The 144,179-nt window shown below is 37.0% G+C and overlaps 1 protein-coding gene across 1 annotated transcript; it reads right to left on the bottom strand.

Annotated features, from left to right (window-relative positions):
- Positions 1–2,966: 2,966 nt before the first annotated feature.
- On the bottom strand, positions 2,967–120,395 carry CHRM3 (cholinergic receptor muscarinic 3). Its single transcript, XM_062488954.1, has 2 exons — positions 120,298–120,395; positions 2,967–4,785 (listed from the first exon to the last, which is right to left on the bottom strand). Exons 1-2 carry the CDS (start codon positions 120,318–120,320, stop codon positions 2,967–2,969), a joined length of 1,842 nt encoding a protein of 613 aa, XP_062344938.1. The 5' UTR covers positions 120,321–120,395.
- Between the last annotated feature and the right edge of the window lie 23,784 nt (positions 120,396–144,179).

Below are 144,179 nucleotides of genomic sequence, written 5' to 3' on the forward strand. Positions count from 1 at the left end.
GTTCATAAATAATATATCCACTAGTGCATACAGCTAACATTTTTGTGTGTGCATGGGTTTAAAACAAACACAGAAACATAAAAAATACAAATTAAATTGATGCCCACTGTACTTGCAACACAGCCAAATTCTTAATATTTTACAGTGCATATTCCATTAAATAAATAATAACTAAACTGATCTCTGCTACAATATGTGTATACATACACATTTTATGATGCTTGTAAATAATATTTTTAAGCCTGTTCACACAACAAAAGACAGGTTGTTTATTTTTCTGTTAAAACAATCCAAGGATTTAACTCTTCCTATTATGTAAACAGTGGTGACAGATGCTTTCAAGGAAGCTTAACTTCAATAAAAATATTAATTTTCCATTTTAAAATCAATACCAATATACCATAAATCCCCCGATGAACTCTGGCTTCCTTGCATGCTCTCACATTTTGTGTGTTAGGGGCACAGCACTACTCTAGATATCAGAATATAATAATATGGCAATATATATAGATATAGATATATATTTAAATGTTAAAACATTTTTAGGTCAACTTGAGTAATGAATATATTTCAAATATATTCATTTTTCTATAAATAAAGGTAATTAATTTTCTTTGCAACATGGGTGCCTTTGTATGTGGCTAGCAAACTAGCAAAACAATTCTTGTATCTTCAGTGCAAAATGCACTTGTGACATAGATGAAGCTTTAACTTTTTTTTCTGTTTTTGTACTAAAATTGTACTTGCAGTAGAGTTTCAGTGTAATTTAGGAGATTACTTTAGGGCAGACATATTAAACAACTCATACAAAAGAGAATTTGTCTTAATGATGAGAAAGCTAGGTATAGTCTATTCATTTCTCAAGCAGACCCTTATGAATCACTTTAAAAGGACACTACAGCTGAAGACTGAAGAGCAATATTTATCAATATTAAATAAAACATTCGGTGAAATATGTATAAATATTTCTTCATATGAACATAACACAAAATTAAATAGTTCAGATACACAGACACCATTTAATATTTCCACTGTTGTCAAAATCATCTGTAAACACCATCTCACACTGAATACAAAAGCAGCTTTAACATCAGTTCTGTGTCCACAACACTGATGCCCCTTTTTAAAATAAGATACTTGTTTTATTTTCAGCAAAATAAGAGTCTAAGCAATATTAAAAAAAAAAAAAAGTTTTGGTCAGTTCAAAGGAGAATACAAAATAATCTTTCAACATGTAACTAAATCAATTTAGAGCAACAGTTTAAAGTACAATCCTTTCCCCAGGGGACCTCTGGCTTTTATAAATCATGTTTGGTGCAGACCATCACAAATACCAGGAAATACTGGTCATGTCTAAACTATAAATATTAAAGCCCTTTTAAAATAGTCTTTATCAAAAATTGCCAGGTTACAAATTGGTTATAAATCACATTTTTCACACCACCGAATAACCTGGCGTCAAATGGATATAGTGCACTTCTCCTGATGATTTTTAAAACAGGTTGTGGAAAAGAAACACTTTTTACTGAGCATCCTTCACGTGCAAGAATAAGCATTTCTTTGAAACAAATAATTTTTATCTGAAGATCACCTGGGCAGACAGTGCAAGCAGTGGGGTTTCACCAACTTTTGTCAGAAAATTGCAACTTGAGCTTTCATCGGAAACCGTACAGATACTGCACACAGGATCTGAGCTGGCTCTGAGAAGGGTGGTGCATCCCCATGGTGCATCTCAGGACAAGGTGTTGCAGGAGCTGTGTGTGCCTCGACAGCAGCACGGGGCTGCTGCTGATGGTTGTGCCTGCTTGGCTCCTGAGCAGCTCCCATTGAGCACCAGTACCGCGCAGCCAGATCTGGGTTCTCATCATCCTATGCCCTGCAAAGACAGCTTCATGCTCTTCCCTGAATGTAGCCTTCAGTTCCTTTCCCCTTTGTATCTTTTAAAGAGGTACGATCACTCTGAGGAGAGACTCTGTGCTCAAAGTTAAGGGTTTACTGGGCAAGTACCCCATATAAAACTCTCTAAACTCACAGGCTATGTTTTGGTTTTTGGTTTTCTCAGTTTGAAATGTGGACACCATGTTTTGGTTCCAGAGAATTGATTTCCAGAAAAACATGAATTTTTTATGTGACAAATAATGAGCTGTATACTTATAACATGATTTTTTGACTTAAAAAAATTTCAATCACATGTAATCATGATGGGCAGCCCTGTAAAACCTAGAACAATAGGTCACCTCTTTCCTGGTATATGTGTATTTCAGAGGTGTGAATGCATGCTATGCATACACACACACACAAACACATGTAACATCAGCTGCACACATTCTCAGATACTCAGAAATCAGGAATCAGGGATACAATTAAAAATATACCAGAAGAGAAGTAGACAGGAAGCTCTGCCAGGACAACCAGAGGCAATTTTTTACGTATACAGTGTCACAAATAATTTCATAATCCTGTTTTGCTATCGTGCTACATCTGTATGTAACTTGAATTGAAAGTTGTTGTATTCCTTGGAAAAAGAAGAGTTGGGCTACCTAGATGTGCTTACCTGAGATTCCAGAGTTGATTATAATCAAAGAACTGGGCAGATCAGTAATGGGTTTATAATTGCTATACAGCCTCTCACAAATTCATAGGAAAACTTTATTAAATCTTTCACTCCTTAGTAAAAATGTTGCTGTTTCTTAGTTTTTGCTGAATGTGGATTGACTTTCATATTAAACTGGATGTATTGAAAGGATAAATAAGCCTGGAAGCTGCTTTCATCTCTTGATGTTTAAATCATAGAATCAGCACCCTGGAACCATCTCCCCAACCCATCCCATTCCATCCCATCCCTCACTATCCTGCCCATCCTGCCCATTCCATCCTGTTTTGTACTATCTCATCACATGCCATCCCATCCTATCCCATCCAATCACATCCTTGCTTAGTTATTTTTTTGTTTAAAAAATACTATTCTATGAAGCCTCCCTAGGGATCCGCTTATGAAAAATGACAGACTGCCTTTGCTGATACTGCTGTTTGCGTCGTTTTCGTTTGTCACACTGGCACAGCAGCAGCATCTTGAAAGTGTTTCTGAATGTTTTGTTACACAGTGCATAGCACATGGGGTTCACTGTGCTATTGATGTAGCAAAGCCAATACCCCAGGTGCCAGAAAGTTTTGGGGATACAGTTGCAAAAGGTGTTCACCAGAACCATGATGTTATATGGGGTCCAGGTAATGATGAAGGCAAACAAAATGGCACTGAGTGTCTGTGCCGCTTTCTTTTCTTTGATGAGTGACATTCGTTTTCGTTTTGTGATCTGACTTCTGGTCTTCAGGGCAAACTTTTTTGCCAGGGTTGCTTCCTTAAAGGACAAGGGCAGGGTTGTTGATGTCTTGGTCACTGATGAGATGCCATCAGAAGCTGTGGTTGTCTCTTCTGACTCTGGTTCAATTGGAAGCTTAGTAAAGCTCTTTTGGAAATTTCCACCATCCTGAACACTTTTGGGAGGGTGCAATTTTTTAGGTTTCTTTTCCTTCGATTCTGTGTTGGATTTCTGGAGTTCATCCCCTGACTCATGCAAATCTTCTGAGGAGGGCAATTTTGTGGAATTGAGGATAGCACTGTGACCAGGAAGCTTCAGTACGATTGAATAGATGGCTCTGGTCTCTGCAGCGATGTCTTCTTCGTCAGAGGAGGCTGAATTTTCAAGGGAGGCAGCAGCATCATTGTTATTCCAGCTATCACTGCTGCTATGCTCTTGATCCCCCTGATCCGTGCTGGGCTCCCAGCTCTTCATTGTGAGCCAGAAGTGGCAGCGTCTGTACTTTTTTCGGGCGGAGCGTTTCATGTTCTGCCGTTGCAGCTCGTAGCTGCTGCAGCTCCGGGAGCTGCCCGTCTGGTGCACAAAGCGTGCTGCCTCTGCTTCACTGCCCGAAGCCTGTAGCCCTGCTAACTCTTTGGTGCGTTTCTCTGTCTCCTTGTAGATCCTCCAATACAAAATACTCATAATGGTGACCGGCAAATAAAAGGCAGCTATGGCAGTGCCAAAAGTGATTATAGGTTCACTTAGAAACTGGATGAAACATTCATCAGGAGGCACAGTCCTCTTCCCAACAAAATACTGCCAAAATAAGATGGCAGGGGCCCAAAGAACAAAAGAGACGATCCATGCTAAACCAATCATTACCCCAGCCCTTTTAGTTGTTCGTTTGGCTCTGTATGTTAGTGGCCTAGTGATGGAAAAATACCTGTCAAAACTTATCACAAGGAGGTTCATGACAGAGGCATTACTGGCAACATAGTCAATAGAGAGCCAAAGATCACAGGCCAAACTTCCCAAAGCCCAGTGGTCCATGATGATGTACGTGGTATAAAGATTCATGGAAAGAACACCGATGATCAAATCTGCACAAGCAAGGCTCAACAAGAAGTAGTTGTTGACTGTTTTCAGTTGTTTGTTAACCTTAAATGCAACAATCACTAAGATGTTTCCTATGATGGTCACCAGTGCAAGAATCCCAGTGAGGAAAGCAATCAAAACTACCTGCCAGACAGTGTGTCCACCCAGAGGGTCTTTGCTTGTGGCATTTAGGGTCATGTTTGTTGATTCCACAGTGGAGAAAACAAAACTCTCTGTAGTCTGAGGGAAATCATAGCTGCCAATGAGTGATGCTGCTTCATCAAGGAGTCCTAGTCCATGCGAATCTCTCTTCCAGGAGCTCACATTTGGAAAAAGGGGCAAGGATGAACTGTTATTTTGCATGATCATTGTGGCTCTCTGACATAGTCTGTAGCAGAGAAAAACCAAACAAAAATCAAGTGAACAGGTGAAGATGTTAAGTAATTATCCTCATACTTGTATATAAAATCACTTTAGCACTTTAAAAGATGTCTTTAAAAAGTCAAGCTGCCTGTGACACATTTCAAGGCAAACCTGTATATGATAGTACTCAGCTTCCAGACTGAGATTAATCTGAGCTCTTCATAGTGATCACATTGTGTTTCCTTATAAATATTCAATGACAGAGGAATCAAAATCCCAGGAGAATTTGAACCCACAGTAGTATTAAAATGCCCCTGAACTCTTACCTCTGAATTAAAACACTACCTGCTGGATCTGTCCTGAACTCAATATCTCAAAAGTATACTATTCTGGAGACTTCAAAAATTAAGTTCCAATCATATGGAGCCATACATCTTCCAAGTTCCAATCAACACTGGTCCCCAGTGCTAAACTTTATTAAATCTTTCAATCCTTAGTAAAAACATTGCTGTTTCTTAGTTTTTGCTGAATGTGGATTGACTTTTATATTAAACTGGATTATTAAACTGGCAAATCAGAGCCACAACCTCTGCTGCCTCCAGCTACAGCTGGTGGCAAACAAAAAATATTGTTCTTATAGTTCTTTCCTTAAACTGTGGACATACAAACCAGCATCATTTTAGTGTTTCAAGCTGCTCTAACCTGTGAGGCAGCAAAACTCTTCCCATTTTCATCTACCTTTCAGCTATCTGATAAAAGTAGCAAAAATTCTCATTAGCACTTTTTGCACATGCCACTATTAATTTTTTCATGTACATTTTTATACTTGGACTAGGGATTTTGCACTTCTGATGACTTCAAAATTTCTTTAGGGGTAAGACATGGTAAAAGTTCCTTTGAAATGATGGTCTCCAGAGTCAGGAAAAAAACTCTGGCAGATGTATGTCAAAGCAATCATTAAACACTTTGGGAAAATAGGGGAAAAAAGCATGAAAGCATTAATAATTAAGCTTTAATCCTTTTCCCCAAGTACTAACATAAAATGAAAACATGCTCAGAATAAGAACTTGCATTTCTCTTATTTCATTATCTTCTCTAGTCAGCTGACTGGATCCATAGTAATAAATTAATTATCATCAATAAGACAAAATTCTGATCAAAAAGTCCATCATTGACTGTAAGCATTGAGCAAAATATGTTGTCAATGTTTGTTTGTTTGCTAAATGTGAGTCCTTCCAGAGTCAATATATAATGGCATGAGATAATGAGTATCATAATACACTGATCTGACACAAAAATATTTACCCAAAAGAGGAGGGTTTGATTCTGTTTTTCTAATTAATTTCTAAATTCATATTTCCTTTGAACTTTTGTTCAGAATGGTTTTGCTATGAAGCCATAAGACTGTGTGTTTTTAAATGTTGCATTTTCTTTGACATATGCCGTAAATAGACCAGCAATTCCTTTCCTTCATTCATGCACAATAACTAACACAAACCTCTCCCCTATTTTGATATCTAGTGTGAATGAGGTATTATTGTTTCTTTATATTAATAGGAATACAAGGTTAGAATGAAGATGCCATATTATAATCTAATTCAGCCCACTTTTAATGCATTCATCATTGTATAACTCAGAATAAGAATTCAGTAATAATGAATAAATATTGCTCTGGTAAATCACACAGTTAAAATTTAAGTCTTTTCCTGATAGAATGATTGAAAACTCAGAGAAGCTCAACTTCTAAAAAATAAAATGGTAAGACAGGACTGTTGGAAACCATCCTTCTTGCAATGTTTCATTTAGGAAGCAGGCATTTTTTCCAGAGCTGTCAGACAGGATGAGGTCAAAACCAGAATAGTAGGTGAGGGATCTCAAATAATTATAATTGCTAAATATATGCCAGAAATTATTAATTTTATAGGTTGCAGATCTTCCTTCACTCATACTGGGGATGGAGAGCAGAGGATGAAAGCCAGAAAGCATATGTTCTGCAGCCATAAATTTCTAAAACCTCTGCAGGGCAACAGCCAATCCAGTCAAGTACTGGTTGAGAATTCTGACAGGTACACTACGACAGCAATGATATCAGTATGCTGCTTTTTCATAAAAAAAGACAAGCTGGTATCTTCTAACACATAAGAAGAGATCAGGAAGAATATATCAATAAAGGAGACCAAACTTCCACTAAAATGGATAGAATAAAAAAGAGTATCACACAGAAGTGATGGCAAAAAATAATGGTACTACTAAGAAATAAAAGTTGTTAACAGTTAGGTAGTAATTCCCATTTTCATTGTATAACACAAGCATGAACTAATCTAAGCATTAGCCTTGAAAGTCCAAAACAAATACCACATAACAGATACAAATAATCTTGTAAAATTAATATATTAAGGCCACACTGTCACCAAGTCCCTAAATCAGTTGTGAATTCTATTTAACTGAAGACTTTGAAAGGGAGTTCCAATGGAAATGTAACAACAAATCCTTTCAGAAATGCCATGATTCAAAAGACTCGTGATGAGGAGTCCTGGGATCATCATAATTCAGCTGCGGTCTTTCAGACACTGAAGAAGTGTTGGAACCAAACCTTTCTTTCTCAAGTCAGTTCTTTCATGTCTGGACTTCAAAGTAGCTTCTCTAAGTTATTGTTTCAATGAAAACCTGAACAGTCCTTAGCAGTCCAGTAAGTGAAGAAAAGGAGAAACTGAGAACAACCCACCATCTGTCTCCTGCTGTCCAGTGCAATCCTGCATCTCAAATTAGGCTTTTAAAACTCCACAGGGATTAGAGGGAGCCCTAAGCTTGCATTGACTGGACTATTTGATAAAATGGAAGTGCTAGTGGGATGATTAGTACAGTCTTTTGTTATTCTGCCTCTTCTACAAGCTCCTGTAATTGAACCATTTAATTCAATAGAAAATGTATTAACCATATGTTCATCTGCACAGAAAAAAGAAAATATCACCACCACCACTACCACTATAACATAATCAGATCAGCACAGCTGGATTTTCTTGCCTTTAGGAAGCCATGGCAAGGTACATTATCCATCATTTTCCAAAGCTGCCATGTAGTTCCTGCTTTCTGTGTAAGTGCTACAGGGAAAGAGTGTCCTGGGTTTGACAAGATGACAGTGGGATTCGCAGTGCAGCTGCCAGCACCTGCCCAGCAAGCCAAGCTCAGACAGAATGATGTGTGACCAAGTGGGAAAGCAGCCACACATACTTAGGTAAAACAAACAGTGCAGCACTGTCTGAGTGAGGCAAACAAACCAAACTGTGAAATGATTATAGGTTTACATACCATGATAAGAATTTACAAATCATTGGTATGATTACACTACATCACAATTTCTAGGCAGGGAGCAGCAAAGGAAACTTCTTTTAGCCTAAGAATATATAATTAATTACCTAAGATCATAGTAATGGTGTTCCCTGTGGGTTTGACTCTTTGTTCTTGTTTCTGCTTTTTAATAGGATCTTATGAAAGGTACAGGCCTGAGAACACCAGATGAAATGTACACTTCCCAGGATTATTCAGGAAAAGTGTAGGTCCAGTCCAGGCAATGGCTATACAGACTTTCATACACATCCATCCAGCACACCTCTGCTCTCTGCCCAGTCAGAGGGAGTGAGATATTTGATATCCCACTAAGACCGACTGGAAGGGTAGGAGAAAGTATCTACAAAAATGGTCAGGGATTTCATTAAATGGCTATAACCCAAATTTAAAAGCCTGGAATTTTGACTAGTCTAATTTATTGCACATTGCTGTAAATAGGAAGTTAAATAGAATAGATAGTAGTAAGAGTTCTGTCACAAATTTTCAGTGCATTGAATTTCTCTCTGCTTATTTAATATTTAAATGTTTTTGTGAATACTACCCATTTTGCCAAAATTTTTCTTTTCCTTAAGCTTCCCTATTCAAGAAGTCTATTTTTCTTGCTGTCTCTAAAGTGCTCTAAGAAGCATTTTCTGGGAAGTGAGATGACAATCTGTGGGTTTGGCTGTCTGTGAGATCAAAATTAGCAAGCCTTTATGGCTGAAGAATTTCGAATTGCATCTGTTTACACAGACAAGAAAATTGCTTACCTTATTTTTCCATTATTTTTTTTTCTGCACTGCTGTTATATACACATTAGCCTAAGCAGCAGAGGGCTCCGTGTAGTGATTTATAAAAGATTTTTCTAACACATGGAAGTGAAGACTTCACAATGTGTAATACAGTTACCTAAACTAGAACATATATTTTGCTGCAAAACTATTATTTGGTAAAATAAAAATATACATCCTAGTTGCAAGGTCTTCCTAAGTTTATTAGCAAGATAATGTATAACAGTTTTTCAAAACACACAGAGGTTTATTTTGCTGGTTGTTTTTTTTCTTTTCAAAATACAGTGTATTTTTTCCAAATACAATAGAGAATTTTAAAAGCTCATAATGGAAGATGAAAGCATTCACAGCTTTACATTTATAGTAGCTCATATCAATTGAAGCTAGTGCAGCACAAAGTACAGGATTCCTTATGAATGTTTATGAGGCAACAAGAGGCATAGTGTAATTATCAGTCAATATGACCTCAGATTTACCATGACTAAATTACACTTACATTAAATATATTACACTAAATATAGTTTTGCTTCTTTGCAGAATGAGATTACAGAACCATAGAAATCAAGCACACCAGCAAAAAATCCTGGCCACTGTCTTGCACACTCACAGTTGTTTAAAAAAATGACTGTCATGTATTTTATATAAGTACATATACACATAAATATATCTACATAGAGATGTATGTCACGTGTAGTGTGATGAGTATATGTATATAGAGCTGCAGATGATTGTATATGTATATATACACTTATGTGTGTACAAACACACAAACACACGCACACACACACACACACACAATCTGCAGCTATATATGCACATAATTTTGCCACATTATTCCAGGTATTCTTATAAGGGAAGACCGTATCTTTCACTTATTATATATCAACTTGATGTAGATAATGTTCTGTCAAACTTATCTCAGTTACACTTCAACCCAAATTCTTCTATTTTTAACCCATAAATATGTTTTGTTTTCTATATTCACCTAAAATAAATGGCAGTGCTTTAAAATAACTTCTGCGATTAATGAATTAGATTTGCTCATTACGTGCTTACTCTATTTCTGCTGCTAGTCTGAGGTCTAGCATGAGCAAGTTAGGAACTCATTTCTCTAATCATATGGATCCTTTTCATTACTTTGAAGAGTGTATAGAAAACCTAATGCATAGCACTGAGCTACCTGATCCATCTCCCTTGCAGCCCTGCAGTCAGAGGACGGAAGGAAGCATCCCTGGGGGGCAGGGGCAAGGGGATGCTACCTCAAGTGCTCCTGCTGGGGTACTCAAGGATGCCAGACTGGGACTACCTGAGTCTGTGTGCCTGACACAGCCAGGAAATACACTCTAAAGCTGGGCCATGCCAAGAGCCTCTTCTATGCCTTAATTTGCCAGTTAGCTTTTGCCAAACATCTACCATATCCTTCACTAGGACTGAGAGACTTTTGTTCATACTGCCCAGCTGTAGCTGCTACATCCTCTGGGGACGAGATTGCTTAAGCTGTGTTTGCTTTTACAGAATGTGCTCTTCCAAACAGCTTACTTTTTGTAGTATGAGCCTTTCACTGAGGGTTTTTATAATAGAAATGTAACTTTGGATGTGTTGTAATGGCCAGTGACTTCAGTGGAAACATCTGCTTATTTATATGGCCTCAAAAACAAAAATAAATACCGTGTTGCCATTAGAACCCGAGAAGAAAAATCTCAGACATTGCATCTGCAAAAATCCAGATACACATTTCTGATCTCTTTCACTTAAGACTTCCATCAAGTTTGAATTTGTTATACAACCTGTATAATTCAGTTGCGTTTTATTTTTTTTTTTTTTTTTTTTTTACAAATAGGTCATCTATAACAAATACACATCCTAGTCTGCATAGTTAAAGGATGGTGATTTTCACAGATTAACTGAATAGATGTTTCTGTACTATTTATTATTTATTTACTCCATGGCCCAATACTCATTCACACCATGACTTTCAGTTTTAAAATAATCCTATCTTGAAATCCTCTAAAATGATTCTTAGTGGTTTCAGAAATGAGCTGGTAATCTCACTTGTGACAGGCATCAGGGCAGTGCACATGTTCCTCACATGAAGCAGTAGCACACTTGCCAAAGGAAGGGTACTTGTCTTTCTTGGACAAGTGCACTTAGTGGTTATTGTCTAAACAATTCATGCAGGACAAAATTAAATCTTCATGAGCTTGAGCTTGGACATGCCGAGTGTTTTCAAACACTTGAAAACCAGAGCAAATCAAGTATTGGTTAAGATTATGTAAATACTGATTATCAGCTCAGTTAAATCTATGAGGTACAATTCTATAAAGAGAGGAAATTATTTAAATTCCAGGCAGTTCCAGTGAGCTTTATTAGAATTACACCCCATCTGTCCAATTGATGTTGGAGGAAACAGACATGCAGCCTGAAGTTAGTAAGAACTGCAAATACTGAGAGTTTTATTCACTTTGAGCAAACCACTGCAAACTGACTTTGCAAGTATCTGGGGACAGGAAAGTTTGGAAAAAGGGTTTTTTACTACACTGAATAAAAATATGGTATTAGATTTAATTGAAAGAAGAATACATGCCATTCAATTATCTCCTCTATTTGTGAGTGCATATTTTTTCCTTTGAAAAACACCTGTCCATCTTAGAGACTTTGTTTCAGTATTTTATTACACAGGCACTATTAAACCCAGGTTTTATTAGTATTTTTGTTAATTAATATAATGTTGGATCAGAGTTGTGATCCAGAATTTTAGCTCTCTCATTATGACATACTGTCTATTGACTCCGCAGATAATCCTCTCAATGAGATATTTAAAGTCAAATTAAGATGTTCACTATGCAAAATAAAGTGAAGGGAACTCTTAGGATTAATTATATCATTCTCCCAGATGTTGCTAAATGCTAGAATACCTTGAATCAACATGGGAAAATAGTCTCTAAAGAGAAAAAAGAAATCAAGACTTGTAAGTGATTTCTCCTCTTTTACTGAAATGGCATCTTCCTCTATAAAAATAATCACATTTGAGCATGCTCATATTGAGAAGAGCTTGTTACCAATTACAGATAAAGCAAAGAAAAGGTTATTATATTTCTCATCCTGCCCTACTTTTAGTAATACTTGCATGCATTTAAATTCCATATTTAATGTGAATATTAGCCATTAAGAACCTGTACAGGGAACAAGAAACCTCATAGGCAGACCTCTTTACTCTCTTAATTGGTACTGATTTAAAATGAAGTAATCAATTTATTATGCCTTAAAGAGAAATAAACTTGCTTTTTCTGTTTGCTCAAAACACAGTACACCTCCAGAGAAAACTGGAGCTCCCTACAAACACTTTTCAAGTATCAACGAATTCAGAGAGCCTGGAAACTGAGCTCTAAAGAAGCTCACCTGACACAATCTTTTCAATTTCATTTGTCTGCAAGAAGAAAATGAAATGAGAAAATGTCAGTCAAGCCTTGAAGCCAGAAGATTGAAAATATTTTTTTCTGGAAATGTTTTCATGGTGGGAAACAGCAACAACAACAACAACAACAACAAAGCTGCAAAAAAGCCCCTCAAACCACAGATTTTCTTCTTTTCAAAACAATATGGTTTTTATCTTCAGAAATTAATTTCATTTTTTCTCAACTTCAAACTGAATCTTAGATATTTTGTGACAAAAAGTGCTGAAAGAAGATGAGCTCTATTCCATTGTTCATTGAGAAAAATTACAAAAATATTTGTGTTTCCCTCAGGTCTGGCATAGAGCTATCCATGTCTCCAGACACTATGTGATGTTTACCTGGTGTCAGGTCCTGTTATATGCAAGATCTCTCACATGCATCGTTTAAATGTGTTAAACAACATGAATTTGAACTTCCCTGGGATAAGTTTCTAAATTGAACTGTTGCTGACCACTAGGTTTTCTACTGCAACTATGGCACTGCATGCAGGTATTAAAAGAGCAGACTATCTACTTAGGTTTTTATTGATGATGGTTAGTGTGATGATAGATGTTTGACATAAGATGCAGTGAAGTGACTTGAAAAATGCTAGGAAATGTTCTATTAAGGGAAATTTATTGTTATTGGCTTTGGTGATCGAAATATAACTATCTACTATGGCAAACCCAATACTCCCACATAGGACAGATGGTTTACTTAAAAAGAAAAAAACCCACAACCCTGTTGAGAGGTTTCAAATAGAGGAGAAAAATAACTAAGAAAAGGCTGGCTAAGGAAATCTACTCAGTTTTTTGGACACAAGCTATTTGTATGGAAAAGCAAATTTTATGAGAAATTTTGTGCCAGAATGCTATGATTTTAATATAAAACACTGCTTATCATTTTGTCTAAAGAATGCCTTAAAAAATGCAATCATAATAATGTGTTAAAGCTTTTTTCTTGGTGCCAAGTTGTCACAGTTGGTCAGAAAATAACATTTTTATTTATTTAATTGTTTTACAGAATGGAAATTACTATCATCTGAGATTTGGGGATATCTTTTCACACTAACAAGCTTATGAATTGGGCTAGTAATTTATTGGAATGGATTTATTGCTGGAGAGGTAAAGAGTTCTGTGTGCATCCTTTTTATGTATTATATTTCTTCAATACAATTGCACACAAAATGCTATAATATGGTTGAAACAGAATATTCTTTTACCTCAGGAACACCTTGGTAAATAATCAAGAAAAAAGGGCTAATAATTTTTGTTTCGACGTGTCACTCAAAATATTTTAATAAATACTTTGTTTCTTTATTCACCAGTATGTTTAAAGTCAACCTTTCTATCTATTTAAAAGTGTAGTTTAACACTCACTAGGTGGCACAATAGTTATTCAGAAGCAAAAGTCTGGACTTTGCAACAAAATCTAAACCACTCTCTCATAAAGCCTTTGTGTTATACACAGAAATTACAAACCAAATTATATCTATTCCTTTAAAGATACAGTAGATAAAGTAAATGCATGTCATCCAAGTACTGATCTGAATCAAACCAGAAACCAAATTGCAGAAAACTCTGTTCTCTGCTGTAGTTTAACTTCAATTATTTTGATTTTTTTTTCTTTTTTTTCTTTTTTTCCCTTGGAATAGAAACATCTGCAAGTCCTAGTGGAATTCTGTAGATTAATCAAAATTGCCCATTCCAAACTTCAACCCCTTATATGCTTGCTGCCAGGAATTTGTAAAGTCCCTGGAAAATCGATGGTGGCAGACACTGTGGATTTTAATGCCTGCGAGCAATTGTTCTTTAGTGAGATACAGACAAGTAATCAAATAATGCTCCAATGCTATGCTCCTTTTTTAGGTGGTTTTTGCAGGGTTTTTTTTTTGTTTGCTTGCTCTTTTGAGTTAGAGAACAAAGATGTGCCCAGGTGAACCTGTCACTAAATTGAGACATCTTCAATGAAAAGACTTGACAGAGAGGGAGGTGGCACTAAGGAAAAGTTTATGTTTAGTTATTCTACATAAATGCCTGTTGGTAGCCCTCATGACAGGGTCTTCTTCCTACTAAGATTTAAGTAGGATTGCTTGACTATCTCCTTTTCTGCCCACTTGAAATATATCCCTATAATTTGAAGGTTTTGAATTTCAGTTTTAAAAAATCTGTGCTAGTATAGAGAATACACATTCACAAGGCAGTGATTTTATTTTGTGTGCAAAATGGATCTGCTCCAGCAATTCACTGTCACTCTGCAGTTACACCACAGAGTACTGATTTCTTAGAGACCCTCTTGTCTTATGGCTGTAGCAGGTTTGTAGCAATGGAGGCACAAGACTGAGGAGGGAAGATGAAGGACTCAGGGTTAAGAAAGTTAAACATGGAAGTCAAATGTATTCCTAATTCTGTCACAGGATCTCCAGACACTACAGAAGGAGTGATGTATGCAGATCTTTAAAAGAGTATCCTTGAAAGGGTAGTGCAAAGCTGAATTTAGTAAATCACAGGTATTCCTCAACTTTAGTATATGCAACTTTGTAAAACAAAGGATCTTGAACTATATCTTTGTAGGATTTTGTCTATGTGATTCTAAAATTTTAAGATCATTCCATCAACAAAAAGGACCATTTTTAAATGCAGCAACTATATTTCCATCCATTTCATTACAAGTTTTCTATTCACTATCTACCTAATACAGCCGTGGTACTCTGCAGTCCCTCCTTGTTTCTGTTTCTGAGGATTTGGGCATTCTGTACATGGTAAATGGAAAGACATGGGGATATAATTGCATTAGCTGTAAAGGTTGCTATCTAAGTAACAGAATTTTGCTTCTAAAATAAGAAGGTAGAGTGGACTCATAATTGTTTGCATTTTCCCTTTCAAGCCTATAAAGCCTGCATTTTGTAAACCCATTACAGTCTAGGACAATCAACAGAAGACTTAAAATCAGGAGTCCTACATAAATTACAAGGAAAATATTTCTCCTGGCTTTGATAGGGTTACTCAAATGGCAAATATTTTATTTTCAGAAAGGAAGAAGAAAGCTAGAAGAAAGAGAATCTGTACCTGGGAAAAATATCTCCCACTTTTAAAGGTCAGAAGTATTCTAATACTTGAACTAAGAGTAGGGATACATGCTGCACATCTTTTCACGAAGTCCCAATGCCTCAAAAAAGAAGTAATAATGCAGCATGATTTCCTTCCATTCTTCTGTATCTTCCAGCTGCCCCACTTTTATGCTTTGATTTGTCAGTGAGCTGTACTTCTAGGCTGCTGTGGGTCTATCTGACCAATTATTTTTTTAAAATCAGAAAAGAATTTGGTTGCCACTCAGGAGGGTGTTTTCTTTGTTGTTATTTTAATGTTTCTTGGCAGTCCGACAGGGATACATGTGGGACTGAGTAGCCTTAATTAGGTAAGTATCTGCAGCAACACATGGACAGACTCCAGAGAAGATAAAATGATTTTGGATTTCTCCTTGTGGACATCAGAGAAGAGGACAAATTTCAACTTGCTGGTATTGGTACCTTCTCACCCTATTTCTTGCAGGATTAAAGCTTTACTGTAGAAAGGCCAGTGCAGGTTTTGTCTTTTTCTCTCCTGCATGACCTGAGCAGCAGCTCTCAGGGGTGTTTCAAACCCAGTATTCCCAGTTTGCAGGACTTGTGACTTGGATCCCTGTATTCAGCAAGAAGTTTGTAGTGTAGTGTCACTATGTTCTTCAAAAACTGTCCTGTGGGCCAGGGCATGTCCTTTGGAGAGAACGAGGTGTGGCTAGGATTTGCATCCAGGGCAGGGGTACCGGGAAAGAGAGGAATGGTTAGCATAAACTGCACATGCCTGTGTGCTAAAAGCTCCTGCATGAAATTTCACTGCACAAACAAAACCAATCTAGATAAGGATAAAAGGGACACAAATTATAAAATACAATACAAAGATGTATGATAGTGCCATGTTGTAACTCCTTATGGGAACCTGAAGTCAGTAGGTAGAGCAGGGAGGGTATGCAGGCAATCCTTCCTTTTGGAATAATGGTTCTTGTAACTGAAGGTAGCAACAGAATCACTTGAAGGGAAAAGGCATTTCCATTAGTTGGAGTAGCAATTCTCTGTCATCAGTTCTCCCTCTTCCCATGGTGCTCTCATGGCTAAAAGAAAGGTTCTTGCAACCACACGTAGTCAGGAGAGGAGTCCAGGTATAATGGACTGAACAGGTCAAGAACAGCTGGGGCTTGTAACCCTCTTCTACAGAAGAAAGCATCTTCAGCAATGAATTATTCAAGAGAAATAATTGCTTGAAAATGGCTGGAAAAATGCCACTTTCCTAAGAATTTAAGTGTTAGTTTGTCATAGTAGAAATACAGATTCAAAGAGTAGGAAGAGAAGAACAAAGGTTCTGTTAACATCAGAATTTTATATCAGAACAAGACAAATGCATGGAGTTGTTTTGGCATATATTATAAACAAATCAATGTCTTATTTCTCATATGTCTGACAACAAAAGTGCTCATGATGATCTTAGTGAAGAAAAGGAAGAAGCTACGCTGCCACCCAGGCTTTCAGGAAACCCACATTTTTGTTAAATAAATACACAAGATCCCTCACCCACTTAGAACACTTTTATACCATTTCAGCTGAGACTTGAGATCTGATCACAGATGCTTAGTACAGTAGCATGAAGAACAGAGCTAAAAAGAGAGTCTGGTTTCCAAAGAGACCAGGCATTATGGCAAAGCCAGTGAAGCTGTGAGCCAGAGCCAGGTGATGGCAGAGAAACACGTGGGCTTCTGAGTCAAGTCCTGCTTTCTGCCACTCCAGCTGCAGCAGACAAAGCAAATCCACCATACTTGCTCCTGAAGTAGTCATTGCATGGGACATCCTTGATTCCGTATCCTTTTATGAGAGGAAGAAGGCAGGGAAAACTGAATCTCAATAAAGTAGTTAGATGTTAAAAGTGACAGATGAGGGAAAAAAATGCATTTCCAGGCTTAACCTGACATGTCAATGGCAGTATCTGGGACCCTCAACAACTCCTTGCTACCAGGGAGGCAGTGGTTGCTGAAAGAAAAGGAGTTTATGGTATTTCAACAAACCCATAGAAATACACTGGATTGATCTGTGTAACCTGAAATACAGGGACAGAGGGATGTGGAAGGAAACAAGCTGGCTGCTCAAGTGGCTCTGTGCTGAATTACCATAAAAGACCTGGAGTCCACATCCCACATGAATTCTTTATATCTTTTTCTTAGAAGTGATATTCATATTTTAGTGAGAACTAAAGGCAAGGGATATAGCAATGTTATTAGGAAAGTGAACATGTTAATGTTGTATTAACATTTGGAAAACCTTGGTCTTCAAGAGGTCAAACACTTGCAACGTAGTACTGGTAGCACTAGCCAGGCAACACAGAGCAGCGTAGGAATGTGCCTGAGTGCTATAATTATGCACATCATCAGTACAGCACACAGCAGGATTTTCTAGATTGTTTTGCTGTTTGTGGATTTATCATCAAAATGGTGCAGGATTTCCCTGACATTCTTAATACTGCATGCCAAATGTAAATTTTCTAACTAAATAATTAATGAAAATTAAAGCATTGGAATACTTATCCATCACTGAAAAGTACTTACTGACTTTGAACAGGCATTTAACATCTAGAGTCTCCAGCTTTTTCAAAAATCCAAAAATCCTGCCCCAGCAAATGTGGCCCAATGTCAGAGATTAGGATTATCTGCATTTCTGATGAAGTTACTGATAAATTATAAATTAATAAAGGAATTCAAAGATTTTGAAGGAAGTAGCATTAACTTAACTACTGACACTTCAGAATATGAATTGCTGCCAGAATGCTGTAAGACTTTCAAAAGGCAAAATGCATCCATGAGGGATTGTGTTCAGTTGTAGTGGCTGGGATATGTATTAATGTTTACCTGAGCTTTTCAAATAGAGACTAACACTGAAATCTCACTGTAGACTTTTGATCTGAACTTGATTTCCAAATATCTCTGTGTCCCCATCAATCCCTTTCACTAATTCTCACTGCTGCTCCACAATTTTTCCAGCTGAAAATGTATCCGTCCTCCAAGCTCTATATTATTAGTGAATACAAATAAGCTGTGACTCTTTAGGATTCATGTAAACCTATCAATATTCCCATGCTGGCTGTGCTTTCAACTGCAAGAGAAACACTCCAACATCTGCAGCATATTAAAAATCAAAAATGAGACTTTTCATGGCACTTGCACATTTCTGCCCTTTCATTTGTCCTCTATCACTCATTTACTCACAGGAGGAAATTACTTTTCCTGCCAAGGTAGAGGCAAAATTTGTCAGACAAGGGAAAAAAAAAAAAAGAAGAAGAAGAAGAAGAAGAAAAAAAGATTCATTAGTGAACCAGAGGAAACAATGTCTGAGATACAAAGTGTCAGCAGACATGAGTTTCTACTGTTGCATTCCTGTGACCTTATTCAGAAAAGCATAATACACCACCTATTTTTTGCTACTAGAAATATTTTTGAAATCATAGTATCTAGATGTATTAATGTTTCACTAGAGTCTCTCTACTTATCAACACTTGTACTTTCTTTCACAAAGATGAGGAAAAGCTTTTCTGAGAAGTTGAAATAAAAATGTGTGCTTTACTTGTAAAAACCTGTGAGTTGGGAAATAATAAATGCCAGTGTAATTGGAAATATTGTCCCTAATTCCAGTGCTGCAAGGTTTCACACTGAGTTTATTTCCACACACCCTGTTTGCAATTTAAACCGTTTGTGTATTTGAGTAATTTAGGCACATTTTCAAAGCTTCTCATTGCTCTTGGTTTGTAAGGAAGGGAAGGGAAGGGAAGGGAAGGGAAGGGAAGGGAAGGGAAGGGAAGGGAAGGGAAGGGAAGGGAAGGGAAGGGAAGGGAAGGGAAGGGAAGGGAAGGGAAGGGAAGGGAAGGGAAGGGAAGGGAAGGGAAGGGAAGGGAAGGGAAGGGAAGGGAAGGGAAGGGAAGGGAAGGGAAGGGAAGGGAAGGGAAGGGAAGGGAAGGGGCAAGGGGCAAGGGCAAGGGCAAGGGAGGGAGGGAGGAAGGTATAAACCAAGCCTTCTTCTTAGGACTCAAAAATCTGTCCATTTGAAGAAGGTGAACTGAAGCCATGAATATGCAGATTTGCTGGCATGGTCAATGAGAAGGTCATCTGGAAATGGGCGGCCCTAACCTATAATGAAAGAAGAAAGAGAAATACTTGTATCAGAAGAGGGAAATGGAAGAGATTTACAGTTCCAGCCCTATCTCGAGTACAGGAGAGTTTTAAGGAATGATGGAGATGTGGCTTACAGGGAGCTCATGGTCAGTGACAGCACACAAAATCTCTAGAGCTATTAACACATTTGCAAGCTGTCATTACCCCAAGGAGATGAAAGGCTGGGATCTTATTCTGTGTGTGCCAAAGAAACCCCAGGTATGGGAAGCCAGTGCAGCAGGGTCTCAATTTTGTGACTTGAGTGCTTGCCTCCCAAGTGCTAACTTAGTGCACTTTCCACTGGCTGCAGTTTTTCCAGGGGCACTGCTGGGTTGGGATCCTATGCAGGAAATATCACAATCTAACTTCCCACTAACAGCCCCCACAACACAGCAGGTCAGAGTTCAGTTGAGACTGCCAGTATTTGCTAGGTTTTTTCACAGATATTATTCACTGCTAGGTTATTCATTGATAACTTCTGTCCAGAAATCAAGCCAATTAGAAGAACAAGAGATCAAATCTGGAATCCTGAGTAAACACATCTCGGATGATTACACTTACAGTGCCTTACTCTGGTCTAGTCAAAGGCAGGGAGCACCAGGTATACACATACCTATATGTGTATGGGTTTATAACCTAAACACACCAGTGGAGAGAAAAATGACATTGCTAACAAAATACTTGGGGCTAACTGATATACAGGCACACTGGGCAGTAGTTTGGGATGCCTCATTTAGTAGCTTTTCATGAAGGGATTCATGGGGCTTTCACTTTACTGTATATATATATACACACATATTTTTTATTCATTTTGCTGGCTGCATCAAGTACTTTTTCTTTCCACAGTCTGATACACATCGATATAACCTAGTTCTGTAACTATTTTTCAAAATAATTACATCAGTATTAAATAGGAATATTTTTTTTTTCAAAATCAGGAAGTTGTAAAAGGATAATTTCTCTATTAGAAGGTTACATTAAGGCAAATTTTTCCATTAAAAAAATTTACTGTAATACATACTTGAATTGATAGAAGTGAAATGCAAGCAAATTCAGACAACTTAATTCTCTAAGTGCTGTAGATTAAAAGTGGATGGCAATGAGATTTTCCTTTCTTTAGGAAGATACTTTTTTTTCCCTTTCTAACATGTAAAAAATTCTCCAAATGACTAACATTTTGGTTTCCTTGATGTTGTAAAAACCAGTACATAAATCAGTACTTTCCAATAAAAAGATCCATTCATTCAAACATCTTCCCCTGTACATACTTAAGTGCAGAGTCCTTGTGTGTGAATTATGGCATGGTAAGAGAAGTCAACAGGTTAAACACAGCTCCATTCTCAAAAGGAGTCACTGGTGTGCCTGTCTGTAAATCACTTTAATACCTTATTTTTATAAATGGGTATAAAATCCCTTTACCCAATTGCTGTGTCCAAGCCCCAGCTGAATTATTCTGCAAGACATATTAATGCCTTTGGAAGGAAAGTCCTTTAAGCTAATAGCAAACAGGTAATAGCTATTTAATTTGACCTTTTCCTTAAAGCCAGGTAAATATCAAACTCTAGTTTGCATGTCTCAATGAAATTTGATTTGAGAAACCCAAGAGGAATCATGATACTTTCCCAGGTCTTGAGCAAGGCTATCATACCTAATCAGGACAGCCATTCAACAGGATCCTCACTCTGCTCCCTTTGCTCATCTTCAGGAGTGGACATAGGGAGTGTAAGTAAACCTAGAGTGGAAATTCAGATTATTCAGCATTGCAGAAGATTGCCATCAACTGGATTAATACATCTGCACTTTTTAAATTGGACTTTGCAGGTTTCCCTCTGTGTGTGTGTCTCCTGCTAACCAATAAAGCCTGAAACTTAACCTTCAAGGGAATTGTATGGAAGACTCCCACTAGTTCTCGGTGCAGCCTGTTACATGTGCTCAAAAGCTTCTTGGAGTGACTTTTCTGTCCTTATGAGGCTTCTCTTAGACAACTCATATTCTTCACTTCCAGGCTGCTATGCACTGTCATAGTCTTATTAGAACTTTGATGTAGCCCTTTAAGTAACAAACAGTACTGATGTTTTTTTTCATTATTTTATTATTCTGTTTGCCGTAAGATCTTCACCCGAACTTCTTCTAAATATATGCAAATGTCAGAGTTTCTTTATATCTCTGCTTATATGACTTTACAAAAAATTTTTATTGATCTCTTATTTTTCATTCAGTTCACTTCCCTCCATGCAAACTGGAATAAAGCCCTACTGTTCTTATTAATGATTTATTGTAATAACTCACAGAGGCAAATAAGTTCAGAAAGTATAAAAGAGTGAAGAAGGATTATTTTTCAAGTATTTGTTTTCTGAAAAAACAATATTAAATCTGGATCATAGTAAATGACGGACAGCATTTATGTTTTCATTCAAAATGCTCTCAAACAGGAAGCAGCAATTTCCAAATATGCTGGTCTGTAATGAAGACTTTGTGTCCCTACAAGTTTAGACCTTCAGTTTATAGAATGGATTCTAAAAAATTAATTACTAAACTGCATTAAGGTTGCATAAAACATATAAGGTACCAAAATGGTTTGCTGTATTTTCCTAATTTTTACTATGTAGAAAAAACACCCATGATTTGTATACTTTCTATATGCTTCAGTGATATTTGACATTCTAGGTAAGCCAAGATATGAGCAAATGTGGGATATACACAGCAAACTTTTTTTGCTTTTACACTAATAAAACTGTCAGCATATGTCCACTAGATTTTTTTTTTTTTTCTGTCAGAGAATGATGAGGACAACTAGTATTGTTGCAATTCACCACTGGACAGACAGTGTTTCAGAAAATGTTGGAATTTCATTATATAAAGCTCCAAACAGTATGGTGTAACATATTGATTATTTCTCTGACTAAATGAACATTCTATCCCACATACTGAAATAGTTAAAAAACCCTTGAAGAGCCCCATTCATAACCTAGTATATTTCCAACCAGCCTGGGGCATAAGTGATCCTAATCTCATTCAACAGATTTAGTTTTTGTTGCTATTATTTGGGCGTTTTTAATCCCTTAATCTCCTGTAGTTCATTAAGGACTAGAAAAGAATACTAGAAGGGAAACATAATTGTTAAACAAAGAATTGAAAAAGTTAATTTTTCTTGCTGAGGACCAAAATTTGACGATTTACCAGCCCTCACAAATATGGTGTGTTAATCACTTTGCCCTTTCAGCATCAGCCTCTCTGAATGTCCAGCCAATATTTACATGTTAAGGAGCCATTCCTCTATGCCACATGCTCTCCTGAGAATGTGATGGCACTTTCCTTAAGACAGCAAATGGAAGGGGATCTCTAAATAAAGCTGGTTCTTACACAACCACTGCACAAATCCTGGTGGAGGTCCCTTGATCTCCTGAGCGATCACATGGTTGACCAGATGTACTAAACAGAGAATTCAACAAACCATATCAAATCAAGAACTGCTTTCTCAAATTCCATGAAAAACCTCCCCTCATAATTTTAGAAGTTTATCTGAAAAGAATTGGTCCTACATCTCTAATGCAATTGATGTCTCCTATGTAATAAATGCCTTGAACTTACAGGAAGTCCAGCTGCTCCAGATCTCAGCATGGAAAATATTTTTCTCCCTGACTCTGTATTACCTATTTCTACAGAAGCTTTTGAAATCTACAATCTAATTTAAATATAATTTTGTGATTTATGCCAGAGCTTCAAAATAGTGCTGCATGAACTATGGAAAAATACTGGCTACATCTAAAGATAGTTGTAATTTTCTTAGCTCAGTGAAACTAAATTTGTTTTAGTTTCCAGGTATGCCTGAGGCCATAATTAATGCCTGTATTCAGGCAAAGGGAGGATACTTTCCAATTGCAGAATTTTTCCCAGCATTCTTAATGAAACTGCAAAAACTACATGGACTTATCAGTGTAAAAATGGTAAAAAAACCCATGACTTTGAGCAGAAAGTCATCTTTAAAAATACTAATTTGATAGATTGTTTGGAGAAGCTTAGGACAAACCATGAATAAAACGGCACAAGAAAAATTCCTTTTTTCGCAGAACAGTTCCTTTTTTCTTTATGTTTTTTCTTGGAATGAAAAGGCAATAGTTCAAATTCAGACATGCTTTGGGCCTTTTTTCTATTTGATTTTATTTGGAATCCAAGGTGGTTTTTATATCGACAATATAGTAAAACATTGTAGTATTTCAGTGTCAAAAGACCTTATTTTTGTAATATCATTAAATGTTTTACATATTTAAATTTAAAAAATATCAGTAGTTAATCGATCATTAGTCTACATAATGCATTTACACCCTTTTCCATCCAAAAGGTGTAAATAGAAGTGCTAGATTCCAGAGAAAGTCTTCAATTTCCTGAGAAAATGCTTTTAGCAGTGGAAATTTCCTTACCTGAAGGTTTCTGGCCAGCTCTCTTTGTAAGGCTTATGAATGTGTTCCTCTGGTGAGGTGCAGTATGATCTTACTAGAAATTGTTCAAAGTAGAGTTTTTCTATATCTTTTCTTTAAAGGCTTGTAGCAAGCATTGATATTGCTTGATGGAAGATTGTTTTCATCAAGCAGTACTGCAGTACTGACCTAAAAGGCCCATAGGAAGTTCAGGAGAACAAACTGAATTATAAGGTAGTGTGTTTCCCTTGGTCCCATGCCCAAATGGTATCCATGCCCAAAGTGAAAAATCGATCCAATAGCACTCAATTTTGATCTCCCTGAAGAATCAGTAGAACTGTCACCAAAGGAATTAAACCATTAATGTTCCAAAGATGTGACAGAAATCTCGGTCTTGATGCACAGGAGTTAGCCATTAGAGCAATATGGGAATACTGTCCAGTGGCAGAATCAGATATAAGGTTACGCTAATTATATGGGTATGTTTTTAGAAATCATTAACATGTGGTATATGGCATTCAAGTATTGTGCCATAACTGCACCTCATACTCAGTCATATCATTTTCATTTAGATTATAATTAAAACCAAAACTTTCAAACTTCAGAACTACATGGAGATGAGGGTTTTACAAAGTCCCAGGGTTTTGGAAGATCACTTAATCAACTTTTAAGAAAAAAGAAGTTAGGTAATAATTTTAGGGATAAACTCCCAAATCACCCAACAAGGGGATTCTGCCACACAGCCTTTTGAGAAGGATCTGACAGTTCTAGCACTTATGAGTGTCAGGTCAACCATTTAGTTTAGTAGTCAACATTTTTTTTTCCTAGTTCTTACAGTGACTATATGACCTTGTAACTAAGTCCCTCATGATATAATTTTCAGTGGTGCTAGCAAAGCTTTTCACCCTAAGCTATTGACTTGTGTGTATGGAAAGTCCAGTAGATTAAAGATGGCTCAAGGCAAACACCAAAATGCAGACTCATATAAACTTTATGATCTTGGCTTTTAACTGCTTTGTGCCCCAGTTGCTCTATTCAAGTAGGGGAAAAAATATTTAATTGTCAAGACTATAGCTAATTATTTACAAAAACACTGAGTCTCTATAATTAATTTTTCATTTCCTCAGCTCTCAAAGAATTGCTAATTTGTCTTGAATATTTTATTATCTCTAAACATCTCAAACTACTCTGTCCAAGCAGACATAAAATATAGTTTCATTTGGACTGAAAATCTTAATATAGAATCCAGCAGAGTTATAACAAGTACAATAACATAAGGCATGGATCATGTTTCTCAATAAAGCACAGCGTTAGATGGCTAACCTTTGAAAGTAAGTTAATGCTGCTAATATTGCAGCAGGGCTTTTTTGTGTTTTTTTTTTTTTTTTTTTTTTGACAGAACACATTTCCTATCAAGGGCAATTGCCCAGGTCCTTCAATTACCAGCTCATCCATACTTGGCAACCTTGCCAACTCTATACCTCATGGTGTTACATCTCTGCTTTACATCCAGGAGGAATCCTTTTCCTCAGAGTGACATATTGCTGTTACCTCACTATTGCAAAGCAGCCCTGCACTGGTATCTAGCCAAAGATTATCTTTCACCTTTCCAGTTTGCAGTATCCATGTGCCAAACAGATCACTACTTTGATTCTTGCAAGGGATCAATATATTGTGCATTTTTGCATTTATACAAACACAGTCTAGCTTAATTAAATGAATAGGCTTTGGAAAGGTAAATCACATCATAACAGGAGCGAAGAGAGGACAGTTTGATATATTGATTATGGGAATTATTACTACCAGTGTCACTACAATGTATATGTGTATTTACAGAGACTGCTGGAAGATTGTGTCTTTTCTCTCAGACCACATCTTTAACTCCTTCTAACAACAGTTTATTATCAAAGATGGGTTTATTAAAGCTGTGGAGATCAGTTAGGAGTGAAGACATGCATGTGAGAATATACATATTCATGTGCAAACACACAAATACCTTTCTATTAGAGTGTTTGCTCAGGGTTATGGAATATTTGTGAACAAGAACAGAATGGTTGTCAACTTTTCTTATGGCTCCCCCAATTTTCCTGTATTATTAACTTTTGGGGTTTTTTCACAGCCATTTCTTGTAAGACACAAGAGAAATAGGAAATATCTAGGAAGATAAATCAAATAATCCAAAGATCCACTACATGTAGCCGTCCAACTACAACTGTACTGTGAGCAACACTATATGTATGTATGTATGTATGTATGTATCTATCTATCTATCTATCTATCTATCTACATCTATATCATATCTATATATATATAACTATCTATCCATATCATCTATCTATATAGATATCTAATCCAATCTAATCTATCTATATCTTTCTGTGAGTTTCTACTACAGCATTCGTTAATTTTCTGTGAGAAATGAGAGGAATGAATTCTCTATAACATGAGTGCTTGCCTGTAGCACACAGTTAGCTCTCTCTCCTCCTGAGGAGGTAGGCTGCACTGAAACTCCTTACTGTCTCTCTGGCACAACAGGTACACTGGCTGCTGAGAAACAGCAGGCTTTGCTCAGCTTGTTACTTTCCAGGAGATTGGTACCGCTCTCTGCACTGGTATCACAGACATCTCACTCAGGGAGAGCAGCAGCTGGAGCTGTATCTCTTCACAAACAGGGAGACAGCAGCTTTTTGCAGTTTCTGTCCTTCCTGTGTTGAATGCTGTACAAGATTAATAATAACACAACCTTGAGTAAGATTTCTGCAACTCTGAGGAAGAAGAAATTTGCATCCCCAAATTGATCCTTCACACTTAGGTTTGCAGTTGCCTAAGGTGCCTAATTTTATTGCATCAGCTGTAGCACACCAAACAGAATTTATAATCCCCAAATACATACTATTTTGAATAAATCTAGGAGTTAGGCTGGGGTAGATTTCTTTCATGGATACTAATTCAGCTGATAAGGATTTTCTGGGTGGTAATGGAGATCCTGTACACAAAGGCTAGGAGCTTCCTGTTCTTTTTATAGAGTGCCAAACGATAAGGATGTGAACTGGAAATGAACAAATAAACCAAGCTCCAACAGAAGTCCTGAGGGTGGTCAGTCACCTTCACTTGAACATTCCTTTTGGTTTACTGCCAGTTTCTCATTTAATTTTTTCCTCTATATCTCCATCTGAGATCACCAAGGGCACTTCAGCAGAATCCCTGAAGCTTTCAGATCTTTTCCAGCCATGCAGGGCTGCACACAAGATTCCCTGGCACAAAGTGGAACCAGCTATATGTAGCAAATTTGGCTGCTTTTTTCCTGATAACAGCAGTTGTCAGACTGCAATCTACAGGTATGTGCAATAGTTGGTTGGGAGTAAAAATGGTTACTGAAACTTTGTAAAATTCTAGGAAAAAGATCAATCAACACATACTTCATATTTTTATTACAGCAGCATCTATGCAGCCTGCAAATTCCCCTTGTAGCAAACAGTGTCAGTTAAACAACCAGGAACCATAAATAGTGCAATGTGAATTGTCTCTTTCTGAAGGAATTTCTGACATGCTGTGGTAGTTCAGTCGGGCCTACCTTCAGTGGACTGCAATGACTTATAGCACTTTGCATCTAAATCACAGACAATAAAGTCATGCAGTGTTTACAAGTTCCGTTTTTATTTTCTGGCTATTAAAGTTACCTCAGTGTTCAGAGGGAAGAAGCTTCCAGAGCATACTGAGTACAGGTGAAAATGAAATCAAGCCATCACCTATAGAGTAAAATCTACCTGAAACATTCATATTGATTCTTACCAAGAAAATACTTCTACAGAAAGTTTTAATGCAACTATTTGTACTTCTTAGAAACTGTACTTGAACAGGGAAAAAAAAAGAAAGGAAAACATCCGCAAAAGATTGTCTTCTCAGTTTCCAGCGAGCCAAAATACAACCCCAGATGTTAATACTTGTGTTAGAAAACTCATATCAAAAAAGTATTTTTTGTATATTTAATATATAGAACATACACATTTCTAGCAAAACTACTTTGACAGATGCTTGGAACTGAATTTCATAGAGAAACGTATTTGACTGGAAATATTAAGGTTCTTTTCTCTGATTTGTTAATGAATCACAATCCTAAATGCCAGGCAGCAAGTAAATTGTGGGCAGGGGGATAAAATAATGGAAAGAAAATGGATAGTCAGTTATTGCTAATGGATACTGCATTAACTTCTTTACTATATCAGTGCAGGAACAATGGATATTCCCTCTGCACTACCAAAATGCTTCTCAGTAGCATCTTTTGGAAAACCCACTGGTCCTGATCAGAAAAAATAATGCAAATATCTGTGCAATTGCCGATATGAAAAAAATTGTCTTTGCTGGTGATTTTGACTTCCATAATAGAATATTAGTTACAAATCTACAGATTCAGAATATAAATAAAAATAAAATTAGTGGGAAATGAGAAAGAATTAAAAAAATCATCCTTCTGAGAAATTATTTTTTACAGTTTTTCTATACTTCATAGTGATAATAAGTTAAAATATTAACTATCTAAATTAACGTGGCAGTTCATAATATCAACCCTGAAATCTGGAGAAATTACAAAAATAAATTACTTTGGAGAGACATAATCTTTTGCTGTGTTTTTCTTAAATTTGAATTAATCTTATTTTAGTAATTTTCTTAGAGGTGAACTGAAAGCATCTCAAGAGGAATACATTTCAGTCTAAGAGTTTCAAATTGATTCATCAGAACCTGATATCCTTAACACTTTAAGCCTATATGGGAGCTGCTTGCCTCACACTACTTCAGGAGTAGTAATAACATATATTGCAGTTAAGGGAGAAAGTTCTTTCAAGTTCCTGAAGTTTTGATATATAAGCAAAATTTTAAAAATTACATTACTTCTTCTTTTGCCAAAACAAGAATTTACCTTTTAGTTAAAAATTAATTTCAGTTTACCTTAGACATCTTCATGACCCACAACCTTATGTGAATTTCTATGATACTTTATATTGAGAAGACTGAAAGGTTGCAAGACACATCTGGTCTTATCACAGCGTAATAGAGAGTTTTGTTCCAGCTAGCTTCATCTGTACAAGATACTTACAAAATAACTAAAGATTAAAGAAGAAAAAAAATAGAAAAGTTTGAGGAGTAGAAGTCCTTGAGTTATGTGAAGAGAGTGAGGAAACATATTGTTTAAACAAAGTGACAAGAACAGGAGAAATATTTAAAGTGTAGAAGAGCACCAAGTAATTTTGGAAATTGTAACAGAGTAAGTGAAACATTATTATTCTCGCAGATTGTATCTATGTCTTTAAATAAATTATTCACAGCAATGAAGCACAAGTATCTCAAAAGGAATGAAGAGGCTGAGAGCAGGGGCAGATCCCCCAATAGTGCAGCTCCAAGGAAGGGAGGACTTTATTTAGCGTTATAAGGAGGGTACTCAATTTTATCTGAGCAAAGGGAAAATTATTTCCTGGTGTCCTGATTTCATCTGGGCGTTACACTATGACAGCTGGCACCATGAACTATCAGCTTTTAGGATACATATGAAGCTCTAGAGAAAGTTCCTAAAATGACAAAATAGCAAACAAACTAAACAGTAAACTGGCAAGTGAGAAAGAAACTCTTATTAGCAAAGTGGTGGACTAGAGGGTCCAATGAGTTTTAGCTGTCTAAAGTCTTTTCAAGTGTAGAAAAAGGTATAGTTTTAAAATTTATTCTGAGAGAAAGATATATTTGTCACCTAAATGTTTTGTAGTGGAAGAATCCAGTACTAGAGAAATTAAAGACTTGTTCTCTGCTATTACAGACTCTGAGAAGATATTTACCTTTCCAGATCAAATGTTATTTATATCAGGGACAACTGTAATGAAAAAGGCTTACTTCACAACATTTACACCTGAAATTCAATAAAAACATGAACAGGGGTTGTAAAATTTTCTTCTGAAGGTCTCTTACTTACAATAAAAAAAGTTTACAACAACTTTTGATAGGAATCACATTTTTGTGCCCTTTTGAGCTTGTAGGAGCTTGTCAGTTTTCATTTCCGATGAAAAATACTTTTATTCCTTCAGGGCCTTTTTTAATCAATTATGGTGTGTTTGCATTCATGCAAAAAGTACTGATAACAGTAATTTGAGTAATTGTTCCCATGAATGAACACTTAGACTACATCCAGCATAAAAATCCTGTTGCTTTGAAATATACAGATGCAGCCTGTGCTACAGGATAGCCAGGCTGAGACATGAAGCTCTACTGAAATAAGAGCTGAACAACGATGATAATGAGAGCTAAACCACTTCTGTACTGGGAGTAGGGACATCTAGGGACTATCATTTTGGACTAGATCCACTGATGAAGATCAGAGTTTAGCGATTTTTTTAATCCCACACTTCCTCAAATTTTTACTTCTGAGTCTGTTCCTTTCTCTAAAATTGAGCTGAAATTGCTGTGAAAACCTCAGGAATACAATCAGAAAATATATATAATTTTATTTGACTGGTGGAAGCGAGGAGTTATTGAAAACCTGTCTCTGCCACAGCTTAATAACTAGGAGCGAGTGAGAGGTGAAGATGTCAGCTCAGAAAGGCAGAGACACTTTTCATCTTACTTAGGTGAAGTGAAAGAGTGTGAAAGGAAGTGTCACAGCACTGTGGGTGGTGTGTCACCGCTCTCCTGCTGCTGTGGCCACACGTCAGCTGACCAGTCAGCAGGAGATTACCAAACCGTGAGAGCTCTGCTTTTGCATCAGCCCAGTCAAAAGACAGCCCTCGTGCATCAGAGTCACACACAAACACCAATCATCCTGGGAAATGCAATTCACTTGTCTCCTGTGAATTTGAGAAATCCAGATTACATGGATAGGACCTACATTAGAGATATGATTCAGCATCTGGAAACAAGCTGGTGGAACAATCCAATAATACCAGGTGCTCTTACTGTGAGTTATACTTCAATTAGTCTGTCGAGACAAAGGTTTAGACCACAGACTAATTTTAATTACTAAGTCTTGATGGTTCATATTTTGAGAGGAGTTACTGAAATGATTTTTGGAAATTCAATGAAGTAAGTAGAGGATGATCAATAAAAGTAACTAAAAGGCATTCTGAAACTCCAGTCATATAAGTACTATTTCATGCAGCTTATCTTTAAATTTAAGCAAAACAATGCTGAAGGCAACTAGTAAAATACATTTGCATCAATAAAACTACTGCGTTAATGAAAACTTTATAAATTATGGTCACTGGTGTAAATTACATTAGAAGACAGCTATAGCTGAATGCAGGAAGGTAATACAAAGTTTGACTGAGTTCATACTGGTCTGAAAAAAGAAAACAGTTATTTATAGGAATTATCTCTAACTGCTGATAGCACTCTTGTTCCTAAACGCTAGCACAGCTATATTTGGAAACTAAGTAGGAAATGTACTGGGTGTCCAGGTAAAGTCTCTGCTGTGCTTTATATGTGAAACTTGATGAAAGTACAAAAATGCAGTAATAAATAAATTTAAGCAAAATATGTTAAACCTTAAAAATGTTACAAGTACGACTTTTCCTTTATTAGCATGACCACAGGCTAAATGCTCAGCATCTGGAAGGTTTTGCTACCCCTTCACTTCTACTTGCCTTTTTGCCCCTAGTACTAGAAATGTGTCATCACAGCATATAATTATATTTTTAACTGTGATTCTTCATAGTAAAATAACAGATATCACTAACAAAACATTTTATCCCAATATTGGCACTGCATTTCTTCTCACTATATTTAACAAAAAAATTATGAACCTATCTTTTCTTTGGAATCTGCGTACTGAAGAATTTAGATTTCTGACCATATTCTTAAAAAGATTTTCTTCACTGCAGAAAGACTTTTTTTTCATGTGTGACAAGCTTTCTTCTTAGTTGTGTTAAAAACTTTTTTCTTAGACATCCTTAACACATTTTCTTCACAATCTAAAAATTGATTCATTCTACTGAAAGTGGCATGCTTCTTTTATGCCAGCCTATAATCAGACTGCTGGCCTAATTGGAAATATCCTTTAAAAAGGAAGTTTGAGATACAAAATCCCTGCAGGGATCAATTACAAGAACAAGCTATTCCTAAGCAGAAGAAATATAAAAACTGAAAGACTCCGCTGCAAATAATAATGGCTGAGAAGAGTAGAATAGTCACAAAATGTCCAATGATGTTGTTAGCAATCTTCTCTGTTAAAGCAACTATTTCAATAATATTTTCTGGTTTTTTGTGAAACAAACAAAGAGAATGTCGTTCTTTTGCTACCAACACTGTAGGGTGTTAAACTGTGCGCAGATTAGTTATGTCCTTATTTTTTTAAATGGCAAAAGTGAAAAAAGTGGTAGTCTATTATTTTTAAGATACCTGTTGACACTGTCATATAGTAGCCTAACCTGGAGCAGATGATGAGTAGCCTGACTAGATGACATTTATTTCCAGAGATTTACTAAGAGATGACGTTTGATGTTATAACTTGGTGTGAACACTGACTGACCTCTAGCTATGGACTGTGGCTGATTATGTGTGAGCTCAAATGCAATCCATATGATTTGGATCTTCAACATTTCCTAAAGTATGGTCAACACCTTTACTGGATTTTTTGAAAAAAAAAGCTGGAAACCAGTGCTCCCTCACATCAGGAGTGGTTGTCTTCTCTGTGACTCTGCTGCTCATAACAACCAGTTTCAGTGATTACAAAGGGTAAAACACTTACTGTAAAATGTTACTTATTGCTGAAACAATCCTTAGAAGATTTTAAGTGTGTGACTCCTCTCAAAAAGGTTTCAGAAAGGCAAGAACCCTTCAGGATATGAAATACATTAGGAAACAGCTCACAACCTGAGCTGGAGGGTCTGTTTCACTGCATCTCACCATCTCATGTGAACACACTGCATGATTTTTACACCTTTGGACATTCATGAACAATTGCCTCACATTTTTTCCTGCAGTCCTCTCCACTCAACAAACCATGTAGAGTGTGGAAAGGTCAGGTCTGAACATCAGCTGAGAGCACTTGAAGAAAGCTATCTGCTTTTTCCTCAGGGCTGACTGCTCTCCCTATGCCTAGTCTGCAACTGTGAGCCAAGGCTGGATACTGTCTTTTAGAAGCCCACAACACCTCAGAATAAGACAAATCCATGTAGCCAAAAGATACTCAATTACCTTTCAAATGGATGTGGCATCTGCACATATTTTACTGCACTGCACAGAGAAAATGTCAATTTTCCATCTGTGAATGGGGTTGGTAAAGCAGCAATCAGCCATGCATCCAGACCCAGCTCTATATTGTCTCTACCAAAAAGCAACAAAAATTAAAGAAAAGAGATATCTCTTTAATCAGCTGCAGAAATTCTGGCCATTTACAAAGTATCCAGCCAGTCTCACACGCACAGATCCTTCCCTGAGTCATACTGACTTGGGCATATATAAATATATAATATCAGAACACAAATAGCATGACACAGGTGCCTCTTTTGGGTGTCACTGGCATCTTACATATAAAAGTTGTCAAAAGCACAGGAGGTGCGGAATTATTGGATTCCATGACAGAATTAAATGAAAAATCTGAAATATCAATAGACATATGTTTTATCCATCTCTGATGGGTTTTTCAGGAAGAGAAGAATAAAAGAAAGATTGAGAGAGAGGTTTGTGAGTGAAAGCAAGCCAAGTGAAAAGTTGTTCTAGCCCTGATTAAACAGGATTTATTTGCTTAATAAATATATTCAAGTATATTGAACATTGTACTAAGATCTATTCAAAACTGGGCTAAAGACTTTTCATTCGTGTAAGCCAAATGAATCTTTGAGGAGAATGCTGCTGGGGATAAGAGCCAGAAAAAGTTCAGTTTTGATTTGTTGTGCAAGATTTCTCTACCTTTGTCCCTTCAAGCTAATTTCACCTCAGCAGCGACCCAGGGCTGCTATAGATTTTAGCCTGTGTTAATGTTAAACAAGGCTGAGACTTGACCACAAGGTATCGGCTAGCTTAAACTTTCCCCTACTTTTACAAGGAGGTAACATAAGCATCATACTGGGGACTTACCAGGGACTGCTCCCACAGGCAGTGTGGGCATCCCCCTGCACAGGGCTATTATGAAGTGGAGAGCCTTTGAGAAGATAAGGAGGGAAGACACTTCTGCATCAATCCACGTTTAAATCTAGATCTGCATATTGAGGAGAAGTCAAGGAGGAAAGGACAGCCAAGGAGACTTGTAGATACATCTAAAATACCCCAGGCAGCAAGCAGGAGATTAATCCATGACCTGTGGAGAGCAGAGTTGGGGAAGTCAGTGTCTCAGTTTCAGGAAACCCAATGCCTAAGGTGCTCCTTCATCATAATGCCTCCTTAGGAGGCTGTAGAGCCTGAAGCAATAAGGAACAATAGACCTCCAGCAGACCCAGAACACATTTTTTTGCAAAAAGTGGAAATGGATAGCAGCCAAATTATATTCCTTAAGTCTCAATGAAGGTCCCAATAGAATAAATCTAATTGCAAAATAATAACTGTATACGAAATTTTAACAACAGCTCAGGTATTAAAAATGCTGTGCTTGATGCATCTAAGATTGTCCTTGCAAAAAAATACACAGTAGAGGTTTCAGATACACAAAGATTTTCCACACCTCAGGGATGTCTTGACTTTAAAACACAAACTAAAACCAGAAATAGAGACATATAATTTTAATTTTAAACCCCCTTCAATTCAAAACTCAAGCTCTTTATGCTATGCCTTCAAAGTGGAAAATGTGCTCATGCAAAAAGGTAGCATAAAGTTTATGCAGCAGCCACGTCCCAATAAGGTTCCAATAAATTTGACTTAAATTATTTCCTAAAGCTGTATTAGTCTTTTCAACAGAGCTTTATTTCATCTTAAATGAATACTTCATTTAATCCACTATCCAAATGTGTGTTAACAAAAATGCAGTTTCTCTACAAGAATACCAAAAGAATACCAAAACAGTATTGGTTTTTACAAGAATAGATTTTACCTCTACAAACTGTCTTCATCTTGTAGACTATTTAAGCCGCTTACGTATGTCTGTGAAGCACATTAAGTTTTTAATATAAAGCATTTAGATAAAAGTTGAACATTGGTATTAGGGCAGTTACATACACGGGATGATAAATGTACTATTTTTCATTTAAGATATTTTCCAAAGATATTCAAACCACATATAATTATCACCTAGTCAAAGATGAAATAAATGTTTAAAAAAATAAAAAATCACCAAGCCTGCTCAGCTTTCAAATATTTCATCATGCACTAATGAAAGGTAATTGGAAATACATAAATAAAATTTTTAAAAAGTGATAGCTAAAAGTAATTATAATTTTTAATTACAATTAAAGCTGTAATTATTAAGAATTATAATTTAAATTCATTTAAGTTACAACATGAATGCATCCAGAAGTTCTGAATTTTGTTTCTTGAAAATGTAGTTAGTTTCCTCTTAAGTGAGAAGGCTGGCATATCTAGCCAGGCTTGCTTGGAATTTCTTGAGTGTTTTCTGCACAATTTTATTTATTTACATAAAAATGTAGGCAAAATTGTGCAATGAAATCTTAGAAACAGTAGCAGCAATTATGACTGATGGTGTTATATTAGACTTTCTCCCAGCAAACTGGGCTGTAGTGAGAGACCATTCCTTCACTCCCTGTCTCTACAGAAGGTCCCTGCAGTGATGCCCCCCCATGACTGTGTCTGCAATATCTCCAAGCACAGTTGTGCCTTCAGTGTACAACTGACTTAATGCTTCCAGCCAAAGGAAAAAAGCTTCCTGAATCTTCTCTAACATAGAAGGTGGTAAAACCTGTCATCTCTGATTTTGTCTCAAATGAAGAGAAGGCATAGTTACACATTTCTGAGTTCAGTTTTCAGATGGGGAGTGACAAGGCTTCTGAGCTGTGATTAAAACTGATTAATCAGTTTAACCTCCAGAGAAATAAGTATTTCACCTCTTGGTGCCTACATCTTCCCTCCCCGTTCTCCTTGGAGACTCCCACGCCTCTAGAGAAGCAACAGAACATTAAGAAAGCCCAATCAGTTTTCTATTAAACTTCTAAAATGCTTATGTTCTGGCTTCCATTCCTGTGTTTATAATTATTAACTGAAATTACATTTAAGTCTTGCTCCAAATTAGAAAGAGAAAGCCCACATTTTATTCTAACGGCTCTCCTGTTATTAATTTTCACCTGGTTATATACCAATAGGTCCTAAATAATCCAGAAGATTTTTAGTATTTTTAAAGGTCAAATTCTACTTTTCAAACATAAATTGATCCTATAATACACCAGCTCATCTAAAATATCACTTAACTTTAACTAGGAAGTCAGGAGTCACCCCAAGCTTTAGTTGATGTGACCTAAAGTAAAATCTAGTCTCATTAATCTTTCCTTTCCTTGATTTCTCCAATAAAAAGCAGAAAAGACTAGAGGAAATTAAATTTATTCAGTGTATTTTATTTCCACAGGACTCTGCAAATATGTAATTTTTAAAAGAAAAAGGAGCTGCCATTAATTTTCAACCCTGCTTAGAGGTAAGTTGGAAGATGGGTGCTGGGAGCTGAAGAATAATCATTCTCCTTACAATCAGCCCTTGGAATCCCAAGATGAGCATGAACAATCTCAACTAAGGACATATGAGTATACATACAGCTGTTGAAATATCATCTAACATGTGACTTTGGAAGATGGGGCTAAAAGACTGTAATCCATTTTAGCATCACCTGGTTTGACGTTTATGTTGGTAAGACACCTATTTGTCTTACCCTTACAAATACTGCAATTTAAACTAGCTCTGATTCAATTTCAATTTTCAAAACATTGCTCCCTCCAGTCTAAATGAATTTTCATCAATGTCAAGCCTTATTTGAATCATCAAGCAAAAACTCTGTTTTACAGTTGCCATCACAAACCAATAATTAGTTTTGTTTCATTATCAGAATTATTCATCAGTAATTTATTAAGGTATAACTTCTGCCTACAGCTCCACCCCTCTAACCATCACCTGCCAGACATTATGTGAAAATTTGCTTTCCAGACTAGGATTCATACTCCTAATTCCTATGTATTTGATTGTGTAGTTTTCATTTAACTGCTTTGGAAGGAAGGACATTAATATAAAACCTACTGGTTTCTGCATGCACTCTTTTCTTCCTTTCTCCTTCTCTCACACATTTTTATCACTTGTCCTGGGAAGACAAATTTTAAAGCTCCGCTTGGAGATAAATGTATTTTTTGCCATACACTTATGCAAACATTTCCCAAAACATATATTTTGAAACAATACAGGTTTTATTTTCTAATTTCACTAAATCATCCAATCACCATGGAGTAACATAAAACAAGCACATGACTGCTGACTATAGACAGCAAGCAGGAATAAGGACTTGGTCTGTGCAACTTCCTTTTGTTTCTAAAACTATCCACTCCCAGCTCTGGTGATAAAGAAGAACTGATTGGCATTAACATTTCCTTTTTCTGTCTGCAAAGAGAATTAGGCAGTGTATGTTGGATATTTTTTATGGATATACAGACCCTAGCATAGTGTAGCATTCATAGCAAACTGTGATAGTTATTTCTACAGATTGGCAGAGCAAACAAAATTGGATATAGAAACGTAATTTGGGCCTGTAAAGAAACTTGATGAAATACTATTCAAATAAAGAAATGTCCTATGGTTATTTGCACTGGCTTATTTCAGGAATAAGTATTTTTTTCTTTTAGTTATGAGTTCTCCTTGGAAACACAATGGAAAAATTGGTGGTTTTTTCTTTATTTTCATAAGAGTATTGTACAAAATTGAGAATGACAGCCCAGACTTTTATATAATTTCCTTTTATTAAATGCAAAAGCTACACACAAGGAGTCTGCCACACAGAGAATGCTAATTTCATTTTCCAAACCCTAGGCAGTAGAGCTTCTAATCACTAAGAGTCATTACAACATACTTAAAAGTTGTACTGATATATATTAATGGCCATTAAATTACCAAAGGGGTTTCCTGGCATGACATACACAACTCTTGTCTCTTCTGGAAATGGCACTGGAGTGTTCAGTATAAACACTGCTCCTTGGAAGGAAGAGACTTTCATTTTCTAGTGGAAATATGGGTTCTGTGCTTCAAACACATCCAAAATCACCCTTTTGTATGAGTCTGAAGTATTTCACTATGACGCAGAGATTCCTGCCTCCTAACCCTTATTTATCAGATTCCCGTATGATGGCTAAGAATTCACACTTGCAGGTTAGACATGTAAATATTTTCTTTGGAATGACTCAGGAGGAGATCAACTGAAGGATCTGAGGTCACCACTCCTCCACTGCTGCTGCCCTGCTTCTTTTCCTTCCATCCTTTTCCCCAGAGCTTCCAGCCTAAGGGATTGGGAAGTTCATGAGCACCCTGGAAGCACTGCACTGTCTTATGATAGCAGATGAAAGCCAGATCTGTGATATTGTGGGATTTGTCTGGTGACCCTAGAAGCAGATTACTGTTATCTACTGTCTGATGCATTGATCTGAGTTTTAACTATGTTGCCAGGTTTTCATGGTCAGCGCACTCAGAATAAATTCTGAGTTTGGACACAGCTCAGCTGCTTGTGAAATACCTAAACAGTAGCCAGATTTTGCTTCCATACAAATTGTATCCACACAGTGCTAGTTTTGCTTCAATGCTTAGATTATGTGGTTCACATGCAAATTTTGCAAAGCTCCTATAAAAAGTAATGTTTATTTTCTGAATTGCTCTTCTTAACAGGACAAAGGAGGAGGAGCATATGAAAGAAGAGAGAGTTTCTTTCTCTGCTTAGCTGGAGCACTGTGTGGGGAAACAGAACAATCCTGGAGTTTGGAAGTGGGTGTGCTACAGTATGACTCTGGCATACTGCATGGCAGATTGCAAGAGCACCACCAGTCAGAGCTGGCTGCTCCTTTCCAGCTCTTGAAAGATTACCTTGACAGGAAATTTTTGTTGTCTTTCAAAACAAATTGAAAAACCAAAGCAGAACAAGAAGCAATGTGGAGAGGGCATTGGTGGATGATGGGGCTAAGGGAGGAAAAAGTGAATGAGAGCATTAGAGGTGTGAAGGGCTTTAACAGTTCAATGTAATTATTCTTGTCACCTTTCCTCAAGCTGCTCTTTGCAGTGAGGTTGTCAAGCAACAAGGCTATATATCAACATGCACAGGTCACCTCAGTTTTGACACTATTTTTGTAGAGATTTTGATACTGGAACACTAATAACACATCTTTTAAAATGGAGTTTAGAACATAATTCTGATTTTCAGCTCTTTAAAGATAAAAAGTCTGAGTTGTTTTGAGGAATTCTTTCATTAAGGATTCCTTCCTGATTTGTACATATAAGAGTGTATTTACAATTATACACTGTATTTTCTATATAGTGCTAATCTCAGTGTATATTCCATCCTTCTAAGACAAAAGACAGTCATACATTGTGATTTTAATTTACTGTAAACTTTCTAACAAACTTAACTGACAGCAAATCAATATATAAATAAATAAGTAGTAAAGGTCAAGGATCAAAAAGCCTGAGAGAAATCAATGCTCAGAATACTGATTTCTGAAAAACAGTTATAGCATTCAAATATTTCTCAGTCTGACATTTGGCTGAAAGTTGAGTGTTGATCATACTGAAATGATTTCACAAACCCTTGCTGGGACAGGCAGTTCTAATCAAAAATTAAGAACTTCTAATGAATAAAAACTTCTAATAGGAATTTAATCTTTTCAGAACATGAAGAATGAATGTTTCTTGTACAAGCTTTTAATTATTTCTAAATGATCAGTAGTCTTTTGACAGCAAAGGAGATGGATTATAATGTTTGGTCCAAATGCAAAGGAAAAAATCTTTACCATATGAAGGAAACATGCATTATTGCATGCCTGTATGGACCACACAGAATGAATATATTGTTAGAAATGACAGAGCAAATTAGCTAGTTTGATAAAACAGGTAACAGCTCCCCGGATTTGCTTACTGCTTTACATAATTACAGAAGCTCTTCAACAATATCACTCTCCATAGATAATTTTAATATTTTTCCCAAGGCACATTATTTCTTGCTGCTTTGCCAATTTAACTCATTTATCTCATTCCTATTTATTCAAGTTTGCTCCTTTTTTCCCCCTCACCCTTGATCGTTACCTACTGTTTATTGTACGCCAGTCCTATGAATTCATGGCAGTCATTTCAGGATAACAGAAATCAGGAATCAACTAGGTTGGAAAAGACCTTTGAGATCATCCAAGTCCAAACTATGCCCAAACAACATCTCATCAACCAGAACATGGCACTCCATGCCACATCCAGTCTTCTAAACACCTCCACCACCTCCCTGGGCAGTCCATTCCAATGCCCAGTCACCCTTTCTGTGAAAAACTTCTTCTTATGTCCAATCTAAACCTTCCTTGGCACAGCTAAAGACTGTGTCCTCTTGTCTAAATGTGAACCTCCACGTATGTAAATATGATGCACAAACCAGCAGACCTGCTGCAGATGTGCTCCTGTTTCCTGAGGAAATAAAAACCTGTGCCAAAACCTATAAACCTATACATTTAAGGGTATGAGCAGAAACTCAAGCAGCTGATTCAGAAACTCTGAGTCACTCCATAATTGCTGGACTTCCCAGAGCACACAGAAAGCAAATGGACCTGACTTCTTCATCCAGCCAAACCAGAAAACTCTGCTGCCTTATCTGCCTACTCTGGCTCCCCAGACTACTCTGGACTCATCTTCTGCCTGTAAGGAAACAGAGCACTGGTGGTGCTGGCATTTCATGTATCAGGAGAATACATCATGATAACAATGAACCTCCCCATGAGTTCCCAGGAAACCTCAAGGGAATTCCTGGGGCTCCTTTGCCAGTACACCTACTTCCAACCTTATGGCAGTCATTTAATACCTTAGAATCACAATCCAGCATGATTTCCTTTCAGGCTATAATTACTTCGCAATTGGCTTTGTTTCTATCTACCTAAAACAAAAGGTGACTTTTATAAAAGGAGTCATTGTTCACAGCAATACTGTGTGCTGAAAAGTTTATGGGCTCCTTCTGCTTGCCTGGCACAGTGTACAAAAAAAAGAAGAGAGAAGCCGTGGCAGAACTCCACAGTTTGGAAGATGTTATATACTTGATACAAGCAAATACTGATTTTTTTTTACGCCCAAATGTAATATTACTTCAAAAATAATCTCTGTACCGCTTGCCTAGATTAATCATCGATTCCCTTTTCATTCAAATGCTGCCTTTTTCAAATTCACAGAGTATTGGCCAAACTATTTTTCTAGTATGCAGTTATCCATAGGCTGGGGACCTCATAAAGTAAAATAATTGGATGGTCTAATTTGGAACAGGAAAACTAGTCCTATCTCTCCATACATCAAATGACAGAAGGCCTGATGGCTGAAAAGACAAGAGGAAGAGTAAATAGAAATGAGTTTCCAAGCACCCTCTCAGTATTCTTCTGCACATTATTTTGAATATGATCTGGATTGTTTGGTGCCACAAGCAATGTCACCAGCTTTCCTGCCAGAAACCCCAGGGCTCAGGAACCCTGCCAGTTAAGAACTTGCTATATGAATTGCTACTTTAAAATTATCTTTATTAAAGAAACAAGAACAGTATAACAAGCTGAGAAACCGCAGTAAGAATGGTACAGTAGTGAAGACACTTGTAATTCTTGTCCCTGCACCCACATGGATTCAGAAATGATAACCAATTTGTGCTGCACTGTACAGTGACTACTATGTCTGTTCTTTGTAATGCCTCAATAAACACATGTGAGTAGGGCACATTATAGCAAAAGTTGCCCCAAGTGCAACTTTTTTTATCTCTAAAGCTACTATGGAAGGAGGGAATGGCATAAGGGGTTATAACTTAGAACAGCATGCAATGACCTGAAAATTATGAGTTCCAAAATAATTTCCTGAACTGAAAGAGTTTAGCTACTGCATTAAAAATCTGTGCAGAAACTGTGCAAAAATATGTGTCTGCTAGACTTATAAGTTGCTCATAACAGGCAATTTTGATAATCTAACATGGCTATTAGAATCTGCTTTAATTATTTTGCTGTGAAATTGTGATTCCCCCCCCCCCCCCTTAAACTACAAATCATATTGCAATATTTAATTACTTTCTGTAACTTTTTCTATTAGTAGCTTATATACATGATAAATACAACTATGACATGAATTTTGATTGAACATTTCAAAACAATTTCCAAAGAATCATTCACTTCCTGGCAATATTTGTTTTTGGCTCAGGCAGCTACTCAGCTTCATTAAGTCTGCTATCTTCAAACTATTCACACCTTACTCACCTTTTTTCTATCAACAGTTAGAAAAATAATGGTGGCTTGTTCAATAGGCACAACAGCAAAATCTGATAAAATTCTACCACCATCCAAGAAAGACTCTGAGGGCTCTGACTTTTAATTTCAAAGTCACATACCTGTGCACATCTAAAGGACTTCAAAAAAACCCTGATATCCATTAAAAAGAAAATAATTATATGTTAACATAATATGAATGTAACATATTTCATATCCATATAATCATTATTGTCTTCTCAAAAACTAATTTATCAGTTTTTTAAAAATAGCAAAGAGAGGGTGGGTTTTAAAAATAAAGGCCTCATTCTTGCAGGTATCTCAGTAAATAAGTCAGCGAAGCTGATTTAAAAAATAAATTACTTTATAAAAAGGGAACTTCTTTGAAATGGGCTTTCATTTTGTATCAAGGATTGGCTAAGGTGATCTAATGTCAGTGCATTTTGAGTTTTGGCTATTCTCACTATTCAATTTAAGTATTATAACCAGTTCTGATCTCATAGCATAAACTGTAAACTGCAGATTTACAAGAAAATGAAATGTGGGAAAATAAACAGGAAATGGTAACACAAAGACATCCATCTGCAGAAGGAAACTCCCTCCAAGAATATATTTGCTTAGAAATAAAAAAAAATGGCTATCACAGAACCTGACACTTAAAGTAACTTGCACTGCAAGCTAGTTAAAATAGGAAGCAGACCCTGGGTGAATTGTTTGATATTCAAACCTTTCCTTGGAGACTTCAGTGGCTCTGTGATCTAGTGTTAATACAATTTTACTCAAGCATCACCCATTCTGCCTATAAAGTGAGTTTTGTACCAGTTACACCTAAACAAGTGGTCACCCACTAACAAATTAAGATACAGCTGCTGCCCAGAAGGGCAAACAGTCATGATTTAGTGTGACATTAGAAGCATACTCATATCGTGAAAAGGGCACTGAGCAAACAGAAAAGGAGAAGTGTCAGTACAATAAAATGACAGAAAGCTAGCTGGAAGGTTATGTCCTAGTTGTCCTATAGAAAATGAGAACTGAAAGGCTGGAGGCATTTCAGAAAGGTACACATCTGAAAACTGCATAGAAAAAAAAGAGGGCAAATCAAGGAAAAGAAGACAGTCAAGTCAATATATTTTAGTTTTGAACATTCTTGAGCATTCTTTTATCATTTCTTGATTCTTCAATGAGATTTGCCTTATATCTGCTTACTTTGTACCGCATCTTACTCCTTTGACATCAAAGTTGAGACAACATCTCACAACATATTTAGTCTCACAGTGTAGCTGTGTGTGTCAACATCACTTACTCCTGGGCTCACTCTTTCAGCCTCGGCCTGCAAGAATAAACATGTCTGGGGACTGACTGCCCAGTGGCTCCAGAGTGGTGACCTGATGATTTACCTTTGAAACATCACAACACACTGAAAAATAAAAAAGAGGCTCTGGACAACATACTCATCTCTAGACCACTGATCTCATATAGTCATCCAAAAATATAAATCTATATGAATAGAGTTAGCCTTTCTTAATGGATAGGTTGTCCAAGACATTAGGTAGGACAGCAAGGGGCTCTCTTTATTTGTCAGGCCTCATTTCAGTCTCTGTTTCGTATGTTTTCTCATTTTGCATTCATAGGTATTGAAACTATGAAAAAGTTCATTCTAAAATTTAAAACTCTTTTACCAAATATTACCCAGAAGGTATTTCTGGCCTTAACCTCTTGTATTTTATCACCTAGTGGTTTTTACTGAGGCAGGCAATCCTTTTCTTAATACTGCAAGCTTTGCAAAGATCTGCAAACATCAGAATAATAATTCAAAACAAAACAAACAAAAAAACCTACAAAAAAACCTTTAAAAATGTCAAATATAAACTTTGCCTGAGATCATGCTAATGTATACTGTTAATGATTAAACTAATGTAGAATTTATAATCTCAGTAAGTTGCTTATTGAAGTCCATTAAGATTTTACTTGTAGTCCTTCTAGCACTTCATCTTAGAATGATAAGGTTTCTAGAAGGTCTAACCTGTATCCTAATGTTTGGCTTTCTTACATTTATCAAGGGCTTGGAACTTTCTTTCACTTACTACCCTGGGATTTAAGTTGCTGGTTTACATTCTCATTTGCAACCTCACTTCAATTTTATGTGTGAGTGTGTGTCTGGAAATCTGCTGCTTTCAAACTTCAGTGGCACACTCAGAAGTTAACAGCCTCTTGAAACAGAGCACTGCAACCTATGTAAACATCACTCAGTCAAACTTCAACTCACCAAGGCAAGAATTACAGTCTCATTCATAAACATGTTTGGCCATGCCCTGATGTGGCAGCCTTCAGATGTGGCTGTATATTGTTGATTTTCTGGACTCTGAAGAGGGAATGTGGAACAGAGACACTTGAAAGAACAAGCCTTCACAGTCAGAGCTGAAACAAATCCATAGCAGAGCAGCATAGAGGTGGTTCTGTCAAATGCTGATTGGCATCCTGTGGTGCCTATAAAGAAATTGGTCAAGTATCACTGAAATTCCCAGAGCTGTAAGAGAAGGAAATTCTTTCTTTTCCCTTTATCTATCAGACTTACGAGAAAACCTGATGACTGCAGGTTTGGGGATTTTTTTTTTTCTTTCCCTCCTCCCCATTCCCCTTTTAGAAATACTGTGTGGATGCAATTTGACAAACTTCTCCATTTATCTCAGCCAGCAACTAGCTGGGCAAAGCTAGTTAGGAAAACCATGGTATACTTCTGCTGTGGTTGATAAGCACCATATAGACAGGGGCCTGGCATGTCATTCTGGAGAACAGGCTACATGCTGAGGCTCCAAGGATTTGTCCCTGCATGAGGAAATGTCCTGCAAAGGTGAGAAAGCTGGCTGTCAGCCAGGTGGTTGCAAACAGCCTGCTCTCAGTTGTGCAGCTCCAGAACAAGCCCCTCCACTTGAGTACATCTCATTCTGCAGCTGAGATCTCTTGGTTGCATTAGTAAAAGAACAAGCTGCTGGCAGCCTTCCTCTTCGCTTCCAGCTACGCCTTCCGACCTCCACCTTTGGGTCAGCCTTAGGATTTGAGCTGCTGTAGACAAACCCCATCTATTCATCTGTGAGATGAATTTGTGGTTGGATTGGTCACAGAGCTGCTGCTGGAGCCCCAGGGAAGGAGAGGAAGGGATCATCCAGGACTACTACAGCAGTATTGCCCCTTGCAGTTCCACCTGACTCAGAGAACCTTGAATGCACCAATGCTCAGAAAGACTGGAGACCTGCATGTTGCTGCATGCTGCTGATGGATTTGTTTTCTGTCCAGGGATCATTGTAACAAACAGTGTTGTGTCACTGATAGCAGTGCTACCCATCAACAGGGACTAGTAACAGTGCAAGCAGGGCTTGACAGAAGACTGTAGAACATAGCAGAGAATACTGTGCCTGAACAGTAAAAAATCAAGGCTTTCAATGGATCAATCATTAATGTGATCTACCTCAAACCTTATGTGCATGACATTTGCTTTAAAACAAACTGCCTTCAAGAAATATCCAGAGCAGAGGTTTGGTAAATAACCTGAAATAATCCACCCTTTTACAAGCTGAATAATGAAACTAAATACACTCTATAAAACAAATGGTGAATATTTCTTTTCAAATTTTAGAGATGTTAGATATCCTACAGCAACATTTCAAAATCCAGCTACATTAACAGATTTCCAGGCTCCTGATAGGCGAAAACTAGTAGCATAATAATTACATAGGTTAATGAGACAGCACTTAAAATTCCAGTCAGAAACATCTAATAGAGATTCATTCTATTGTAACACTCACCCTGTGGGAGTTCTGTGGACTTCATAATCAGAGAATTTTAAAAGCTAGGTGCTGGGACCTTTAGAGCCAGCTAAAATGATAGCACAGTTCTGAAGTAATACAGGAGGAAAATAGCACACTTGAAGCCAAGTCCTGAAGCAGTGAAGTCAAGAATTACATTAACTTTGGCTTCTTACTTATATTTATCTTGCAACAGTTAAATAAGTGTTGGATGGAGCCACAAAGGTGATAGGGGTGGTATTAGCCTGTTCCCTTGGACATGACTCTTCCCTATCCTGTTCCCCACCTACAAAAACAGAGGGACTCCAGCAAAGAATGTACAGTGTGAGGATCAGAAAATTCTTCTGGAGCAAAGTCGTATCAACAGCAATGACAACATCAAGGCAAAAAACAACTGTAAGAGGCACATAAGAAGCACAGTTGTACAGTAGTTACCAACTATTCAGACAAGATATTTATGTCCCCTGAAAACTTCTTCAGGTTTTGTATTTGACTTCACCCTACACTGATGCAAGCAGAAAAGCTTTTCAAGTGGTTTGTTGAAGAAGTGGAAGTGTGAGAAACTACACTGCACAGGACTGTGGGCCACTAAAGGACAATGGAAATCTATCTCCTTTACCTATCTGGTTCACAAGTTTGGGTCATGATCTGTCTCCCCTTAAGTAGGCTCTCCATGCTGCACAAGATTAATGACTGTATTTTTAACCTGCTTTAGTGTGTATTTCTCCATGTCTGAAGAACTTTAGCTGTGGAAAGAGAAACCTAAAACTTGTTGAGTTTGGTTTTGTTGGTTTGTTTTTTTTTCCCCTCTATCTAGCTCTTGTCAGGTGCTTTAAGGGCTTTCTTCAGGTCTTTAGTGTGCTGTTCCTTCATTTTAATCATGCTGCCCCCACATCACAATCCTTTGCTGGTTTTTTGGTGGATTTTTTTTTAGTTTCCAAACAATTTTCAGCCTTTAATTTTAAAAAAATGGTATAATCTGTAGAAGAGTTTACCTGACTTTTTGATAACCTCATTCATCTCTTTTTAGTTGCCTGCATTGGTCCCATAGAAGGCCTGAGCTGTCTCAGAAGCTTTTCCAAAACTTTTTCAGTAAATCCAGAGGCCTTTGTGTTCCGTGGGAATGTTTACAGCTCACTGCTTTAAAAACCACGTTTTTGCAACCAAATATATTCCCAATTCTTCCTTAATAATTAATTTGATTTATAATCTGATAATACAAGAAGAATGTATAAAAATAGCTTCAGGAAAAGTTAAATAAATCCCACAATAAACCACTTTGATTGGTACTCAGGTTAGTCAGGGATTCCTTAATTGCCTATTTACCCACCTAGCTAAAACATTTTCCTGAAATACTGATGAGGAAGAATTACAGAAAATTTTATTTTGGTCTCTCATTTCCGTTTCAAAAACGGTCAGTGCCTCATCTTATGGAAGTTAAATTGGATAGATTCATAAAACAGTGTAATACTGAAAGTTGAGGCCATTTGATTTTTAACAGCTTGTTCCCTTGTCTCCAAGAGCTTAAACAGTCCTCTATTTCAGCTTTTTGATTACTACTCTGTCCTTTTGGAAACATCTATGGGGTTTATGGATTTTTTGAGAAATTATTTTCTGGTTTTCCATCAGGCTATAAGACTGTCAATGTCCTTATGGCAAAATTCTTAATGCAGCTTTACAAAGTGGTCTTGTTTCTCCTTCTTTCATTCCCCTTGACATGCCTTGAGAATTTTTCCAAAGGCACACAGATTCTTTAATCTCCAAATACCCTTGAAGTTCCTTCTACATCAGCCCTCAGAATTTACAGGCTTTGACCCTATGGCAGGAGTGAATATGAGCAGGTTTTTCACCAGCAGCAGCTCCCACAATTGGAGAGGAACCTGGATGATTTCCAGCTACTCCAGTCAGCTCTGTTCACCACTGAACAGCTGAGTCTGCACTTTCCCTAGAATGATTTATATTAATAAGTAAAGTGTTATGAGCTAGAAGGAGAGGATTGTAAAAATTCATGGATCTTTTGGATGTCAGCTGACAACTCTCACAGTAGGCACTCCTTATTGTTCAGTGCATATCAGTGTCTCTCTTGGGTATCTCCAGTACAAGATCATTTCTAGGATTAAAGCAGGGTAAGAGTATTGATCTAAAAAGGGAAGAATAAAGTTCTGAGTCTGCTGAAATATTCTGCTTCTTTTGGAGTTTCCAAAATTTTCAGCTAAAAGAAAAGCTATGGAAAAATATGAAAGACTTAAAAACGTGGGAAAATATGTGCTGTCCCAGGAAATCTGGGCACCTAGTTCCAGCTAAATTGGAGAAAATCCACAGGTTTCCATCTGTGCTTTCTGCCCAGTGAGGACAAGGACCTGGCCTTGTGGAATTGGCTGGGAGTGGAACAGATGAGGAAAGGATTGTCTTTCCAAAACACATTACAGCTGCCACTCCTGTCTGCATTCACTTCAGACCCCTGAAGGATATTCAGCCAGAACTTCTCCCATGGCCTTCACTGCAATAATGGGAATCCTTTAAATAAATGCCATAGCATGAAGCAATTATCCAAGCCTAACTACAGGTTAGACAGATGTCTAAAGGAAATTGTTTACAACTGTACAACCAGACTAATTTAAAAGAAACTGTGGGATTTGAGTTGAAAGAGGTCAAGCATTCATTTAAATAGAAAACAATTAATTTAAGACATGAACATTTTTCTTGCTTTTTTTCTAGTATTTGTGGCTGTTCTTGTATGACTAAAATATTTTTTTTTATATTTCTTGTTTTTATATTGCATACTGGAAAAAGTTAGAAGGCATTCAGAAATTAGATTCCCTACAATTTTCTGAATGCTGTAGGTCTTCTGCTAGTTAAAGAAAGTTAAGTACTGAAATTTCTGTTTGCATAACTGAGGTTAAAAAAAGGTGTCAGACAACATTTAAGGATTGCTCTAAATTGTTCTAAACATTTGGAAACCTTGATGAAGCTGAAAAAGCACTCATTTATAGATTAAACTTTTTCTATTTATATTTTTCATTCAAAAAGTTAACCAGGGAGAATGAAATTTTCTATGCAAAAAAATAGTTTAGCATATCACTTTATTATTTTTTTATTTTATTTTAGAGGAAGGTCCACAGCTGCCACTATCCATGAGCAGAAGGATGTCTGCCTTTTGTAACTGTTTAAGAAGCTGCATGCATGGAAAAATGCATCTTTTGACTTTGGCAGACTTCATAAATGGTCTCTGTAGTGGCTGACAATACTGATACTTCTTAAAACATGTAAACAAAAAGCCTTTGCACTCTTTTTAAAAGTAAAGTTCCAACTTATCTTTGGTAACTATGTTGTTTCTTGCATCATATATTAGTGAAGTATTAGTTGAAAGCACAATATTTCTCCTGCCTTGGACTATATAAATCTGATTCATACAAGTCTGATTGTTCCATGTTCGACCTGAAAGAAACAGAAGAATTTAGAATGATTTTTCCTTTAAGCGTTATTTCTAAGCACTCTAGGGGCATTCCACAGATGCTGAAAAGCTCTAGGTTTTGACATTAACACTAAATAAAGGTGGTGTTATATGCACATTTGCAAGATGAAGTGTCAAAACCACTCATGTACAGAGAAAACAAATGTGAATTTCCTTGTGCTACATTGATCCTAACAATAGAAATGTGAATTACAGACTCTGAAACAAAGCCCTGTATGTTTGTTTACTACTACTTTCCCCTTCTCTATGTTCTTATTTATTAACCAATTAAATAATCTGGGGTTGGATCTTGGCTTTTTATTTAACCACCTGCAAGTCACAGCACAAAGAGGAGCTGGTCTATAAATGCACTGAGAAATGTCACAAAGTTTCATCCTTGGTCTCCTTGTGGCAGAGACAAGAATCAATACAGGGCGACAAACACCCAGCACAAAATATTTCCTCTGGAGTGGAAGGAGATCAAAGGCTCCAGGCAACCCTGGAAGAGATCGTCTCCGTCAATTCGCTTTTTTGACTAGGGGTGTTGGTCTTCTAGACCTGCAATATGCAGTTAAACAATAAATATAAATGATGTATCCTCATTCCTCTGAAGGGATGTATTCCTGATTCATAGTCTACTGATAAAAAAAATCACTTTGTTTTACTTAACTTTGAGAACAGCTGAGCTGGACAAAGCTGGGCAACAAGTCACCTAAAGGCATGGTCTATTAAAAAACACAGCAAAACAACAACTTCAAGTCTAGGAAGCTCCTAGACCTCCCTAGGAGCTATAAACATTTGATAACATGTTCCCTCAACCCCTGCAGATGACGAGTTTCACTAGACCACTGTATTTTTTAGAAGTTCAGCAAATTAGAAACCAACTTAGGAAACAAAACAAGGATCTAGTGGACTATTTGGTAGCCATCCTAAGAATTCCCAAGCAGTAAGAGTAAATATTCTTATTCTGATATAGAGAGAAACTTTCATGATTTAAAAAAAAAAAAATACTATGGAAAGTCCAAGAATAAGATGCTAGATCTGCAAGGCACTGTATCACCATGCAGACAACTTCATGGCAATTCCTTTCTAAAGGAATTTAATATTTGAATGTTAGAATTAGGAAGTCTGGTAAATTCATGCCCCTTCAGGGGATAAAATCAAAATATTTCTCCAGTTTTCTTATTAACAATATTTTCAGGTAGCAATCCCTCTTTTCTACACATTTATATGGCAACTATGACCACAGCCTCTGGACAACTTCCAGACACAGTATTTTTTGAGATAGAGAAATGCTAATGCTTCCAGGTAGCTAAGAGGGGTGGATTAAACCCTGGGAGATGGTTATACAGACAGTTTCATAACAGAACAGGGAATTATGTGTTTAAGGCCTTCTATGGCAGTGCACCAGCAAGGGCACAGAACTACACTTCTGACTACAGCACAGATTTGTCCTTGGGGTTTGGCTATCAGTGCTTAATTTGGGGATCTTCTGGGAGAAGCTTGGGCCCAACTGCAAAGGCACTGCTATGAGCTTGGAGCCTAAGAGTTTACCATAACCAACTTTGTACAGCTTCTTCATAAAGATATGACAGAGTTTAAGTTGCAGCATCATGAACTCTTCTATCCATCCATACTATTTTCTCTTCAGCAAATCCAAAGAATGCGACTAGCAACATCTTTCATAGAAATACTAAGAAATACTGAGCTGACACATGATAGAACAGAGACATCACTGGCTTTATTCATGTGGGAAAAATAATCCTTCTGATCCAACAGAATATATTTTAATGTCTTATTTTTTTTTAAGGTGAAAAACCAATGCAAATGGAGAAAAAAAAACACCATTAAGACATTTATGTGCTGAGGAAATGAATAATTCCCTTAATTGCTCCAACTTGCACAGCTAGTATCTTAAGTTACAAAGAACATAGATACTACATAGTTGAAGCTAAGCATCATTAATCATTGCTTGTGCATTCCCTTTAAGATGTCAGGCATACCAGGGACTTTACACCTGCAAAGCTTGCCCTTCAGGAAAGACTAGACAAAATAGTTGCATTTTTATGTCACAAAGGGTTATTCTTTGCCCAAAGACATTTTGGCACAGTTGCAGAAGCGTGGTGTGGTTGGGAAGAAGGGGAAATGGAAGTGTGCTGCAGCTACGTGATGATGTGTGGAAGCTGACAAGTACACACCGTATGCCAGAGATTAGAAAAAAAATCAAAGGACAAAATATAATTTCAAAAGTAGAAATAAAGTGGAAAAGAAATTGAGAGGATGATCAAGAAAAGATGTGATATTAAAGACTGGAAATACGTTCTAAACTGAGTTAGGATTATACTTATCCCACAGAAGAAGTAGCTGTATTTTTTGCTAAGCAAAACATTTCTCGTGAGGTCACATCTCGAGTCCACTGTCCAGTTCTGGGCCCCTCACTTTAGGAAGGACATTTTGGGGCTGGAGCGTGTTCAGAGAAGGGTGGTGGAGCTGATGAAGGAACTGGAGCACAAAGCTATGAGGAGCAGCTGAGGGAGCTGGGGGCGTTCAGCCTAGAGAAAAGGAGGCTCAGAGAGGACCTTATCACTCTCTAGAACAGCCTGGAAGGAGGCTGTAGCCACGTGGGGGTTGGTCTCTTCTCACAGGCAACAAGCTGCAAGGAAGCACAAGGGGAAATGTCCTCAAGTTGCACCAGGGGAGGTTTAGATTGCAAAATAGGAAAACATCTTCATGGAAATGGCTATTAAGCACTGGAACAGGTTGTCCAGAGAAGTGGTTGAGTCACCATACCTGGAGGTATTTAAACAATGTGCAGATGTGGTTCTTAGGAACGTGGCTTACTGGTGGACTTGGCAGTGTTAGGTTTATTATTAGACACAATCTTAATGGTGTTTTCTAACCCAAAATATTCTATGATTCTACAAATCTAGCAAAAATGGTTCACAATATCTCGTGTGTTTCTGGCCTCCCATCTTCAAGGAGGAGGAACCACAAAAACCAGCAGCAGCAGAAGCAATCTGTGAGGAGAACGAAGCGGATTCATCCTGGGAGTAGAGTAATGGTGGAGACTAAGGAGCATGACCTAGAATCATAGAATCCTAGAACCATCAAGGTTGGAAGAGACCTTTAAGATCAGCAAGTCCAACCATCAGCCCAGCACTGTGACTAAGGACTGTTAGGTAAGGATTTCTGCCCATGAAAATGGCAACAGGTATTTCATTCCCCCTCCCCTAAAGGGGAAAATACATAGTACCATGTTACAAAAAAGATGTCAAGGGAGTTACAGTAGTATTTGAATATAATTATACAAAGGCCAAAATATGTTTAAATCTCCTCTCCATTATACATCCCAAGACAGATAGAAAATGTACCTTAGTATGTTGCTACCCTTTTTGCACAGTACATTTCACTTAAGTCTCTTGATATACTTTTCACTAGATTTATACTCTCAGTTAAAAGAGTCATAACTTCTTCAGAATGTAGAAACATCAACTGCCTAGCATGAATCTGTGCAATGATGTGTTCTTTCAAGATTAAAAGATGCATTAAATGCCCTGGAGTTGAAAGTAAAAAACTAAAACTAGCTAGGCCATCCATTAAAATTACTGTTCTGTTTAGAAATAATAGATCAATGTAGGAGAATAAAAATAGGATTTTTTTTCCTCAGAAAGTCACAGTGAAAAAGTCCTGTTAGTGTAATGGGAAAAAGGAGTCTATATTCAGTCAAGTTTTGTCTGATGATGCTTGTACATGAAGCCATGTCCACAGCATGTAAGCATATGGGGGAACCTTCTCCATGCACAGCACAGGTGCAGGCACAGCCATGTGCTCTCATTCTGACATGGTCCCTGCTGCCTTGAATTTCTGCTCATTGAAATGAAGCATGTTTCTGAGGTGGAACACATCAAGTGTTTAATGACATGAAATGGTTCTCTTCAATAGCCAAGGATAAAATGCAGGAAAAAATTCAATGCTATTTTTTATATTTATAAAATATTATATAATATAATGAAAATGTAAAAAAATATAATATTTTTTTATATTCATTAAATATTTTAAAGTATTTAACACTTCCTAACAGGGGTTTCCCTGTAGCAGTCTCTCTTGCTAAGTACAAGGAGGACCAGAAACTGAACCTTTCATCGTATTTTGCATGTGCAATACTGCAGCTTGCAAACCAAAACATGGCTTAATATGTATGAATTCACGGGAAAACATATAGGGGTAGGATAGAAACAGGAATATATGTGAATATTTCTTCTCCTTTTGTCATATGTCTGGCTGACTATTTACCCCCAAGACAAACAATGAAATAACTGTTGAAAAGAATGTTCTGAACCATTCCTTTCTCAGACCACTTTCCTTAATTTCAAGAATTTCAGACATATAAAGGGGCTATAAAATTGAAGAGTCAAACTAAAGCAGCTAGAACCCATGAATTGAGATGCAAATTTGCCTAATTCCTAAATTTTGTTTTGATTTGTTTTGTTTTTTAGGAGTGACTGGAGAAAGATAACAGATTTGACTCCAGAAAACCTCAATACCAGCCCTCCCCTGCACTGTGGCAGAGATTTGTGTACAGAACTGTGAGGAACAAAGGTTTCAAATATATTTGATAGAATGGACCAGAACTAATAACAGGGATCAGTGACTGTAAAGACCCTTGAATTTCCAACTGCAAGACTTGCCTTACTGCACCTCTGCTCTGAATTGCAGCTACTCCACACCAAGTAATGGGTGTAGGTCTGAGGCCAAAGCCCGAGTGAAACAATGCTTTAATTGATTAGACAAATAATGGCATCACATAATTTCCGTAATTATTCTAATTGCTGGACTTCACACTTAATAGGGACAACCAGTGTTTTTAGATTGAATTGTTTTCTAGTTATATCTAAGCTAAATAATGCCTGCAACTCTGCAGCCATGGCACAATAATGCCTGCATCATTTAGGTGCTGTCTTTAGTCTCTCAAGGTGCTTTGGCCTCAGTTATTAACCAATATCACAATCATTTTTTGTTATGTAGTATTCTTGTTTTTCTTAGTCTTCATTGCCCTTCTGTAGAACACAGGAAGAATAAATACATTAAGGACAGAGCTAGATTTTCAAAGACCAAAGGGATTTAAGAATACTTGGGTTTTGTTTGTTGTTTTTTACTTATTTTAGTGCAGTTTCTAGCCTTGCTTCTTAGACAGACATGGCTTTAACATAAAACAGTATTTATGTGTTTGTATATGTGCTTTTTCTGTCTGCCCCTTACTTGCTGTCCTCCTCTGTCCTCCTCTCAAAATGAAAATTTAAATCAGATTAGATATGGAAGAGAAGACCTCGGAGGTATGAAATGCCTACACATTTCAGTAAAAATTATTATCCATTAAGAAGAAGAGACCCTGCTACATGGTAAGCAGGAGAAAGAAGGCCCTAAACTCTGATTGCAAAGAGGTGTTAAAAAATGTATCAACTATAGGAAAAACATAAGAATCTCTATCTTTGAGAATCTCATCTGAACACATTATCAACTGAAATTAAAGCTTCATTCATTTAACTTCTTATATATTTTTTTTCTTTTTCCTGCTAATAAGTATACCATATTCACTCTTTATTCACTTAGATAGCATACAAATACAAATGAAGCATGTATTTTCCATGTGGCATCAGATACAAATTCTCCAGAAATTTAAGATTACACCCATATATGATACCAGGACTCATTTCAATTTGGAATCATTTGGTGCTATGCTGAGCACAACTTCAAGGAAGACAACAGTCAAGCATAAAACTTGGCTTTGTATATTTAATATTTCTTTGTGCAGAGATAGTGTGTAAAAAGTGATCAAAAAGCATTGAAACTCTGAAGTCTTGTAGACTCAAAAGACTTCATTTTAAAAATGGAGGAGGTAATGCAAAAAACTGCTTAGCAACTTGAGAACAGATAGCAAATGTGATGGACCAAACATGGAGCTGTCAGAATAAATTTTCATACAAAGACCTGAGAAATCTCAGAAATCTGCTACAGTGGAAAAGCTCTCTCACTAGTTTAATATGATGTAGGAAGGCATGGTTTGCCAGTAAGAACAAGTCCCCAGAAGTAATACCAGAGTATTTCCTCAGGTGCAATATTAAATATGTTAGAAGTGCCTACTTTTAAGAAATAATGCCATCTGTAATTATTACTTCCTTTTTATTTTTTATTCTCAGAAAACAGAAAATTGTCCAACTATTCATTACTTTTTACCAGAATAAGTGAGGATGGAATATTACAGTCTCAAGAAAATAAAAATGCTTTAAGTGTAGATAATGAACAAGAGGTTCTTAGCCAGTGTGTCAGCCCTCTCAACCTCAATTTCTGTCCAGCCTTGAATGGATATACAACTGCCCTCTCTGATAGTTCTCTTGGATTTTAACTTCAAACATGTATGTAGACCCAATAATTTATTTCTATGGATAATGAGCGTCTGTATCTCTCCTTACACAACATGAAGATCCAGGCTTTATTAGGTGAATCTAAGTAACAGCTATTCAGCTTGATTTTGCAGCGACTTGGTGCTGATTCAAGAATGGGAGGAGCTGGGTTCTGAATCCTTCTTGTTCCTACATGATTTAGATCTGCATCTCCTTTAATCTGACTCCTCAAAACTCACAGGGCCTCTCTAGCCCTTCTAGACACAGGTCGTAAACTCTCATAAGGAAAATCATATTCTGATTACTTAGGAGTTACTTAATCAGAGATATAATATTATTAGAAAATAATCTCATTCCTCCTCTGGCTATATAAAATTAATCCTCTCACATCCTCTACTATTATTTAAAAGTTTTATGATAAGGCTTCTATTATTTGTATAAGTAGACAAGAAGATTTGAAGATTTGAAGATCGTATAGCTAAAATACTTCCTTTCCTTGTCAAATTCAAATCCTTTTTATCTATCCCATTGCATTGAGCTACTTCCATTTGGAAGATCCTAATCAGTTATTTTAATGCTTACACCCCCTCAAATGCCTGCAGATCTTATCTTCCTCTTAGAAAGTACATTTGCGATTGGGTTGGCTATACCTCTGAATTACTGTGATTTTGATCAATAAATTCCATTAAAAAGCTTGCAAAAATCCACTCGGGATCATGGTAAAATATGGTATAACACACCAGCATATGATCTAATAGTGATACAAACCAAAAATCAAATAAATAGAAAATTATGTCAAATTAAAGGCTGGAAGAAAGTGTACATTTAGGAAAAATCCCCATAACACCTACAAGATGAGCTTTTAAACTTGCCTGTCGGGTGGAAAGAGACACTGTATCTCAGTTAAATTATTTTCTTTATGGAAAAACCAGAACACTGAAGCTAGAGGAAAGACACACAGCCTCCCCTCCCACACTCCACACTCTTTGAGCCAAAGTACAGCCAAAAATAATGTGTGATATTATCAGCAAGTATTACTGCACTTCTCTGTAGGTGGCAAACATAATACAAGCATTGGCAACCCAGCAAATAAACTAAGGGCAATTTTCAAATGCTGTAATGGGAATGCCAGGGTAATTAAAGAAAGGTCAGTAAAACACATGCACAGGGGCAAGGATCGTAACACTTATAAAACAGCTTGAGAAAGATATGAAAGAGGTTCTATTAACTCTCCAAATATACTGTCACTGAAGGACAATCATAAAATGATTAAAGAATGTATGAAAACACAGATATTAATTTCTGCATTTACTTAGTTATCACATAAATGTTTCAAGGATCTGATTCATTTTTGCATCTTCAAAAAGAAAGGCTTTGGACATGAAACCAGCTGTGAAGTATTTTTATTTTTAAGCCCTTATATGGTTAGGGCTGGTCTGCAATCTACCAATGAGAAAGTTGGAAAAAGCTAAAGTTAATAGATCCCCAATTCTCCTTTAATTGTGGATCTTAGGATGGTATTCTAAGGTTTCATACTGTTTAAGTACACTTTGCTGTGGTTGGTTTTGAGTCAAATCTATCCCCTGTGTTTCCTCTCATACAGCTCACATTATATTTTTCCATCAGGGACTCGCTCACTGCCCTCTTTTCCCCACAGGGATGAAGAAAAAGGGCACTCAAAAAACATCTGGCTTCCCTTTTCAGGAAGCATCAGAAGCGTTTACCTCTGCTCCTTTAGCCTTTGGCTGCTGTGCCACTGCAGCCACCTGAGGGACAGCTCCTGCCTCCCACCTCCTGTGTTGGGAACTCCCTCTCTTCCTCCTCACCTCATTCTGCATGTCCCTCATCACCACAGATATCCAAACAACCTGTCTTGGCTTAGCTTATCTCCTTACTGTGGACTTCTCCAGCATGCAGTGACACTCAAACACCTCCTTTAATAAAGAGCAACTTCACTCTACTCTTTGTAAAGCATAAAGCAAATTTACCACAGGAAAGTCCCAAAACAAAAAGGCCCCTGTTCCAGTCATTTGATTCAGTAAGTCCTTTGATGTATAGGTCTCATGAAAGACACAATAATAAAATAAAAAGACGAGTTAATATTTAAAAAAATTAAGGAAGTCCCCAGTAAGACCACAGCTGTTAGAAAGTTAAACCATTGTCTTTCTCATTGCTCCTGAAGTTTCACTTTTTCTGTAATATCCCTCTACATAGTTGAGGTACTCCATGCACTTGTGTCAAAGATAACCTCACTAATTTTGCATATCTGAAGGATGTGGTTTGAAAAACAGCTATGCAGAGTAAGAGAAGGGAGTATCCTGAATGAAAATTGATTAATACATCAAGCAATCATGTACAGAGTAAATGTGGCACTGTATAAATGTGCCATGTGTCACCATAAATGAATATACAAGAGGTTACAAAGTTTCAAGCAAAAATTTAAAAAATGCTGAGAAACCATTTCCATCAACTAAAAAAATTCTGTAAAATTATATAATAAAAATCTATGAAATCTAAATGAACTGCCATTTTAAAAAATTCATTCCAATGTTACCAAACATGTAATGTTACCAAACAATTTTGAATTTTTTAAAAAAGATGCATTGAAAGTATTAATATTATAATAGTATATTTAATGTTTTATTATTTATTATTTAATATCAATACATATTAAATATCAATTATAGTATTAATTATTCCGTTATAATATATCCCAAATAAAATTTAATGATTCTTAGTTTGGCATTATGTCTGGTTTTGATATTTGCATTACATGTTAAATTATAAACATTAGAGAAACTATCAAAATGTCAGATGATAATGCTGATAATTTCAAAGAAGATTTTGTATTTTCTGGCAAGTACAAAGAATTTAGACAGTCAGTTCTGACAGAAAATCAAACTACAACTCAAAGCCCTCAGTATCCTTCAGAATGGGTTTTTCTGCCTTTTATATAGTAGCTGTTAATGACATTGTCTTTGGTTTGGTGTCCAATCTTAAAACTTTTAGATATTCCAGTACATTTAAATTTGAACTGTCTTACCAGAGAAACATAATTTTAAAATATATTTAAATATACTCAAAAGAAAGAACTATGAAACAGGAAAGGAAAAAGGTGGAAAATTACTTAGAGTAAGAGCATTGGTGGAAATCAATGTGGACAAAATAGAAAAACACCCAAACCAAAAGTAAATTTCATTGGTATTTTCAAAATCATTCATTGTTAAAAGCACAAGCCTAATGTGGAATAACTCAGTATCTAAGATAATTTTGCACCTAACAAGAGCAATTAAACATACATTAATTTTCATTATTTTTTAAAGCATTGTGATAGGAAAATAATTAAATTTACCTTTGCATAGTTTGTAAAGAGAAGGTGATGCACTTGGAAATCAGAGTCAGTTTATACATATCTGCATACCAGACAATCTGCCAGACAGGGACAGCTGCAGCATGAGGAGGGAAAGGGGAAACAGCCTTCACATGGGAGCCCCAGCAAGGAGCCCCAGCTGCTCCCCTCCTCACCACCTGGCTGGTGCAGACTGCCCAGGTACCACCACACCTTTGCCTTCTCTCCTGTAAACTCAGCCCTGCCCTACTTCCTGTGTTTCTCTTTCTAAAAGAAAAAAAAAAAAAGAAAAAGAAAAAGCCTAAAATCATAGGGCAGACACACAAAAATGCATCAATAGCAGAATTAGATTAGTGACTGCTGACAGGAAAAGTAACTAATTTCATAGTACTAACCTTACACTAAGAACTGAATCAATACTAATATGAAATAATCTGCATGTGATGTAGCCATTACTGAGATGTTCATAATATGGGATTACAGCTCCAACCTCCTGTTATTTTATCTAGAGATGAGAAATACAAGTAAGGATTATGAGCAAGCACAGCTTGTTTTTAAACAGCTTGAAGGAGATGTTTAGTAAATTTGCATACATTTTTAGATCCATATCAATAGTGGGAAAGGTACTACTGAAGGTAAGCACAACAATTTTGGATCTGTGAATCTTAAGCCACCTGCAAAAATAAAATAGTGACTATACCTGCTATTAAACAAAATCTGACTTTATAAAATATCCAGCTTTTTATTCTTTTGCTATTAAAATTACTATTTATCTAAAAAAATATAGATTTGAAAAAAAGTTTAAGTTTTTGTTAACATAGTTTTTCTGCAGCTGTGATGGTGTAAGTATAGACAAGAAACAACCTGAAGGTATAGGTAATCTCTTTATTTTCTAATCATCTATTAGACAAGTTGAGAAAATTAGGAAAAGCAGGTTGCTTTCAGATTCAGGCTTCCATGAGACATTTTCTTTCTCAGGGAAGCTAGTGTGAAAAATATCCCATGCCTTTATTGCAACTTCTCACACTTGTCAATACTGCACTGCATATGGGCCACAGGGTACATTTTATCATTTATATAATCCAGGTTAAAAAAATACCCCTTGTTAAAGAGAGGTGGCTTCTTGTTTGTTAATGTTGTTCTTTTTGTTTGTTTTGGGTTGTTTGGTTTGGTTTTCTTAACTGATTCACTGATATGGCTAAGATGTTGTGTTAACCTCATCCCAGATAATTAGATGAAGCAGAATCCCAGGTTGGAACAGGTCAGGCATGTATATTTACTTAAATTAAAATGTTCTTCAGTTGCTTGGGTAAAACAGGAAGGTGGCACAATTAAAGGCCAGAAGAACTGATAGGCTAAGAGACATTGTGACAGAGAAGGAGATGTTTCTGGAAACAGAGACTTAGAGATGTGGCAGCAGAAAGACTATTAGTAGACATAAGGTCTGTGCTGAATTCATTTTTTTTGGTCACCTGGGAAGGCTTGAATTTCACTTCCCAGGCTCATCTACTGAAAAACATTTATCTGCATCTCACAATGATGATGGTTAGATTTAACCTCAATGGAAGGTGTTTACTTGAGGAAGGTGTTTATTTTACAATCAGCCTCCAACAGTAGCAAAATATTTTTATTATTTTATGTCAGTTGTCTGTAGAAGTCCATAGGTAATCACAGTTGATGGTTTTCTGAAATTTCCAAGAGGGAATTGAATATGCAAGACATAGTACATTCACTTTGGGTTCAGCATATGTAGGATTCATGGATTTTAAACATTCTTTTATAGGGAACACGTGTTCATAGATTTTGGGTTATGGCTCTGGTGGTTTAATTCACTAAATAAACAATTAAAGAAGTTAAAATAAATCTTTCTTTAGGCTTCACTGACTACTGGCGAGATCACCATCGTCTATAGTGGAAGATAACCTGCTTCATTCATATGAAATCAACCACCTACCTAAATTTATGTTGTCCTGCTCTTATTGCTTGCACATTAACTATGTTTTTTTTCTTGTAATTTTAAATTGCTTTCTTAAAGAATGAATAGATATGGCTCCCAAAGAAGGACCATACAGCTGGAGCCCACCAGATCTGCCATTGAACTTCTGAGTTGCTATCAGAGCACCATGAGGTGGTGGAGAGACCACAGGCTACCAAGGCACATCTGCGCACGCTTGCAGGGATGTATTCAGCAGGATGAAAGCCCTTGAGTTGGAAGACAGGTGGGAAACAAAGACTACTCAATTTTCATGCCTGCCAAATTGGCACGAGCTATCTGGGAAGACCTAGCAAACAGCCAAAGTACATAGATCTTTAAAACCTCATTTTTAAAACTCAGACTTGCAATGCAGAGTGAGACTTAACAGAAGGAAGTTTTTCTTTTGGGTTATCTTCTGTCCTCAGTGATTTCAGGACTTTTGTTCTGAAATCATTGAGAGATAATGGAGGCTCATTATGCAATTTTGAGTTGCTTTCAGCACAAAACCTCATTGGAGTTGGAATCATGTCTTTAATTAGCTTCTTGGTTTGCTATTTGGGATTTCTGTGAATTAGGAGAGAGATTAAAAACTGCTAATACTCTAGCATGTGACCTTCACTTTCACATTTTACTGGCCTCTCTAAAGGACAGAACAAGGAAATGTGAAGGCTAGGTTATAAATGTATTTGTTGAGTTTCTACTTTACTTTCTGAAGTACACTCACTCTTTCTACTTACAGTGTTTATTTGCTAGTAGTTCCCCATTATAGTTCTAATTCCTAGATATAGTGCAACTTTATGTTAGGAAAACAGAACAAGAATGCATCTTCTAGATCACAAAGGTAATGTTAAGAAATCAAATAACGTAATGCCTCCCTCCTCTTCCCCTTCAAAAGGAAGGCCACACTGAAACTTTGCTGTCTCTCAATGGTCTTCCAGTCTAGTTCCAGCACCCTGGAAATCCCTCACATGTACAATCCCTCTCTCAAGCAGCTCCTGCTGGGCTCTTCTCCTCTGCAGAAGGATTACTGACTGCAACATCATACATAGGCTAGCAAACAGTCCTGAGCATGAAGGAACAACATAAACAAATTTTGGTTCTCTTTGAATCTAGAACTAATTTTAATTTAAAAAAAAAGAAAAGAAAATTACTGCCAATGTTATGGGAAGGAGGCTCTGCTTCCCATATTATTTCACTCCATTCCCAAGGTGCTGTGGGCAGGAAAAATAGTTCAGATGGCTCAAGCAAAACAAAAGTTAAACTAGTGTACCATGGACAGCACTGTCTTGCAGACACAGAGCATGTTGCTTTATAAACACATTATAAAAATAATACAAGGTTCAGTTTTACTGATCTTAAGGTAAACTTTGTTTGAACTTAACAAGAACAGTTTCCCTTTGAAATTCCTTTTCATTACTCAGTTCTCACATTTAGAAAATGTCCCAGGTAATATGAAAAGCTCCTTGTTGTCACAGCTTCCTCCATGCAGACAAACAGCATTTCACTAAAAGAATAATTCCATTTTTCTTAAAGTAAGTTTTTTTGTTGGACTGTCCACCAATTTTTTAGACATCTTGAGACCAAATAATTTTAATTTTCTTTTTTTTTTTTCCTTCACAAAAGAGAAACAGAGGCTTTACTAAATTCAAGTATGGTAAAATTTAATATTGGTAGAGATAAAAACAAACCATTAAGTAATTCTATAAAATGACTCATTTCAAAGCTGCTAAAATAACACTGAATTGAAAATTCTACCATAATTTACAGCAGATTTTTTATTCTGGGGCAATGAATCACTTCCATTCTTCTCTGTGTGTTTAATACTTTTCCTCTCATAAAGGAAAAATATTTTAAAAAATGCTGCTAAAAATCTGAAGTGAGCAAAACTGGCCAGATAGCTCATTAAAAAGTTGTACTCTATAACCCGTGTCTTCTGTGGAGAATATGCAAGCAAGATACAAATATTAAAATAAGAAAATGCTGGGACTTCACAGGCATTCTTTTAATTAAATTTATCTATAAAAAGACAATTATCTTTAAAGTTATAGATAAGACTTTCACCTTCAGATCAGTCAAATGTCTACAGCTTTCCAATTAAGACAGGTGATCCTACATCTTCCTTTCCCTACAGATATATTAATGATTTTTTGTTTTTTTCTTGTGAAGTATCAGAAGCACTCCAAAAATTCAATTATTGGATCACTAATAATTTTAAATTTAGAAAAAAATATAGCATCTTTCATATATTTTTCTTCTAATGAAGCATATTTGTTATTTCATAAGTCTTCATTTCTCTAAGATACATAATACTTAATGTAATGCTACATGTTTGTTTTTCTATCCCTGAACATTCACAGTTTCCAAGGAACAATCTACTTCCTGTGAAATTTACTGTTTTCTAAAATATGGCCATCATTCCACGATTACTAGGTTTACTAACTAAACTCTGTACTGAATTGAATACTCACAGAATTAACATGTTCATTCATCCCAAATAAAAATGAGCACGTCCTGCCCCACAGAACAGTGCAAAATTGCAAAAGGGCCAAATATATCTGTATTCCCTGTCTATTGTGAGGTGGAGCTTTTCAATATCCCACTCTGAAGCAAGGCTCTGAAGCACAGGGCTTCACATCAGTTGTCTTCCACTCAGTCACAATGACTCAAAACACATGAGGATCATTATTTTCAAAGTAGGATGAAGAGATTATACAGTACAAATATAAACACACATTTATTTAGAGGCAACTTCCCTGGTCATATTTACTGGAAGACTAAACACTCCCTAGAGTAAGGGGATTCCTTTAAATCTGCCTAAATTCTTTAGACTTGTGCTTTTCTAAATACTTTCCCCTTTTTTTCCCCTAGAATATTATCAGCTATCTAGGATTCTCTTAGAAACAGCTTAGTTTTGACCCCACTTGTTTTACCATGCTACACACTAAACCACCATATTCATGGGATGAATACAAATTCAACACAGATGGAGTTCAGAGGAAAAGAACTAATTTTTTGACACTGAATCACCAACTGTGTGTTAAATTTAAACAAATATTTTGAAACTAGAGCATGCAAATACCATATGGAAAACCAAAACAATACAATTAAGAACCTAACTTTAATTTAAGAACTTAAGTTAGTTAAATATTCAGAACACTACTTGGACTAGGGAAAAGTGTTTTTTTTCAAATTATTTCTTGAATGCTTGTATATTTCATTTTTGTCATCTTAACCCATTCAATGATTATGTACTGGAACATTTTAGGTATCCAGAGTGATACTTTGTGCCTCCTCTGGAATGTGTAGATAGGAACTAAAACTTTGGACAGGTCATTTATCTGCTAAACCAAGGCTCAGTAATTTTTCTTTTGTCTATACTAATTCTTTTACCTTTCTTAATCTTTCTTAGATTTCTCGTGTATTATATTTGACACATCTACCACAGTGTACAGCATTTCTCCTGCTAATACTTACTTTCAATGAATACTATTTAGGTTGAGATTTCAGTCCTTTCAATGCATAGAAATAGGTGAAACATAAACATAATTTGTACATTATGCATACATACACAAAAAAACATTAAAATTTTTAAAAAAATAAAGGGGGTTAAATTGTGAAGTAGTACAAGAAAGTTCTCCAAGTATCTGGGACAGGAAGTGACTGCTTTTTTGAACACACAATGCAAGTGAGGAAGGAATTCTTTTTTTGAGGAAAGACTTATGTGCAAACCAGCGGTAAGATGCATCGCCCCTTTTCAAGTGCAGAGTAAGTGATAAAGTAACCATAAAAGATTCCTGACCAGAATATTTTCATCCTGTCTGTACAGTGCAATACATGAACTGTCTCAGTCATCAGCCACTCACAATTCCAGTACAAAAATCCTTTGAAAGCAAAGCTCTGCATGGACTGTAGGGTTCTCAGATAAGAGACAGTATCTACAATACTGAGCAGAGATCCTGAGGATGGTTTTTTAGCATGATTTTCTTTCTTCATACACACCTAATTGTATTTCACTACATAAATGTGGCCCTAACAAATGCATTTTTTTTTCAAGCATAATATCTTTATAAAATTATACACTGTTTTTCATCCTCTAGGACAGACTTCTAGTCATATTTCTTGAATGGGAGGTTTGGGTTTTTAAGAGAATTGAAGAGTATTAACAATTCCTACACCGTGCTCGAGTTTTAGCATCAGGTTCAGCCCCCTTTCCCTGATCTGCTGTAGATTAGTGTAAATAATTTTCATTTGATTCTCACTATGATTCCAGAAGAGAGTTTGTTTAAAATCAAGTAAATTTCATCTTGGAAAAGCATCCCACAGGCAGAGGAGAGAAAAAAAAAATAGTTGCAAATGCACAGAATATTAGGACAAAATCCAAGTCCTATCATAAGAGATGAAGGAAATGTGAAGACTCTGTCAGCAATTGTGATTTTAGGCTGGGTTTTCCCCAAGCTGCTGCTGTATGTGGCCTTTGCAACGTGTGAGTGAAGGGGAGAAGGGCTGTGGGACCAAGCCTGCACACCAGCAAACTCCCTCAAGTGAGCTGTGACAAAACCCAGCAGTGCTGCTACCACTGCTTAGTCCCCATTGCTTTCAGTCTTGAAACTGCTCTGGGTTACTGGCAGGGGACTGTGATTTACAGTCTACATGGGTTTCACATCCTTGAAAGCAAAACAATGGTTAAATATGAACACAAATGTGCATGTTGCCATCAGATGTACTTTCCACAGATGAATTGCATACTGCTTGCCCATCAGCATAGGATGCTATACAGAACTGAACTCTTTAAGAAGTTTTGAGCTGCGCTGCTGTGCTGGTTACCAAAACAGGCACTCATAGAGACAACCACATCACAGAAGTGGAAAAGGAACCATTATGGAAGGTTGGGCTTTGAGAGCTCTATGAGGAGTTGCAGCACGGTCTCAACTGGACAAACAGGAATCCCAAAAACATTTCTTTTGGGATGATAAACGAGACTGTGTGTCCTGATTCATATGAATGAGGGGTATAAAAACCCAGAGTATTCCAGGTCATCATGTTGAAGCAAGACAACCTATAGCAACTGTAAATGTGGAACAGTGAGATATTGGGTTTTGATACTGCTGTTGTCAAGACTGTTTGGAACATTTCGCTGGTTCACAACTACACTCCTGACTCCTTTAAGTGCAGAAGAATGAAGTAGCAGCATTTTAGTAGACATTCCACTACCAGCTGGATATGCTCCCCAAATGGACAAAACTTTTAACTAAAGTAACCACAGTGATGGTAGTTCTTGTGCACTGACTCCAGTCAAGCAGTCCACAGGCTGGGCAGCAGCAAATCTGCAACACAGAGCAGCAAAAGAAAAGCTTGCTTGATCTGTTTTATCTTTCAAGCTGTTGGGCTCATAGGCCTGCACACATCTGAGCTGTGTCCCAGCATGTCACTTTTCCACAGTGCTCAGAGGTAAGCAGGAAAATTTTTAGATGCTAGTCCAAACCTGTGGGGACTTTTCCACATTTTTCTGAATTGATTCCGAGAAGGAACAGTGACGCATAAAAAGAAGAAAAATCACCTGAGTAGCTGCAATGGCTATCCCTTGCAATCCCTCCTGGTGTCATTTTCAGGGTGTCTTTATCCAATCTCATTAGACCTCTCAGAAGAGTTTCATTCCTATTGACTGAGGAAACGTTCTAAAGACAACTGATTAGGAAAACTTACTCAAGAGCATCTCCTGTAGGACTGGAGTTATTTCTACTGTGCATTTCTAAGCCCATTTTTCAGCACTAACAGGTAGCACTTTGATACCAATGTCCAGGTAGCTGAGATGATGTGTAACTGATGTGGACGAAATACACAGACTCCAGGCATTATCTGTGATGACAGAAATCACACACTTGTTCACTCCCTCTTCTGTGAGTGACTGACTGCAGCTACTGCAAGGCTCAGATTTTCCAGGATGGTATGGCAAGTTTAGACTATTGTTTTTCCTTCCCTAAAGGCTGAGCATAATACAGTCACTTGGCAACAATCTTTCAGCAAGGTTTCTTCCCTGATTTCTTATTAAATAAATAATACTATTTATAACATTTATATAATAATTGTTTTATTGTGTTCACCTTGAGTATAACAAACAAGTTAAAATAGGCTGCACTAGAAAACAAACAATAATCTGTCTGAAATGCAGTATGATGTGGCCTTGACACTAGTAGATATAAATGCTGTCCTACATCAAAGTCTTCTGCTTGCCAAGTTTCTTTCCTAAGATCTCCAAGAGTTCAGTCAGGCCAGCTCAGTGCCTATGTTCAAGTCACTGCTGCTATGTGGGTACTTTCCAGATTGAACCACACTGACAGAAATAATGCAGACAAAGAACTCACATAGCTTTTTCACCATTCAAATCTTATAATATACAGACCACTAGTTCTACTGCAACCACTAGTGTGAACAATGTTTTGTTAAAGGTCGACAATTCTACCTACTACTACTAAGTTCTCCAAAATACTCGGATTTGTTGTCTCTCCTGATGGAGGAGAACAGAGTAAAGACACCACATTTACATGTCATTCTAGCCAATATATTTATAGATAAATCACCCAGCAGATACTATTTTTCTTAAAGGATGACAGACATTATAACCTTCTTTTGTTTCCTCATGGAAATAAAAGCTTGACTCCCAGAATGGTTTGAATATTCTCAGTAACTGGAAACTCACAGTTTTTCCAAAGCATCCTCCTTCTACACTGTGTAATATTGATTGGACTATCCAGGAAATAGCAAAGTACTTAATAAAAGGTCTAGAACTTACGCTTCTCTGCTCCTCTCTTTGTGCCCAACTCCACATACGTGTAAGACCCACAATGTGTGGTGCTCCTAAGGATTGTTTTCTCCCCCTTACATACATGCAAAACTGTACAAGGTTCAAGTTGCCAACGCCATGGTTACTTTCTATGTTCTGAACTCTTCTTTCTGGACTTAGGCGAACTGAATTTTAAAAGGATCTGGGAAAATGTCTACAGATCACCTCAAAACCTCTCTGAATCTCTCTGATCACCTCTCTGAATTAAGAGCATTTGCCAGAGCAAGTCACTTGTTTAAACTGACTGAACACTTGGATGTGAGACACCAAGAGGATTAACGTTATCTACATGTGGGTATATGCCAGATGCTGTAACCAAGGAAAGATGTGACCTTCCAATCAGAGCTGCCCCTGATAAAGAAAAAAACCCCAACAGGTATAAAGTAGAAAACAACAGGAAACAAGGCAACTTTCTTCATCTAATAAATTTGTGTCCAGCATTGAATCATGAAGGAGACAGCGTTATAAGAGAAAAGGGGAGAATTCATATACAGTTTCTTCTCTCAGATTTTAGAAGTTCCTGTGCTACTGCTTCATGTAGGATACTGATTTTTATCTGTGATTTCTCTCTCTCCATGTTTGTAACATCGCATAAAATATTCCAGTAATAGGAAACTTTCATTTTTATCACTACCAGATATCCTAGAGCTGAGAAGCAACTTTACAGATACAGTATAGTATAGTAAAATATAGTGCAATATATACAGTTGAGATACCATTGACTGTTAGCGTCTCAAATACTAACTAGCAGGACAACTACAGTTATCTAACAGTCAGAGAAACATAGAATGCCCTGGGTTGGAAGGGACCTTAAAGACCATCCAGCTCCAATCCCCTTGCCATGGGCAGGGATGCCTTCCATGAGACCAGGTGGCTCAAAGCCCCATTCAATCTGACCTATTCTAGGGATAGGGCATCCTCAACTTGTCTGGGCAAACTCTCCCAGTGCCTCATCACCTCACAATAAGAATTTCTGCTTTGTCTTGAACATAAACCTACCCTCTTTCCATCTGAATCTCATCCCCCTTGTTGTGTCACTACATGCTCTTGTAAAAAGTCCTTTTCATCTTTCCTGTAGGATCCCTTCAGATGCAGGAAGGCTGCAATTAGGTCACTCCAAAGTCTCCTCTTTTCCAGTCTGAACAATCCTCTAAATTCTCTCAAACTTTCCTCACTGGAGAGGATCCCCATCCCTCTATTCAAATTTGTAACCCTCCTCTGGACTCCAACATGTCCTTCCTGTGCTGGGCACTCCAGAGCTGGGTGCAGCACTGCAGGAGGGATCTCACCAGAGCAGAGCAGAGCAGAGCAGAGCAGAGCAGAGCAGAGCAGAGCAGAGCAGAGCAGAGCAGAGCAGAGGGGCAGAATCCCCTCCCTGGCCCTACTGCCCACGCTGCTTTGGATACAGCCCAGGACACGTTTGGCTCTCTGGGCTGTGAGTGCACATGGCTGGGTCATGTCCAGCCTCTCCTCTACCAGCACCTCCAAGTCCTTCTGGGCAGGGCAGCTCTCTCTGTTCATCTCCCAGCTCCGGGGGTTGCTGCGACCCAGGTGCAGCACTTTGCACATATTTAAACTTGCCTTGTTAAACCTTTCCCATGGGCCTATTTTTATTGAGCTTGTCCGAGTCACTAACTCTTACAAGCACTATCTACATCTTGGTTATGTAAGAAAAAAAAAAAAAAGTTGAAAAATCATGTTTTTCATCTCAAATGTTTCTTTACCTTTTAGCATGAAAAACTTAGCAAGACTTGTCAGTCCAACTTTCCCTCCTAAATGGGCATCACCCAGACTGTTGCAGTCAGATTATTTGTGGGGGATGCCAATATGTGATGTTCTGAATGAATGGTGCAGAAAGAAGGCTGAGCTGCTGAGCAGACTCTGCTGGTGATTAGAGGGAGACATAACACTTTGTGAAAGGAGGTACCCGAGTGAGACCTGGGAATGACCTCTTTGTAGAGAAAGAGAAGATTTATAGTGCTGAATGCCAGTAGTGTGTTAAACAGACAGATCCATTCTCACTTTAATGTAAATCTAAGATGGCTTATGTTTAACTAACTGTGAGACAATTAATGAAAAATGGCCTAGAGAGGGGATCTGGGTAACTTAGTTTTCTAAGTTCAGGTTTTATAAAACCAGTGAAACCCTTGTGAGTTCAACTTTTGCTCAGAAAATGTTAGAAAATGAACTTTGTGCTGTACAGAGATCACCTTATGAGCCATTCTCTTTAGTGACTGCACCTGTTTGCCTCTTGTTTATAACACTTGTAAGGGGAACAATAAGCAAGAATTATGCAATTTACTGTTTGCTTAGGTGTAAATTTCCATCCTTTTTGCCAAAGAGATGGTTCTACAAAATACAGATTATATTTCTTAATTAGAACTACTCAACTGAGAGCAATTTGAAGAAGAAAAATGGAATCCATTTTGAAAAAAAAATGACTGAAGGAATGGCATTCTTGGGTTAATCTGGCAGTTAGAAGTTGTGAATGTAAACTTTTAAGACATCAGGAGTTACATTAAAAAAAAATAAATCATTGAATTAAAGAACAGAAAGAGGTTGCAGAAACTTAATTTCTAAAACCATGTATACATGACTATTGACTATCCATGGTAATAGGAGATGCACTAGAATGCCCAAAGAAATAGTTTATAGGGGCTGTAAAAGCAGAGAGAATTAAGATAACTACGATGACGACAGACTGGACTTGAGCTTTTTGCCAAACTAAGAGTACAAGACTTCCTGCTAAATTTGAGGGGAATGTAAGGCAAGATTTGTTGCTTTCTTAGAATGTATTCTGAGTTCTCAATTCCCTAGAATATATTCCCATTCCAATGATCAGTAAGTGCTGTAGCAAACAGGTATTAGTATAATACAATAAGCTCTGGCTGCACATCCGCTGCTGCTATCTGCTTGCAAATATTTAAATTGATAAAAAATCCAGAGATCCTGTATCCATATTGATTTAGCTCTGAACTGCTGCAAAGTGAAACAGCTTGCAAACCAATGTCCTGTTGCCTCTGTTCCCCAGACTGCACAGCACAGCATCAGAAATAGCTTTGTGTGTTCTTTTACACATTCTTGCACTCTACTTACCCTTTCAATTCTAGGACATAATGCTAATGTTACTGATGATGATTCTTGTAAAGGATTTACATATGCCTCAATTTCAAACAACTGTTAGAAGCAATAAACTAAAAAATACAAGGGATTAGAAGCAATTCCTCTTACTTCAAAGCACACATTCCAAGTATGTCAGCAAAAAAAAAAAAAAAAAAAAAATTACCTATAGCAAAGACAGAAATTGCCAAAACTGTAATACATTTCAGCTGTGGTCAGGAAAAAATATAATCATTTGAACATAACAGAAAGCAGTGTCACTTCAGGAGAAGAAACTGCAGGAACATATGAACTTTATAAAAGGAGGCCCACAGTTAGTCTTGGTCCTCTGAAGATAATGAGAATAAGAATCTCATCAAAAGTGTTATGATGGAACAGAAGGAAAATTGGACTTGATGTGGATTGCAGACAGAAGAAATGATTTGAACTCAGAAACAAAGAAAAGACTGCTCAGCAGCAAGATGCTTTAAAGAAGGGCAAATTGAATTTATCAGTAGCATAGATATAATCAAGTAAGATATTATTTTTATAATATAAATCAAGACATTTTTTCATGTGGGAAATGAGAATGTCAGAGGGAAAACACAGCTAAATTATTTCAATTTACTCTTCTCTTATTTTCCTCCTATACTCACTTTGAACGTATTTCTTTTGTATATCACACACGGAAAAAAAATAAAACAACAAAAAGATATATTTCTGCTTTTAGACATGTTGCATGCTATGTGCCTTCTTCTGTGAGGCCAAGGTAGAACACAGACATCAAATAACATAGAGAAAAATAGATTTTTTGTTTTACTAAATATTTGCAAGAAAGCCAACAACACTTAAGAGAAGGGTATAAACAAGTTTCCTGGTGTAATAACTTAGTTCAGTGTTATGATCTTGCTCTGCTCATCTGGCATAAACCTCTTGCATTAGTCTTTGGTAGTCCCTTCTGTCAATAGGTACCTTAGTCACTTGCTCTCCATAGAGTGCACAAGTTAAACAAAATCCTGTTCTAGTGCCTTTCAGGGATTTGTCTTTATTAACAATAAAAATAAGATAAACTTCAGCTCAAAGATTCTGTTGATGGTGTTTCATTTAACTGAGCCTGTTGCTCAATGAAAAGATGACAAACTTGGGGACTTCTGAGCCCACACCCTGGCTTCTATCTGCTCAGGCAGCTACTTCCCCCTCTTACAGCTAGAAGTTATGAGTCATCTGCCTCCCCGTGCCAACAAATTTCTCTCAGTCTTTTTCAGGCCTGAGAGAATAACAGCAGAAGGAGATGTTCAGGCAGATTCTAATAACCTTTAAAATCAGAATAACTGTGTGGGACAAAATTTGGTCTTAAAGGTCTTTCAGAAAACACACGTTGGAAAGTAAATGGTAATTAATATGCCATTTCAGATAGCATGTCATACTGAAACACTATTAATATCTACCAAGGAGAACCAAGCTAAACAGAGTGAGGGTTCTGAAGCATTGGTTGCAGCGATTTATTCTGGCATGCCAAAACTTCATTATAGTTTTGCATTTAGAGTGCGATCTTGCACTCCTCTTCCATAAATAAAGTCAAATCACTTACCCTGAAGAAGCTGTGAAGCCAAATTAAGGCTTTAAACTGAATATGCATTTTAAATTTCCTGAAATGCCTTTATTCTAACTTGTGGAAGTTTAGAACTTCTCATAACCATGTTACTGCTGCTGCAGGAAGCAAGAGATGCCTTAAGCTGTTCTGTGTGCAGCCAGTCGGGGGCTCTCAAAAGCATTACAGACAGGTCCGTTTTCAGACAACCTGTCAGGCTATCTGGACAGATGGAAAGTGGCAAAATGCTGCATAGATGTTTCCAGTATTTACTAGAAAGTGGCGTTTTTTCCCACTAAAAAGAAAGCAAGGAAATTTCTATTATCCCACAATATGATAAACACCTACGAGAGTAAGAGAATGTTGTCTTCCCACTGAGCACAAATCAGAGCTTCAGAAGAAAAGGACAGTCTAATCAGCAAGATAGCTATGATAAATTAGTTAAAGGAAGTCTATTTACTTCAAAACTGACCAGCCAATAGACCTATCTGTCAGAAAGGTATGTTACTCTTTTGAGAAAACACATAAAATGTAATAGCAAGCATATCAGCTTGAGAGGAATATGAGACTATCATTGTGAAAAATTAATTACCAATTTGCTTTATTGCATAAGAATACAAGGGATGTCCATCCTGACCACTTCAGTTATCTTATGCAACTGTAAAATGCCTGTGAACTATTTAATGCTAATTTTATCCCCTCGTTAACACTAAATGTCACAGCAAAACTTCTGAATAATCAAAGAGAGGTTTCTTTAACCACAATAATTACTACGTTCCAGTGATGCCTACAGAATTTTAATCCCTCAAATTCTCCAGCAGTGTGTTTGTCATGGGTGGGACCAATTAAGTAACCTGAACACTGCAGCTGTGTCTGTGATGCTCCATAAGCTCATTTGCTTACGCCTGTCATTTGGTGTGATTGATGGCATGTTTGCAAATCTGTTAAGATATCCAAAGGCAGGAGTGAGAGGTTATGGGCCTCTTGCACTTCGGCTCACAGCATTGACCATTTCAAACCACTCTCATAAGATATCAAACAATTGATTTTTTATTACTGTATTGTAGTGGAAAATAACTGGGAAGGTTTTTCTACCTTAGTTCCACCACAATTCTGAGACCAGACTTCTGGCTACCTGGTTTGAAAGAGGCAACAAAGCTATCTCCTTTCCTGGTCTTTCCCCACACATTCTTTATCTTCTACCTTTTAGTGGATTTATTCCAGGAAAGCAGAGACACAATTCCCTGCTGTCAAAGAAATCCATAGCAGAAGTTCTGTACTTTTTCACAGTGCTTCACACAGTTTGTATTTTAAAGGCTAGAATACTATTTTATGTTTTATTTAATGTGTCCTGACAATCAATAAAGGCAATCACTGTCAAAAAAATTGAATGAATGATTTCCAACATTTAAATGCAAATGCAAACAATAACAGGTTGTAAGCCTGCAAATGCCTGTAAATTTCCTAGCTTTAAATTGACATTCTTGTATGTGCATTGTATGTGTCAAAGTTAAGCCCAGGGAGTATGAAAAAACTTACAGGATAAGGTGTTTAGACTACTGAACATTATGAAGCATTTTTTTTGGTAACAATTAGAGCATTAGATCAAGACTGAAGATACACAGGCAGCTTTTTGTAACTCAGTAGCCATCTGAATTACCTGGGAAAATAATTGCATCTACTCTTCAGGTGCCTATCAATGACATTAGAGTCAAGGACATTCTTCACCTTTGCAAACTGATATTGAAAAGTTAAAAAACATAGATGTTTATGTTTTGGTAGTTTCATTGTGCAAGACAAACAAGCATAATTTCAGAGTGAAATGATATTTTTTTCTTAACTGAAATTATGTGGAAAATGAATTTAAGCAACTATGAATAGACTGGGATACTAGAACATACATAAATGCTCATTAATGGGAATCCAGTTGGAATGCTTATGTCTGGCTTTCAGCCCTAGCAGGAAATGACTCAGAGACAAAACCTTCCTTTGGAAAGTTATTCACCTCACACATATTTGCTACCATCCTTTACTGGATGAGACACCCATTCCACAAGCACCTCTCTCTAGGATGTCCACTGGCTGGGACAAGATGAGACCTTTTACATGGGAAAATACCAGGAACATAAATTCCAGACTAAATGTTTATCAGAACAATCATGATACAAATATCTTGGGTATATCCACCATTTTTTCAGCCACCTACATTTATCTTCTCATGTGTATTAGCCATAGAAGTCAATTGAACTCCCTAAGGCAATTTAAAGGGAGTTCTAGATGACATTTTATGGATATTCTTTCTCCCACATAACCTGAGACAAGATTTTAACTTGTCTCTCTATGTTTTAAATAAATTAAATAAGGAATAATGCTAGAATCTTAGAGAACCTATAATGTTAACTCATAGTTTTAAAGTTACATTTCAATTATAGGAACCCTATTAAAAATAGCAAAGCTTAAATATTTTGGAATGGGAAAAGCACTTGGAAGGGGCAGAAAGTTTGAAACACATTTCTGAAAATATAAGAACTCATATAAGAACTCATATATTTGGGCTCATTTCTGTACTTGTTAATTCACTGTAAGTGAAAATTGATTCCATTCAATGTTGCCTGTATTTTAGCTCCTGTGCACCTGATGTCCTTGAACTGTCTTTATTTATCTGCATATACTGTATACTGTGTTTTCAGTCTGAAAATTCCTCTATCATCTTATTTTTGTCATTTATAGAAAACTTCAAAAGTCTAGATTTTTCATTCAGTTTGGAAAAGCAAACATGTGTTTTCTTCTTCAGGAATGGGCAGCATATCCATTAGTAAGATCTTCACAACCAGTCTGGTTGGTTGGCTGAACATCAGCAAGAGAACTGCATGAATTATCAAGCATTTTAGACTTGACAATTGTGTTATAGTCCAAAGGATTTTCTTTCTAGATAAGAATTGGTTTTCTCTTAGTGAAGTCATGATTTCAACTGGACCCAACAACACCATAAGCAACCCTTTGTGTTAGTATTCTGAGTAGACTTGCACATGTAATACACACAGCATACACAGCTCTATATTCAGGACATAAATTTATTTTCAAGCTTTCAAGGTTGGCCTTTGATATTAGAAAATACTTGTGAGGTATGGTGAGTCATTTGCTTTGTGTGCTTAAAGAGTTGAATAAAGATGGGCTTTTTGGTAAATATTAATTTCAGTATTTTCATCAGAAGAACATGGCAGCATAACTCAGTTTAAGGAAATTAATAATTTCCCTACTCCTCTTGAAAAAAGCCCCAACAAACTAATACAAGAAGTGAGTTCTGTAATGGCTTGCTGCAAGAAACTACAACCATGTTTTAACAACAAAAGAACAAAAATAGAAAATATGAACACATGAGACTACCTTGATACAAGAGGAGTACTCACATGGCTATGAACAGCTGTGAACAGGGAACAGCTATGACTAGGAGTGTTAACAGAGCACATGAAAGGGCACTTTTATGGGCACTCCGTAGCATTCTGAGAAGTACACAGGTGTGGGTAACATGCACACCATGACAATAATGCAGTGCATAAATTCTACTTCTTTGTTCAATAAGCAGTATGTGCAGTTACTGAGGTATCTCCAAAGGGAGCCATACCAGCTCCTTTATAGTTCAGCTGGGATTTGTCAGAGCTAATTTCACCATAACTTAGAGTACAAAGATGTGCCACATCACAATGGGCTCTCTGTGAGCCCACAGCTCTTCAGTGCTTTGCAATGGCCATTGAACTATTTTTTTTTTCCTAGCCAGCATTAACAATTCTTAAGGTTTCTGGAGTCAGTTTAGTACCCTGATAGATTAAGTCCTCAAATACTTGGGGTAGCATTAAAGAAATGATAAAATCCCCCCTGCTTGGCTCCTCAAAATGTCTTCCTTTAGTTTTCTGCCACTATGAAAACTTCCAAAAACACCAGACAATGTACACAGCTCGTGCATCTGGTGTAGGCAAAATGAGTAGTTTTTCACTGTTTCTTTAATGGGAAACAGTAAGGGACAGCTTACCTTCTTCTTATTTTCAGTATTTTTCTTGTGTTTTCACAAGAACGCTCCTTGACAAGTTGTTGAGACTGCCAGAAGAGAAGGCAAGTGAAGTGAATGTGCAGAAGTGAAAGCCATCCAACAAGAACAAGAAAAGTGGTCTGTACTCTGGGCCGACACTGACTCCTGGATGGGGGCTAAAGCCCAATGCAGGTGGCTGCAGCAATGGAAGAATTGGAAGGCAGGGGTAAACCCACCTGGTTTACCAGGTGCTGCTGCTGCACTGTGGTCAGACACCACTGCATGGGTAGAAAACGTGACTCTGAAGGGACACGACATTGATGCTCACATCCCCAAAAATCACACCACTGAATATCATTGAAACAAAGAACAGGTGGATAAGGTTGTCAAAATTGAAATAGCTCAGACAGACTTAGACTGGGAGCACAAGTATGAGCTGTCTATAGCCTGATGGCCCCGTGAAACATCAGGACATCTAGAAAGAGATGCAACACACATACAGATGTGCCTGTGATGGGTGGCTGCTGATTTCATCCAGAGTTTTGGCTACAGTGAGCAGTGCTGGCACAGCATCAGAGCTGTCTCTCCAACATTCCACCTCCCAGCAGTGAGCTGGATATGAGAATGTCCTGGGTGGGGACACACCTAGCCAACCCAAACTGGCCAAGTGGATGTTCTATGGGGGCATTTGTTACTTCCAATGTTTGCCTTCCCAAGAAACCACTACACATTCTTCCTCTTCCCAGGAAGTGGGAAAATTATTGTCTGATGATGGGGAAATAGAGAGAACTTTTTCTTTTCTCTTTGCTTGTGCATATACAACCTTTTTGCTTTAGTAAACTGCCTTGTCTCAGCCTATGAGTTTTCTTCCATCTCATTTTCTCTCCTGCTTTGTACTTCCTCCTGTCCAGCTGAGAAGGGGGACTGGAAGAGCACCTTGGGGGATACTTGGCATCCAGCTAAGGTCAATCCAGCACATGTTGTAGGAATACTAATATGTAAATAACATTCTAATGGCCAGACAAGATGTTCCACCTGATTCAGGGGCAACCTAATGAACTTCAGTGAGGTCAAACTAGTTGAATTCACTTGGCTTAAAATAGCAAGGATATAGATCAGTGTTAAAATTTCAGCCCAGAAAACAAATAGGATATTAAACTATTTTGCAGAGGGATACACATATCTACAGCTACAGTAGACAAAATACAAAGTACAGTCAGTAGCTGGGTGAAGAAGTAATTTTACTTTATGGTACAGTTACAAAGCAAGTACATTACAGTTGTTAGATCATTAATCATTTTTACTACAGTAGTGCCTAAAACCATGCAAACAATGAGCCTCATAGGATTTTGTAGTATGCAGACACACAGCAAAAGACTGTAGCTATCCTGAAGAATTTATAGACTAGGAAAACAATATAGGTATCTGAGGAGAAAGTGATGCAAAAAATGAGCAATGTGAACAGCCCAGTCACAGAAAATGTTAGGTTTGCAATGGGAACGAGCACACAAGATGCTGAGAAGGGATGAGGAGGAGCAAGGGGGCACAAAGAAAGGGACAGTTCAAGCAGAAAAGACAAAGAAACGTAAGTGAGCAGGACCAGGATGGATACACTTGGGACAGAAGTGAAGTAAAACTGAGGTGAAGGGTGTTGGCAGAGATTCAGAGCAGACATTAACTAAGTAGAGGGGCACAAGTAAGCCTGCCAAAAGTGCAGAGATAGCTGAAGACCACAGGCAGCCTGCAACAACAGCTGGGTGGACTCTCTGGATTCTCTATTTGCCCACACAGTTGTCCTAGAGCTGGTGAGTGTTCCTCAGTAGGTCAAAGTATTTGGAAACAGATTCTGCTGGATGTGTCTGAGACAGATGATGCACTCATTTTTTTCTTGTATATGCTCCTACATAATTGTGTTTATATATTACCACACCATAGAAAATAATTTATTTGCCATTTTGGACCACAGAACTATAAAAATGAAGCACATATGACACCTGCCTTAAAAATTATACTAGCTGTCACTCTTTGATTGAAACAAATCAGCTTTTTAATCAAAACAAAGTGAAATTAGGGACTTCATTCTTGAAAAGATATTACCAGTGTATCTCAAAGAATTAGGATAACTGTCAGTCATAATGCAGTTTTGCTCTTCAATATTTACTGGTATATTTCTCTGCCCTAAGCACAGAGTGAGGAGGCAGTGAAAGTCAGATTGAACATAAAATCTTTTCAGCAAACAGCAATTACAACTGACAGTGCAAAATGAACAAGAACATTGGAGATACCATTGGTTGGTTCTTTTTTCTCTTTGGTGTCACAAGATGAGGTACACAGCAGAGATGCAAAAGGGCATATTATATATAATACTGCATGCAAATTCATGGTAAAGCACACATGGATACAATTTCCTAGGAAAGGGGTTGCTCCTGTGATCAACACCATGAAGGGAAAACTCTGATTCCAAAGAAGTCTGTGGAACTCCTTTGGTGGGGCATTTGGTTAGGAAGGCTCTAGTTTCATGACCTCCATGAAAAATTATTTTAAATCTGTTCTTTATCTACTGAGCAGAAACCCAACCCAGAAATATTGAATATAGAGATCTCTTGATTCAAGCAGACTAAGAGGTGTTCCTAGAGGAATCCTTTTATAAAGGAGTATAAGGTGAATAAAGCATATGAATAAAGGAAGTGCTTGCACACTTGTATAGGGAGGAGTTAATTTTATCTCTGTGGCTAAAACTGAAAAAAGTTAAGAAAAAATACATTCCATTCTGGTGGCAATGTTGTAAAGCAAACAGAAAATTAAAAGTGGCTGCAGAATACAGATTTAAAACAAAAAAAAAAACAAACCAAAAAACAAACAAACAAAAAAAACCAACCAAACAAACAAAAAACCCTGTACTTTTTCTACCTTAGTCAAAAGAAAACACAACCATAATCTATTTACTATATACATCCTATCCAAAGGAGAAAATAATAAAGCAATCTTCATTCTGTCAGCACTGGAGTTAGCGGCCTGGAGCTGAAATATACATCTGGAAACAAGCAAAATGCACATGTTGTCAGGGAGCAAGGCCATCCACTACAAAATCCATCAAAATAATCAACCAATCCTCTGTAACTTGATGTCTTATTCATCATTCAGAAGGTCACTCTTTAATTTAAAGCATTTTAGATCAACACAAGAAAAACATGGTGAAATTTCATGACTTCTGGATGTTCTGAATGTTTTCTGAACAAAAATATCTGTACTAGGTACAAAACAAAAAAAAAAGTGACAAGGATGTACATCAGGAATTACTTCTCATACAGCTGAGAAAAGTTTGGCTTTCTTGCAGCAATCTCCCTGATACTTCCCAGTTTTCACTGACCTTTCCTTTCAGTTAATCCTCTACAATGTTTTTTTTTCTTTTAGCTTCTTTAAGGAAGATTCTTCTAATATGACTGGCATACGACTGTTTAACAATCTCAGTGAAACTAGCTGAAGCTGAGGAGTCTTTTCGAATTGTGATTTCTGCCATTCAATTGACTGTTTGGTAGAAGACAATCCTCCTATGCAGATAGCACGGGTGTTTCTTTCTCTACTTCTTTATTCTTTGTTGCCAACAGCTTCATGACCATCTTCAAATTTACCTTCTTCTATTGAGGTAGAGTGCAAAGCCAAGCTGAACAAAGAAACACTGCAGAGTTATGAAAATACATTGGATTTTCTGAATTCAGTGCCAGGTTCTGTGTGTTTGCAATCAGAGCAAACTGCTATCAAACTAAATATTACAGGTTTTCAGTTAGAGAAAGAAAAGCAATGAAGCTACTTAGGATCACACAAGCAAGTAATGAATGCAATCAAGAAGCCCACCCAGGAAAAACTTCTTGGTCCTGTCCAGTCCACAACACAAATGCCAAGGCAGAGAATAGGGAGATGAGGGAACATCAAACCTTTGAGGTCTTTGGGAAAGGGGTGGAGACAGAAGCACAGTGAACAGTTCAGAGCTTCCAGGGCAATAATCACAAAAGCTGTCAGCTTGACCAGGGGTACTACAAGGAACTTGAAAAAACCTTTTCTGCTTATCAGCTATGGAACGAACAAACGTGGGAGAAAACTTCATTTTTTTCTTACCAGCTTTTATGAATATGTCACATGCACAAAGTCCTATTGTCGTGTGACCTTCTGCTTGCTTTTGAAGGTTAAGTAATAAGTAATGAATTATGAATAATTCATAATTAATGAATAAGTAATGATCCTTTTCAGAGTGACTGGGAGTGACTTGCTGATGTTTCAGCAAGCGTTTCAAAAAGAAAAAGCCTGCAGTGAAAACAGGATCATTCTGTTCAAAGAACACGAAGAAAAGATAGATGGATAAAGGCTCTACATAAAACTCTTAACAGTGAGGTGGAGGAAGCCAGGTTTATTTCTAGGAACTGTCTTAGAAGCATCTCTGTGGGAACAGGGGATTAGGTATAATTTCAACCTCCAAACTAAAAAGTAAGTTCTTAAGTATGAAGAAAGAGAAACTGTTTCTTTTCTCTCCGAGAGTCTTCAAAAAAGGGAGCTCACTAATAATGCATGCAGGGAGTACTGAACAGAGGCAGGTCCCAGTGTGCTGGCAGCATGTAAGTCTGTGCAGGCTTAGCAATGCCTCAGGCTGGCTACACGAGTGGTACTCAACATCACTGTTTACAGGTTTTGTAATTCTGCAGGGTTTATCTCCAAAAAAACCACCTCAGAGATGATTGACTGCTTTGTATCAATGGTGTAAGGCTAAAGGAACTGCCACTAAACAAATTTCCTCTTCAAGATCAAGGAACTAGGATAAGCATTACTAGGCCAGATAAATGAGAAAGACATTAACAACGTAAAATATTTCTTTTTCCTATCCTGTTATCTTCCCATTAATTTCTCCTCACCACTAGTTCTCCTGTAACCTTAGCTCCTTTCCTGTGCTCCCCATGATAGCTCTGATGATGTCCACTACCCTTCTTTTGCAATAATCACCTGAATTTTTCATTTAGTTGAACATGCCATTTACCCCTCCAACAGACTGAGATACATTCCTTAACTCACAGACAAGAAGAAGGCACTTATGTGCTGGCTAGAAGGTGCTTACACCTACTGGGAGGAGTGCTCTTCTGGCCAGGCTTTGGAGGACAAACACTCAGGACAAAAACTGTGGCCACTCCACTGATGAACTTTACATCATGTCAGTGGGCCAAGAAGAACTCAGCTCTTCACTGCAGGTGAGCGAAAAGGCATGAGTTGCATCTAGGGAAAAAAAAAAAATCAAGTCTGCACTTCTGTAATAGGCATGAGGAAAAGTCCTGGGAAAGAACTTAAGTTTAAAACTCCTCCCTGAATTAGTTCCATCTATGATTTTGAAACACAATTTGAGGTGTGTTAGGAAAGGAACTACATTTTGCAAACTCATGTAATTATATGCATATTTACTTCTCTTACTAACAGTCTTGCCCAGCATCATGAAAACATGCAGCTATGAAGCTTTGTCTGAACAGCCCCTCATTGAAGCTGGAGGTATTTTGCTCTCCTTGCAGTTCCTCTGCTGCTGAATTCACTTGCCCTTATTTTTCCACGTGCTGAATGTCACCAGGATGTCCACTGGGTAGTTTGACAAGCAAGTCACTCTGGAGTGGACTCTAGGAAAAATCCACAATCTCACATTTGATTTGATAGACCTAAACAACATGAACTCGTGACATATGAAAAATGACAAATAGGTCATGTAGCTAACTGTGAAGCAAACTCCACTGAGCGTAGTTTCAGCAAAACATCTGCCATATATAAAAAAGGCTATGTGCTGAGTTTATTTATATATTTTTTTCAGAGAAAACCACACTTAGTGAATTTATAAATTGTACTAATTTATTTCACACATTTGATTTTAATTTTGGATATACAGATTGCATCAATTTATGTCATCTTCTTCACATCAAACAAGAAAAATAAAATATGTATTATGCTATCATGAAACATGTTTCCCTCAAAGCACTTTTTCCTGTCCACAGTAGTTAGGGTGGCAGCACCATTATTGTTTGCTGTTCCCACAGCTTCTATTTTCCTAGTGAAATCCGAATTTTTTTTTTGCTGTTGACTCATTACTCTAAATAAGTTTATTTGGAACTTACTTCCAAGAAATGTTCTTAAAAACAGAGCCAGAGTAATTTTCATTGCCCTGAAGGAGCTAATTCAAAACATTTTTTAAATAGATCATAATGTGGAGGCATTTTCCCAATTTCGGGTTCTTTGGTCAGTATATTTTATGTACTTAATAGTATCAGCAGAATCAAATATCACTGACTTTTCTCCAGTGACACAAACAAAAAGGTACATTTTACTGTAATTGTCAAGTCGGAATTCCAAACTTTTACAGAAAGAGCACTTTATCTTAACCAAATACTAAAAGTGCATGTGTGTAAACATTTACACACATGTATGTGCATATACACGTATATACATTTGTATATATGAATGCACATGACACAGGAATTGACTAATCCATCTATTTATACTTAATTGCTACCCCAACACCAACCAGTAGCACAACCTTGCTAAGAATCTGTTTGTGACCTAAATGTACAGGCTTAGCAAGAGAAAGCAGGATCTAAAACAGAAGTAAGGGGTAAGAGATGATGCTCTCTAGGAATATTAAAAACTGATTTTATGATAAGGATAATTAAAGATATATTAATCATTATATCTTCATTGCACATAAAAATATTGCATTCACTTTCTCAAAACAAATTCTGAAGCTACATCATTAAATGTTTATCTCAAATCACCTATTCAGAATACAACAGTATCCATAGCTTTGATATTTCATTAATAAACAATAATCAACAAAGAAATGCATAAAAGATTCAATAAATCTTCATAAAGTTGCGTGTCCACTATATGATAAAATCCTAGGGGTTTTTTTTCATACATTCTTATGTACAGGATTTGTCTTTTTTTTTGCTCCAAATCCATATATTTTGGCAACATATCTGTACATAATACAGGTTAACACAAGGTCAACACTCAGAATTAACCTTGTTATTTTTCTACACACACACACACACAAAAGAGTTTTCACATTAATTGATTGCTTTTATTAGGGACTATGAGCACAAAATAATCTCCTCTCAATCTCCTCTCTCTGCCAAGAGTACTGCATGCACATCTGGCGTATCACTCCATGCTGAGAGGGAAGCAGTGATGCTTCCCTCATACCAACACCCCAGACTCCTGAGAGGAGTAAGGGTGCCACAAATCTATCACAGACATTTCACTACACAGTTAGGTATGATGGCCATCACCTCTCAGGGCTGTCATTAAGGTTATCACATGTTGACTGATTTCTTTTGCCATCATGTGCATATTAAGTGCTAAAATGCCACCATTGTAGGCTTTGCATTCTGGCACTTGCTTTCCATATTTCAGATGTAACTGCTGGTCTCATGAGTGCCTGCTGTCTCTGGGTAAAAGTGCTGAGGATGTGTCTCATCCTCTTGCCTGACAGAGCCCAGACACCAGTCCTTCTTTCAGAGATACAGCAGTAATTCTTAGTCAGTGAACCTACGTTAGTGTCACAAACTGTGTTTCACAAAGTGGTGCTGAGCTCACAGGTTGGGGTAAACAGGAAAGCAGCAGCTCATTTTATCAGATAGATGTCATCTGAAACACATGACTACAACCAGAGAAATGTGAATAAAGGATTTTGGAATTGATCTCACCATTTTCATGCTTTATTATTACTTCAATGCAATTCAGTAAGTAACAATCCATCATAAGACCACAGTAAATATTGTTAATTGACATCTATTTCACTCTTCTAACACAGTGTGTTTCTATTTCTTAAGGAAGCTCCTAGATGATTAATGACGCCCCCCCTCTCTCAGACTAACAGATCTAGGGCATTTTACTTTCTGAAGCTATAAATGATATTGCATGCTTTACCATAACTGATACTATCCATAACACTCCACACAGAAGAGATAAGTCTTTCTAAAAATGTCATATATATATTTTGGAAGACATTCTAAAATTATTTCCATATAGGAAGTATGTTGCAGATATTGTCCTAAGTGTTTTTATCACTCTAAAGAAGGACTAAATTGTCATTTAAGCATTTATTTTAATAATTCAGACAACATTTTGGGAGGGTGTTTGGTCTGCTTAATCTGGAAATACCTCATCAGTTTTAGGCAAGGTGTTTGATAAAACATGAGATAAAGTCACACATCAGCAGACAAACTTAATTCACTTAAGACACAAAATTCACTTGAGACACTGACAGTGAACTTCAGGCAGTAAGGGTTAAAGAGGGGGAGATAATCCACACAGAACACCCACACTAAGCAAAAAGTATACTGTGTTTAGATTTAAAAAAAAAGAAAAAAAAAAAAAAGGAAAAATTTCCTCACTGACTATGTGAATCAGAGAGGAGTATCTAGCACAAATTCTACCCTGTCCTCTTCTGAATGTGATTCTCACATTTTAATAGATAATGGCTTTAGGGCTGGAAGCTCCGGAATTTTTCTAAATGACACTAATTTAAAACATGTTTATCTTAGAAAATATATAGGAGAAATATTGATCAACCTAACAACTCTAAAGAGATTTAAAAAGAAGACAAAAGGAATTGAAGAACCCAAATTTCATAAACCTTTACATCCTTGGAAAGATGTTACACTGAGAGGGTTGTCAGCTGTGTGGGATTTTACTTCTTTCTCATGGTAGGAGACCAGAATATCCCTAATAAGAGTGAAATAGTTCGCAATCTGTGCTGTTTAGTCATTCTTCCTCTGATCTGGTGACTGTCACACAGCTTACATTAAAAAAAAAAAAATCCTTTTCTCCTGTATTCCAAACTTCATTCTATTTCTCTGTAGTTCCAACATATTAAATGTACATATTAGGCGTATTTTTTTTCTTCTGAACTCTGCCTATACACTGTGTTTTCATTTGAAGCTTCACAAATAATGAAAGCAAGCACAAATAACAGTTAAACCTAGTGAAATGTAAGGTACTTCCAATCATATTGAACTGAGGAAAACAAAAAAGCAATTGCCAATAACTGAAAACCCTTTTCAGAACTCATTTGACCGCAGAGTACTCATTTATTTTTAATAATTGACTGTAAATCCTCAAAATTGTTGCTCTTCTAATTCTGATGTTATTGAATTCTCAACTGAAAGCAAGTTTAAAATAATGATAAACTGAATTATATTTACTCTTACTCCCATAGGAAACAAAATTGTCTATTTGAAAAGAAGGAAGAATCCAGAACTTAATAAATGAAAGAAGAAGCTGCATTAATTTTTGGTGTATTAGTATTTCCATACTTACAAGATCATTAAAGTTTCTTTATTATTAGCAATTTTACATAAAGGAACCACTGAAAACTTACTTTCTTTTCACTTTAATATTTCACAAGTAAAAGAAGAAAATTAATAATTAATATGTTAAGAAATATTTTTATCTGTCTTTGCATTTTTCTGCTAAAAGCTGAAAAGCATTTTGCAAATTGTAAGTATCACTCTAAGGTGACTCTTTCTATTATTGACATATTTAAAAGAACTGAAGGAGTAAAAGTACCAGTGACTGCTGAAAGTCAGAATGAATGGCAAAAAAGAGGATTTAAAATTCTAAAGTCCTGATTACCCACCCACAGTCTTCATCACACAATGATTCTCCTCTTTCTCTACGAAGACAAAATGATTTACCACTGCCTTCTCAATAACTGAAATATTCATAAGCAATTATAGGTGCGTTCAAAGAATTTCCTTGGACTTAAGCTCTTGAATAAAACCATTATTAAGGATTAAAAAAAAAAAAAATCAAAAAATCACATTTTCACAGAAAATAGCACATATTCACTTTACCAGGGTGTTTTCACTCTATTCATGAAATTCATGAAGTTGTGCAGCAAATTTACTACATCTTCAGCACTTCTAGAGAATCGAAGTCTGGTAACACCTATGACAACTTGTATTCCAAATAAGAATTAAAGTGATCCTGTTGAGCAGAGTCACAAACTTAATTACCTACCAAATTTTCTTTCTACTTTAACATCTAAATCCTGAAATAAGCATCAAGGAAAGAAAACAAACAAAAAAAATATTCAAATTTACCAGAGGAAATGTAAACAATTCACAGTACCAGAGCGAGTTGAAAGTCATAACTTAGAAAGCAGGCAACTTTTCAACTTCAAAAGTTATCCTTTTAAAAAAGCTGCATTTTGTCAGTACCTCCTCTGGAATGGAAAAGCAAGATTTTGCTTATTTTACTTCAGTCTAAATGCACAAAACCTCCAAAAGGGTTTCGCCGAGTTTCAAACAGGCCCCTGGAAATCTAGAATTGAAAATTGAAATAAAAATGAGTGCAGCAAACAAGCTGCCACCACCACGGTATCTCTTCTCAGTGCAGACCGGGCTGCTCTGGACTGGCACAGCAGATCTGGCAGCATCCCGCACCACCACAGAGCCTGGATTCCCCTTTCCACACTGAGTGCTTCGTCTCAGGCAAAGAGGGAAATCGCAGGGCAGATGTATGCCAACTGCACACTCCAGTCCCGGAGCTGCTAAGTGAACACCCAGCTCCAGTGTGTCTTGACAATGTCTGCGTGAAAGCAGGGGCACAGGCCAGTGCTTCTGCAGCCACTGCCAGCATGGCTTTTCCAAGCAGCCCAGCTGCTTTGCAGCAGAGGGAAAGCAGGAGCCGTCGGTGAACGGTGGCTTTCAGTACCCGGATACTGCAGCTTTTATCGAATTAATGCGCTTTAAAATTCCACCCACACAAACCTGGCTCTCAAGCAAACCTGGAAGACTTTGCGCCAGTGATCCTCAGGCTGAAAGGCTTTAGTTTAAAACTCGGTTGCACACATTCAGCCTGGAAGCAGTGACAAGACACCTCCCTCCCTGCCAGGTGGCTGGGCAGTGCAGTACCCTCACAGCATTCCCTAAAACATGCCGATGACACCCAGTGAAGTGTGGGTATCGAGGTCTCCCGGGGACAGGGCCAGGAGAGATGTGAGCAGCACTGCTTCTGGCAAGCCTGAAAGCAGCCACTCATCAGGATGCAGAATTCGGAAAAGGCAGACGCTAAGACCTGGGAGCACAGCAAATTCACTGAAAAGGAAAACAAAGGGAGACATTCCAGCTTCAAAAAATAAGTGGCAAAACCCATCATGAATGTCTCTAAAGTCTCCTCACTTTATGAAAACAAGAGATGTACTGCTTACAAGCAAGTTAAATTGAGCTAAACTCTTGTACTACCAAAAATGTGAACTTTTTATGTCCGTGGGTGGGCACACACTGATAAACTTTACTATGAAATAAATGCCACTAAATTTGCAGGAGGTATCAGGAAATTACAAGACAGCTATACATACACACAGATTCTTAAATTTGCATAAATTCTTCAAAAGAAAATGATGGTGTCTTTTCTCTACTGAGTAAAAATGATGCATTCTTTAAAACTTACTTTAATGATTTTTAAATGGCAGAACCTGATAGAAAAGGACTCGTGGTAGGTAGTCTTTCCAGGTATGTTTACTCTCCATCAGTTTTAAGAAAAATAAGATTTCCTATGTGGATTCATTTCAGTTGTTTACAATAATCTCACTTACAGAAATTATTTCAGATGGGAAATAGAACTTACTGGTTAATGAAGTAACAGAAGTTCTGCATTCAGTGTCTAAATATAATAATGGGCTTATTTCTCACTAGAATTTGCTCTTAAAAATGAAGTGGGCAATAATGGCAGCCACCAAAAGCCATTAAATCCAAATTTCAACTGAAGTTCAATATGCTTTCCATGTGAATATGCTGTATTTCACCCAGAATCACATTTTTAAAATCCACAGGTAAAGAGTTTAGCTGTTTTGGGAAAAAAAAAAAATCATTGGGATTTATTTCTGCCAAAGAATATAATACTTTTTTTTTAAATCTATGTGACTTGTGTTTTTCCCTGCAAGCACTGTGTATCCATCATTCTACACATTCTGAAGCATGCTGCATTGGAGTAAATTATCTGCTGTGTAAGAACCCCTAAGCTGGCAGCTGTATTTTGCTGACAGATCTTGGGAATTAGATGTTTATTGAGTTCTTGCTGGTGGACAGGAGCATGGTTCATAACACTGCAGGATAATCTCTGTGGACTCAACTTTTGCAATAAAGCAAGATAGGCTCTGGAGGTAAGGTGTAAGAAAAATGACAAATATAGACCCTTCCTACAATTTCGTCATGATGGTGAAGCCACTGGAAGGTGAAAGTACTTGATGCATTATGAGATACTCTTTTACTAAACTTCATTGCATTTCAGTTTTAGGTATTGATGATACTCAGTTTTTCCTTTAGAGCTGGATGAGGATGAATAAACACAAACACCATAAACTGAAAGGGTATAGAGGCAAATTCTTTCAGTTTGAACAGATATATTAAACAGGTAAGTCCACCTTTCAAATTTTGGCTTGCAAAGTTACTGTCTTAGAAAACAAATAATCAAATGCAATCAAATAGAGAATTTCTCCAGATTTCGTGGTAATTTATTGCTATATAAGAAGCAGTGGAGCAATAAATGTAATACAAGGGAAAATGCCAAATTCTTCAGCCCAAGAGAAGATCTGAACTGAAACAAAACTTTTTATGGGGCTACTGAAGAATTCAGCTGATAATATTCTCCACACTTCAAGGATTCATTTCCATAGTTAAAACTGCTAAAATCACCTTTGAAATAAATAGAAACATAAATGAAAATTAAGTGTTTGGCAGGACTCACAACATGTATATTGTTAGCCTCCAATTTCTCCATCATCAGCAGAATCTACTTGCTGAATAACTGGTCCAATATGTAGTTAAGTTACAGTTAAGTGCAGTATATGCACAGAAAGGTTTGTAAGAGGATATCCAAGGTAAAGGAGAGATATAAAAGAAGGCAACATGTAATAAATGTAACTGCATAATATGATGAGTCTTTTTAAAGCATTGTGCTTCCTATTTGTTCAATGCTCTTCATTGCCTCGTATTGAAGCAATATGTAAAGTGACTCTTCATCCTAGGGAGCTCAGTTTTGGAGAAATGACACATATATGCAACCCTGAGAAAAGATAATGAATACTGAATCCCAACAGATTGAAAATTCAAATGCAGTTTAATTGAAAACATTGAAAACCAGAGGAAAATATTTTTTCCAATTATTTCAGCTTCTGCTATAAGCAAAGATGAATGTTTCTCAAGTTTTTTTCCCATTAATAATGTTGCTGTAAAGCTCAAGTATGCAAAACAAAATTAAATAAACAGGACTGATTCATCATTACACTCCGGTTGTTTTGCAGTGCTCTGGTGAAGCAGTAAATGCAGAACAACCCATATTTTAGACCAACTTTATGGCTGTTCTGCATCACCAAAGTGGCACAGAGCAACTTAGCACAGACAAGTAGCACAAAACAAATTGAAAAACCTCTTTCTTATTCTTCTCATCTCTGCCCTCTCTTGCTTTCCCTAGCAGTTGCACAAGACTACAAAATCTAGTTGCCTTCCAGCTCCTTTGATCCCTTCTGTGCTTAAAGCCATATACAATTACTTTCATCTTGCTACTCACCCCTGAAGCTGCTCCTCAATGCAAAGCTGGTGAGCACTGAAGACAGTCACTAAACTGACTCCTGTTCTACAAATGCACCCGGCTGCAGCCCAGCACAGAGCCAGGGCAGGACTGGGATCACTGAATATAAGCTGTACAAACAGATGAACAATTCTAACAATGTGTTACTAAGAGCTGTAACCAAAACAGCAAGGAAAAATACCCCAAAACACAAGGCCAAAAGGCAAAACCTCTGGAAAACGAATGTGCCTATGATGCACACCTCCAATTTGTAAGATGCTGCTCAGCAAAGCATTTACATTGCCATGGGTGAAGCTGAGCTTCCTGAAGTACTTTAGCACACTTCACTTTAGAATGAAAACTCTTATGAACAATGACAATTCCTAGGTGGAGAGAAAGGGGCATCCAGTTCTACACTAAGCACCCAGGAGATGAGGAAAGCAGAAGGTGGCAGGGACATAGCCAGGGGACTAAATGCACTTTAGGCCTGCATCATGTGAGAAAAACTGATCCACAGCTGCTCAGTTGCAGGGATGCAGTTCCCCTTGATATACTTGTCTGGCTGGCTGTCCCTCCATTTCTGAGGCAGGAAGAGAAAGTGAATCTCCTTACCCATTTATTTTCTTCACAACAGTAAAAGAACTTATCTCCTGTTGTACAGACCAGGTAACAAGGTGACCTCTCCAGCTGCAACTCTGCACTTTGACAAGCTCACTGACCCCTCACATTCACAGCCTTACTGTGGCTCTCTACTTTGGCATTGCTATCCATGGCCATATCCACAGCTGAAACACAAACCCCACGTTTCCTTACACTGGGATGACTTTTTTTTCAAGTTCAGAACCAATTAAATCCATGTTACCAGCTGAACTAGAAATCATATTTTCTTGACATGCAGAGAAAAGAAAAAAGTGCTTTGTATATCCTTTATCCCCTTTGTATCCAAAAAAAAGCCAGCAGGAAAGTTCCATTCTTATGAAACTCCAGGGGAGATTAAAAGATATGGAAAAATATACAGTTAAACAAAGTCCACCTACAACTGCAGCAGGAATAATACACATTAAGATTTAGATGCAAATATGATGGTCTAGAACCCCACATAAAAAGTTTAAATTCACTCGCATATAGACAAGGAAGACATCCACAAACATCCACAATGATCTCTCAGGGAATGATTTTCAAGCCCACATTGGATATATTTACCAACTAACACTTAGGAACATGACAACCCCTGACATTTACTATCTAACATTTGACTACAAATCTCCAGTGTTTTACACCTACAGGATAAACTACAGGCTGAAAGAATGAAGAAAAGTACAAGAAGCTGATACTGACAAATTTTGAACAGTCCCATTCTCACATCACCAAAGCTTGCATTACATGTGCTTGATGCTCCTAGGGATTTTGCTAAGGGTGCCCAGTCTCAGGTTATACACACTAAGGAAAAGTTTTCATTAGATTCAATTATAGTTTAATATTGATATAACTGAGGTATACCCTAAGACACCAATATGTTCAGTCACTGGCAGCATTTTCAGCTTAACTGGTAAATACATCTACAGCATTTAGAAATCTGAAAAGCATTTATATGGTTTTCAAGAAAATTATGCAAACACATTGAATCATTCCCTCCTGACATCTTTTCATTGGCTGTGATCACACTCTTTTGAAATGAGAAAAAATCATAACTATGCATACGAGATTAACTTTAATTAGCAAGCACCTACAAATCAATTATTAGACTGCCACCTAATTAGCTGGAATAGTAAATTGTAGAGAGCTGAGAGAAATTTCAGAGAGGAATGAGAAAACTAACAGTGCCAAGCACGCATAAATTCAGAGCCAAGTTCAGCACCACTGTAGAGGAACTGAGATGGGGTCTAGGAAGCTCTGATTTGTCTTCCAGTTCAGTTAATGAGGACATTAAATAATTTCTGTAAAACTACACAGGTCCTCACTCTGAGCACAAGAACCAGCAAGCAGAGCTGTACCTAGATGTTGTGTTACAGCATCGTCCTGCTCCACAGCATACAAGCTGAGACTTAGGTGATTTTATTTTCTATGTATTTTAAAAATGTTACATCATCTGAAAGATTATTTTAGCCATATTTTATCAGGCTGCAGAGACAGGAACATGTTTTGCTATCCTGACCTCTATTTTTTCCCTGTTATATCTCCCTTCTAAATCTTGACTCAGATACAGAAACATTAAGAGGATTTGGTGGGTAGGGCAGCCAGACTACTGACACAATTGCAGTTTCTTTTGTTGAAATGGATGGGATCCTCGTAAGAATTCCTATTACCACAATTTTGGCTACAATAACATAATTCATAGGCAATATGATAAAGAAACTCCAGACCTCTTCATTGTGACCACAGGTGTTTTTTGTTTTTTTTTTTTTTTAATATTAGAAAATGCACATCATAAATCATTCTAGTCTGGGATGAAAAAAATTGATTAACATTTGCATTTCCTGACAAGGTTATTGTAGGAGCATATGCATCATATGCTACTCAGGGTGGAGAGTAGGTTCTGGTTTTGGAACAGGGTAGTTGGATGCAAGAACTATTCAGGTGATTTGGTCCTGGCAGCAAGTATGCTGCTCAATTTCTGGAGGGAAAAATCCCAGATCACTCCTTGGTGGATCAGGCCAAAAAGGAATTGAACTTACATTTTCTTTTTGGAAGAGTTTACTCCAGTAAACAACCAGTGAAGGGAAAAAACCCAACCAGAACACCACCAAACACATTTCCTTTCCTTTCCTTTTGCCTTCCTCAAATAAAATACCTTACAGAAGGATCTTTATTAATCTTTTTTTCCAATACTGCTATTTAAAACATTGTCTTTCTTTATAAGAAATGTAAAAGCACTACTCATGTAAGTGGGAGTTCTAAAAATTCCAGTGTACAGTTGTTCTTTATATGAAAAATCATTTATTCTTTTAATATGCAGTGCATAGAACAATTCCCTTAAGTATTAGTGCTTCTGGCTTGATATGAATTTGGCTTTCTTCCTCTCTCCTCTGTTTTTCCCATCTAACAAAATTGTATCAGCACAAATGGTATTATGCAATGTACCTTAGAATGCTCCTAATGTAAAAGCCTGTCTTAGTCTGCTTTCACCAGAGATTTCTTAACAAAGGTAAACGAAAGAAAAATTTGGAGCATTTGAAAATCTTTATAAAAAGCTTAATATGGCATATCTTCATAACAGGGAAAAGTGAAAATACATTTTTAGAAAGCGAGTTCTTAAGGATGCTTTGCCTGAAGTTCAAGCTCTAAACCAGACCCAAAGCCTGCCAGCCATTGTTACGAAAATTATCAGGCAGCGAAGAGCCATGGAAATGGTTGAGGTAGTGAAATGGCAATTTCATCACCACTTAGGCTTTCTCCTACCTGAATTGTACATCAAACCTGACTTTTAGGTAGAATAAAACATTTTATTCCACATCTTCCTCTTTCAGAAAGCTATTCAGAAAAGAACAAGAGATAAATGCTATAATCACCTCAGACTGAGATACAAGGATTACTGTGAAAACTACCAAAGTATTCACAATATGATCTGCATTTCCCATGCTATGGAGAAGATAAAAACACTAGAATCTGCAAAAGGAAGTCTTCTCAAACATGTAGTGGAAACTACTACCCTTTTTTCTGAGAGTGGCTATCACCAGAACAGTAATCATTTATACAAACTCTATGCTACATTTTGAAACCCATTCTTGACATAAATGTCTGGTAAAGCATATGATAAGAAGATCTTCTGTGCAAAAGTCAGTTCATTAACTGACTACCTTAGTCTTTAATTGTTAGGGGTTGCTGTGTGAATTTCCTGGATGAATCAATGTCTATTTAAGATCATATGTTTATGCTGGTCTCTACAAGCTGATTTTGTTTATAAAATGATGCTTCTTACTGAGGACTTTTTTTTTTCTGCAATATGAGAATGATTCATAACCATATTTTTGCCTTGATCAGAATTTATTGTTTTTCTTGATGTATCTTGCACCAGACTGATGGGTCAACCAGTAAGAATGCCAGTCATGCTTGAAAAAAATATACCCTCCTGTTGTATTGACAATACAAACTGTTCACTAAAAGAACGCATGACCAAGAAAAAAATAAAGCAGGTGGATAAAAGATGTTTTGCTAAAACAAGCAGCTGAAATCCTTTTCAGGCTTATCAGCTTGAATTGAGGATTATCTACTTTTCGTGCAACACTAAATATTATAAAGGAAAACATACTGCCTGTTTCAGCATTTGCAGTAAGAGAAAATTCTGTTCTTTGAGCTGAAATAAAAGCACCAAGAACACACTGTGGCTGCTAAGTACTTTTTTTACAGCCAAAGCCCCTTGATACAAGGACTAAACAGTTTTGCCACATTAGATTATTACATTTCCAATACTGTAACAGATTTCAAGAAGAACATGTCGCAAATTTCCTTCTAGATTGAAGAACAGTGCAGTGAGAATGACATGTTATCTATACAAAACTAATGTGATGCTATGACTGGCCCACACAACTGCTTTACAAAAGACTACAAACTGAGAAAGAGAACAGAGATTATCCCCTAATTCCACATAACAGTTATTACATTTTTAATATGCAGAAAGCATTTTGCTCTCTTACCTTTGACTGGCATGTACTGAAAAGATGCTCCAAGATATTTTTCAGGATGAAACATATTTGCTGGTGATAGAGGAATCCCTGACTTACATAGGTCAGCTGCCATGGTACAATACTAAAAATTTCAGATGAAGTAAACAGAATTACCCAGGTTTTTTTTTACTTGATAAAAATAAGCTTACTTCAGATCCAGTCTAGAGACTGCATACTGATAGGTATGTGTTAGAGAAATGGCAAATATGACAGGTCCAGTAAGGACGACTGAGGAACAAACTATGAACTTAGGCTGCTATTCCTATTAACTTGGCTAGTATTGAAATGCAATGTTACTGTCCCTGAGCCTTGTAAATGAGTACTGTAAAATGTATCATAGTCACAGTTATCTTTTGAGCAATTCTGCATAATATTTATGCAAATACAAATACAATTATTTTGAAAGGATTGGAATAACTTCCAAAAATGTCTCTCCAGAGAGGGTAATCTCCCAAATGAGCTTTAGGTTCTCAATATGAAAGAAAATTCTATTTACTCTTTGCTATTTTACAACCTATTAAGTTTACTAAAATAATGAAAACACCATCCATGAAAAAAGAATTCCAAGAAACGCCTCCATAATATAGCCTGTGGATCAACAAAGAACACAGCATCCTTAATGAATAAACACTGAGATTTTTTCAGAAGAGTGAATAATCCAGAAAAATCTCAAGAAGGACTTGCACATATAGAAGTACATATATTATCAAGCAAGCCAGTCAGCCTTACTTTCTGCACCTTCCTGCAAAGCCATGAGACTTCTGCTCCTGGATGTAGCCATGCCTGCTTTGACCTTTGAGTCATTTCCCTTTTTGAGCTGCAGCATTTTGTATCTGCTATTTCATTTGGAAAATATTTGCATTTTAAGATCCGCTACTACTCCTCTAGTATAAAAAAGATAGCTAATACTACTTTCATAGCCTGTTGCTGCAATCAGCAACAGTGGGACAATTGTTACTTTTTGTATTATATTAACTGCATTATCCATAACACAGCAAAAAGTAACCACAGAACAAAACTGGTTTTGTTTTTTGTTTTGTTTTGTTTTTAAAGGAGATGAGCAGGATTTTAACAAAATTTAAATTAAGCTTCTGGGTATACAACCATAGAATTTTAGAGTCAATACTTAGGGGAGAATTAGACAAATGAAAATAAACATTTTTCCATCATCTAATGAGAAATAAAGTTTAGCAAAAAATAACATATATTGCAACACAACTAAATAATATGTCATGTTTGCATAAATTAAAAGGAAGTGAATTCTTCTTATAAGTGCTAAGGTGCAGCAGTAAAAAAGATTATCCTGGCACTAGTGTAGAGGTACAAGTGATTCTATGTCTGCTCTTTATTACCACTTGTAGCACTGCTAACATCAGTGATTAGGGATAAATAGATACGTTTGCCTTTGTTTAAGAAGTAATCCCTCTGCTAAGTATAAAGAATAAATTCAGACCACAGCAAATACCATGATAAAGTGTTTCATTAAATAGGTTCTCCTGGAACAGCTGGAAGGTCATGAAAGATTGAACTTCTTTCTGTCAACCTGAATACAACTAAAGATCCGAACAGCCTAAACTATCTCAATTCTCAGTCACATGCAAATGTGGGTACTACTGCACACCATGAGTTTATGGTAAAAAGACAATCTGCATCACTTCTTTGACAGAGGCAAAAAATGAAGGAATATCCTTCCATGGTCTCTGCTGAGGAATCTGGTCAATACTCTCAGTCTACATCACTTTTTATTAGCAATGTTATAGCACACAGTAGTTTTGCAGACACTTACTAACCAATACAAAAATGTTGATGAAATCCTGTTTTGGCACTAAGTCTTCTTTGAAACTGAAAATTAAGACAATTCAAATTCTGCCCCAGATTTTGTATAAAGTCAGCTTCCAAAACCAATCCAGGAGCCTGAAGAATTACATGCATTTACAGAAATATATAAATATATACTCTGAATATAAATATATAAATACTCTGAACCTAGGGACACAGCCATGAGCAATGCAGGTACCACCACTTTTACTCTATATTCAGATGTAAACTGATGTTTGTCTCTGGGTTCCATGCAATGATAAAATAATGGCTCTTTTGTAAGACCAGACCAGTAGTCAACCCAGAGCTTTGTTCATTCATTCAAGCCCAGAAGTCAGGAACATAGGAGGCTTTGTTCTTTCTGGAGTGTGAAAATAAATGGTGGCACACCATTTTATTGCAGTGATATGTCCTGTGCAAGGGATATCTACCTCCACCTTTAGAAAAAAGATGAGGGACAAAGGATGTCACATTACTTTGAATCTTGGAAAAAGGGAAGCAGAAGTAGAACCTCTCTTTGGAGGCAGATTGGTTGGTCTGTCAGCTTTCTCCAGTTTCAGAATGTAAATTTCTAGTGTGGCTGCACAGCAGTCACAATTCATTTAAATCTAGAATACCGTGGGTTTCTGCTTCTTCAAGTCAGTAACCCCTGTCACTGTACCATCACTGACACACCTGTGAACCAGAGGAGTGAAATGGAAATGAATCACCATTTGTAGGACTGCACTGTCCATACTTGAATGTAAAATGATTCCCAGCCTACTTTTGAATATTGACACTGAATATTCTGTAAGCCTTAAAGAGTTGATCTTCAGTTGTATTTCAGGGGAAAAAACAGGGCCACAGGCTCACACACAGGAGTTGAATGCAAAGGGACTGTGAAAGCTGTGTCCCCCTGAAGAAGAAATGGGATATGTTCCTGAAGTTGAAAGAGTAGGAAAAGTCTACCTTGAAGAAAGCACCCCAAGTTCCCAACTTGACAACTCAACCATCAGTTTTTCATGGAAGATTTTAGGGCAGTTTAAGACGTAGCCCTTGCCCATTATGCACATTTTATGGGCTATAGTTCATAAAATAATCTGTCAGTCATGAAAACACTGTGAGCAACTGAAAAGTCACTTATATTAAAGAAATAACAACTTAAAAATACCTTAAAATGTAAATTTAGATACAATCTCTAGGAAAAGCAAAGCTTCAGATTTTATAACCCAGTTTAGGGAAGACAAGAAACTGGAAGGGTAAATGCCAACATCACAGCTGTATTCAAATTAAATCCTTTTGCAGAAAGAGCCAAGAAGGGTCTTTGAGAAACACAAATATGGGAGAGGAGAGGGACTGCACTTGCAGGAGGGTACCTAGAGTAGATGTAGCCCCAAACATGGAGCAGCTTAACTGAGCAGCAAAGATTGCTGCAGTCCCCTACCCCTCAGACCTGAAGCAATTAATATTGAACCTGGTCAGCCCCTTGCAGCCTCCTGGGGTCTTACACGTGGTGGGTGCAAGAGCAGGGACACAGCATCGGGGCAGGGGCAGAGGTGCTGCTGAGACTGCTCCTTCCAGGAGAGCTGCCGGGGCAGAGCAGCTCCGGGGTGGGGATGCCCTCACCATATTCACGTGCTATCTATAGCAAGTAAGAAGGAGCCTTTGACTTTCTACAGATAATACCATTTTTGGTGAAACTTGCTGAGAACAGTCTCAGTCTAACCTGAGTGGTGGGAGGCATAGTATTCCTCAAGAAGAAAGTATTTCTCATAAATAACGTGCAGGACAAAATCCTTGCAACTTGGAGCAAACCTACATTGCTCTGGAAAAGAGATGCATCTCTAACCAAGCCATGAGTGTAAACAACTAAAAAGGTCAAGTCCCAGAATATAAAGAAATTTCTCTCAGGTGTGAGCTAAAGCCCTTCTGCCACAGGCAGGTGGATGGAGTCAGCATAATTTCTGAAATGCTCCCTGGGGATTCGACAGGCTAAAGCACCATCAATCTAGAAAGTCTACAGAAACAACACTTTTTCTGGGAAGCCAAAGAAGTGAAATACTGACTAGTCCATAAACAAAACTTCCATCCTTACTGAGATTTCAAGTGGGGTTTAGATATAATTTATTGAAGGAATTCAAACTCATTTTTTTGTGAAGCCTTCGTCACAGGATTTTAGTCTACATCTTTCAGCCCTGTCATTCTCCTCCCTCATTTGCTATGCTGCTGTCACTCCCACTCCTTTGCCTTCTCTGGATCAACAATGCTAGAGAGGGATAATCGGGTCATTTTAAAAGACCTTAATTTTTACTGAGAGCTGACAAAACCCCTTCAAGTGTATAAAAGAAGTATAAAACACTGTAATTTTAAAATGAAAAGCTTTTAAAAAGAAAAAAAAAGTCCTCAGGGAAAAACAAAACCTTTAAATTATTCTCCTGAAGACCTCAGAGGAAAAAATCCTTTAAATCCATTAATATTTTGGCATCAGTTTGCAGTTATTAAAATCACGCTTGACTGAATGTTTTTTCCATAACTGAGTATAAAGACAGTACACAGAATTCAGTAACTTTGCTCGATTATGTGCTACTTAGTTCAAAATGATGCCCTAAAAGAAAGGATAACCCAAACCCACAACTCCCCACAAAAACATATAAAATTGCCCCCTAAAAATCCCAGCCTTCTGAGACATGTAAAGGAATAGCACAGAGCCCTTTCACTGAAACCTTTCCCTGGGGTCAGGATTTCAGAGGAGCCACCAAAACAGATGCAGGATAAAACAGATGATACAAACAGCAGATCTTTGCATTTACTTGAAAGTATCCAAGTTATCCAGGACAGAGAGGAGCCCCTTGGTCTCTGAAGGCCACAATGCTTTAGATCTGCAAGCACTGCAGAGCGCTGGTGCTTTGGGCAATGCAGGGCTCTGCTGGCAGCACTGCTGGGGAAAACCCAACAATAGTGCTTCAGACCTGTGTTGGGGCAACCTTTGGGAGCAGGGAGAATGTGTTCTCTTCAATCAAAAGATTTTCCTCAAACCTATATTGAAAGCATAGTTTTTTCCTCCAACTCCAGTGAGTGCCAAAGGCTGGTGACTGAATATAGCAGAAAACTCATGAGTGAAGATGATGTTTTCCTTTATTCTGCATGAACGATGTGCTACAGATCCCACCGCCCTACTCAGCATTTTCTCCTTTTTTAGGGAGAGTCACACACTGTGGTGGCTTTTTAGGTGCCATTTCCTACATACTGTAGGTGTTAGGTTTACAATTTAAGCACTTCTGAGAAAGTATAGCAGCCAAAAATGCAGTTTTTCAATAGTCAATGTCCTGTAAAGAATAGCTGATTAAGTCTTGACGTGTCTAGGACTTATGATATTGCCAAAACGTCGTAACAGAGCCTGGATTAAAAGTCAAAAGCAACTATTTCATAGAATTGTAACTTTGAGGCAGGAAATATTTTGTATACATCTATTTGATGTATTGTATTTAGTGGAATAATAAAACATGCAATATTATTTGATTATTATGGCCTTTAAAATTACTCAATGATTATAAAATAGTTGATCAGACAATAATTTGGTCCTAATAATTAAATCTTCTCCACCCCTTTAATTGATCAAAATACAGAATTAATTATGAATGATGCATAAATAGGCTACCATCAAAAACATGTATTTGAAAAGAGATATATGGACCCAAATCAGTTCAGCTGTAACTGAAAGAACACCCATAGATATAGTTTTGGGGGGTTTAAGATTAACTGTAGCATCTGGAACATATCAAATATAATTTGATAAATCCCAAGGTCAGGGAATTTTTAAACTTTCTTATAACAGACAATATATATATTCCATGAGCTAAGTTTTGGCTTTCTCTATGTCCATATAAAGCCACAGAGGTTCAGTTTCAGTGAAATGAACTTTCATTATAAAAATAAGTATTACTTGACAAACATTCCATAGATTTGTATCTTTATTGCATATACTCACTTATATATTCATGTCCTGGTTTACAGAAAGATGAATTTTTCACACTCAGTACAATGAATTATTAAAAAAAATAGAAAAGTTGGGATTGTAGATTTCAATTGTTGATTGCTGATTGTTGAATGTTAATTCCAAGCCCTTTGTACTTTGTTTAAGGACCCTTCCCCTCACCAAAAAAAAAAAGGTAAAAAAAAAAGTGGTAACAATATAAACTAATGATGTTAAACAAGAGTGTAAGAGATAACACTAATTGTAAGCTCTGCACTGATTACAAAACCAGTGTCTGCTATAAATAAGGAAGACCTACTGTAAACAGCTTATGAAACATCCTGTAAAGTATTTTCAACATATTTTCTATGCCACACAAAATCAAGAAAAATATAACTTTGTGTTTTGAAACCCTTTCTGATGGTGAGTTCTCTAGGCCAATCACACAGTTTCCTAAAGTCTACATCCTTTTTAACATTTCTATGTCTTTAATCAAGAGCAGATTATTTTGAATGGTATCTAAGGAACCTGCTGGATTCTTGCACATGTGTGGATCCAGCAAAATAAGGATGTACCAGCCCACCCCCATGCTGCAGGGGTATGTTTTGAACACTGTGCTCACGCCCAGTGCTTTGCTGACACTCACTACTGACACCTGAGTCTGCTTGGTTGTGTTTCTCATCCCAGAGTTGTTTGCTGCCTCCTGATTCCTGACACTTTCTAGTTAAAATAATGCAATGACTTAGATGTGTTTATGTAATATCAGCACACAGTAAGTCCTAACAAATAAAATCAAACAACCAAAAATAAAACTATGTACTCCAAAGCAACATTTAGGCCAAGCTTACCTTTCATCAAAGTTCAGGAAAACAATGGTTTAGTTTTTGGGTTTTTAAAGTTTTAGAATGTTGTAATTTTATATGAATACATATGCGTTACTGAATTTTTAATTTGTAATTTGAGATGGAAGAGCAGGAAAGATCAGTAGAAAGAAGATTATTTTACATATCAGTTTTGTTTTGAGACCACAGTTTTCCCTTATTTGCACCCAGGGAGAAATATACAAGTGTTTTATTCCCATTTAATGAGAGTAAAAGGAGTAATATGTTCCTCTGAAATGGAATTTATAAAGCAAGAGGTTATTTGGTATCAACAAAGGCAGAAGATAGGCTGCCTTGATGACACATATGAAAAATGTGAATCTAGAGCTAAGTGTCTTTGTGAATTCTTTAACCCCCCCATCCCCCAAAAAATGTCAAAGAATGAAAACAAAAGGCCAAATAAATCCAATATAGATCATCTTCTAATTTGAGAAGGGCTATGCAGGAACTCTCCTTTATTCTGAAGCCAAGTTCAGCACATATTTTATGACTAAATTCTTCTACTTTATCATAAGATTATGAGGGGAACTCATGGAGAATTTGCCCATTTGACTGTTGTAAAAAACTGCATTAATCACAAAGGCAGAGCTGCTTCCAAAGAGCACTAAGTGATGATGTAAACTTGCAACTTGTGCACACCAACCAGGTACCAACCTGCAGTCCTCATGAGCCAGAGAAAAAAGCCACCAGCATGAACATACAGACCAGAAAGCAGGAAAGAAATGCTTCTGGAAGTGTGTAAGACCACAGAGCAACTTCCTGCTGTAACACAGTTCTGAATTGTGTCAGTGGGCAAAGCGTTTCTGTCATTGCTGCTTAATTAGCTGGAAAAATCTAGCCTCTGAAGCTTGAAAACTCCAGAAGAGCCATATTTTATTTAGTCAGGGCTTCCTGGTGAAACGACTCAGGCAGACTTTCTGAACAGAGACAACAATGTAGCTCACCTTTTGTAGTTCAAGTTTGAGGACCCGAATTAAAAATGTATTTTGGGCTGCTCAGAATGTAGATATATTATATAAAAAATAAACATCAGGTTTTAGTACATTCCCTGGTCTTGGTTTTTCAGTGCCAAAGACAGCCTAAGAGAAGCCTGAAAATATTCCCATACACTGATGCACTGCAGAGTAATTGGCATAATTCAAAATCAAATGTGGCCAGTGATAGTATGGTTTGCAGAGCACACTGCTTGAAATTCAAAGGAATCCAATGTATTACCATACTAAAGACTCTTAAGGGATGCTTATTCATCTTGCACCTACCTTTAAGCAAAGCTATAAAGTTGGCTATTCAGGAAGATATGCAGAAGTATTTTATTATCATTTTCAGTTCTAATGTCTAAGCTGTCTGATTCCATTTGGTCAAAAATCCATTGGCAAGATGGTGTGTGCACAAGTCACCTAAAATCAATGCAAGGACTGTTGCTAATGGCCCATTTCACATTCCCTGCTCAACTGAAATTCTGGAAGCCTTAAGAGTTCCATAGGCTTAGAGACTTTAGTAAGATGATCTGAAGGTTAACGATGTCTGCAGCGACATGAAGCCCAAGGTCACTTAACACATTGGCATAGCCTGTCTGAGAAGTTTGGTAGATATGGGGACTTCTAACTTGAACTGAACTCTAATTATCCCAGATCCAGCAATTCCAAGTGAGCTGTGAGGTGTTTATATGAGGCACATTATCTCGAGTGATTACACTGTAGCTATAGCCATCAGTTTATCACAGGCTGGTGGAAAAATACTCCACAGCTTATTTTGAAAACAGACCAATATACATCTTGCAGGGCCTTTCACAATGCCACTGTACTCTTTTCATGTTGCTAAATGAAAGCTAAGAAGGAAAATCTGGTAATTAAAATTTTAAATTCACCTTTGAGATGAAATATACATAAAACAAAATATCCCTAGACTGCTAGTCTTGCATAACAGTTTCATTTTATCAGATCTTCATTTGCAGATTTTTAAAAAATATATTTTGCATTTAGCATGCTGACTTATAATGTAATGGACTTGGAAGTACTAGGCTAACGGCTGGACCTGATGATCTCAAAAGCCTTTTCCAACTTAAAAAATTCTATATTCCTATATAATTATTTTATCAATGCTCTGATTCTCCTTACTTTAAGTACCAATGGTGTAGACCAAGAAGTTTAACAAAATGGAACCAAGTAACCTTTAAATAATCATGAGACCTAAGGATTTCCTGCAAGGCTGCTGTTTGGTTTTAGCAAACTGTCTTCTACTCATACCTTTTGTATGTGGTACTTTCATACTATCAGTGTAGACACAGATGCATGCTGAAGATTTTTCTGCAATATACAATGCAGAAAGCAATAAAGGTATTTGTGAGCTGGAAAACGGAGAAATGTTGATGATATTGGCACAATTTGACTGTGATTATTTTTAGCCTATATAAGTGACCAGAAATTTTATCTGACTAAAATTTTTCTTTTCTTCTCTTTGCTAGACTGACAGCCCAGCTTATTCATTTGAAAATATTTATCTCTGAGAAAGCACTGCAGTCCTATATTATAAGTATAGAGACTTTCTTTTTAAAGAAAAACCTTACCAGCTTCAGTTAACCTCATAGTCGTTACTATGATGTCTCTAAAAGTCAGGAACACCTGTAGCTGATTTTTTTTAGGTGTATGTTCAGGTCAATAAACAAGTTGCATTCATTCCTACAATCCTTTCAATTTGTTCACTGAACAGTGTTGACTATAATCATAAAAAAATAATAGCTACTATTTTCTGAGAGGGGCAGCCACTTGTTTCCAGTGCTGCCACCAAAGATCTCACAATTGTTTCCATTCCTCCAAGGAGCTTCATACAAAGAGCACCACAGGGAATTATTGATTACCTGAACTCTGCTAGGAAACAAGACTGAAAACAATACTAAGTACAAGAGATTCAAAGAAGCCCTTGAAAATGCAAGCTGATTTTAGGCACCCGTAGTTCTGCAGTACCAGTAGATGCTGCCCCTTACTCTTCTCCTTCCAGACCGTACAATGCTGCAGGACTTAATGTCCTTCTTGAGATGTGTTTGCAGGTAGCAGAAGAGGAGAATTATTTTTCCCTCAATGAGAGACACATCAAAAAAAGTATTCAGAGACATGACTGCAGCAAAATGGTAACAGCAGACAGTTTTGCCTATTTCTTTACAGATAAAAATTCATAGTGTACTCTTACGAAATGTTACAGATTAGTGTAACTTTTACCTACTTTATGGATTTTAGAAAAAAAAAACCACTACAAAATTCATGACCATTTCTTTCTCTAAATAATGAATAGTAATTCAACAGGAAACAGAACTTTACTACAGAGAAGTGAACAGTCACCAGCACAAAAGAACTATTAAGAAGGAACACAAAACATGATGTGCTGGTTCAGACTAGTAGGCATCAAATTGGGCCTTTTTTGCCCCGGCAAAATCCCCCAAGATATCTGCTATGCTACTCCAGTTTGCAGCACGGTGTCATTTAGTTCCCTCAATGGCTTTGTAGAGTCTGGATCTTAAGACATCTTCTGAATTTTACATATAAGATGCAATTACTGCAAAAATCTCGCAATAGATCTAACCAAAGTAATTATGCTTTCATCTGAAATCCCAAACAGAAGCCCCAGAAACCAAGCTCTGTCTTGGAATTTGGCCTATATAATACATCTACTCCTGCTACCAACAGATGCCTATGTTATCCCATATTATTTCTTCCCATTCTTTCCCACTGATGGCTATTGCCATTCAAATTTTAAAATGCCATTCACTAACAAATTACAATAAAAGCAGTGGAACACATGCATCAGGAAAAATTAAACAGTGGCTGGCAGCAAACCAAAGAGATAGTCCAAGAAATCAAAAGGATATGGAAGAGAACTTTTTTTTTTCCGTGATAGCATACATCACTGTCATTATAAATCAATATTTATACTTGCCTGTTTATACCAACTGTTCCAGCTGCCTACCACATGGAGACCTAGCTTCCTCTAAAGTTCTCCTTACTTCATAGATTTCAGTATAGACCCCCAAAGGTATTAAATCAGCAAATTCCTGAAGAGGTTGGTGACAAAAAGGAGAACCCAAGGCAATTATGTTCATGTGGCCAAGAAAAATGTAAATGGTCATTGCTAAGAGACAAAATATGGATGGGATAGCAGGAGCCAGGTTTGAGGAGGAAACCAACTCTCTGTGAGGATTTTTTTTTTTTTCTGGAGTAAAATATACATCAAACCTAGAATCTATGATCGAGCTTTCTTAATTTCTGCAAAACCAGGAAGGTATTACATTGTCCATAGTATAAGATCATAGATGCTTTTAGCACTTGCTTGTGCTACACAGGGAGAAATCAAGACAGCTCCCCACCCTCTTCCACACTCCTCTGAAGTTGGTCCACCTTTTGATCAGTCCTTGGTTCAGCTACTTTGATTCCATGCTGAGACAGTGTATTATTTAGGGGGGGGGGGAAAAAAAGTCCTAGTCATGAATCAGAAGATGCACAAACATCATTTAACTGCTATCTAAACCAGATTCAAATCACGCAGGAAATTAATCTGGAAAGAAAAGTACGTGTGATACATCTAATCTAAACACTGGTGTAACTAGTTTAAACTGTGGTTAAATAGAGTTGTGCTCTTTTGGAATCTGTCTTCTTGTTTCTGGAATAGTTCTGCATGCATAAGAAGATACAGAATCTGACTTTTTGGATACTGTTTCGTTCTCAAGGGATGGGAAGCCAGAATTAGCATTTTTCTTCTTTAAAAGGTGACCTTGCTTCAACAGAAACAGCAAGAATAGCACTGATGTACATGCAAAGTACCCCTTGTTTAATTCTATGGTTTTTACAAATTCTATGTATCTTCATCTCATCAAAGGTTAAAATCTAGTGGAAGATGGGCTCTTAATGACTGAGCAGCAACGTCATTTTGGTATATGAGAGATTTTTCCTAGACATATAAGAAATCTTGAGTAGGGTGGAGGTTTCTGATCCCTCTCCAAGTGTGAAAATCAAGCCATTTTCTCTTTCATTCAAAGTTTGTCCTTCCTGAATGCTTAAGAGCAGAAAATGACCTCAGTGACAGATAACTACTTGCTCACCATTTTCCTGAATCTCTTCCAAAGCTTCCACTGTGACAAATCTTCTTGTCCCTGTTCAGACTGACCAGGAGGTGACAAAGAGAATGGCAAAAGGTTTTTTTTGAGGAAAGCAAATTACTGGGGAAATGTAACACAAATTAAAACAGGACTTCACTGTTACATGGCATGCAGTTGTGACAAGAATACTGATTTATATTTTCATCTGCACAACAAAAACGTCACAAACACTAATGGCAGTATCACTTAATGGGCATGTCCTTAAACGTGATTACATTTTGGCAATGCATTGTTCAGGCTGATCATCTGGGAGTAATATTTCAAGTTGTCCTCTAGAGACTTGGGCTTTTTACAAACATATGACTTTACTTTGTTGGCAAAATAAAAATTTCTATGGAGATACTGATTACATGGAAATAGAGTAAATTTGCCTAGAAATTTGCCAGCTCATGAGGAATGATTTCCCACAGAAACAAAGAACAAGCACAGTCTTGCCTCAACTCTTTTTATTGTACTTTATCAGTGGGAATGCTTCAGGTAACACCTTCCACAATGGAGCACAATACTATGTGTGTTCCTTTGCATATGTGATAACTAATTGATCTGCATCCAAAAGACATTATGACATTGCTGTGGGGAGGACAGTATTGAGAGAGATGGAGAACAGCACCTATCAATCAATCAATCAATCAATCAATCAATCAAGTCTGGTATAAAACATAAATTGGTTTGTGTTTCTAAATGCACTGCTTACAAAATAAGGGTGTGTATTTTGGTCCAAAATTTAAAAAGTTTCTAAACAACCCCTGATTAAGAGGTTTGAGTTATGTTCTACTGTTTTACAGTTTCAGTCTTTGTAACAGAAAAGAGTTGATTAAAAAAACCCATACATTTAGAAGGACCACTCCTGACTGTAGACAGTGGGAATGACACTGAGTACAGTATTGTTACTGCAGCTTTTTCTAGTGGCCTTTAAAGACCATTACACTAGCATTCACTTTTCAACTATTAAAATAGAATCATGAAATCATAGTGGCATTAAAGAGCTGTACTTTTGTACAATTTCTGTGCTACAGCAACCTTATCCCATGTATTACATGTCAGCTTGCTCTACATCAGCTTTGAATAGAAGACACATACAGCATGTTGATTTTGTAGAATGTTTTTCCTTGCAATGATGATATCTGCTAATTCTTTAACCTCTCCTAAAATCATACTGAAGCCTAGACCATACCCATTCCAGCCCATTTGTTACAGCCCTCTGTGGAGGGCTAAGCATAGCAACAGATACAGACATCTGCACCTGTGCATAAATAAGACAGTGCTGTGCTTGCTTCAATGATGTTCTCAAGCCCTTGCTACTGAGATCCTATCTGAGCTGGCAGCCTCCAACACTCTATCCATGCTTCCTTATCTAGCCATTATCAGAAATTGCAGATTTAAGTCTCCTGTGCTGTTTTGAGATTAGCAGTATCATATAAATGTTCTGCTTCCTTGACCTAGTACTTCTGTGAGGGACATATTCAGCCACTGCCAGCCAAGGGGCACATGCTTTTCCAGATGTGTTTGCAAGTATGTAAACATTGCTTTGGCTTGGGTTTTATTTCTGATGAAAAATAGATATAGTGGACTAACCCGACCATCCCACTTTTCATACGTCTGCACAGAGGTGGGAAATGAAATAATGTACAGCTTTTCCCAATGCAATACTGCTACTGCTGCTTCTCAGCTCCCTGTAAATGGGGCAGAAAAATTCTGAGTTCATGTCCCTCCCACTGGCACAAAGCTCAGAAATCATGTGCTTCTCCTCACTGACCCAATCCTCACTTAAAACTGAGTATGATATTCTGAGTCAGGAAACTGTAAAAAATATAGTTTCCCAAATAAAAAAAATTAAATTCTTGTTGAAAATTTAACTTTCCTTAGACACTTTCAGAATGAAAAATAAATAGAATTTTAAAACAAAAATACTGATAAAAAACCATTTGATATCTCTGTTTATTTTAATAATTTTAATTTTAAAAGTCAGTTTTTATGATGAAAATGAAAAATTAAAATACGTGGTATTACATTGAACCATACATTTCAAGAAAAAAATATTTTTTCATTCATGTTAGGTTTATGCATTACTATTACTAAAAATTTGAATACAAAGTCCAGCCTTTTTGAATCATTAAGCTAACAACAGGCCAAGAACAGTTATGTGCTTTTCTGTATTTCCATTATAATTCAAGTCTCATAAAAAATGGACCAACAAAATTCTACAGTTTTTAAACCTTTAGTTGTGAGAGCAAATGTAAAATAAAAACAAGTGCATGTATACATAAATATATAAGGCAAATAAAGGAATCTCTTTATTTAATATTTAGGGAACTATCTACATCTGATATAAAAGAAATTTATTTCCCTACATTTTGGGATTCTTATGGCACAAACTGAACTAGAAAATAAATTCAAACAAATGTATTATTTATTTATGTGAAAATTGTCCTAAGTGAAAAAGACTGAAAAAGAAGAAACCAACCAAGTGTAGTTTGTCTTTTTCTCAAACACCTGATTCTTTATCCTCTAGTTCCCCCTACATTGAAATAGTTGAAGCTCCTCACTACCCCATGGAGATGCATTCAGCTTGTATACAAGTCTTTAAAGCAATGATTTAGAGGGATTTTTAGCCAGAGAAAGTAGCTTTGAGATCTAATCACTAAGGCAGAAAAACCTGGACTCCCTGGAAGCTGAGGCTCTAAATCTGGCTGGCTCATTTCAAATTTTCATCTTTCAAAGGCAGAATAAATTCCATGTAGCTTAGCATATACGGGTCCTCCACACTACTTTAAAAAGATGAAGTCCTATCTCCTCTAAGTGCTCCTAAATATAACAACCTTTCTCTCTTTTTCCCCCCTTAGAAATAAATCCTAGCAACTTGAAATAATTTTTCTAAATACATTTCTCTTTTAGAGATGGCTCCCTACCTTCTTGTCTTGAAGGTCTGCAGCTGTATTTCTTTGATTCTTTATTTTAGTACAACACACCCTCTTCTATAGAATTAGTCTATTCCATGGGTGGCATTAGCAGAATTGGGGCCAAAAGGAACACAAGCATTTCCTCCCAGTTAAAGATGTGCTCTTTCAATTTCTTTAGATTGCAAAAAGCTCATCAGACACACTGAAAACACTGAAATAAATTTTTAAACTATCTTTATAAAGAGGAAGAAACCTCAGCAAATATCAAGATAACTACTGACTGTCTCCTACAAATCCCTATGTATTCTGAGAAACAGTTTGAGAAAATAAATGACTGGCTACCACTGCTTGAGCTGAAATTCTTAGAGCTAAAACTGTTGATACATATTACAAGCATCAGTGATTTTATATGTGTGCACTAGGACCTAATTTAAGCATTTAATGACAACTATTGCATTATACAACTTTATATATTTTGGTAGATACTTGGCACAAACATGGTACAGTTTGTCCCAAAGGCTTCTTCAGCAATAACAAAGAACCAAAAAATTGCTAATAGAACCTGTAAGAATGCAAAATATCTTGGCAAGAGAGAAAGTGGGATTTGTGGATTCCTGGTCCTTACATTTTTAATTTTTTTTCCCCAATTAAATAAAAAGAGTAATTAGAAAATTAAATTATCAGTACTTTAAATCTTTCTTCATTCTGAATGGGGTTTAGGCATATAATCCAAATAGTCCCCAAAAGAAAGATGCCTGAAGAAAATGGATAATAATGATTGGACAACCTTGGCTGCTCTTTGGAAAAAAGGAATCCTAGAAGTGGATGCATGGGAGGAAAATAAAAATGCAGTTCATCAAAGAGGCATTGGATTACACAAATAAAACCAGAAACTTAAGAGTCTATATCCTCTCCCCAATAAGCCGTAGGGAATACTTAGGTGTACAATGAAACATATTTCTTTCAAGAGTGAAATAAAAGAATATAGTATATCACAGCCAATTTTGGTGTTCCCACTTGAAACACCTGTCTTTTCTTTCCTCAGGGTCCCTTCAGTACACCTAGCTCTTATTAACCACACAATGTCTGCAAATATTTCAGAAGGGAAGAAGATACACTTTTTAAATTATTCAGAGCAACACAGCCTGAAGATCTGAAACTTTTGAAGCTGCATGTTGTTACAAGTGTTGCTGACAAATTTTGTGTTGAAAAGTTGCTTCTCAAGCTTTGTTTTACAAGTCCTTCAAGCTGGTAAATGCCAGCCTGTGAGCACCCCAGGACATGTTTGTCATCCCTCTCAAGCCTCCAACTGTTCAGATCCATTTGCACCATCCCACAAGAGCTGCAAAAATCCTAGATTAAGTGGTACAGAAACAGTGCCTAAAGTGCACCTCAAAATCAGACAGCAGGCTCAGCAGTTCTCTCTTGAAAGCTGTGTTGCCTGCAGCTCTGTCACCCAGAGACTGCAAAGGGAATGGTCCACAATTGCAAACTAGACTTTCAGACCCTGGACATCAGAAGAATTATGGAGAAATCACAGAGCAGTCAAAAAAATCACAGAACCACAGAAGTGTTAGGGTTGGAAGGGACCTCTGGAGATCATCTAGTCCCATGCCTCTACTATGGCAGGGTCATCCAGAGGAGGTGACACAGGAATGCATCCAGGTTGATTTTGAATGCCTCCAGAGGGGGACGCTCCACAGCTTCCATGGGAGGTTACATGCCCTGCCACCCCCAGTGTAAAGACGCCCAAACTACGAGGCAAATGCTGAAAAGTGAGCACAAAGAAAAATGGAAACAAATATTGAAAATGCTTTGGCAGACTCCCATTTACAAGTAGAAGCAGAGGGCATTAGGGTTACCAAGTCTGAGTTCTTGTCACTTTGCCGCACAACGCCCTGCTCTCCACTGAACAAATTCTCTATGGATATTTCCCAAGTGATGCAAAGCCTTGTCTTGGGCATGTTCTGGGCCACTGTGTGACAATACAAATTTGTCGTGCTGCTTTGAAAATACTTGTCATTTCACTTCAGATGAATCAAATAAGATAAGCATCAAAACAGCAACAACTATTCTTTTAATTACTTAATCATTTGATTGATTAATTTTGAGAAAGGTTTCAAATTCAAGAATCATTCCACATCAACTATTTTAGACCTAGAACACAACCATTAAGTTCTGCTCCTCAGTGTCAGTCTGTCAACAGAGAGAACCTGTTAATATAAATTAATACAAGGTATGGAATATCCACAATTAAAAAAAATGTAGATGCACACTATTAATTTCTTCTTTTCTATCAATCACTAGTGTTAGCCTTGCAAAGCTCTCCAACAAAGTAGTTACAGTGAATGTGAGTCTAAGTCTTTCTCTCATGCACAGCGCGTGTCAAAGTCATGTCTAATTTGTTGTCAAACTATGATCTTAGTTATAGTCACCTATTCAAAATCCCCACTAAAAAGGCATTTTAAAACATTTTGAACATGGAGGAATCTTTTTTTGTTTGGGTTTTTTTTTCCTATGCAAACAACTGTATTAACTTCGATTTAAATCAATATAGGGACAGATCCTCAGAGTCACCATACCATAGGGTATGATCATTTCTGGAAGAGGGTCCCAATGACATTTAGGCATTTTTTCAGGAGATATGCACTGGCATGAAAGCATAAACTTTGCAATTACCCCAAACCAGGCAAATCAGCAGTGACCATCTTGCTAGAGCCAACTGTGAACCTCGCTAGCTTTCAAGCACAAGTGATGTACTGTGCCCAAGAACAGAGCATAAATCTCAATTTTATAATGGTGTCCACAGTTAAAAAAGGCTTGAAAAATCCCAGAGAAACAGTACAAATGCAGTTTCTTTGTCTGTACTGCTTCCTTACTTCCTGAATTCTGTGCTTCAAAGAAACATTGATTACTGACTGCAGCTGGACTTACACCTCCAATGGGGTATCTGCTAATATTTATATTTTGATAGCAGCCCCTAACACATCACACACAACGTATTCCCCACAAAACTCATAGGATAAATAAGAAAACAACAGAGAAATGGCGAACATCTATATAGATGCAGTATGTGTTACACTGCATCTTCACACATTTAGTTAACTTAATGCACCTGAAGTATTTCTGACTTTAATGTTGCTCTATTTCATTTTCAGTTGGTCACCACAGTGTCCAAAATAATAATAAAAAAAGGATATGATTTGAGGGGATATTTCAAGACAGTGCCATAAAATCATGAGAGGTGATTTGAAAAGCACAAATAGGAGATGAGAGCAGTCATTCAGAAAAATTTAACTGGAAAACCAGACCAGGCAAGGTGTTGATACATGTACATAAGATTGAAAATATTTTGCTATGAAACTTCTGGACATTTTGGCATTAAAATATTTTCCTTGCCACAACTGTTGTTCATTTGAAAGCTGACTTTGCTTTAAATTACAGTGAAATAACAGATTCAGTGGAATTACAGCTTTGTTTGCCTATGACTCGTATTCTGAATGAAACACATCCATCTACTGCCTTGCTGTCGTTCAGAGCATAGGTTGCTGGCTGGGTGGCAGTGCATATGAAGGCAGAGGCATGATTAAGTGCACAATTAGTCAAATGAACAAATTTGCAAATTCCAAACAAATCTTTACTTCAAAGTTCCTCATTAAAGGAATTCCACAGTTCCTCACTGCTTTGGCTAAGCACCTCTATGACAACAGTATAAGTATTCCAGTGAAATCCTAAGGTAGTATCACTATGATAACAACTTTAAGCTCCTCCCTGAGTCCTTGTACATGGAGGTTTACAACGGGAACTTGACTGTCACCTTGTGCACCATGGGTCTGAAGAGGGGCAGGCAATGCAAGAGCACCACAGCTGCAATGAGAGCTGGGAAAAGGGACAAAGGGACTGCTGCCCCCCCACGCCATGTCTCCAGTGTTTGCTATCAACCTGAATTTCTCCAAGGATGTTTGTTTCTTTGTTATAATTGAGCAATCAGCCATTAAAGTAGGCTCTCTTAGCCTGCTGAGTGTACTGGGAATTCAAACATATATTTACCTACAGAAATATGGACCCCACTGTACAAAAGTGTCCAATTTTTGATGAGGAACTACCTGTTTATTCAGCCTACCACAAACCATCCCAACCAGAGAGCTAAACTGAATATATAACTTGAATTATTAAAATAATAAAAATATACATTTATTAAAAAATGAAATTATTATCTATTAACTGTAAAGTTGGTCAAAAGGGATAGGAGACAAGTAAGGGAGAAAATAACTGTGGTGAAGTTTAATTGCCTAATGAAAATGATTTTTTAATATCTCTCATAGAATCATAGAATAATGTGTTGGAAGAGACCTTTAAAAGTCATCTAATCCAACAGCTCCTGAAATCAGCACACACATCTTTCATTTGATCAGGTTTCTGAGAGCCTTATCCAGTCTGGTCTTCATGACTGACTTATAGAGATGTGTCAGGCACAGCTTCTCTGGGCAATGTGTTCCAGTGTTTCACTACCCTCAAAGTGCAAAAAAAATCTTCCTTGTATCTAGTCTGAATCTACCCACTTTCAGTTTGAAACCATTAACGCTTGTCCTATCTCAAGGCCCTGATAAAAGGCTTTTTCCATCTTTCTTGTAGGTCCCTTATAAGTAATGAAAGGCTGCAATAAAGTCTCCCTGGAGTTTTTTTTTTCAGGCTGAACAAACCCAACTCTCTCAGCTTTTCTACAGGGAAAAGGAACTCTCAGCCCTGAATATTTTCAGGTTCATGTCTTCCCTGTACTGAGGTCTGCACAGCTGGGCAGAACACTCCAGCTGGGGTCTCACCAGAGTGGAGGAGAGGAGCAAATTCCCATCCCTTGCCCTGCTGGCCACACTACATTGGATGCATCCCAGGACACAGTTGGCTCTCTGGGATGCAAAAGCACACTGCTGGGCCATATCCAGATTTTCATCCACCAGTGCACCAAATTTTGGACAAAGCTAAAAATAATACAGGAAAACTCCTATTTGCCCCAGTAGAGTAACTTTGGTATTTCATTAGAGTTCATTACCTCTACTGTTTAACCTCCTGGCAACCATTTACAGTAGGAACAAAGGCTATTTTTGAATTACGAACAAATACCTTTGGAGGGAAAAAATTTGGTAAACCAGAAAGGAAAAAGAAATATTTTCTTAGTATATACAATGAAATTGTAACCTTTATTTAAATGTTAATGAAAAAGCTTAGAAATTTTACTGAAGAATTTTTTCTTTGGACTTTTGTGACTAAATCCCTTTACTTTTTTCAGAAAACTTTTAGGGTCTGTATCAATAGAAAACATGCCTAAGTTTTGCTATTTTGTACTAACTTTTTCCTCTAGGCTTAGCTAGCCTACTTGAAACTCTCAGGTCAACAAAGTTTTTATTCAATCCAGCAATAATTTCAATTACTATTGCTTTTTGAAAGCACTAAAAAAACCACAAATATTTTATAAATTAGAGGAAAGTAAGTGCATGCCCTCTTTTTATATATTGCAATGGTGTTAATAACTAGCTACAAGCATTTCTTTTCCTATGTAAAAACAGTTCTAATAACTTGAAATTAAGTGTTATGAAACAAAAATCACATTTTAGATTTGAATAGGGATTAATTTTAAGATAATGGCTTTTTGAGTTGACTCTAAAGTGGAAATAAGTATGAGATATGAGATTGTTCTTATTATACAACCTGTTTCAGCTCCTGTAAGCTTACATGTGCTTAGGCTATCTCTACAGAAACCCATACTGCAAAGCTGTCAATATTAGAGGAGCTTGGCAGTACAGATTTACTGCCCTCCTCGCTCTTAGGAACGACAGCCTGATTTAGTTCTGCCTGTAAAGTCTCGTCATGGGGTGAAAAAGGAAGGCAAAATAAATCACTCTTAAAATTAGATAGTTCACTACAATTTTCCAATAGTTTCCTCTCCTAGAAAACATATTATCTTCATATCTTATCAGGCTCCCTTGCCTCCAACTTATCTTTATGGAGTAGGGAGACTAATGGATTCTGTTGCTTGTGTTGCAGTCCCTGCTCAACAGTCACCCCTGCAAGTACCCTGCAAAGAGCAAGCAGCATAGTTTGGACGAGCAGACCCTGAAATATTCCTGCAGACAAAGGCTTCACACCCTCCATTGTTTTGATACAAAACTTCAGGCTGAGCTGAAAGACTCAGTTCCAGCAGGAGTTTGATAGAGCTGAACATGCGTGACACAGTGATGGTAATCTTCTGTCACAGCCTGATGCTCAGAGCTTTAGTCACCCGCAATAAAGCACTGAAAAATGAAGGAAGGCAGGCAAATAAAACTATACAGATCTACTGAACACAAGGGCTTGGAACACATGATGGGAAAGAATTACTCCTGTTGCAATGACAATACTTTTAATTATATATAGTCAATGAAAAATAAACTATTAGAGAGAGAATAAAATACTTCCAATTAATGGAAGTAATGCAATGTTCAAACTTAAATGAAGTATTTTTCTCTTGAGGGTTTTGCTGTACTATTTTATTTAGCTTAATGTAATTTAAATTATAAACAGAATGGTTTTGTAAGCCCCCAGAGAAATGTACTTTATTTATAATGTATTTCCTTTGAAGTGGTTATGGAAATCATGCTCTTCCTGAACTCTGTATTTCACATACCACCTACAGCTGCAAGCTACTCAGTCCTCACAAGTTAAATATGATCTGTCTGGTGAAGTGCATTACAAGAAAACCTGAGATTTTTTTTTTTAAATGCCAGAGGGAATGAAACTTGTAATTCTGCAAAATTCTTGTAAAAAAACCCAAAGACTTGTAATTATTTCAAAAAGTTATTAAAAAATCTTTGTGGATAAAAGTTATGCATTTTCAGAGGGAATGGAACTTAGCCATAGTTACTTTACTTGAGTTATAATGCACATAATGAAAGAATAATTGTTTATACTATACCCTAGAGAGTTCCAGCTGGGAAAAATTGTATTTCATATATTTTAAATTTATACACATAAATATTTCCATCTTTCATTTAAATAAAAAATCCTTTAATATTTAATTCTACTGTTAAGAGCAGACACTTTCTTTCAGGAGGAAAATTACAAATGCCTAGTTTGTGTCACCTTTTTTCCTCAAAGTAATTAAAGTTATCTATTTGCACAAAAATAAGCAGCTACAAAGGAATAAATGGAATTTATATGCTCTCCTCATCATTAATACCTACTGCCTTGAGTTGGTTAAATAAGTAGAGACAAAGAGGAAACTGTTTCTAGAAAATTCATTTTGGCCATTAGCCATCATTATGAAGCATAATGGTACCTTATCCTCATGGATGAACTGCTAGTTTAACATGCCAACACAGACATACACAGTCTAAGGTGTGATGCTTCTCCTGAAATAACACCATACCAAGTCACTTCAAAGGGAACAGAGAATTAAACACTGTGAGATTTGACTGACTCTGCACCTGCTTCCAGCATGATCTCCTGACAGCCACAGTCACAGATTGCACGTGCTTTGAAATGACCCTTCCTTTTGTCAAACCTACTCTTCTGCTCTAACCTAATACCAAAGTGGATAAATAAACAAACAAACAAATAAATAGAGAAACAAATTAAAATACAAGTTTTCATTAGTCATGGGTTAAGAGCTCAATTTTTCAAGGGGTAATATAGAGGAGAAAAAAATTCTTTGTTACTACTCTATAAACCAAACATCAGTGGTTTGGTGTCAACTTCTGATTGAGTTACTAGATTTTATTAATATCATAAAGTTTTAGGTGGATATTTAAATCCATTAAAATGTCTACAATCAAATTTATGAATAAATATTAATTAATTTTTACTGCTGTGGTAATGAGCAACATCGGAATCCCAGGCAGGTGGAAAGGAGTGCTCTTTATTGCCAAAAAAAAAAAAAGGCCTTTTAAAGCAATTAGCTAGTTATCAGTTTACATCATGTTAAAGGACAACAAGCCCAAGCCAACCAAGCACCACACACCACGACGTGGACACGTGGCAATCATGCAGCACACCTCTCATGATCCTCTGCTCCTGCCCCTGCTGAATCACCCTCCCACAGCTCCCTTCTACTTAGCCTAAGTAACAGGCCTGAGCCATGTTACCAGGCTGTCCCTTTTTAAAGCCTTACCTATCAGTAACATCTTACAAATTGGGGTTTTTTTAAAAGAATCTTTCTCCATACACTACTGAACAAACCTTTAAGCAAGAAAAAAAAATTACCTCTGGCCCTTCTTACATCAGGCGTTTTCCAGATCATCCTTTAAAGTGACACCAGTTGTGTTAGAAATTGCACGTGGTTTTAGAGATCCAAGATGTACCACAACCTTCGCATACATCTATGCTTCGCTAAAAGCTACTCAAGCACAAGTACTACTTGCATTACATGGCAAATGTACATCACAGTGACCATTATCCTTGCATTTGAGGCAAGATTTTAAGATTCTGGCAGCCCAGTCTAGTTAATGTACCTGTGCTAAGCAAGATAATACTGTTCCTCTTGATGAATGTAACATATTCAGAACAATTGACAAATTCTGTTTAGTGCTCTGCACACTTGTGGATAATAAAGAACAATAATTTATTATTTCTTTTTAGATATAATCCTTTATGAGGTAGCATGACAGCATGGCGTAAATCTAAAGCAAACCATTCTATTTATTTGCATGAATGGCTTTGTTGCCATTAATTTATTATCAAGAAAAAACCCAAACAACAGATATCAATTCTGGCTTTTCTGAAAATGGATTATAAACATTAACCCACTTTAACCCTCCTTTTTTTGCTCACTGTTTCCACACGGTCACATGAGAGTCTAAGTGACAAATATTACATGTCTATACAAGAAGAGTGATGTGGACAGTAACAAAACGTAGAGAAGTTAATTACATGAAGTCTTTCTTAATTACTTTCCTTTCAGACTAAAACTAAACACAGTTCCAGTTTCTTTCAGGTATCCTGAAATTCAGCATCAAATTATAAACTTTTTTGCAATGGAACAGTTGTGCCACTGACACCTACAAAAAAGGCGTTCTCCCATCCTCCTCAGAGTTGAGATCCTCTCCAGCATACGGTCAACACAATATGAAAGGCAGCTGCGTATGTAACAGCATGCAGTATTTCAGGATAAAAAAGCAGGGATGAACATTGTTACAGGATTCATCTGAAGCACCTGTTGTTAAAACTGAAGCCAGAAAAACTTCAGCCATCACACTCTGAAAATGGTTTACTGAGATTACTTACTTAGAAAACTTCTCCAGACAGAACTGAGTGACTGAAATATCAAGACGCTCCAGAAACAATCACAATAAACTTCCAGTGCCACACTTCCAAAAGAGAATGTGAGGAGAGCTATTTGTTATGTGCAGAGACTGTGCCAGCATGTATAAATACAGGCCATCTAAACAACTGCCACACCCCCAAGTTTACAGCTAATTCTCATAAAATTAGAAACACAAATCAAGGTAGAGCTTTTACAGTGTAAAAAATGCAAAAGAAATACCAATTATAATGTAGACATAAACTCTGCAGCTTACCAATTCATGTGAATTATTTTAAGTGCCACTGCAACTGAGACATAAAACAGCATGGCATACAAGGGAGAAAGCAGTCAAGAGACAATAAATGCTGGCAATTTAATATGAACAATTTAGTCCTTTGCTTAGGTATGCTAGCTCAGAGGGAGATGAAACTAAATGCAGCTAGCATATTAAAGCAAAAAGGAAAAATACACTTTTCAAGAAATTGAATATAAATTGTTGGACTCACAGATATTCTAGAGCAAAACTGAACTATTCTACAGGAAACCCCGGTGATAGAATATTGGCTACATTTTATATTTTGTCTGAAACTCATAGAAAACTTGAAGATTTGTGCAGAAGCTCAAGATGATCAACAGAAATAACGTGAAGGCATCTTTCTTCTGATTATTAATACCACGATACTCCTCTGCTCATACCATGATACTCTTCCAATCTTCTTAAGAAAAACATAGAGGTTTATGCATGTAAACCTGCTCAGCCTAGCTCTTAGCTGGCTAACTCTTCTTCTGCTAGTTGTATGGCTGTAATAACAAGAAGCTCAAGGTTTACTAGCTGCTCCAGAACTCATTCAATTTCTCTGCTGGGTTTTGTGGCTAAGCTGAAATTTTCACCACTGCAGCTGCTACTGAAGTTAGCTCAGGTACACCTACAGGAATGATGGGCATCGACTCTTGCCAGCACCTGCAAGTACTTAAAACAGACATGGCAAGAAGACCAAACAAATTGTGACATATGACAGTCTGCTTTTGTGCTTCTGTTGACAATAAAGCTCATCAAAAAGCTGCAGGGTCTTAATGATATTGTAGTCCATAAATTCCAAAAGACCCCAACTCCACAAAGTGAGCAGTGTTGCCAAAGCCCAGATTTTTCCCCGATATTTTGAATGCTTTTACAGATACAGTGTGGATATAAATAGGGGTTTTTGAATTTTACCTACATGGTCCAGTGAGGATCATCAGAGCAGCTAGTTGGATCAGACACTGTAATTCTGTGAACTCCTCTTTTGGAACCAAAACTGGTACTGTGTCAGCATGTAGGCTGTGAACAAAGCAAAAGATGGAACAATTATTAAAATAGATTATAGAAACATGGGGAAAGCACAGACATATAAGCCAAAAGGCCTAATTTGGAGCAAGATAAGACAAAAGCTTTTAATATTTTTTATTGCCAAATAATATTGGTTTTTCTTGTTCTTTTTTTTCAGTCTGAGAGACCTAGTTGGAAATAGAAAAACTCAAGTATGCATTTATCACACAGAGATCTGGAGCAGTGGTAGTAACATGGTACTTAAAAGCCTTTGGGCTCCTCACACCTATCTCCAAAGGTTTATATATAATCACAGTATTTTCAAATGTTTTTTTTTTTTTTTCCAAACCTGGTGACAAGATAACTCAGCAAGCTGTCCAGCAGAATCTTGAAAATGATCAATGCTGGGGGATCCAACACTTTCCTGGGGAGCTTATTTTAAGGCTGCAGCTGTGTCAGCAAGCAAACTTGTGTAGATTGTGTTTGAAAATGTGCACCTCCAGAAAAGAGGAACCACTCGGACCAAGGAGCAGGTCAACCCAAAGGCAGAATTAAGAACTGAGGTCTGTTTTTCCTTCCCATATGAGGCAATCTTTCAAGCTAACCACTTTAGAAAGTTGGTCTGGAATATAATTTTTCATGCAAAATATGTAACAGAATAAGCAAAAAACTTATTAATTAAAACCTAAACAAAACACTTTCCTCTGCAGAATTTGTAAATGTCTGAATTCCAAAGTGCAGGAGAAAGGTTAATGACTGACAACCATGCTCCATTTCATTACATATACTTAGGGCCAAGTAGAACCATGTGCAATTATTATCCCATTTATTGTGTGCCATTGCAGCCTAAGGCTTCCAGACCCCTTTGAATTGCTTAAACACAGAACAGTGAATCTAATCAAGATGTTTCTTAGTGTCTCAGCCTTTACCAGAATGCCAAGGGATTTTACTCCCAAGTGTTATAAATAGGAGGCAACAGACCAGAGAGGGAATATATTCACTATGTTGCATGCTCAGTTTCTCAGGGGAGGAAAAAAAAAAAAAAAAACCAAACAAAAACCCCAACCCAACCCAAACCAAACAAAAAACAAAAAAACCACCAAAACCCAACAGCAACAACAAGAGTGAGGTTACTAAAAAAGCCGATACTATATTCCAGTTAATTTTCAGAAGGGTAGAAAATACACATTTACTACCCATGTACATTGCTACATGCCAGCCCAGCATTTGTAACACAGCTCTGATATGCCTTTAACCATGAAGGTCTCCCCCTCCTCTGGTAAAACACTCTCCTGGAGGAAAGCTGTTCCCTCCACTAACCCTGTACTGTCAAGAAGTGCAAAGAGTCAGAGAGGAAGCCAATCTGAACAACCCCTTAAACCAAATGAACACAAGAGAGACTATATTTGAATGAATGAACAGAAAGGAAACAAAACAGATTAAATATGGCCAGAATTTGTATCATTTGACTTACAAGGAGTGCAAAGCAATTCTTAGCTGCACAGGTCAGTGTGGCAACCCTTTCACAAGAGCAGGCTTTGAGATGGACCCTCTCAGCCCAGGATCTATGTTTAGATCAGGGACTGTCACTCCAAAGTCACTTCCTGAAACATTTATTTTCCAAGACATTTCTTGGCCAGCCATTACACTGCTATAATGCTCTGTTCCCACCACTGCTCCCAGACTGACAGTGCACAGGAAGCACGACACAAGGAAGAGTGGCTGCACTAAGGGTCAGGAGGCAAAGAAGGCAAAACTCTCAGAGAGAGGCAAAGAGCAGGGAAATCATATGCACCATTAACCCTCTCCTAACTGAAAGGCTTTTCACTCTGTAAAGCTCTGGAAGGATCTCCTGGAGCCTTTGGTGCTAGAGCTAGATCTTTTGGCTCAGGAAGGATGATTACAGACTTCTCAAGACAACAGTTCTGATTTTAGTACTTCATTCCAGCAATGCAGCAGTGAATCTACATACACACTTAGGATTCACTCACGTATGAAAACTACAATTTGCACAGCATGTACCAATTTTTGATTAATTGAGGTCCATAGAGATCATTAGTGGTGTGCTTACACAGTGTTTGCAATATGAAACAATGTGAATGTCTCTTAAAAAAAAAACTTCAATGTTTAAAAATTAATTCATCCATTTTTAATTCAGAAAATATAAAGGTTGAAAAAGATTTCTCATTTACACTATCAATGCAGAAAAATAATTTTAGAAACTTGGCTACATGATCAAAATCAGTTTAAAATAACTTGCAAACTTTTGAGACTGCAAAACAATTGAAAAGAGAAGCCTTTTTTTAGTTAGCTCAGCATCCTTTTTTTGCCTGGCAATTAAAATTTGAATTTTAATAATTTCCCTCTTATCAAGTTATTATGTTTAAGGATAGCAGAAGAACTAATTTATTATGAAGTTAGCTTTTCAAGCTATCCTCAATTAAAAAAAAAAAAAATCCAATAATTTTCTACTACATTTTAGTTTTATGCCATTCTTACCAAGAATCCAGTTTTACCCGCCTAATAATGCAGGTTGTGTCTCAGACCTTTGGAATTCATTGCCTTAATTTACACTAAACTAAGTCTCCTCAATTAAGCTTGTGCTGTTTGTATATTCAACTACAAAGTTATTACACTCTACTCTTTATGAACAGTGACCAAGGCCAGCTGACAATCCAGCCTGTGCAGAACATCAAGCTCCAGTGGAACAGCCCTGTCACCAAACCTCCCAAAGCCCCATTCTAGCATGAACTCTGGACCTCTTTAAGCCATCATCAGTCACTTCTAACCTCATTTACTATATCTGTGCTAGAAAATGTAATTTGAGGGGTGCTTCTAGGCATTGGCACCCAAACTCTGTCATAAAAGTGTGAGACTGGCCCTAGCAGGGTTTTAGCTTGGGTGGGGTCTGGGAGGCAGCACAGCAAAGGAATTTCAGAATTTCAGCAATGCTCTGCACACATGGGCATACTATGAAAAGAAGAGGACTGAAATTTGTGGCACCGCAAATACAGCTGTGATTTCAATTAAAAAAAAAAAAAAAAAACACCAAAAAACACACCAGCAGCTGAGGTCAGGACTGGCAGGCACTCAATGTTCCAGGTACAGAACTTAAAAATCATACTTTATGACTTGTACAATTCTATTCCTATATTCATGAGAATCCCTACTTAAAACAAGAAGATACCTGTATGCTGCTTTTAGCTTTTTATTTATCTCTGGTAAAACCTCACTTGAGACTAGAATGTCAGAAATGAGTGACTAGAATGTCCAAGTAAGAGAAGTACTTTTGTGGAAAGCAAAACTATGGATATAGTAATTTCTACCCTGTTTACCTGAGAAGACAAATTTGCATGCATTGACTCTGCACTGAGAAAATTAGTTCCCATGTTTCACAAAGTAGATTGCTCTCTATGAAAAATAAATTTCACAGACTGGTATAACTTTATACATAATGAGGTAAGTATTTCACATGAGTGTGTATCAAGAGAGATAATGGTGATCTCCTGTGTTGGGATCTTTTAAATGAATTATATTCAATTTCTGCCTTGCTGTGAGGACAAAAAAGGTCTCAAAAACCTGACTTAGTTATGTGTTTGTATTTTCTTGCTGAAATAACATAATAAAAAATCAACACTTCTTCAGATCACCTTTGTCAACCTCAAAAATGCCTATAGAGGTACCTAAATAGAAAAAAAGCATTTTAATCATTGAATGAACATCAATAATAATGAATATGATCTTGATGCCAAAAAGAAAAAAAAACAACTCAGCAAAAGGGCAATTTCTATTTTCAATGGACTTTAAAAAGCAGAAAATATTTTGATTCTTAAGCTTCAGACATAAAGTCTACAAGCTGGAGGAAGCATCTCTGCCTTGCATTTCTTTCAGTGGATCTCATTATAAGTAAATTAGGATCATTCTGGACCAAGACAATATCAAAGGTGGATGGTAAAAGATTGCAACTGCAATATTTGTACACTTGAAAAGTCCCTCCCCACTCATAACAACAGAAAAACATGCAAGATGTAGATCAAAACAGAATTTCTTTGCTGGGACAAATTCAGTATCACACAAATTCATCCAGCTTGGTCTACTTTTATTTATTCAGGATGGCTAAAAATAATAATTTTATGCTCCTTTAATTTAGTTTAACAGAGATAAAAAACCAATTATGAACATCCTGATTTAGGACCATGTTCTTGGTAAAGACGTGTCAATTCACAGCACTGTCTCAGCCAACTCTATTTCAGCTTCTGAAGAACTAGAAGCCTTTATGTTAGTTTGAAGATCTGAGGAGAATGGAAAAACAAAATCCAAACATTTCAGATATGATTCTAGTTTGGTAGTCTCATAGATCAAAAATTGTTCAATCTAAACATATCACTTTTTTTTCCACTCTAGAATAGTGACTTCAGTGTTTTATTGTCAAAGCTGGTTGCCTATTATGGAAATACTCAGGATTGCTCAGCATAAAGGCGTTCAACTCAGTTTGGTTCACATACAAAGCATCTCAGAAGTGCACTACAGTGTCTGACTAATCAGTAGAACAAGCAGCTAGGAAAAAGGAAAACATTAGCAAAAAAACCAGTAGAAGAATACTTCAGTCTAATTGCTCTATTACTTACGTTTTCTATCCGGCATATAACCACAAAAGCTTTTTAAAATTTGCAAAGTAACTAGACTATCTCTTAGATTGTTGCTCTTTTAGGTGTTTACTGATACCTGACTACTAGTGTCTCTGACAGAGATTATTATTTTGCACACTGGAATCATCTAAATGTTATGTATAATTTTATATGACACTAAGAGATAATAATGGTTAAACAGACCAACACAGGAAGCTCACTATTTAGTATACAGTTATCAGCATTAATAATTTATCTTTGCAGTTACAGGCACCTATCCCTGAGCTGTACAGGCTGCACAGTCAACACAAAAAATGTTATCACACCAAAGAACAATTCAACAGAGCTGATGTGTTTTAGCTGTTGGCCCTAGCATGAGATAAAGTAACCTTTAGGAGGCTCTCATCTTCACCATCCACTATGCAGCACATCTAAATCTGTTTGATGAATCCCTTCCTGATTGTTCATTTCTCATGATCACATGTTGGTATCCTTAGCTGTTTTCACCAATCCCTTCCATCCACTGCTTAGTCTATAAATATTCTGATCCATCCAGCCACTTAGAGTGAGATTAACCTCCACTATATGCATGGAAAAACACCGTACCCCTTTCTTGTGGAAGACAGCCTTATCTGAAAAAGGTGTCCCAAGCAAACATACTGCTCCATTTCTTTCACAGTTTCACTTTAACAGTTACTCAGAAATCTCAAGATATTCATGACTCCTGTATTGATAGCCTTTTCTCCACCCATCTCTGCAACTAATAAACTCACCCCCAGGTGTTTTTTTTTACTGTAACTGATTATTCTAAACACACCAAAAAAAAAGTTTCACAAAACAGTAGACTTTTCAGCATTTGAGGAAATGTTTGGGTGTGACTTATGTACACAAGATATGTCTGGTGTGCTAAATCTAAGAAAGTGGGAAAGCACAAATACAACTTTGAATTATCATGAGGCAGCTGAATGTGCAGTGAGTAATATGCTGCTTTATCAGGTGGAAGCAGATGGACTTTGCTGAAAAGGGATTGTGAGTCTACTAATGGAAATGTGCAGCTTGTTCACTGGAATACCCAGGTAGGAAATGTCCCATAATTTGGCCTTTCCTAACTATGCCTGCCAAGAAGTACAGGGAAATCCAAGTAATCATTAACTTCTTTCTAAACTCCATTTTGTATCAAAGATACACAAAACTACCCAACAAATGTCTTAATGAAACATCTCATGAGAAATTATGAGATTAATGATGTTTATAAGCAAAAAAATAAAAAGAGATAAGGTGTTGGCAAGAGATACAATAATCTCCGATACCCACCAACCAAAATCCACTCTTTTGCATCCACACTGCAGCCAACAGCCTGGCATGGGGTCACCTGCCCTTCTCCTGCCTCAACAGGAGCTCTTGTGGAGCAGGTGCCTTCCCCTACCTGGGGGCAGGACTCTGGGACACTGTGCTGCAGATGTCCGTGCTATCTCCTGGGGCTACTCCCAGGCACCCAGGTGGTCCCTGGGAAGGTCAAGAAGACAGCCCTGCATGCCCCAGGGACAGCAGCAAAGACGGCAGCACTGACACAACCTCCAGAGCAAATGTCACCGGAAACAATAAAAGAAAATCGGCTAAGAAGCCTTGGATTCACCTCTGCTCTGGGCATCCCATCCCATGTCAGTGCTGCAGGGCCCTCTGTGAAAAGAGGGAGGGGATGCCTCATGCCAGGTGCAACCTGTTCCAGCTGGCTCCAAGGCAACCAGCACAGGGTACTGCACTGGCAGTGCCCTGTGGGATGTGTGGCCCATGGAGAGCCCAGCCTGGAGCAGGCTCATCCTGAAGAACATCCAGCCTGTGGATGTCTCAGGCTAGAACAGGGAGCAGCCTGAGAAAGGGGTGGCAGAGAGGAGCTACCACCGAGTGACCACAACCCCTGTCCCCCTGTGCCACCTGAAGGAGCAAAAACCCAGAGAAAGCTTCACTGTGGGGAAACAGTCCTGACCTCCTATGGGAGAATACTGTAAGCATGTTTTGGGACTGTAACATGCCTTTGCTCATGTCTGAAAACTTGTCAAGCTCTTAAGATCACTTGCAGAACGGCTCTCTGTGCAGCTAAGTTAAAGATCTGTAATTAATTTTGTGCTGAATTAATATACAGAACTTCAGTACTGGAAAAAGCAGCTCAATAATTTCTTTCTCTATCAATATCTTGAATTTTTCTTTGTTTTTTTTTTTGTTAGTTTATACAAAATAAAAAGCTAAACAGCTTTTGCCTGGTGAGGAGAAGGGATGAGGAAGCAAAAAAAAAACCAAACCAAAAGACAGGAATGATATGTGGAAAGATAAAATCCCTGACACAAGGCTCTTGTGTCATGCCACACTGTCATTAAATTCAAAACTTAAACAACAAATCAGATCCTCAAAATTACAAAGTATATTGTATCATCCCAACACTTTACTAAAACTAGAGAGCCCAGGGAAAATAACCCAGTGGCTTTGCTATCACAGTTTTACTCTTCTGCTCAGATAATACAGGTTTAGCTTTGCTTGGGATTTATTTAATTCTGAGCATTAGGAAAAGCTTGGAACTGATTACTACCAAGGGCAGTAGTGATCAACATCTGTTGTTGATATACATTTACTCAGATGAGTTAATATGAGGAAAACAGTGTAAATGACTCCACAGTACATAAACTCAGTACAGGACTACAGGAGATTAGGTTCTAATGGGATGTATCTGTGAAAGCATCAGGATGACCCATACCCTAAGCAGGACAGAGGATCAGTGCAGACCAGGTCTGTGTGCTGTACGTAGGCTTTGACTTCCACGGGCAGTATGGTAAGAGCAGGCACTTCTGGCGGATTCACTATAATCACTCCTGCCACGCAGCACTGCTCTGCTATCCTGTGAATTTGCAGGTCATTATAGTAATGGAAGTGCTGTCACCTAAACAAAATGTACACATTTCTCTTGAGAACTGATGGCAACCCCAGCCACATTTTCTGGCTGGAATTAATTTGGGTTTTGCCTGTGCATGTTTCTTTCTGTATTTCAATTTAATCAAAGAGAGAGTGTTGTTTCTATATGTTCGCAGTAGAAGTGATGTTCCCTAAAGCATAATGATTCTGTTTTTTCTGTATATTATACACTTTTCAGAGTGCTGCTTTGGAAAGCAAAGAAAATGATGGGCTTTTCCCGATAGATGATGTGACTGGAGGTGACTTAGTTTTTAAAATATTTCAGAAAAATTAGATGCCTTAGAAACTGGGGAGAGTTTTCATATCTGTTTTCTTTCTGATACAGGCTGAAGTATGGAAGTGGAAAACCCTTTTCATCTTCAAGGAAAGCTTAAGCATACCAGACTAATCCCAAAGTCATGTGAACCAATGCTACCTACTAGCAATACTAAAATTTTCAGGTACCTAGCCAGATTCTGTAAAAACTAAACTATCTTTAAGCCAATATCCAAATCTAAAGGTAAGATGAAAAGTAGTCTGGGTAGATTGGCAGGGACTGCTGTGTTTGACTTTATTATTGCCTTTCCCTGGATGATGAGAAGCAGTGTTTTTCCTAAAAATAATGTCATCTTTTCCACTTCTACAGGCACCTAAGCTACTGGCAATAGCCTGCATTTCTTATACTCTCTTTCTGAAGTATCCTGTAACTGTGGCTTTTGATTTTTAAAGTTACATATTCAGTGGCCTCCAGGAACATACCACTTAAATGTTTTATGAACCTTCTGTTCTAGAAATTCACTGAGTAATTGCAACGTTGGGGAACAATCCCTAAAACCACAGGTACTTCCATTCCTATGGTACACAATCAGATTAACTTTATGTTTCTGCTGAAGAAATGCAATTCAAGACTTAATAACAATATTAAATTGCATAATTAATTTAGAGGCATTAAAGAACACCAGGATGTATTGAGACAATTAAGATCTTTAGCAGCATTACCTTAGATATTTTCTGCCTCTGGAAGGCAACATAATACTAGCACACCATCAGCCCAAGCAATGGCTCTCCCAGGGATAAAATTTTAAATTACTTAATAAAGACTTTAACAGACAAAATTCTGTGATCATCTTCATGGAGTTCATAAGTCAAGTAAGGTCCTGATTTATTACCAGCTAACAATGTTATTACAGAAATTATGCATCTTGCTGACATTACAAAAAATGGAACAGAAAACTCAGCTATTTTTCTAAATGCAGCAAAAGGAATGTCAAAGAGAGAGTGAAAACCCTCAAGGCTGAGCTCAGTCTTACATTAGTATAACAAAATACCAATGCAGAATAACCAACAGAACTCATTATGTCTTTTGTTTTCCTTGCCAAAAAAGGTGCCAGTATGGGTAACTTTTAAATTAACTGCATTCTGGAGGAATAATACCACTCCAATGATACAAACATTTTAACTGCATCAATTCTAAAAAGCACTCAACTTTTTTTTCCATCAGAAATATCCCTATGGCTTAACTTCCCAGAGATATAAGGAATACCCTGTAGAGGGCTATTGATACCATGTAACTTAACTATTTATTTTACTCTGATGTGAATCACTGTTTGCAGGAGCTTATCCCCAGGATCATGGGAAAAAGGCCACTGGTTAATTCAGATTAAACATCCAATACCTAAACAGGTAACTTTAGGCAAGTTGGATTCTACCCAAAACTAAGCCAAGAGTCCGAATAAAAATCTATCCTTTTCCTTCTTATAAAGCAGTGACGGACTCACGGACTGAAGATTTTTCAAGCCAGAAAATATCACCTTTTTCCCTGTCATCTGAAAATGGTCTGAAATCCACTGATTGCTCAGCTAAATTTCTAAGTCGCCAGAGTAATTAAACTCACTCATTAATTCCTGTATTAATACCTGATTTGTTCTGCTGCTGTTTAATTAGCAGCATTCATGAACAGAAACCTAAGCACTAAGAATGTGCAAGGAGGAAATGAGTCTGATGTATGTAGCTATGTAACAGGTAATGTTAGATAGAGAGAAAACCGTAACACCACCAATCTTTGTCAACATATGTCAGTGGAGAAATCAGCTGGATTCAGGATTCAGAGCTAAACTTTGGGTTTTGACAGGAACTCTACCAAGAATGGCATGTTGTTGGACTGCACCCTGAAGCAGGGATGAGAGCCAGGTGTTACTCTGTATGTCTGTTCCAAATATAATCTATCCCTTAACCACCCTCACCAACAGCAGAGAGTGTCCTTGCATTGCCCAGATTATTCTGAGAACACAATATTATTCTGAGGCTACAGTATCAGCCTTTAGGTGCCACTCATGCTGCCTTTCTTCCAGTACAGGTTCTCTGACCTGCAGAAATATTCCTCTGTACACCTTGGTAAAGCACAGGTAGCTTCAACTGGCATTAAGGCAGTACTTCATGCCCTCCTATTTTCTTTAAAACAGTGCTGCCAGCCAAGAAAATATATTTCTTACAGACAGGAACAGCAGCTCAGCAGCTGCTTTTACTCTGAATATTACTGTAGTTTTTTTTTTTTTAATATGTATATCCTTATGTATATCCTTTTTTTTTTTTTTTTTTTTTTTTTTTTACAATCTAGAAATAAGGTCATAATCTTCTTCTACATTAAGTCAATGTAAGAAATCCAGTGTCAACACCCATGAAGAAAAAACAATGTAAAAGAGAAGGAAGCACTCCTAATTGCTCAATATTGGTACTACTCTGGAAGACTGGCAAAGCACTACTGAAAACTGGTTCTGGTGTCACCTATTCCTTTAAACAGGGCAATCTTCTTATGGGAAGCTATTTAATGGCAATATCAATTCAAATCATGGTGGTTCTTTAATAGCTAGTAATTTTCAAGGACAGCCTTTAGACTTTGCAGCAAATAAACAAATTCCATCTACAAAACTTTCTTTCCCTACTATATTATGTCAAAGAAGTCAGCTTTTCAAGGTTCTGCTATTTGTATGAAAATAGCTCTTTCTCAGCCTGGCAAACAAAAGGAACAATTGGCAAAATTTTAATAAGACTAAATTTAAAAAGCAGTATGAAATCATAAAAAGTGTGTTGATGCCTCAAATGCTGTCATATATGCATTAGATGTGAAAATGCCATTTATTTAAATTCCTACCACTCTGAAAAAGAAGAAAGAAATGTAAGGAAACCCGTGATGGGCAATAGTAAGAGTCCAGCAATGAAAGTTCCCAGCTGAGGCTTATAAACTTTCAACCAAGTGGAATCATCTTATTTCAGGCAGAGAGAGAATAGCTGTTGGTTGTTTACTTGTAAATATAACTGAGGTGAATTTCAAAGCAAAGTTTGTTGAGACAGAAATTTGTGCTCATGCAGAGAACAGAATTTTATAATGGACATAACTTTGATGATTACTTTTACTTAAAAGAATCCTATATTTTTTACAATGGTCTAGCATTCAAATGGCTTAGTAAACTCACTATACTCTCTCCAGCAAACTGATGTGCAACCAATCTGTGTCTGTTTAAACACAACCTTTTCTCTAGGATTTTATACTTCAGTGAAGAAGCATGCACCTTGTTTTGGGGAAGAGGGGAAACTCCACTCAGCAGGTATCTTCCACAGCTTGTTTCTGGTTGTTTAACAGTGTAGCAGTACTTACTTACTAAATGATAGAGCAGACTTGCTGGGCTTTACTTTAGTTTTCTTCTCACAAATCTGGATTATTAAAATCCCCAAAACTCACATTAGGTTACAGAAAAAAAAAAAAGATCACCATCAACATACTCTGCTGTTCTGAAGTGGTAAGTTGTCGCCCATATCCTCACCTCATAGTAATCCCAGTTACTAAACTGCTGCAACCTAGATACTCTAATCAAGCCAATGTTCACCTCAAAAGGAAGAGACACAAGGAAAGGAGTCTCTCTTTTCTGCTTCTAAATGCACTGCGCTCAAGATGAAGAATTAAGGTCACTGGTTCTTAAGAGATTATTTTGATGAAATTCATGCTTATTCATTCCTAGATGCAAAAGCTTTTAGTGAAAGAAAAAAAAAATCCAAACAATTCACCCAAAACCCAACCAAATACTGCAGAAGCAGAAAGCTTAGGTGATTTGTATTATAGTGTTCAAAGGAATTTATAGGTTTTGCTACAATATTTCTGCTGCACTGAGCACCCTGCAAGCCTTAATGCCAACCCATTTGTACGACACAGCAATTCCACTGGGCTCCTCACAGACAATCCAGTCTCAAACCAGGATTAGCTCCAAAGGAAACAGAAGAACCACACATGTGCTCCAAAACGAAGCCCCACAGAGAAATTTCTAGCTACACTTTTCTTTATTTCCCTTTCTTGGCCTTTCTTCAACACAGGACCATTCCCCCCAATATTTCAGAGCATGACCTACACACTCCTCAATCCAAATCTATCTCTTGGTTTAAGAAAGTAGTTTGCTGAATTCTCCTAAAAGAATGGGGAAGATGGTAAGATTGCTACATGTTTTGCAGTGGCATATTCCAGAACATTGCCCTGCAAGTTGTATCTGAAAATATATTGAAGTGTAACTCATTCACTGCAAGGAAAGTAAATTTTTCTTCTCTCAGGGAACCACCAAAGTTTCTTATGTCCAAATTAATTGTATCTACTAACTTTTTAATTTTCTACACACAGGATGAGAAGATGAGCTATTTTGGAATTCTGTAGCTGTAAAGATACAAGACAAAAACAAAACAAAAAAAACCCCTTTAAGCAAATATTAAATATCAAGAATAAAATATAGATACAAATAAAGTAATAAAACAAAGCAAAGAAGAGAAAGAAATTTAATCTCTACATATATCAGCTGATTCTGAGGAGTGTTTTATGCATTTGATTAGAGAAATATCCAACTGTAATCTTTTAAGAGTTTAAATTATGAAAAGCTTTTTTTTTGTTATTAAGCAGAAATTCTATTGTTCAGAAGTGACAAAAATAGCAAGTTCCTACTTCAGGTTTTCACATCTTTAAATGCTAACATTATAGTAAGAAGAGGAAAAAAGACATTTAGAAAATGGTCTCACTCCTCCTAATGTATTCTGGTATTTCATGTTTTTTCACTTGCAGCAATAAAAAACAAGCTCCTCTTAACAAGAAGGCATTCTAACATCATTGTACTGTTGCTGTTTGGAAGATTAAAATACTTTTTATTGCTAAAGGAATTCAAAGAATCCAGCCATATGCAGTCTTTTCAATTAAGGTTTTTTTCTTCAAATAGAACTCAAGCAGATATAAAAATATTCCAATTTTATATGCTTATTGAAATAGAAATTATTTCTTTGAGCTTTCCAGTTTTTAGCTATAATCAGGTTTGATTTATGCAGAAAAATGTTTGAAAAAAAAATGAAAATAACCTTAGAAAATGGTTGTTCAACTGAGATATGATTTGGGGTGTTTTCCTATATTTTTTCTTTTTTTTTTGTTTTAAATGTGATACCTAAACTTCAAGTTTTAACTTTTTATTTCTTTTTTTTCCTGTCAAATACTTATCAAGACAACAATATTGATTATCTAATACAATGATCAGTGACAAAAAACAGAAAGCAATTATCTACAAGGAAGTGTCAAGTCCACTTGTGGTTAGGCAACAATGATTTAATTCTATTGACAAAAAGAGATGCTTTCTATATTTAGGTTTCCTGTTACGAAAGTTAACACAACAGCACCTGAGATTGGCTAAGTTGGTTACAAGCTTCTGTTAATAACAAATAGGTTGTGGGTTCAATTCCCTTATAGACCATTCACTAAAAATTCCACTTGATGACCCTTTGGGTCCCTTCAAATACAAAATATTCTGTGACCTGTGTTTTAATACTAGGCTGGCACATATTTTGCAGTCCTGAAACTTGAAGCTGAATCTCCATGCCCAAAAAAGAAATACAACAACAAAAATACCCCAAACAATCAAACAAACATCAACAAAAAAGTAGTTGAGTTGTACTTACAGATAAACATTCTCATTCAGGGTGCCTGAAATCCCACTAAGCTATATAGCAACCCTAGTAATGTACTTTTCATACAGACTACAGCCCAAGAATGCATACCAAAAAAAGAAAAATTAACATACAGACAAAGCTCACATATCAAGAAAATATTAATTTCCAACTTAAACTAAAAATGCCTAAGCCTTCTCTTGCCTTTACTTTGAGCCTTGTTATTCCAATAATTTGTGAAATTATTTGGTACAACTTGTGCTTTTGAGGTTTTCACATGCTGATGTGAAACACAGCAACCATCACTAGAGTCCAACAGTCCAGATGCTTTGTGGATGTGCAGCATATTCAATTTACACTGAACATTTCCAGCTCCCAGCTGTATAACAATCTGCATCTTTGGGCTCTCTGGCAATATATAACATGCAGATCATTTCACTTCCAAAGGGCACTTGGAGAGAACACATTTAAAAGGCCAAGAAGTCACTTCGTTATGAGAATAGCTCAGAAGTTCTTCCAGCACGTCAAGCTCAACTGCCTAAGGAGCCCATCAAGAGCCAAATGTCAGAAAATATCTTTCAAGAACTTGCCATTTGCATCCTGTGATTGCCATCCAAGAAGGAAAAAAAAAGGTGGATGAACCATCTGATGGGACAGGATGGCTGGCAATCCCTGCAGAGTTGTATCCTGATCAAAAGATTCACAGAACTGAAATAAGAGATTAAAATTAATGCATAACTAATGATGGACAGTATATTTGCACCTAAACTTAAACATATATTAGTAAGCAAAATACATACTTGTTTTTTTAGTTATTGTTTGTTTTTTGTTTTTTTTTTTTTTTAATCTTCCAATTAGTTACATATTTTTGCAATAACATAAACCTAACTTACTTACCACAGCTGATTTCTGGGATATTATGAATACCTGGAATGGTAAATGTGATGGGAGTGATGTACTTTTTTCTTTGCATTAGTTTTGTGTTTGAACAGGGATCAACAGGTTCAAAATTAACAGGGTTTTTTTTTCTTTCACTTGAGCCTGGGGACCTATACTGTGAACAAGATCAGTATTGGGTTTAGAAGTAGGTAATAAACAAGTAGTGAAATGGACTGATTAACAACATATTTTTAAAGTTCTAGACAAATGTTTATTCAACTATCAGAAATAACACCTATAAATGTGTAGATATACTTAAAAAGACAGTTCTTAAACTAAACTCTGTTCAGCTTTTGCATGCTTTATAAGATTTGTTGAAATCTAATAAAAGTATGTGTTCTTTCTAGGGAACTGCAACTGAATTCTACTGTTCATAGATCCAAAGTAAGCAGTTTGTGTAACCTTACTTTAAATTCATTAACAGTAGAAGAACGTTGCCATGTCCTAGAGATATACACGGAGCTCAGATGAAGAGACAGTCCACAATCCATGCTCTGTCCTTGAACCAGCATTTCTACCAGTATTTTACTACTCATTTCTAAAACAATCAGATAACTTTCCCTTTGAATTGTGACTTCAAAGCACTCAGAGTTTTGGATCGAAGAAGTTTTCTGATTACACACTTAATCTAATAAAAAGTAGCGTACAGAACTATTTAGAAAGTATTTTCCTACAAAGGATGACAATTTCTTTGGAATCTTTCTTGTTCCAAGCAACCCTGGAATCATCATTAAATACTGGCTGCATAAAGATTACCTCTATGTATTTACCAAATCTTACTCCAGCTCTGACAAGATAAGATAAAAGTATAGTGTTACTAGCCAGGGTCAAAAGTTATGGCAGTCTAAAACGAAGAGCACTTTTCATGATGACAAGATTGTTTAAAAATATATTTTTGAGTGGGGTGTTTTTGTTCCTTAGGTTTGCAGGTTTTTGGTCAGTTGTTTGGGTACTTTTGGGGGGGGGGTTTGGGGTTTTTTGGATTCTTTTTTTTTTCCCCTCAAGTAGGATAAGAAGTCATGAAACAACATAAATAAATGGAAAAGAACAGCATTTCCTAGAGAGACAGCTGAAAGAGTGCAGCACCTATATAAAATAAAGAAATATTATAAAATGCATGGGAAGGGAAGAATAAAACAGTATCTCCAATTTTTATACAAGAGTCAATGCAAAACATAGGTTACTTCTGCATGCATTGGAATTGATGTAATCTGATTTCAGAGCCAACATTTTCTTTGTTCAATTCTCTGCTTTTTCTTCCCTCTGGTTGTATTTTTTAGCACATTTGATCAACTGTGTTTCTCCCATAAGGATGTTCAAAGCAAACCCATGACCAATCTGGTTGCTGCCTAGCCCACTGTTGTAAGGCAAGGTAGCAACAACATTCCTTTTTCCCCCTCACAAAATGAAGTAGGGTATAATATTCAAAGAACACTTTAAAGAGAAATGCCAGCATCTTTTGGTCTGAACCTGACTATACAAATCTTATGCCACATTTGAAAAGGACGAACTATATTATAATTTATAAAAATACCTGTAATAATGAAATCTATGTGTTCTTTCATCCTTCTTTCAGTTTTTGACTTACTTTCCCTTCCCACCTATGTAAACAAAATTTCAATCTCTTCACTTACTTTTTCTTGATCTGCAGCATTATGATTTTTGTGGGTGTTGTCCCTTAAGCCTCTAAATATTTAAAATTTCATGTCCTTCCCCTCTGTCTGTCCCTTCTACTGAGATGTTCTCTGTTCCTCCTCTTTCTTCTTGCTAGATCTCAGTTCTCTGTGCCATTTCTCCCCTTTAGCAATTTCTTCATTGCCGTCTGAATGATCTTTTTTTTTTCAACAAGTTGCACCTGAACTGTGGCACTAGTGCCACAGCAGTCTGGAAGCTAAACTTGTTAAAAAAATATGTTAGAAACTCTTCTGTCACAGACTATTTTATTATTCATACCTTTAACTTTTCTATTTGAATGGCATTTTTCACAGAGATTTTGAAAGAAAGCAAAGATGGAAGCAGAGGCACATAAACATAAAATTTCTGGAGATGTTTTGCAAACAGCAATCTCAAAACAAGGCAAAAATAAACATATTGCTTTCATCCCCGCACAGTTTTCACTGTCAGTGCCCTCAGAAGGCTAAGAAGTGACTTGTAACTCAGCCACATCATGAAGCTCCACCACCACTGTTCCTGACAGAACAAGAGCGGAGATAAGCTTTTCTTTGCCTTCAAGTAGGGAGTAGGAAGGACACGTGGGATTTGGACATATTGCAAAAAGTTTTCCTAATTGCCAGAGAGAGAGAAATAAGCTAACACATTACCTCTGTTCTAATTTACCTTTTCAGTATATATACCAGTTATTTCCTTCTGCATGTGCCCCTTGTAAAGTATGACAAGGAGAACATAAACCTTTTGAATGTTTATGTTAATAAAGTGATGAGGCACACTGCAAATTGTGAAATATGAGTGTGAAAACCCTGGGAATTAGTTACATAAGCATAGGAAAGAGAAAAGCAAGCCCATAATTAAATAAATTTATTCAGGGATATTTACAGATTAATAATGTTTTGTAACACTTGAACAGAGAACTAGATATGCTATTTGTTTTCACAGACCTGTTAAAAAAATGGAGAAAAAAAATAAGAAAAGAAAGCTTCCTCAGAAAATTAATAATAAAGGCAAGAGGATATAGTCTGAGTTACAGGGAATACATCTGCTTCCTCAAATGATAATATGATAAATCTTGACAAGATATTTATATTTGCATGAGTTCTTATATATTCACAGAAAAATTGAGTTGTTTGAATTAGTATTCCTTGCCAAGGAAAGGCTCTTGAATAACAGCAAAACACTGAAGTGGATGAGAAAGAACTACTAGGTGTCAATAAAATGGCTGAAGAGACTTCTTGAGAAGTCAGTCTGACAAAAAGCTTGCTGAAAAATCAGAAAGTTGTACAAAGCTGTGAAAAAAACAATCAGCTAGCTGACAATATTTTTTTTGAGAGCCTTCTCACATTTCTTAGTTTGAATCCAAATCATCCATTGCACACAATTAAATCTCTTTATAAAATATAAAATACTATCTTAATTTTCCAGAGATTCTGTAGATCTGAAGTGCCTGCTCTGTTAGAGAAACTTACAGAATGCACCATTTGGTCTCTTATTCTAGTTATCCAGGATGGAGAACATTACTGCAGGTAGCAACTTCTCAATTTTTCACAGAATATAAGTATCAGTGGAAATTTGCTGGAAAAAGGCATGACTGCAACTTGCTTTCTGAAGTGGGATCAACAGGCAAATACATATAGCAGGTCATGGCAAACTATTGAAATACCCAAGAAATACATGGGCAAGCACTGACAGAGCTTGCCTTCACAACCAACGTGTCCTCCACAGCAGCAGCCAAAAGCTGTTTTTCTCTCTTACATTTCATACAGCACTCTCAGAGCTTCCTGTTTGATGTCGACTTCTGCTAAGCATCTGACTCTGCAAACTGAGAGATTCTCATTTTTGGGCTAGAAATGCTTTAGGCTAGTATTTTTAACCTCCTGCTTTCAATTCAATGTGTGTCTCTAATCTTCTACATGCTGACTGTACTGTTGTGATGTATGCAATGATAAAGTGGTAGAAATTCCTTGTAACACGGGTTGAAAAATTTGAACAGAAACAAACAAAAGAGTTTCACCTTTTCTTGACACACATTTGTATTTATGGGTAATCCTGTAGGGTACGGATCAGTTACTAACGGCTATGAAAACACAGCCTGAGATACTGAACTTAGAAAGATCTCTATGTAACAATGGATTTTTTTTCACCTTATAAAAGCAAGTGCTAATTGGTGGTACATAGGGTATTAACATTTTTTTATGAGCACTACAAAGCTTCAAAGGGTTTAATCGACTTTTACTTTTGCTGGTACTGTTCCACGACTGAAAACAGTTTTCTGTCAGTTTTGGTTAAAAGCAGCTTTAGAATTAAACGGCTGCAGCAGAGTTACAATTACAGTTTTGTATCCAGAGAAATAGGTTCCCAGCATTTAATCAGTTTTTAACTTCATATATTCAATTCTAGACATAATTGCAAAATGCTTCTGAATGATGCTTTAAAAATTGTAACTTGCATCACTTTTGTCAAACGGAGGTTATAACCAGCAAGCAATCTCTCTGCATGCCTACAGAAAAATTTGAACTATGGTTTATGATATAAAACATTAGACCATCTCTTGGTAATTTCCTTTCCTCCTTTTTCTACCTCTCACAGAAAAAGAAGATGAATCACTTTTCCAATCTGTTTCAGCACACAGCTGCCCAAGCAGCTTTGTGGTAACACAGGGACAGGTGACAGGCACAAAATACCAGACTTCAGCATAGCTGAATACCTATATTGTGAAACCCAAGACAAACACTGCTTTGAAGGTGTTGGCACTGCTGAGACCACAGAGTATCCTTGCCTTTATATGACGTTACTGGAGACAGATTAATTATTTAGGGTTCTTAAAGTTTACCTCGGCAGGAACTGAGACTGCACAATTAGGAAATAAAGCAGCATCTGCTCACTAGGAGATCTACCTCTTTTTTACTGCAGAAGCAACTTTACTATTGGCACAGTTATTAACTGTTGTTAAAACTTGTACTGACACTGTAGAATCATCATATCCTCATAAGATAAAGGAAATATATAACAATTGCCTAATTATTGTTCATGATTAAATACAGAAAATAATCCATTTAAGAGCCATAGGTTGAGCTACAAGCAAGACCAGTTGGAAAAGAACTCTATGTTCATAACCTATAGATATATTTCACAAGGATTATTAAAACACTTGACCTTATGTGGGCTTCACCAGGAAAACTTCCACAAGAACTATAATGTACAATTTTATAAATTGGAAAATAATTTATGGATGATGATTTTTAGACCAGTCTAATGTAAACCAACTTTTCCTTTCAAACAAGAAGGAAAAAGTCAGTTTTCTCCTTTACATCAACAAACACCAACTCTATGACTTTGCCACATGGCAAAACACTTTTTGAACTGAATTGGTGCCATTTTGAAATTTAGAAGGACAGTATGCAAAGGCCATTGTAAACATTTATTCTGAAAATTTACATGGAATATTTCTCAAGTATCTAGTGAATCTGTTTTTTCATGTCTTCATCTGAACACTTGAACAACTTTTAGTGGTCACTTAAGTCTTTAGTGGTCACTTAAGTCTTGAGCCCAGTGACTTATAACTGCTGATTCAAACACTGAATGCCATAAGAATGTACAAAGAAAAAATAATAGCCTTTTTGAGAAGTGTTTTGAAAGCTTTTCTTTGAGTTTCATTCACATGGATGACAAGTAGGCTTGACAGTGAAAAGGGGACAAAAGCTCACCTACTCTGAAACTAATTTAACAGAATAATCTTATTTGAAAATAACATGCTATAAGCATCAATAATTGTGTTAGATGGTAGTGTTAGAAGATAAATTGTTGTGTCTTGTTATTGCCAGAAGATTAGATGGCACGCATCATTTGCATGCGGAAAAATATTGCAAGGATGCTAGAAATCACATTAAAAAGTACATTAAAATTTTTTCATCACTTTAAATTCCATTGTTGTTCCCTCACAAAATTTTAAAAGGATGGGAAGGTTACAAAGTTACTACAGTAGTAATACCATACCATAAACCTCTTCGCCCACTCACCAGCAGAAATCTCCCAAGACATGCCTTAATGGCTGGTTGGGAAACTTCTTGTCACAGAATCAAAGAATCATTTAGGTTGGAAAAGACCTCTAAGATCATTGAGTCCAAGCTTTGACCCACCACCATCTTTGTCAACCACACCAGGGCACTGAGTGCCACACCCAGCTGTTCCTAGAACACCTCCAATATTATGACTCTAACTCCATGGGCAGTCTCTTTCAATGTTTAACAGCCTCTTCCACGATGAGATTTCTTCTGCTGTGCAGCCTGAACTGCCCCTGGCACAGCTTGAGGCTGTGTCATCTCAGCCTGTCGCTGGTAGCCAGGGAGAAGTGACTAAACCTCACCTGGCCCCACTATCTTTGCAGGCAGTTGTTGAGAGCAGCAAGGTCACCCTGAGACTCCCTTTCTCCAGGCTGAACAAGCCCAGCTCCCTCAGTATATGGGCTCAAGTCCACATTTGAAACTAGCATAAGTGTTACGTAAGCCACAATAAATCAGATCAAGACAGAAACTTGGTTTAAGATATAAGCTGGTTCTTGGCTGCTTCTGAGCATGGATGGAAAAGTGAATGTGCATGGAAAGTACTTATGTACCTCCCCTCAGTGCTCCAACAAATCTTCTACATGCCTCTGAAATAGGCTTTTAAAAACATCAACTATCTGGCTAGGGCAATATTTTTGCAAGCAATGTAGTAGTTATAGCAAATTGAATTTATCAAATGCAGTATTACCATCAGAATAGCAAACTTATAAGCATACATTACATAAGAAAGACAATGTATTTTAAATATCTATTTTTAATAACTTGTAACAGTTACAAGGAAATTGTGGTTTAGTAAATTCTTCTTGTTCTACTGAAGATTGTTTATATGAAAATATAATTGAGTACTTCACTGATTATGGTTGCATTTGATGATCATCCTAACACCTTCTTGTTCAAGCTGTGAAATAAAATATTTATTACAGACATAACTCACACATAATTGCATCCTTAATAAGGACGTCTTGGTAAGAAGAATGGTATATCATAGAAATATTTTGTAATAAGAAATTTATTCTCATTTCCAATTTCCAATGCATTAAAAAAAAAAAAAGAGTATACATGAAAATCTAACATGCTTACAATTAACTTTACTGCCTTCTTTAGGGTTTTGCAAAATGAAACATACTAATTTTCAAACTGGGTAAATTAGCACAGATCATTAAAACAATCTGCTAAATTCCTCAAATCCAAAAGTAATTATTAACAGTTGTTTCGCATTTGAACTAAATTAAAATTTGGGCATTCAGAGTTGCTAGCAACTTCTGTGTTGGCAAAAATACACAAGCTGAAAGTGGATTGAAAACAAAACAAAAAAAGGCACTGAGAATCACTTAGGTATTAGACAGAGAACAACATTTAGTCACATGGCTACATCCTGGAAATCCTTTGAGCCTTTGGTTGGAGCAAGACACACATTTCTGACAAACAAAATAAAATCTACTCCATTAAACATTCGTGTGTCAGCCATGCTTAGCAAAAAATCTTTGACTGCAGCTACCTTAGCGAACTTTAAGTTGTGCCATACATTATTTCAATTAGATAAAGTTTCGGAGAATAGCTAAGCCTTTTTTTTTTTTAGTATTGTCTTTGCAATTTTGACTGGTTATTTGCTCACTATACCAACAGTGGGTAATAGGATTCTCGGTAAGTAAAAAAGCAAAATCTCAAAACAAAGTGAATAGTTCAGTTTCAGTTTGCTAGCAGGAGGGTGTAGGGACAGAGAGCTCTGAGCAAGAAGTGACAGAAAACAATTCCTTAAAACTAGACAGACAATAGAATTCTCATATTTAATAGAACCTGAAGGCTTAGTTTGAAAACACCTCATTTAGACATTTCTCTATGAGTAAAGAATTTACCAACTCTATTCTGCACATGTATCTCTGACTTTCCATGTAGTGATGGCTATATTTCAAGCTCTCACTGATGCTTCTATATTTCTTCATGTGTAATTGTACTTCAAGGGTACATCTCTCTGACAACGTGCAAATTCCTATTTGTGATGAGATCACTACAAAATATGAAGAATTTCTCAACAGTAATCTCAGCAAAAGAGAATTATGCAAAAATCATTGCTATTCAAAATGGCCCCAAGGACCAATTTTCCATTTTCTTAGTGGGGAAAATCCTGAAACTGTTAAAACAAGTAAGTCTCAAAAGCATCATTCTTCATCTCAATGTTGTTTTGCCATCCTTCCCCAAACTCCTAAAGAAGGCACCTGATTAATTACCCCTGGGCTATCACAAGTCCTTCTGAGTCCCCCCTACCCACCCCCCCCCCCCCCCATGCTCTGGTTTGGTTGCACAACAGGAAAACCAGACAAGATCAGAAGAGCTGAGTTTTGGGAATGGCTGCAAAAGTCAATTATATGTTTGAAAACACTTGAGATACACAGACAATAACATGTGAGATTACTCTGTTTACAGGAATATACACTGTGCTCTCAGCACATCTCTGGATTGAAGTATTTCTTTAAAATGACAGCTCTTTCTATCTTTTTGAACTTTGGATGAACCAAAGCAGAGAATTCATATATTTCATATCTCTTCTTAAAAGTATGCACATAGGATGTAAGATAAACGTTGCAGTATAAATCAATTGTCATAATCTGTCATCTTCAATATTGACATTGTTTCTCCAAAACAAAATAAACTGCCTAAGAATTCCTTTATGGTATGACTTACACATACTGTGTCCCTTCCTCTTTTTTTTTTTTTTTTCCCCCAGTTTCACTCTAGTTTTATTACTATTGGCTAGAAAGTGCAATCTAACAAAACTCAGCCAACCTGTGTTTCGTGTTCAGTCCAACTTTTAGCAAAGCACTGAAGGAGCCGCTGCAGTGAGCCATTGGGGTGAAAAAGGCACTGGGTAAGAAACAGCAAATGAGAAGCCCAAAGATGCCAGACCAGTCCCCATTTCTGCTGCTGCCAGAGCACAGCAAATGAATCACATGGTGACTTGGTGCAGTTTATTTTTTGATCTCTTTGCATCAGTAACACCTCATTGCCACACCCACTACTGGCTACACTGAATTAACATGAAAGGCCCTGCAGTATATATTGTACACTTAACACCTAGGTACAACCTATACTCTTACATACCCCAAAAAAATCTTCACTCCAAGGGCAAACAAATGGAATATAAATTTGTATCAACTTCAGGGAAGTCTGTAAGTTTACATAATCTCAAGAGTTCAAAGGCAAGAGTCTGGAGTCCTGCCTGGGATCTTTTTGAGACTGAAATATGCTCTGGCTAGTGTCAGATCAATGTAAATTCTGCACAAACCCACTGAATAAGAGTATATATATCAACCCAACACAAGCTGGACCCTGTTTCAGGATCGTCTCACACTGCCTATATGGACACAAATGAAAATACTAACATGTTTGCAACATAAATTAAGGGGTTTTAGAAATATCATCATTTATCATGTCATATCTAAATGTCACCTTTAGTTCATATAAATGTCACCTAATTAGTTCATATAAATACTTTTTCTGAAATTACATCAGCCTTAAAATTTTAGAAAGGTCAGAACTGATAAGCAGAAGCACATATATTCTATCTGCCCCTGCTTAGAGTTAT

This window comes from Cinclus cinclus, chromosome 3 (assembly GCF_963662255.1).
Source record: "Cinclus cinclus chromosome 3, bCinCin1.1, whole genome shotgun sequence".
NCBI lineage: Eukaryota > Metazoa > Chordata > Aves > Passeriformes > Cinclidae > Cinclus > Cinclus cinclus.

Bases quoted from the DNA above. Each gene is read 5' to 3' on its own strand.
- CHRM3 (XM_062488954.1), bottom strand. From the start codon at position 120,320: ATGATCCTCACTGGACCATGTAG. The intron at 4,786-120,297 runs GTAAAATTCAAA...TCTCTGCTACAG, and splicing joins ATCCTCACTGGACCATGTAG to ACTATGTCAGAGAGCCACAA.